The sequence below is a fragment of the Ochlerotatus camptorhynchus genome, unplaced genomic scaffold (genome assembly GCF_037179485.1).
Source record: "Ochlerotatus camptorhynchus isolate MF236.1 unplaced genomic scaffold, CSIRO-AGI_Acam_v1.1 ptg000676l, whole genome shotgun sequence".
In the NCBI taxonomy this organism is placed as follows: domain Eukaryota; kingdom Metazoa; phylum Arthropoda; class Insecta; order Diptera; family Culicidae; genus Ochlerotatus; species Ochlerotatus camptorhynchus.
Window position 1 is genome coordinate 125,282 of NW_027041153.1, and position 144,179 is coordinate 269,460.

General features: G+C 39.5%; 2 protein-coding genes and 1 pseudogene across 2 annotated transcripts; 1 reads left to right on the plus strand and 2 right to left on the minus strand.

The window, feature by feature from the left end:
- The first annotated feature begins 12,925 nt into the window (after positions 1–12,925).
- Positions 12,926–14,425, plus strand: LOC135714616 (uncharacterized). The gene has a single exon (XM_065237999.1). The coding sequence runs from the start codon at positions 12,926–12,928 to the stop codon at positions 14,423–14,425; it is 1,500 nt and encodes a 499-aa protein (XP_065094071.1).
- A 10,369-nt stretch (positions 14,426–24,794) lies between these two features.
- Remo (Remoulade) lies at positions 24,795–91,682 on the minus strand. Its single transcript, XM_065237997.1, has 4 exons — positions 91,503–91,682; positions 91,372–91,445; positions 31,271–31,486; positions 24,795–31,210 (listed from the first exon to the last, which is right to left on the minus strand). The coding sequence occupies exons 1-4, from the start codon at positions 91,605–91,607 to the stop codon at positions 27,148–27,150; spliced, it is 4,458 nt and encodes a 1,485-aa protein (XP_065094069.1). The 5' UTR covers positions 91,608–91,682; the 3' UTR covers positions 24,795–27,147.
- Positions 91,683–108,037: 16,355 nt separating this feature from the next.
- On the minus strand, positions 108,038–109,478 carry LOC135714617 (uncharacterized; annotated as a pseudogene).
- Positions 109,479–144,179: the final 34,701 nt, after the last annotated feature.

Genomic DNA, 144,179 nt, shown 5'->3' on the forward strand with positions numbered 1-144,179 from the left:
GTATATTGTAAATAAGAATTATCATTAAAATATTTCATAGCTTCATAAATCCGAAAAATTACATTTTAGCTGTAATGAGCATTTGCAAGCTTAATTTCAGCAACGTCAGGAATGCCCCCTTTGGTTTGTTTTTTCCGTCGATCTTGTTTTCCGTGCTGAGCACCAATGCTACCGACGTGCCAGGAAGGCAGCTCCCACACCTGGACCCTACCTATCGACCCATCAACTCATGAACCGGGGACCAACGGCTTTACTTCCCATCCGAAGGAAGGCGTGATCAGAGATGTTATGCCTCAGAACATCCCGGCGGCGCCGACTGGGATTGAACCCAGGCCTGCTGGGGTGAGAGGTAATCACGCTTACCACTACACCACCGGCGTCGTTACGTCAGGAATGCATTGAATATTACATTCTAAATGCTGCGTATTGGTCGGAACGCTTGTAGTGTAATATTACGCTATACGATGTACACAGATGTTGACAACAAATCATTTTAATGAGTGTAATATTGTATCCAATTTTATAATCAATGAGTTCAATACATCAGGCTTGCAATTGCTCATTACAGCTAAAATGCTATTTTTCGTAATTATGAAACAATGAGATAATAAAATGATAATTTTTATTTGTAAAGTGCAAGAAGAGTCGGTAAAGTTTGTGTATGTCAATTTTGCTTTCAGAAGGTCTAAGCAGGTGAAACCATTATCCGGGCCTGTAGTACGAATGTTATCAGTAACAACTGTAACCCCGGGAACTCCCTGTAGGATCTGCTGCATCAGTCTTTGAAATACGATGAGAGCGAACGCTACGTAATACATTAATCTGGTTGGACGATAAAGTCTTTTGTGAGTACTGAGAGTCAATAGACCCCTAAGATAAACAAATCCAAATTGATCATATTCTAGTTCCTCAGTACAGTAGTATTTGGATCAAATTTATTAAAGGACAATAGACAAGGATTGAACTGATCATAAACCAATACAAGTAGGTATCGTATTCAAGGAGAAAAAAGTTTTTCTAATAAAAACTAAAGAACAAGCTAGAATATGTATAGAAATGTTAAAGGATCCAGGTATTAAAAATAAAATTCAGGAACGCCTGACATCAATTAAAATGAAAAATACAAATAAGGAGTCGATATAACAAAACTATGTGAACCTACACACCATTTTTTTTTTAAATCTTGTTTGGTACTTTTTTTGCTGGATTTGTTCGGTAAAATGTAATTTCTACCGAACCCTTATAAAAAAAATATAATTTTACCAATTTTCCGGAATCAGAACTGCTGAATTGACGTAATTTACATACATTTACCGAAAACTGTATATAAAATTTGTAAACTGTAAAAGGATGCGATTCCGCAATTCTGTAAAAAAATGAGGAAAGTACTGTAAAAATAATCTTTTACAAACAGAAACAGCAATAAAGTACCGAGTTCTGTAAAAGTTACTGAAAAGATTTTCGTGCTGTCAAACTCAATATTGGCTGCCATTTCGATGTTGCGTGTCTTTCGGTTCTACGTTGTGAAACGTAAGTACTTTACTTTTAGCTAGATTCCGGACAATTTATGCCGAAAATATAATTCGTATTATTTCTAGGCCAACTTTTTCAGACGTCATGGACGTTAGGCAACTCAATGTCCTCATCTACAGCAAAAACTGCATTTTAGCCTCGATTTTAGCACGGTTTGCTACTAAATCGATCGAGTCCGAGTTCTTCAATGATTTTTTTTTAAATTTCTGTACGAACGAAAGATGAAAATACCTCTTCAAAAATATATGGTTAAGAGGAATGAATCTTTTGGTTTGGTGAAAGAAAGAAACAGTTAATTAATCAATAAAATTTAAATGTTTATGATTTATTTTGAAAATAAAGTACAGTCGATTCGGTAAAAAATATACTGTCTGAGGTAAAAGTTTACTGTATGAGGTAAACTTTACTGATCTTTCAGTAAAATTTACAGTCCAGGTTAGTAAATTTTGACAGCCCACAAGCGAAGAAAATTTACAGAACAGCTTGTGAATTTAAAAAAATTACCGAATGGATTACCGAATGTTCAGCTGTTCCATATTCGGTAAAAAAAATTACAGTATACTGTAAAAAAAATCTTAGTGTGTAGCAAAGAACTTGAAAATGGCAGCATCAAACACAATACGAGTATCAAAAACCCCAAGCACACCGGCGTACATCCTGATATGCAAAATTATAAATATAAGTTAAGGAACCGCAAACAAGAGTTAGCTCAAGCTGTAAAAAATTACAGGGAAAAAGAAATTATGTTATTCTTTAGACAGTTAAAGATTTTGATGTTGGTATGCGAATGAGGAAAACATATAGTTATCTTAAAAAGTTTAAAAAAAAACATAAGAGTAAGAAATCAGCAAAAATTAGTACAAGAGTATGGAATGATATTCTAGACAATTGTACAGGTCCAGAAATAGAAATCTGCAGGCAGCATGATTATGTTCCGCTACCAAACTCTCCTACTTCAGATGAAATCAGATTTATAGTTAATACATATTGCTATGGGAAGTCTCCAGAGTTTTTGTAGAATATTTTAAAAATGCAGATGAAGAAACGATAGATGAGTTGGTTAGAATTATTGAAATGGTTTATGTGGAAAACAAAATGCCATCAGTTTGGAATAAGTCAACGCAGATTTCCATTCCAAAAAAGTCAGGAGCATCGGAAGCAGAACATTTTCGTAGAATTTCGCTTTGTAACGTAGCATACAAAATTTACGCTAAATGGATAGGTAATCAGCTTCGAAAATTCACAGGAGAACCAGGATTTTATCAAGCTACATTTACTAGAAGAAGACCAACAGATGACGACATATTTATAGTTAGGCGTGTCATGGAATAATATTGGAATGCGGGGGAAGATTTAATTATTTTATCGTTATATATAAGTAAGGCATTTGATACTGTAAAAGAGCAAACTTTAAGAGAAGTGTTACTTCATTTAAATGTTCCATCTAGGTTAGTTTTAGAGTCCTATTATGTGTAAAAGATGAATTAACTAGAGTTTTATGGCAAAATAAGTATTCTAAAGAATTCAAAAGAGGTAAGGGAATCTAACAAAGCTGTCCATTATCACCACATCTTTTTAATTATTTAATGCAAGAGGTTTTGCAAAATGTTGGAAATGAAATACCATAACTTATAGATATGGATTGTTTGAACTTTCCAAAATCTTAGCATTCGCAGATGACATTTTAATTAAAGCTAGAAGTGTTCGTGAATTCGAGAATATACTTTAAATTTTAGAGGAGGAACTAGCAAAAGTTGGTCTTCACATTAATAAAGAAAAAAGTCAAATATTAGTGAGATATCCTAACAATAAAGCGGTACAGTCGAAGGGAATAATTCTTCATGAAAATCTATTTAAAACAAGTGAGTACATTAAATATCTAGGAGTCTGTCTTACCGCTACACTAGTTAGAAAATTGACCAACAGACAGATCTATGAATGTTCTAAAAGCTTAAGATTAGTGGTAGATTTTTGTTCAAGATTTCATCCGAGTTGGGAAGTAGGGAAGATAATATATATAAGTAGTATTAGCTCCAGCTATGTTGTATGGAACTAAGGTAGCAGCTTAACAAAGAAAAGTAGGGTTGCCCTTGCAAATTATGAAAGGATCATACTAAGAAACATTTATAAAAATGTAAAAAACCAGGTTCTTTGAAATTTAACGCAAGTAAATTGCTAGAAGGAAAGACAATCAATAGACGAGTAAGAATAGGAAGGTTATGTTATTACGGACACATACGAAGGAGGGTTAAAGGTCATCCATTGCAATTGGCTTATAGTTTAAAATTTAGCAAGAAAAAAAAAGACCTAGCTTTACTTGGAAAAAAATCTTTAGCTCAGAATTTTGCTAAATTTGATGAAAAAAATATGAAGGAATGCAAAGAAGTAATACTGGACAAAGAAAAATTGAAAAGTAAAGTTGAAGAAATTCACAAAAATGAGGAAAGTGAAATTTCAGATGGTATGTCGACAGATGAAGATGACCAAGGGAAAGGAATTTATAAGCAATGAAAGAAAAAGTAGTTTGAATAAGAGTAACTGAAAGATAGGACGCGGCAATGTTTAAATCAAGAGTTAATTGGGTTGTTTAACTTCGAAAAATATACCCATTTTTATACATCATCTGATAGAGCTTCGTTTTCTGAGCACAACGATATTTTTATCGATCCCGTAGACGTTCATCTCGATTTTTAAATCAAGATTTAAATGTTTGACCGTTGACACTAAATCTATTCATTGACAGCTCACTCCCATACAAAATCCCACCAAGGGGCGCTAAGATGGTGATTTTTGCTAATGTATTCGTACTTGTTTAAAACAGTTCCAGTGTACCAAAATTGATGAAATTTTTGGAGTTCGGTTCCATTTTTAATGCAGATAACGAATATGTATTAACCTCAATACCGTTAAACAACCCTGTTTGTGATCAACAAGCCTTGCCCACACCGACTACATCCCTGAACTACAGCAGATATACCTCGACCGAAGATGGATATGATCAACCACTACCTGCATCCGATCAACCTGATCACCCGAAGTGATAACGGCGATAAGAGAGTGAGTGCTTCGTCGATAGTGGATGATGACGGCAACAAGCGCCCGCCGGCGCTCTCTTGGGTTCTGGAGCCGAGAGCAATTTTCATCTCTCGGCTAACCTGCCGAGCCAAACCTGCTGATCATCTTCCCTAGGAAGCGACAAAACGATAGATCGAAGGACAGTCGTAATTGGGTCACCGGCAAGAACCTACGCTATTTTAATTTGTTAATTAAATTAAGAAGAAATATATGTATAAGTTAGCATGAAGTTTTCTGTGTTCCGCAAATAAATGTGCTTTTCCGCATCGTGCTCTCTTGCCGTGCGGATCTATTTGCTTTTTGCTGAAGGAAGTGTTACTACTACCTAAAGCTACAACAAATTTAAACAGCACTTTTCAGTGCTCAACCTGTAAAAATTTTCTACCTTGTTCAACTCTTATTCCTCTTCGATCCTTGTTTGGACCCTACCCGAGGTAATCCTTCTTGGATATCGATTTGGAAAATTCCTCTTCGATCCTTCAGATTCTTATAGTAATCTGCTTGGAAGTCGATTTGGATAAAAATTTACTGCCGCCATGGCGCCTAAACGCAAAAGAAAGGGGCAAACTCTTGACCCCCCTTCTGAAGAAATTAATTTGAGTAATCAATTTGATTTGCTCACGGATGATGAGAATGATCCATCATCCAAGAAAAATTCTAGTAAACTTTCCCGGCTTAATGCCAAGAAGGAAAAGATTCCCCCAATTGTGATAACCACTACCGATTTCCATGCTCTTCGCATGGAACTTTTGAATTTCGTGAAAGTTAAGTTTTCACTACAAATTGGACGTCGGGGTGAATGCAGTGTATTGGCTGAAACCTTGGACGGATTTAAATGTCTTCTCAAGTATCTTACTGAGAAGAAGCACAAATTTTTTACTTACGACACCAAAACTGAACGTGTGTTCAAGGTTGTCATGAAAGGACTGCCCAGTGGTGAATCCCTGGATCAGATCAAAGATGAACTGGCAAAATTACTTGGAGTTGTGCCACTCCAAGTAATCAAAATGAAAATGAAATCCCGTCCTGGCGATTCGCGCAACGGGATTTCTAATGATTTTTATTTAGTTCACTTCAAGTCTAGTGAACTAAACAACCTTAAGGCCTTAGAAAAAGCTAGCCTTATGCTCCATGTCCGAGTGAAGTGGGAACACTTCAGGAAGACTGGAGGAAATTTCCAAAACCTCACCCAGTGCCGTAAGTGCCAGGGATGGGGTCACGGAACTAAAAATTGCTACATGCCAGCTAAATGCATGAATTGTGGTGATTCCTCTCACGCAAAGGACGACTGTCCTGTGAAGGAAGATCCTAAGAAATTTAAATGTTCAAATTGTATGTATGTATGTAAGGTAGCCACCATCCCTTCGAAGATCTTGTCTTGTATGCAGCTCCACTTAATAGCAAGATCAATTTGAGCTACCGATCTGAATTCACAATATCGCTGTATGAAGGGCCAAAAACGGTGGGGTGGACCCGTAAGCAGAGACACTTACGCGAAATCCAAGGGAATTTAAGAATATCCTTCCAACGATACGATCCAACAAATCGAATAACGCAATTCGCAATACTTATTAAGCTTCCTACAGGCTGGTTTGTTAAGAAGGGCGCGTCAATCTCACTGAAACTGTTGGAGTAGAATTCACACCATCACAATCGAATCGGTAGGATAAAGAAAATGATAGTGTTTGTTCCCTCCTAGACTCCGGTTGTCATACCACTCCAATCGTCCAGTTTCAGGTCAAATGATACCCTGATGCTCCCTCCCAACCCAGTATTTATTTATATATATAGTAAACATATGTAATGGAGAAATGAAATATATCAGAACATTAAAATACGTAATAATGAAAATACATTTATATGGATAAAAAAACTGGTATTCCGCAATGAAAATAATAATTATTTTACATACAATATGATGCAGCTCTATGTCTCCTCAGCTTCCAATAAGGAAGATGTAACCCTGAAATTTCCAACAAAAGACACAGAAAAGGAGATTTTATTAGTAAGTTGGGTTCGTTGGATCAGGATTCACCTTGATAAGTGATGCGACCATGGTTTTAAATGAATCAGTGTTATCATGCATTATACTTGGATTTGCCCGAAGCCAAAACCAAATGGTGTATCATTGGGCCTTATTACGGGTGTCACTACACGGTGATAAGCAAGTCATACTCAGAATAAGAGCCGTGATTACCGTACAAATCAAATGGGAATCACTTCACCGTGACGACAAGTGACAACTTTTCACCGTGATGTGACATCCGTAATAAGCCCCATTATAATATAAATCTGAAGACGTTCCATCATCGAAATGCTGAAAATGAACTTAGAGCATGAGCATGAGCAAAATTGATCGCCCGCGACTGCCAACACCAAAGAGCTGAAAATCAATTCAAACAAATCAAATCAACAGACAAAACCAGGGTGAAAGCTGTAAGAGTGAATCATTACAGTATAAATCTAGTGATGTTCCGTCATCAAAGAGCTGGAAGAAAACTCAAATAATTTAAATCAATAGATCCAGTCTGAATGAAGGCTGCAAAAAGAGAATAATTATACAGCAATGACCCCATTTTGTCAGCTAGCAAAGTATGTGTATCTTAAACATTCATCTTGAAGGAGGAAGGTATGAAATTACAATTATGTGGAATTATTGAAAAATAACAGTCTGATGCGCGGAGAGATTGACAGGATCGGGTCATAACTGTAATGTGAATATTAGGAAGATTTATCATCATCAAACTATTCTTGAATTGACCTGGAAGAGTGCTTGTGAATAATTGTTATACAGATAAATTAAATTGATAAACTAAATGGTTCAAACAACAACTTCAGCCTGTAAAAAAGCTGAAAATAGGGAATCTTTACAATGTGGATCCCCGACGGTCTTCTACTCAGTAAGCAAAAGCGGCAGCCACCAGGCTAGTCGATCTGCTCAATTTAAATATTGAAACCTTATTTTATGAAGTTCTTAAGAATACCAATTGAAACACAATGTAAACAAATAAAAGTTAAGAGTCTCATCCGAATCAAATGATTCCAAACGATACGCATTCATAGAAATTAAGTTTAAATAGACAAAAGTAGAAAAATGGAACAATCTCACCAAATCAGTCCAACTGAATCCCTTGCAAGCAGCTATGTCACGCTTGGTGTAGTAGCTCCGATCATAGACCCGCCCTACGGGGATCAATCCTCTGGTCGAATGTAATCGATTGCTCCATGACGCGAACACGAAGCGACCGCTCACAAAATCATACAACGCGTAAACAAACTGAAATCAAAAACTATCACACGCGACGCCACAAATTTCTGTACCGGGAGCACAAGCGAAGAAAAAAACAAACAACGCAGATAGCGACACTTCTTCTGATGCCTGCAAACATGATGCATCACGTTTTCTTTTTCGATTCCAAAACTTCTCGGAAAGCGAGAAAACCACCAATCACACACGTATAACCGTCCGGGAGGCAGAGTGCCAGCGCTAATCTGGCAAAATCAGCGAACGCACGCACAAAACAGAAATAAACTTATACACAACCGTATCCGAACAGGTTCGAAGCTGAACTGGAAGAAATTTAAATGTTCAAATTGTGGTGAAAACCACAAGTCCAATTTTTGGGAATGTAAGACTCGCAAAGCGATCCTACAATCTCGTTCTAACCGTCAGGTAGGAAACGCTCCACGTTTCCGACCAGGTACAAATTCCTCTGCTGTTAACAACAGTCAGCGAGGAACAAATTCTACATTCGTACCCGTAGGTACAAATATCTCCCCTGCTTCAAATGTTTCATCTGTACCTACTCCCCTCACTGCTAACAATGTTCAGCGAGTTAATGGAGCTACCTATGCTGCTATTGCAGCGGGTAGAAATCAAAATACTAACCAACGTTCTAACGGAAATTTTGACAATTTTGACTTAGGAAGCATTACTGCCCCTAAAATGGAATTTTTACAGAATTCATTAATTGACATGATTTCTGATATGCTTAAATCTAACTCCATGTTTGATGCTATTCAAACTGGAGTAAAATTTGCAAATAATATTGTCATGACTTTAAAATTCAGTAATGGATTTTAAAGCATTAAATATTGTAAATTGGAATGCTCGATCTCTTAAAGATAATGAAGACGAGCTATTTAACTTTTTGAGAGTTCATAACGTGCATATTGCCGTTATAACTGAAACGTTCCTTAAACCTGCCCATAAGGTTAAGAAGGACGCAAATTACTTGATTTATAGAAATGATCGTCTTGATGGACCCTGTGGTGGCGTTGCCATCATTATTCATAGACGAATCAAGCATAAAATTCTTTCTTCATTTGAAACCAAAGTTTTTGAAACTTTGGGAGTTTCTGTTGAAACAAAATTTGGACAACTTACGTTTATAGGTGCCTATTTGCCATTCCAATGCGTAGGCCAGCAAAAGAATTTTCTCAAGGGTGACCTCCAGAAACTTACCCGTCATAGGTCTAAATTCTTCATTATTGGTGATTTTAATGCAAAACACCGCTCATGGAATAATGCTCAAAGCAATTCCAATGGTAATATTCTGTTTGATGATTGTTCTGCAGGTTATTACACTATTCAATATCCAAACAGCCCAACATGCTTTTCTTCTGCAAGAAATCCCTCCACTATTGATTTGGTCTTAACTGATTCATGTCAACTTTGTAGCCAATTGGTTACCCATGCTGACTTCGGTTCTGATCACCTTCCAGTAACTTTTGAAATATCCCAAGAAATAATTTGTAATCCCAACAGCTCTACTTTCAATTACCATAGAGCTGATTGGGAGCACTATCGAACATTTATGGAATATAACTTCGATCCAAACATTCCTTTGCAAACCAAAGATGAAATTAATTATGCTCTTGAATCTCTGACTACTTCTATAGTTGAAGCAAGAGCTGCCTCAGTACCAAAATGCGAGGTTAAATTCGATTCAATTAGAATAGACGATGATCTTCAGCTCTTGATCCGTCTTAAAAATGTCCGTAGGAGACAATATCAAAGAACACGCGATCCTGCCATGAAAGTTATCTGGCGGGATTTGCAAAAACAAATTAAAAAGCGATTCTCTGCCCTGAGGAACAAAACTTTTGAAAATAATATTTCTAAATTAGACCCGAGTTCCAAACCCTTTTGGAAACTCACAAAAATTTAGAAAAAACCTCAAAAGCCTATTCCAGCGCTTAAAGAAGGTGGTAAAATTTTGATCACAAATTTGGAAAAAGCTCAGAAACTTGCTAAGCAATTCGAGAGTTCCCATAATTTCAGTTTGGGTCTTACTAGTCCTATTGAGAATCAGGTTGCTCGGGATTTTCTGAATATTTTCTCTCGGGAAAATATTTTTGATGATTCCTGGGGGACTGATTTGGACGAAGTAAGGTCTATAACTAAAAAATTTCAAAATATGAAAGCTCCAGGTGATGATGGAATTTTCTATATCCTCATCAAAAAACTCCCAGAGAGTACCTTGTCTTTCTTGGTAAAATTATTTAACAGATGTTTCCATTTGGCATACTTTCCTGATAAATGGAAAAATGCAAAAGTTGTTCCAATTTTGAAGCCGGATAAAAATCCAGCTGAAGCTTCTAGCTACCGTCCAATAAGTTTGCTTTCTTCAATAAGTAAACTTTTTGAAAAGATAATTTTGAATAGAATGATGCTTCACATCAATACGAACTCAATTTTTGCAGATGAGCAGTTTGGATTTCGCCATGGGCATTCAACTACTCATCAACTCTTAAGAGTTACCAATTTAATTCGTTCAAACAAATCTGAAGGCCACTCAACTGGAGTTGCTCTTCTAGACATAGAAAAAGCATTCGACAGTGTTTGGCATGAAGGTTTGATTGCTAAATTGAAAAAGTTTAATTTTCCACTTTATATTATGAAATTAGTTCAAAATTATTTAACTGACAGAACTCTTCAAGTAAATTATCAAAATTCCAAATCTAATCGACTACCTGTTAGGGCAGGAGTTCCTCAGGGTAGCATTCTGGGACCTATATTGTATAACATTTTCACTTCGGACCTCCCTGATTTGCCTCAGGGTTGCCACAAATCTTTGTTCGCTGATGACACAGGCATTTCCGCTAAAGGAAGAAGTCTTCGTGTTATTTGCAGCAGACTGCAGAAAAGTTTAGATATTTTCTCTTCTTATTTACAAAACTGGAAGATTTCTCCCAACGCTTCCAAAACTCAACTTATAATATTTCCACACAAGCCTAGAGCTTCGTTTTTGAAACCTAGTAGTAGTCACATAGTCACTATGAACGGAGTTCCAATTTCCTGGTCAAACCAAGTGAAATATCTTGGATTAATACTTGACCAAAAATTAACTTTTAAAGATCACATTGAGGGCATTCAAGCCAAATGTAACAAATATATAAAATGTTTGTATCCTCTTATAAACAGGAAATCCAAACTTTGCCTGACGAATAAACTTCTAATATTTAAACAAGTTTTTAGACCGGCCATGCTTTACGCTGTGCCAATATGGTCTAGTTGCTGCACTACCAGGAAAAAAGCACTCCAAAGGATTCAGAACAAAATTCTGAAAATGATTTTGAAGTTGCCTCCCTGGTACAGTACAACCGAAGTACATAGAATTTCGAATGTTGAGACTTTAGCACAAATGTCCAACAAAATAATTAATAATTTCAGGCAAAAATCGTTGCAATCCTCAATTGCAACGATTAATTCCCTTTATACTTAGATAAGATTTAGTTTTAGTTTTTAGTTTTAAGATATCAATTGTTATACTGACATGCAGGTTAAAAAACCTGTTTAAAATACTGAATTGCCAAGACATGAACAATGTAAAAACACTTAGATATATATCATAACAATTAAGGCTGGTAAGTTACTGCAGTAACTGGAGCACCTAGGTTAAAATGAAATGTAATTTATTTTGAATTTGGAACAAATAGAGTTAAAAAAAAAAAAAAAAAAAAAAAAAAAAATGTGCTTTTTATTGTAACTGGTGCATAGTTCGCGAGTGTTAAGAATCGAAGAATTCTAAGGAACATTTACTGGATAATGTCCCAGAACCCACGAGCTTCCACCAAGGAGATCCTTAACCGGTAATTGATCGCCTATTGGACCCCATTTTCCACCAACCCATTGGTCGATGTCGGACCTGACTGCCTCCAGTGCGTCTACTGTCGAAGGTCAAGGAAGGTGAAACGGCCAGGTTCGTTCATTATGGTCCTTCGAACCGGATGAGAATCAACGGAAGCTCAATTAAAACCGTCGACACTGGGCCGACCACACGGACGCTGATCGGTGCCATTTTACTTGAAGACAAATGATTGAGCGCCACAATTGCCCATACGAGAAGAAAGGCTTCAATACAACAATTGTTCGCGGGAATAAAGGACATCCACCATCATCCTTTGGGATCAGCGTCGCTTGGTTTGGACATTCACCGTGTGGAACATTCTGTCAGGTTAGTAAGACAGCTATTTATATGTCCAGCCGAAGCAACTAGGAAACAATTCGATTCTAACACGTTATTTCGTAAAACTGCATGCACGATTACACCGAGATTTGGAAACATCTTTGGAACTGGATCCAATCGCTCAGTTTGGGATTGAGTGTGACTGCTACTGGACACCATTTGAATTTGCATGATTCCACTAAGGACTTGATCAAGGACCACTTCCGACATTACTTGAGGGATTTACGTCGGTGGTGGTGATCCATTCACTGCTTGGCCATTCATTCATCACCTACGCTTCAACGAAATCTACAAATTGAGGACGATAGTACACTTGACGTGTGATGAGAAGAGGCAGCGCCAACTATTATTTGTCCAGGTAAATACACATTATGGTATATGTTGCCGAAGCAGAGTAAATACACTTGTTGATTTAAATTTACATCCTCTTCGACTCATTCTTCATACGCCTGAGCCCTGTGGACCCTGTAGGGTCTGTTGAATAAATTTCCGCCATCTTATCATTGAATTAAATTTATCAACCTTGTTACCCGCTGGCTTGGTGCTGCTGTTGGTTGTCTGGGTAAGCCACCACAGTATATGTCCAGTCGTGGCATTTATTTTGAATACTACATCGAATATTTTCCCTCTTCACTCCTCTGGTTGGTTGCTGAGACGAACTGGTTGACGTTGCATCGGTTTTACACGTAATCGCTTTCTGAAATTATATTTCGTTGGGCATAACCGCCTGTTCTGTCAGGTTAGTGAACTTGAACTTTTAGTATATGCCAGCGAGGCTAGGTGTATACTCGGAGTATTACACCACATCTCTCTTGTTATATTACCGGTGAACTGTTACGTCAACCATGCCAGCTGCATCGTCTACCAAGAAGATCCCGTCGTTACGGCAACTGACTGCAAGGCTGAAAGAAACCCAATCTTCGCTTTTGGACATTTGGAAGTTCATTGAAGACTTCAAGGAGGATACCAAGCTTTCTCAGGTAGAAGTGCGCCTGGAAAAACTAGAAGAACTGTGGGAAAAATTCGGTGACACGCTAGTCGAGATCAAGTCTCATGATGACTTTGATGAGGAGGATGCAAGTTACGACAAGGAAAGGCGGGAGTTCAATAACCGTTACTACGAAGCCAAGTCCTTTCTCGTAGACCAGGTGAAGGAAAAGAAGGAGCCATCAGAGCAAAACACGCAGATAAATGAATCATTGGTACAAGGTGCTCTTGATAATGTGCGCTTGCCGCAGATCAAACTGCAGAACTTCAATGGCGATATTGATGAATGGCTCAGTTTTCGAGACCTTTTCACCTCCCTAATACATTGGAAGGCAGACCTACCTGAGGTGGAGAAGTTCCACTATTTAAAGGGATGCCTTCAGGGAGAACCGCGGAGCTTAATCGACCCATTAAAAATAACTAAGGCGAACTACGAGGTAGCATGGGATATTCTGCTAAGGCGCTATAATAATAGCAAGCAGCTGAAGAAAAGACAGATTCAATCGCTGCTATCGTTGCCTTCACTTTCCAAGGAGTCCGTTGGGGAGTTACATTCGCTTTTAGAAGGTTTTGAGCGAATAGTACAAACACTCGACCAGATAGTAGAGCCAGCGGAATATAAGGATCTCTTGCTGGTGAATATCCTTACGTCACGCCTGGATCCTGTGACGCGCAGAGGTTGGGAAGAGTTTTCTTCGTCAAAGGAGAACGATTCATTGGAGGATCTCAATGAGTTCCTCAATCGACGAGTCCACGTATTGCAATCGTTACCAGCCAAATCTGCAGAAACCACAGGTACCCATCATCCCCCATTACAGTCACAACCAAAACAGAAGCAGTTGTACATGAAGACGACTTTCATCACGGCTCAAGCATCAGCGTTTGGGGAACGTTGTGTAGCCTGTTCCGGTAACCATCCGCTATTCCAATGCAGCACATTCCAACGGTTATCAGTCTCGGATAGAGATGGTTTGCTGCGAACTCACTCCCTCTGCCGGAATTGTTTTAGGACGGGACACCAAGCAAGAGAATGTCAATCCAAGTACTCGTGCAGAAACTGTAAGGGTCGTCATCATACCTTGGTCTGTTTTAAACCAGAAAAGGTGGTTGAGAGCAAGGTTGTCGTAGTAGCAAAGGACAATAACCCACCTTCCAACAAGGACACACAAGGGGCTTCCAATTCTTCTTCCTCCCAAGTGGTTAACGGGGCAACCACTGATACAACGGTTTCAAATGCTGCACACCAATACTCATCTCAAGTTCTACTGGCGACTGCTGTTGTCTTCATGGTGGATGATGACGGCAACAAGCACCCCGCCCGCGCTCTTTTGGATTCTGGATCCGAGAGCAATTTATAACGGAACGGTTGTGCCAGCACATGAGAGTGACTCGAAATAAGGCAGACATCTCAGTCCAAGGCATCGCACAAACTTCTACAAGGGTAAAACATCGGATCCGAGCAGAAGTGCGCTCACGGGTTTCCATATTTTCGCGTGAGTTGGAATTTTTGATTTTACCCAATGTCACCGTAAACCTTCCAACATCTACAGTTAAGATTGACGGATGGAAGATTCCCAACGGGATTGAATTGGCTGATCTAGCATTTTTCGAGACAAATCGAGTAGACATCGTTCTCGGAATTGAATCATTTTTTGATTTCTTCGAGACTGGCAGACGGATTTCACTAGGTGAACGGTTACCGACGCTCAATGATTCTGTTTTTGGATGGGTCGTTTGTGGAGGTCTGTCTATTCCAAATAATTCACTTCAACTTAGCTTAATGCAACAATGACCGAATCGCTGGATTTGTTGATGGAGCGATTTTGGGCTTGTGAAGAAATCGGTTCAGAAAGGGCTTATTCTCCAGAGGAACGGCGTTGTGAGGAATTATACCAGCAAACGGTTTGTCGTGACACGGATGGTCGGTACACCGTCGCACTTCCAAAGAACCATGACATCATTTCGCGGCTAGGTGAATCACGGGAGATCGCCTTCCGACGACTACAAGGGACGGAGCGCAGATTGGCAAGGGACGCCGATTTGCGACAGCAATACACCTCCTTTATGGAAGAATATATTACGTTGGGACACATGCGGAAGATCGAACAGACTACTCAGGATACAGTCCAACGGTGCTTCTTACCGCATCATCCGGTGGTTAAAGAATCGAGTACCACCACCAAGGTCCGAGTAGTGTTTGATGCTTCCTGCAAGACGGCATCAGGGGTGTCGTTGAACGATGCTTTGCTGGTAGGACCAGTGACTCAGGATGATTTGAGGTCGATTATCTTGCGTTCCCGTACTCGTCAGATCATGATCGTGTCGGATGTTGAAAAAATGTTCCGTCAAATTAACCTTTACGCCGATGACAGACTACTTCAATGCATCCTGTGGAGATCGTCGCCGTTAGAAGGGTTGGAGGTGTATGAATTGAACACCGTTACGTACGGTACCAAGCCAGCTCCCTTTTTGGCTACACGGACGGTCAAACAACTGGCGATCGATGAGGAAACACAGTTTCCGCTTGCAGCACGGGCAGCTAAAGAGGACGTATACATGGATGACTTCATCACAGGGGCAGACGATGTTGACCAGGCGATATCACTGCGTATTGAATTGGAAAAGATGATGTTAGGAGGTGGATTCAGGCTCAGAAAGTGGGCCTCAAAATGTTCCAAGGTGCTCGAAGGTATTCCTCCGGAAGATCTGGCAATTAAGGAGTCAACGGAGATCATCCTTGATCCGGACCGATCAGTTAGAACACTAGGACTAACGTGGATACCAAATACAGATGTCCTCAAATTCAAATTTAAAATTCCCACACTGGAACAGCAAGAAGTGCTTACAAAGCGTCGAGTTTTGTCCATAATCGCCACTTTATTCGACCCATTGGGATTATAAGGAGCTTCTACCACCACTGCGAAGATATTTATGTAAAGGTTACGGTCGATTCAGGATGTGAAGGGTGAAAAATTCGACTGGGATCAACCACTCCCGTCCACGTTGAGTGAGACCTGGAAAGGGTTGCATGCACAATTATCAGCATTCAACCAGATTACTGTCGACCGTTGTGTCATCATCCCTGAACTAGGGGAAGTACAACTTGATCTGAAGTAATATTTGTTGTAAAAATTGCTCAAATTGTTAAATATTATAATTTTTAGTATAAATATTAATGATATTAACTGTCAAGCGGACAGCTTCAAAAAAAAAACTCAATGACGTTTCACCGTTGTTATTTATGTTAACTGCAGCTTTCATTTTTGCCTAGATTTTCGTTTTCGATAGCTCTGATCGATTTCGACTCCGACTTTTCATGATAAAAACGGTACTGGACGTTCCCCCAGCAGCAAATTTTGCCAGTTGCAGGCTCATGGCAAATCGAGTGTAATACGACCACGGAACCATCACTATGGGACTCCGTCTACAGGGGAGGCGTAGTCAGTCGATTCCCGTTCCATCGGAGGACAGCACATTGGTTCGCAGACGATGAAGAATTCGTGAAAATTAATGACTATTTTCTGGGACAGAAGTGCGACCGATTATTTGCACTGAGATCAACCGATCAGAAATAATGCCGAATTTATAGAACAATTAGCGGATTTTGGTGGCGGTGGCCACGATCATCAAAGAATGACTTGCATCTGGTGTGAAATCAATTTTTTTTAAACGAATTTCACTTCAAACCAAAAATAGTCAAAAACAAAAAACTGTCAGACTAAGTATAAGATACGCAAATATCACACATATTAAAATATTTAATATTTCCACCATCGATATTGATGCTGATACTTGGACCTGTCCTTCTAATAGTCCCTGAAGCGATATCGGTGGAGATACACTGTTTCTCAGACGCTTCTGAGAAGGCCTTTGGTGCATGTATCTACATGAGAAGTGAAGATGCCAGCGGAAGGATAGTAGTCCGACTTCTAACTTCCAAATCTCGGGTTTGTCCACTAAAATGCCAATCCATACCTCGGTTAGAACTTTGCGGTGCTCAGCTATATGAAAAGGTCCAATCATCTATCAAAGACACAACGAGAACCTTTTTTTGGACTGACTCTACATGTGTCCTTCGTTGGATTCAAGCAACCCCTACAACTTGGACAACGTACGTAGCCAATCGAGTTTCAAAGATACACACTATCACCGAAAAATGTGAATGGAGGCACGTACCAGGACTCGAGAATCCCGCAGTCCTAATTTCTAGGGGAATGAACAATCGTGTTTGGTGGCAAGGTCCAAACTGGTTGGAATATGGATCAGAACTGTGGCCGAAACTTCTGCCAAACTTTGGAAAAGAAGGAGAGGATGAAAAACGTCGTACAGTTGTGTCAAACGTAGCTTCACCGTTCGCTGAATTCAATGAGGAATATATCGCGAAATTCTCTTCTTACACTGACATGATCCGCCGCACTGCCTATTGGCTACGTTTGATGGATTCACTTTGCAAACCAAGAACTAATCGGAAGAATGGATCTTTCTTATCTGTTAGTGAACTTCGGGAGGCGGAAAATGTTCTGATTAAGCGAGTTCAGAAGGAAACGTTCAGTCGAGAATGGAAAGCAATTCTCAACAACACGATGTTGCCATCTAATTCTCCATTACGGTGGTATAATCCATTAATATCCAAGGATGGGATCATGAGGGTTGGCGGTCGTTTGAGCAAATCCCAGGAGACAGACGACTGCAAGCATCCAATCCTGTTACCGACACGACACATCTTTACACGCAAGCTTTTGCAGCATTATCATGAGAAGCTTCTTCACGCGGGACCTCAACATTTGTTAACAGTAATGAAACTACGTTTTCTACCGTTAGGAGGACGGAATGTGGCCAGACAACTGGTACACAGATGTTTGAAGTGTTACCGTTCTAAGCCATCAACAATCCAACAATTTATGGGTGATCTACCAGCAGCCCGAGTCACGGTTTCTCGACCATTTTCCCGGACAGGCGTGGATTATTTTGGACCCGTTTAAATTCGGCCTGCTCCGCGACGCCCGACAGTGAAGGCGCACGTTGCACTCTTCATATGTTTGTGTACCAAAGCAGTGCACCTTGAATTGGTCACCGACTTATCAACCAATAGGTTCCTCCAAGCACTACATCGTTTCATTTCAAGGAGAGGCAAATGTAGCGACATCTACTCTGATAATGGCAATAACTTTGTCGGTGCCAGAAATATGCTACAAGAGTTTCTGACGTTGCTGAAAAACAAAACTCACAACGAGATCGTTGCCAAGGAGTGTGCCACGCAAGGCATTCAGTGGCATTTCATCCCACCAAGTGCCCCTCACTTCGGGGGCCTCTGGGAGGCTGCGGTTCGCTCAGCCAAGAAGCACCTTCTGAAGGTAGTCGGAGAGAATCCAGTTTCACCGGAGGATTTTACGACGCTACTAGTGCAGGTGGAAGGATGCCTTAATTCTCGCCCTCTAACTCCAATGTCAGAGGATCCAGAAGACTTGGAACCGTTAACTCCCTCGCATTTCCTTATCGGAACTTCTCTCCAAGCAATTCCACAGCCAAACTTCGAAGATGTTCCCATCAATCGACTCAATCAATACCAACTCATGCAACGAAAGCTGCAAGATTTCTGGCGAAGGTGTCAGCTTCAAGCCAGAACCAAGCGTTGGAAGCCACCGATCCAGGTTGAGGTAGGCAAGCTGGTCGTAATCCAGGACGATAAACTGCCCCCAATGCGGTGGAAAATGGTTCGCATACACGAGCTCCATCCCGGTGACGACAAGGTGGTACGGGTCGTTACTGTAAAAACGTCGACTGGCATGCTAACCCGCCCGGTGGAAAAATTGTGTATATTGCCTATACCGGATTGCAACGATGAACCAGACTCAGATGCCACATCAACCCGCAACCTAATGTAACCCTCGTTCCATCTCCCCACCTTGTCGAAGAGGATATTTCTGTTTTTCTCTTTTCAGAAATTTGGTATTTCTGGGTGGGTGAGGATGTTTGTGATCAACAAGCCTTGCCCACACCAAACTACAGCAGATATACCTCGACCGAAGATGGATATGATTAACCACTACCTGCATCCGATCAACCTGATCAACCGAAGTGATAACGGCGATTAGAGAGTGAGTGCTTCGTCGATAGTGGATGATGACGGCAACAAGCGCCCGCCGGCGCTTTCTTGGATTCTGGAGCCGAGAGCAATTTTCATCTCTCGGCTAACCTGCCGAGCCAAACCTGCTGATCATCTTCCCTAGGAAGCGACAAAACGATAGATCGAAGGACAGTCGTAATTGGGTCACCGGCAAGAACCTACGCTATTTTAATTTGTTAATATTAAGAAGAAATATATGTATAAGTTTGCATGAAGTTTTCTGTGTTCCGCAAATAAATGTGCTTTTTATTGTAACTGGTGCATAGTTCGCGAGTGTTAAGAATCGAAGAATTCTAAGGAACATTTACTGGATAATGTCCCAGAACCCACGAGCTTCCACCAAGGAGATCCTTAACCGGTAATTGATCGCCTATTGGACCCCATTTTCCACCAACCCATTGGTCGATGTCGGACCTGACTGCCTCCAGTGCGTCTACTGTCGAAGGTCAAGGAAGGTGAAACGGCCAGGTTCGTTCAAACCCAATTATAAGAAAAAGGAAGGCTTACATCACAGTTCATTGTTTAACGGTGCGTAATAAGTTTTCATATCGTAAGCGTCTTCGTAGTATCATATTAGCACTAACTGCAAATTGATCATGGACAAGCAGACATAATACTTCTCTCAAAATGTTTATCGAAATCTAGGCTAGTTCATCTCTCAACGATCAATTTAAATATTTCTTAGTTGGTAGTATCCAATGAGGTACAGAAAGAGGTGAAGCAGATCGTGAAATATGGTTGTATTAGTAATTTAAAAAATCATCGTAAACGCAAGTAGTGACGTCACTCATTGCTTGTATCGTACAGGGGTTTTACTCACACAACTTAACCGATTGCTTCACCTCGGTAATCCAGCTCATTGGGTAGTATCATCAATTCCCTTTCATTTGACGTTTACATACTACAGCCATCTGTTGAGTGTATTGTCCTTCAAAGGGTAAACGACAGATGGCAGTAGTATATTAGCACAAACGAAGTGACAGACGACTAACTGGCGAAGAAATCAATTTAAATAATGTGGTTCGCTGTTATAGAATTTTCTTAGAAGCTTGTGCCATCAGCCACCAGATGGGCCAGAATTTTTGTTTTGATTTGAACATAGTTGATTTTGTGTGCAATATGATCTTTGACAGTGTGCAAAGAGTGTATCATTTTGTCATTTTTTTTTATGCATTTCAGTTTAGAGTAGAATGAAAGAGTTAGAACCAAAACATTCTAGTACATTTAGTGTTGCCATGTGGTACAATCCAGTAGTAGTGTTGCCATGTGGTACAATCCAGTAGTAGTGGTGTTGCCATGTGGTACACTGAAAAATTGCAATAGCAGGTGCGTCACCAAAGTTTTCGAGCCGCTCCGTCTGTCACTTCGTTTGTGATATTAGTGACGATGGTTTACAATGAGGAATGGCCAATGTGTTGTGTCTGTTTGTCTGTGATGTAGTATTGAGACCCAAGTAACCATATAGTCGCAATATAGCTCGTATATACTTATTTTGCTTGAGTATGGTTAGTTAGGGAATCCGATGAAAATATCACTTCTTGAAACTAATCTCTTTCGTATTAATTATTTTTTTCATTCTCTTTTCGCACTTTGCATATAACACCATCACGTACTAATTTCAACATAAATTCAATGATGTGGATATGAGACTAAACACACCAACCAGCGAAGAAGCAGTCAACGTCAAATCAGGAACGGAAATTATCCACCTCGGAAAACAAGAAAAACCCAAAAAAAAAAACCCCGGAAAAGGCGGAATCATGTCAGAATCGACGAAGGACGATCTACGGAAGGAAATTGCCGGTGAAGCACGGAATGGAGTACGAAGCCGTAGAGAAAAAGTACAAGATATTAAAAAAGAACCAATCAACGGCGGTAGGCATCCATTAGGGCATCATCATAGGTAAGTATACACACTTATATTTTTTGCCGAGATGGGCACCACCGAGCAGCTCGGGATTTTATTTTGCTGGATCTCAGGGAAAAACTTGCTTTTATTCAAAACTTCACCGAAAACATTGTAACGCGCCAGTGCAGTGTTACTCCCATCACTGATGAGACCCCCGTCTCCAATCTTCGGGGTCGGCACACGCTCGTGACAATCCCGCGAACCAAGAAAACACTTAAAGTTCACTCAAGACAAACTCCCACTTTATTCGCTTTTGTTAATTTCGCTTCATTCTCACTTCACGGACGGTCTAGATTCTGACGTCTCCCACTTCCTTAATTGACTACTCCTACCTTGTGCTAGCACTACTCTTCGTTTTTTTTCTTTGGGGCCCCTTCACCTGCCACTGCCGTCGTCGTCGTTCCTTTCCTTCCTCTGGTACCGCGTCACCTTTTTGGGCCAGGGGTGGACGGCTCAACCTGTCCCGTACGCCCCTCGAGTATGGCGACGGACTCAAGGCTTCAACTAACCACAAGGGTAAGTTGGCTTGCCTGGATTGATGGCGCACACTGTATCTGTGGGATCAGGTTCACGAACTGCGTTTCGGACACACTACGACGGTAAAACCGCGAGGTCCTGTGGGCGCGATGGAGAATTCGAAATGGCGGTTATCGATTGACTAATCTCAATAGAGAACGGTTGGATCTGGTTCGGGTTTTTTTTTGTGTGATGCTAATTACCTGGCTGTCCAATTGTACGTGGCGGTTCTATAACATTCCCCAGAATGTACCATTCCCAAGAAAAGCATTCCCCAGAGAAGTATAACATGTATTAGATTTACTATTTTTGTTTATTATAGGGTAAATGTTGGCTTCGGCACCCATTGACTGTTTTCGGCAACCAAAATTTAAACGTTAATTTCACTATGTTTTCCATCAACGCACTTCCCTGAATGTGTCCAAACGATTGTTTAGCCTTTCAGCTTCAATCTGATTATATTTGAACGATCGAGCAATCCAGTAATGCTACATTTTTCTTCAAATAAAGCATACGCACTACAAAATGGGGTTGATTTCGAGTTGCCGATAATAGAACAGCTGGTTAACACGCAGTTCTAATGGGAAGGTTGCCGAAGAAAAAGAGGCTGCCGACAATAGTCACACTCACCTGAGAAGTTTGGAGTCTTGCAAAAACGCTTTCAAAACGTTTTGATAAATTCTGTCGATTGGAATGGATAGAGAAGCAAGCAGCAGATCAATGTAAACAAACAGACACATCATATATGTGCGTGACGCTGAGAAAATGCTAGTAGAAGTGCAGACGCTGCTTAGATTGACGAGAATACGTAAATTCCCCTATTCAATCCTGGAATCTTCTTTCGTGTATATAAAAAGAAAGAAAAAAAAACTTCTTAATCGATCAAGGGGTTTTAGGAGACCTTAATGGATCAATGGGTTTTCCCTTCTTTGAAAATATAAGAAAAGGAAATAATTAATTATTTGGATAAACGATAAAGAAGGGAATATTCCTTTCTTTGAATATATAAAAGAGAAAATAATTAATTCTTTGGATGTATGATAAAGAAGGGAATATTCACTTCTTTTAATATAAAAGGAACATATATAATCAATAGCTTTTCGCAAGGGATTCGGGGTAATGACCATTTGGGATAATAACGAGTTGAATAATGTTATAAATTTGTAATCGGTAACCGATTTTTTAATCCATCACGAGAAATTCTTCAACTCAGGTCGAACAATTCTTCGATAAGGTTTAACAGTTTCCGACTGGTTGAATTGGATTGCATAATAGACCCTTTGACTTATTAAATGATGAACGAAGTGCTCGAAAACTTGAAGGTTGTCATTTTATAAAGAGCTAAACAATGGTTTGGAATTGAAAAATACATAGTTCAATAAAAGTAAACATAGTGTATTATCAATAGTAAAAAAAAAAGTGAAAATTACTAATTTCATCATCTTTTCTGGGGAATGGTACATTCTGGGGTATGTTTTTCTGGGGAATGGTGCATTCTGGGGAATGGAATTCTAGGGAATGGTTTTCTGGGGAATGTTATAGAATCGTACGTGGCAACTTTCTCTACAACTCCTTTAAACTTAGCTAACTTCACTTTAGCTTTAGTTTTCACATTCAAACTATTAATTTTTAGCTCTGATTTTCGCTATGTGACCGTAGTCTCTAATGATCACCAGGCTTATAACTGTGCCTCTTGGTGAACGATGACCCCGAACCGCGACCGTTGAACCGTCGTACGTGCCACGAATTATCCACGCAATGGCCCCCATTACGCCACCTCTATGGACGTCCATTGGCATTGTTCTACAATTTATATGGAAGTGTCTATTACTGGCTACGTTCGTGGGGATTCTGGGACGTTTTACCTTTTACGAACATTTAAACCTTTTCTTGGAATTTAATAACTAAATATACGAAAACTACACGTGATTAATCTCACCAATCTTACACTTGCTACAACAACGCCCAAAACTAAAAACAATACCACTAGACTTTTGTTCTGCTAAATTCCCATCCGAGGCCACTATGCAATGGATTTTCTTTCAGAGATACGAATCGTATGTTACAAAATGAATACATTTTTTATTCTATCTTCAGTCTTTTTCACTAGTGGTCACTGACCTTATGAAATGAAGCCAACATTTAGCATAATATATACAGCAAAGTAAACATGAATATCTATGTTTAGTTCATTTATAGCATTTAAATATAGCGTGGGACTTCCCTGAACCTAACTCAGGAAGGTATGCCAGTATTACTGTAACCTTTGCCTGTTGAACCGGCTGCCTTCGGTATGGTATGCCGCACCATCAATGACTACGCTATCGGGCGACCCCGAAAATTAATAATCTAAATTCCTTAATTTATTTCTATTGAATCATATTGCTTGAACGACTTTCGTACTGTTATTTCGGTTTTATGTGAAGAGCTGAATATATTTAATCACACAATTCCAATATAACTTAAATAAATTTAAATAAGCAATACTTCAATCGGTTGAATTATAAATATCATGTTGAAAATCATGGCAATGTTACTGATCGTGCAAAATGAATAGTACTGTCAAATTTTGAAAGTTAAGTGAAATTATAGATTCTATAACATTCCCCAGAACCTCATTCCCCAGAGTGCACCATTCCTCAGAAAAGCATTCCCCAGAATGAACCATTCCCCAGAAAAGTATGCCATGTATTAGATTGACTATTTTTATTTATTATAGTCACTCCTGGAATCTTCTTTAGCGTATATAAAAAGAAGAGAAAAACTTCTTAGGAGACCTTCTTTGAAAAGATAAGAAAAGGAAATAATTAATTCTTTGGATATACGATAAAGAAGGGAATATTCCCTTCTTTTAATATATGAAAGAAAACATAACTAATTCGTTAATTCCATTCTTTATCGTATACCCAAAGAATTAATGATTTCCTTTTCTTAAATTTTCAAAGAACAGAATATTCCAATCTTTATTATATACTTAACGAATTAATGATGTTCTCTTTTATATATTCAAAGAAGGGAATATTCCCTTCTTTATTGTAAAGCCAAAGAATTAATTATTTCCTTTTGTTATATTTTCGAAGAAGGGAATATTCCCTTCTTTATCATATATTTAAAGAATTAATCATGTACTCTTCTATATATTCAAAGAAGGGAATATTCCCTTCTTTATCGTATATCCAAAGAATGAATTATTTCCTTTTCTTATATTTTCAAAGAAGGGAAAACCCCTTGATCCATTAAGGTCTCCTAAAACCCCTTGACCCATTAAGAAGTTTTTCTCTTCTTTTTATATAAGCGAAAGAAGATTCCAGGAGTGACTATAATAAACAAAAATATTCAAAGTGTTTTTTATGTTACTTCATACGCGAAGTTAACGATTTTCAGAGTTGGTTGGAAATGCTAACATGAAGCTTTAGTGTGATGATTTATTAGCTAGAGAATGATCTTTAGAAGAGGGTAGGTGGATAGTTCCGTTAGAGTACGGCAGTATGAAAATTGAATAGAAGTTGAAAATGAGCGAAGGGCCATTAAAGCGACAGTTTACAAGATAGACGCACATTTTTGCCTAGCCCGTACGATGTACGCGGGGACTTAAAGTATGTCTCCAAGTCCACAGGCAAAAAAGTGCGTCCCTCTTGTTGCTCATAAACTGACTGCGGCTGTGGAATAGTTCTAGCGACGTTTTCATCACTAGCATTTCCAACCAACTCTGAAAATCGTTAACTTCGCGTATGAAGTAACATAAAAAACACTTTGAATGTAACAACTCAAGGCGGGAGTAGCCGTCAACAATGCTGATGATGGTACAGCACGCAACAACCACCCTACTGCTTTCTCTCTGAGATGATCACGTTGGTCATGACGAGAGGAGCAACACAATAGTTGGGTAAAGAAGAACTGCATTATAACACACCATCGACTGGAAATGCTCTCCCAACGTGGGGCTTTAGGTAGTGATGAAAACGTCGCTAGAACTATTCCACAGCCGCAGTCAGTTTATGAGCAACAAGAGGGACGCACATTTTTGCCTGTGGACTTGGAGATATACTTCAAGTCCCCGCGTACATCGTAGGGGCTAGGCAAAAATGTGCGTCTATCTTGTAAACTGTCGCTTTAATGGCCCTTCGCTCATTTTCAACTTCTATTCAATTTTCATACTGCCGTACTCTAACGGAACTATCCACCTACCCTCTTCTAAAGATCATTCTCTAGCTAATAAATCATCACACTAAAGCTTCATGTTAGCATTTCCAACCAACTCTGAAACAAAAATAGTTAATCTAATACATGGCATACTTTTCTGGGGAATGGTTCATTCTGGGGAATGGTTTTCTGGGGAATGGTTCATTCTGGGGAATGCTTTTCTGGGGAATGAGATTATGGGGAATGGTTTTCGGGGGAATGTTATAGAATCGTTTTATCCTATTAAATTTGTTCGCTGGGTTGTCTTCCTGCCTCACTCAAGGTGGCAATTGAACGGATGTGTTTCAAACCATTTTGAAATCAAAACTATGCAGAACAACTTTTTCAAATACCGCAAATCGATTCAACTGCTGTGCAAAAAGTGATTAATCTTTAACATTCTGCATTTAGCAGGGCACCTCATGCGCAAGCTCACTGTTCTCATATACGCTAGGTAGGTACACATTAATAACTATTTGCAAAAAAGTCGAATTGACTTACGATTTTTGACAAAGTCGTTTGCCCAACCTAATTCGCAAGTACGGTAATATTGAACATTGAGTGAACATTGAGTGAACATTGAGTAAATTTTGACAGACATTAATATTATGACCCACAATTCCAAATCAGCGGTGCCGGTGGTGTAGTGGTAAGCTTGATTACCTCTCACCCCAGCAGGCCTGGGTTCAATCCCAATCGGCGCCACCTGGATGTTAAGGCATAACATCTCTGATCACGCCTTCCTTCGGAAGGGAAGTAAAGTCGTTGGTCCCCGGTTCATGAGTTGATGGGTCGATAGGTAGGGTCCAGGTGTGGGAGCTACCTCCCTGGCGTCGGTAGCATTGGTGCTCAGCACGGAAAACAAGATCGACCGAAAGCAAATCAAGGGAGAAAAAAAATTCGAAATCGCAACCAAATTCATTAAAATTTGACAGTTTTTGGAGACCACAATACAAATCGAAAAGGCAGTGGGTAATAGAGGGTTGTAATCGCCATACTAACTTGGCTCACCGTAATGGTCATGGATAGGACTATGACGGTGTTTGTAACATGGCACACGGGCTTTATCTACCAAGTGGCGTTTAGCATAATGTCATTTGTGGCATTAATGTGGAACAACATTACTTATACCGATAAATAGATATTTTAAAATCTGTGCTATACCTCAACGGGACATGTTCGGGCTCATGATTAAGAGAAGGTCAAATCATTATTTAATTTCCCTTCGTATGAACATGTGGCACAACAACAGTTCCAATAAGTTCCTAAACACCAGATTTCACCGCCCACCGTGTATCTGTTACAAATAGTGTTAGGCATTCAGTCCGTGCTCGACTACATTGACACTATATCTTGGGTATTGTATTAGCATACAAGTGGCTATTCCTGAACTGTGATTGGTGTTGGTGATCTAAGCTACCGCTAGCTATTAGATGCTCATCCAACTCAGCATCACCGGCACTTGGTCTGATGTTTGGAAAATTTCCATTAATCAACTCATATAGTTCATCGATGGACGTTTGGCTGCCGTGTGCCGAACTATCGTCGTCAATGTCACTAAAATTGTAATTGAGATCATCTTTTTCCGGTTGGGGTGCATAGTAGTCTTGACTGCGAAGACTTACTTCCGAGTTTTGATATTTGAAATCACTAAACATCGTTGGACTGCAGAAAAGCGTATGCCTGTGGGTATTACCATGCCTTACGTCGTCGAAAAGTTCTTTAGGTTCATTTATAGTTGATTTTGGCACTGCAATAGGTGTGTTATCCGGATTGTTAGGCAAATGCTGCTCAGAATGGGTGGATAGCAAGGATCCGGACAGCTCGCACATGCTTAGTGGGGGCAAAAGTGGACCACTATCGTGCGTTTGATTGGCAGTATCTATTGGTAGGTTTCTTGAGTTATTCATCTGACAAAATGAAGTAGAAGCACATCTTGGGTCTGCTTTCCTCAGGGGTTCTTCAAATGTAAATTCGGAAAGATAGGCCATGGATCTGGACTTCTTTCTCTGTGATTTTCTAATATCACTTAAGTTGCCTTCGTCCTGTTTGATCGCATTTGTTATTTCATTAAAATTGTGCTCTGTTGTAAAAGGTAAATTATTTTCATAAATTGGACATATTTTCGGTTCATTCAAATTGTTTATCAAAGTGTCATCAAGCTTATTTAAGTCCTCTTCTTTGTTCACCACTATATTAGTATAAATGTTATTATTGGGGCACCCATCAGTGTTATTCATCAATTTTATGAATCTAACGTTCAGTGTGCTATTTATGTCAACAACAGCATCACTTTCGTTACAACTATCAGAAAGTAAATTAGGATAGTAGGTCATTTTGCTAGCAACGACTTTTTTCTCCTTGTGTAACGTTAGCTCATTCATATTAGTTTCACGTGTCGTAGAAGGCTCGGTGAGTAGTGTTTGTACGAAATAGAATTGCGAAGAATCGTCAGATTGATCCGGTCTACCAGACGTTTCTGTTTTACCCAGATCAAAATTTTTATGACGCGCAAGTCTTTTCTGTTTACGGAAAAATTTTCGGGCTACATTACTTTGGTTAGCGTTAAAGAATACTTCAACGTGAGGTGCATGGTATATCGATGCGGTATTTGTATCTTTGTTGTAATATACCGCACTAGTGCTATGAATAATGGTTCCGGCAGGTTTGGCATCAGTTAGCTCACTGTAGACGCGGGTAGGACCTTTTGTTGAATGGTAAAACGTCCCGGTATTGCTAGTATGGGCTTGCAGTGTTGGTTGCCTTATGGTCAACCATATGAGCTTAAAGTCATTTCGGGCAAAACAATAGAAGTACAGTATGGATAAGGCTAAGCATGATGCCAATATACCGTATATCAAGCTAAATAGTTTCTCGTATTGTTGTCTGTTCTTAATGATCATATAAGATGTCGTTGCTGCTGCTAACCAAGTTAAAATAATTAAAATCAGTAAGGCTAGCTTTACTTTCAATTGTGATGAATATTCCAAATGTTGAGCTCTTGTGCTGCATGTTGAAAACGAGCAGCTATCTAGATATAAACTACCTTCAGCAGCTGCATGATTCAGCCTGCTTTGTTGTTGTTGACATTCACGAGTTATTTCCGAAAATGATCTATTGTTTGTGTAGACATATTTTGTTTTTATAGTGCACATTACCGCCAGAAACAATACGACTAAAAATGAGATTAAAATAATTGTTGGGAAAATAACCGAATTAAGAGCAGGAGTTTCCGTAATGAAACATATGTTATACGATGAGTAGTCATGTAGATTCACAGCCCCTATTGTTCCTATCAGTAAAGATATCCCGTAACCAACCAAATACAAGCCCAGTAACGGTTTACTTTTTGTTGTTCCCTCGTTTGTACTGGTGATGGATGATGCAACTGTGTCAATTTCTTGGGAAATACATCTACGTCGTGAAATTGTCTTATAAAAGTTACACAAAAGTGTAGTGTACCATAGCAATGTTGCCAAAGTAAAATAGTGTATCAGCAGTCCCACAATTTCACATATTTTAAAATCTTCCGTTTGGTGAATTCCGAAGGCATATAGAAAAGCCATCGCCGATAGACTCAGCCAAAGATTGATTAGACAATGCCGCTTTCGCACATTCATTCTAATGTGTGACGCAAACACTGTGTACAGTATTATGTTGAAAAAACATGCAACAAACAACGCAACACTGCCTATGTAAACACCTACCTCGCTATACCTAAAGCTGGCTCCAGCATCTTCATTGTCTAAGAAATCATTCAAAAATTTTACGTGTTGCATAATTGCATATACTCCAAACTTTTTGCAGGAAAATATGAGAGCTCTATTGAATAAATGATTTTGAAAGCAAAACTTTCTGCTCCACCCTCCAATACCATTGTTAAGCAGGGGATCCCAAATGACGGGAATTGGTTTGCTTATTTCGTCATGATAAAGAGCCGTTTTCAGCACGATGACAATGTCTGTACCTTCGGTTGTATTTTGCGAAAAATCTACACCTGCGTGCATGGGTTCCAGCAGTATCACCTTCGAAGTTATTCGATATTCTGCATCGTAGTTGGGGAAAAGAATACTACTTTCGAATATTGAAACCATTATACGAGTGGATGTAAATTGATTCACAAATGGTTTAGAGAATGACGTAAACAGTGATACTTCTATGTTTCTCTCATTGATTGGGTACTGCGGAAGCTTCGAGATGATACTACATTTCAACGGATTCATCCTAGAGTTGTGGCTAGTACCGGTGCATGAAAAGCCGTTTGTACTGCCCTGGAATGAAACGTCAAACAGTTCTACTTGCATGTTTTCTTTGTTCAAGGTTGTGACTGGTAGATTGAGAACTATATATTTGAAGGCTTCAAACAGTTTGCGACAAGATCTATCCTCTTTCTGGGCTTCAATATATTTTGCGGCGTTAGAAGTATGCTTCATAAGCTGAACAAAAATATCTACCAAAACAAAGCCTAGCTCTGGATCGTGGCTGGTCTCTTTAGAAAAATTCTCAATGGTGCGGGCTAGGTACACTAAATCCAGTGTATTCACATTCTTTGTTAGCAATGTGTAGGAATAATTTCTAAAATAGCGCGCACTTTCCAGGATGTTTCCCGAAAGATTTGTTTTGGAAAATTGTTCCAGCACCCGTGTGCTTTCTAGCACGTACGCACATCCCGTCGCGTTCAGATTGTCCCACGTTCCACTTTGGGTGCACGTGTAATAAACATAAGACACATTAATGATACCCGCATCATTAGCACAGGGTAGGTACACGGTTCTGCCTGTTATTGTCTTTGGCCAAGAATAGGAACCTTTACTATCGTGTGTATATGCTTCCGGGCAAAAGTGGGTTTCATTAGATATGACGATGACTGAAATTCTCTTGGAGAAACTCGCTGAGTGTGTAACCAGTCGACAGTCCCATGTGCCAGAATGATTTGCTTTCACTTGAGGTATTATCAGGGTCGAATCGAGTATACCACTATCGGACAGTGGTCTTGTGCTGATCGTAGACGATGGAAATAGTTTTAGCGGATCGTAAAATACGATATCCTGCAAGGTTTCCTCCGTCGTTATTTTTGTACTTGACCAACCCCAAAATATATGAGACCTTATATGTATGTCCTCCGAATCTCTAACACTTCCAACTGCTAGACGGGGTGCTCTACAGCGAAGCCTCAGAGGATCGCCTTGAAACAATACCTGATCGACACCGGGTATCAACTGCAGGATTGGTGTTTCTCCCGCAGAAGCGCAATGTAGGTCCACTCCTACCCGTAGTTTTTTTAGGAGCATATTTTTGAATGGTGTGCCACACTTTGGGGCTGGTTGTAGTTTAACTGATGCATTCACTGACCACGGGACCAACCAAAGAAGATCGCAATTGCATGCTAAAGGGTTCGAGGACAGGTCTCTGTGAAAAAAAAAAATCAAATACATAATGTTTCAAATGTATTACCACACGATTACTTACAGAATTTTAAGGTTCGGCATATTGTCAAATGAACCTTGCTCGATAGAAACTATTTGGTTTTGTGATAGGTTCAGCTTCTTGAGGCTTATAATGTTGTTTAGAACACCCGCATCAATTCGCCGGATCGTATTGAATGACAGGTCTACGGACCTCAATCGGGTCATGTTGTGAAATATTTTGCCATCCAGTGATGAAATTTTGTTTCTGCTCAAGTCTCTGTAATGAGAAAAAAAATAGGCGTCAGATTAGATGGAAATAAATAAATAAATTAAATTAGTAGTAAGGCTTACACGACAAACTACAGTGAGCTAGACTTTGAACACAGTTTAAGAAAAATGATAAGTAAAAGTATAAACACGCAAAACAAATGGCATGAATAGAGTGAATTTCTTGCATTCTCTGTATACGTTTCTGTTTCTTACAACAATTGCTATGGAAGTACTTATTTACAATAGACTGTAGCGTACAAGTTTAATTTTTTCTAGAATGAATCTTTTTCTATAAAACCATCACGAGATGATCTTATAGCCCATGTGTATTAGGAGAAACGAACTTTGATCAAACATTATGCTAACATAAAAATTGTTATTGTTATTGCTTATTGCTTGTTATTATACTTAAGCCAGGCATGAACCTACGGAAATTTAGTCGTGGCCTATGCTAGACCGTATAGCATAACGGCTTTCCTTTCACTAGCAGGCTTTTTGGTCCCACTAGCGTCCGATTAGGGGATAGTAAGAGATTAAAAGAATAAAGAAGAGAGATAGAGGATTTTGTTGTTATGCTTACAAAAAAATACGCCGGCTTGTTGTGCAACATCAGGTTTGTTCGCTTTCATTCCGTTCCGAGGGGCAACGTCCATCGTCGTCGTACTCAAATACCTTGGAACCTCCAGAGGTGCACAGGGCAAACGTGAAAGACTTCCATTCTGGGCAGCTGCTTGACCTGGGCCCAGGTCAAATTCCTATCGTCTTGCTTAATTTCCTTGTTGACGCTCCGCCGCCTTAGTATTTGCTTTGCTGCGATGTTCTGGCGGATTTAATTCATAATCAAACGCTTGCCTGCAGACTTCGTTTCTATTGCTATCGGCTTCTGATGACATTTACATCTGAGATCCATTTGTGAGGCCACCAGTCACAAGTTATATACCGCAGGCAGCGGTTGATGAGACCTGCAGCTTTTGAGTGTTCTCCACTGGTGCTGCACAGATTCCACGTTTTAATCGAAGTTTCGAATTTTGGTACGTTGACCTTGATCTCTGCTTTTGTGTAAATGTAATATTATCACCGACCTTATTACCATCACCTTAGTGTGTGACATCAGGTGTACGCTCCTCTGTGTTTTCGTTACCAATGCAGTTAATTTGACACGTTTGTCGCATTCCCGTATGTCTCAATATTATTCTTGCTGAACCACGTCAAACCCACTATCCAGAGGCAGCGAACCACCTTAACACCGCAATTGATTGTGATATAGTGGGCGGAATATTACAATGTGAGACAATTCAATGCAGACGTCTTCCAAATTTGGCCTATCGTCAGGTAATCAGTGGGTTACCACCTGGCACCTCTTAGCAAGCACTATGCTACGAAGCGGACCGGAAGTTTCAATGAACAACCTCCCCCAACATTATGCTAACATAAAAATTACAAAAATATTTTAAAAACCTTTCGACGTCAACATAATATAATCTAAATTCATTGATGAGCGTTTTAGCAGAATAATTTTAATTGTATTGTAGCAGATACGTCCCATTGGAAAATAATTAAGATTTCGCGGTGGAAGATGCGCGTGAGTAGGGTAGACGCGTTAATAATTTGATACCCCTTGAATTGGTAAGCGAAACCATCATCCGTACTTTTCCATTTAGTGTTGGCTAACTGAAATCTTGGAATGTGTATTATTGTAGAAGATTGGGTGAGAATACATGACGAATCGATTAGTTTTTGAATTAGTAAGTGTCTATTTGTTTTAATTTTCGGTGTTTTTGATGATTTTCTCTGTACACCTTTTGGGAGGCTGAACATACCTACCACTATCAGCTGGGCCTGACTTGCCATTAGTAGCTGGGCAAAACTAAAATGAGGTTTGGCAATTCGAGTTTATTTTTCTGAATTGAAGCTTAAACCATTTTTTATTACAAATAGGAAAATTTCGTGCATTGAATGAATTTATTTTTTTAAATGTTTGATTAACCCACCGGGGAAATCGTTACAGATGGACCGTCAATACTCGCTAACTATCTACCTCTCGTGGTATATAGACTTTGTTATTGTTGTTGTTATTGTGCCATGCTGGAGGGGGCATTGAGCCTGGTCGCCAGTGTAATGTTGATGACCAAGATGGCTCTTAGATAATGACTTATGCGAGTCGATTGAAATCAGCCGAATACTAAATGAGGGTTAAGTTGATGTTTAACATAGAACCGTAGATGCATGCTTAGGTGAAGGATTAGAGAAAGGAGAGGTGAAGGTGTTGAAATGCAGAATTAGATGTCATCGATATTGAATGCACATGTTTAAATATCGTTGATCCAGGTACCTATCGTATAAATTTGCATATCATTTTGTTATGATTATTATCAACAACACTTACATTTTGATGAAGATGGTGCTACCTATTATACCTCTTTTTTATTGTGATACCAACCATCACAGAAAACGACTTTGACAATACTCTCGTTCAGAGAAGGGGCTTCTTCATCTTCAGGTTCGCTTACCACCCGGAATGAACGCTTGGTGCATCATAGATTTGATATGATTAGTAATATCAAATAGTGTTACATGCAAACGAAAAAGAGATACAACCAGGATTAGTTTTTTTTTTTAAGTAATAGTTTTATCTGAATACCCAACTAACCATATCTCAGTGACATTGTCTCACTTTGAATCGACATTTAAAGTTATTTTGTGATTGTATGGTTACTTGGCTATTCACATAAAATGTTGTGCAAGTACCACAAGTTCAACAACGTCCAACTATGGACAGCTCAATGTTAATCCCATTTACTAAGAAACACCAAAGAATGTATACTATAGAGATAAAGCTTAAAATACAGTTTTGACTGATGGTACTTTATAAACATCAAACTGTCCAATATTGGACCCTGCCAACACATGGCGCCTGCACGGTAATGTGGGCTGTCAGAATGGTTCATCGGTTGCGAAGTGAAGTGCTTCTTAAACTGTAGCGATACATTTCTCAATTTTTCGACTTATTATCTTTATATTATCACCCATATGCCCGTCCACGCCCGAAACCCATCCACCACACAAAACCAAATAAAAATATTTCTGTATGGCAAACACGCCTAGACATAAACGAGAATATGGTTGTATATCTTCACTGTAACAACTACGGGTAATCATCGAAAGTACTTGCATTTTACTCAGGCACTTTTGAGCAAACTGCAATCACTCTCTCATACTTGAAATGTGCCACGATCAAATTAGCACAACGACGCCCTATACGCTATCTGACCAAACCACAGGGTCTCGTGGTATATAGACTTTTAACCCGAAATGCTACCTGTAGCTTTCGGAAAAAGAGATTTTGAAATATGATGGCACAGGTACAATTCTCAATCACAAAAAAAATATGAATATAAGGTGATCCAAGAGACGTTTCTCAGTGGAACTGACAGCTAGAAATCTAGAGTGTGTGAGTGATATGGTGTTTATGGTGCTGAATGTAAACATAAACAAAGCAGAAATTCATATGAGAATAAACTGCCAGTTCTACTGTGATCTGCCAAAAGTTCTTGGTAAACAAAGAAGTCAGCTGATCGGAAGTGTCTCGTGGACAGCCTTATTGAAAGTTTGTTGTCACTTAATGTTTACTAGAATTGGGTTTTCTTTTTCTTTAACTATTGTTATTCAGAGTTGGTTGGAAATACTAACATGAAGCTTTAGTGTGATAATTTATTAGCTAGAGAATGATCTTTAGAAGAGAGTAGGTGGATAGTTCCGTTAGAGTACGGCAGTATGAAAATTAAATAGAAGTTGAAAATGAGCGAAGGGCCATTAATGCTACAGTTTTTAAAGATAGACGCACATCTTTTGCCTAACCCGTACGATGTACGCGGAGACTTGAAGTATGTCTCCAAGTCTACAGGCAAAAAATGTGCGTCCCTCTTTTGCTCATAAACTGACTGCGGCTGTGGAATAGTTCTAGCGACGTTTTCATCACTACCAAAAGCCCCATGACCAACGTGATCATCTCAGAGAGAAAGCAGTGGGGTGGTTTTTTGCGTGCTGTACCATCATCAGCATTGTTGACGGCTACTCCCGCCTTGAGTTGTTACATTCAAAGTGTTTTTATGTTACTTCATATGCGAAGTTAGCGATTTTCAGAGTTGGTTGGAAATGCTAACATGAAACTTTAGTGTGATAATTTATTAGCTAGAGAATGATCTTTAGAAGAGATTGGGCCATAAGCCCATGTGCCTTTGCTGTGACGTACTGATGAAATTGATTCACATGCTTCACACGCTTGCCTGCAGTGATATTGTTGGTTGTATATTATTTTTATTTTTATATTGTTTTTCGGCTGCCAGTACGCTGCCAGCAACAATTTCCATTGGGGATCATTTTATACGTTTGGGTTTCCTGCACATACAACTTTTTCCTAGATACAAGCTTCGTCCAGTATACATTGGCTGTCTCCAACCGACATGATCCTTTTTGTCTGCTTCCTCTTGCCGGTGCAAGTTTAATTCTTCTTTTCTTGTTCAAACTTTCTCGGTACTTTCCTCCTATTTAACTTCTGGTCGTGTTCCCATTTGTCCTCAGGCAGTTAATATTAGTACATGCTAGGAAGAAAGAAATAGAACAAGTTAAGCCGCATGCATTGGTTACTTATTTGGGTCATGGTGTTGTGTTCCCTATTTATTTGCCTCTATTTCGCTCTCAGATCGCAACGTTTAACTTACCCCCTTCCCTCACACTATAATCATTGTTGATACAACCCAGTGAGTATTGACACATCACACTGTTGTGATGGAGCACGGACGTGAGATTTACTAGAGTATTAAATGCAAATGCAAAATAAAACTTGACAAAAAATCGTCAATCCCCTTATTCTTGGGCAGGGCCTGACGATGTGAATCTGATTTTGATCAGTGAACGGGCCCCATAAGGTATATTTTCTCACTATGAGCCTGTCATTTCTAGCCTATCTGAACTATTTAATAAATGGAAACCATAACATGGGTTACGCTTCCCCTAAGCGGGCCCTCCGCATCCTATCTCTGTCTTATCTCAAATACCAACGGTTTGAATGTATCAATATATACATTGGAAATGACGTTCAATCAAATAAACCCATACCCCACTCACTTGGCCAGGCTTCAGAATCGTCCAGTGGGCAGTGCGCTCTACACTTCAAATTCCCTTTCTTTCAAATTCACCCCAAATATTGTACCCCTTTGAGTGTTGATTAATCACAATGAAACATTGTGACAGAGCACGGACTTGATTATATCTGAAAAATCTAAATTTGGCCAACGCCCACCAGAATTGGGTTTTCTTTTTCTTTAACTATTCACATAAAAAAAAATTTAAACGCTGTCCAGACTGAGCAGTTATAACATGTTATAACGGTTGTCAAATAATTGCAACACAGAAACCACCATCAAAATAGCGCTATAACATGTTATAACTCTGTAGTCTGAACAAATTTTCCGTAAACATTTTTTTTTACGTTGGATAACGTCTTTCGGCAACATACGGGGGTACAAAATTGAAATCAGTCATTTTGGATGCGTTACGAAAAATTAAATGATTTTGAACGATAATAACTCAACCGTCTCTCGATAGATTTACGAGATAATGGCATCAATCGATTGGAAATATTTCTAGCAATTTGCTGAATGTTTCAAAACTATTGATTTCATTCTGTAAACTATTGAACAATGGTTAAAAGTAAACCATTGTCTAAAGATGGTGAAAATCGATTGATTTTTTTTATATTCTTATACTTTCTCCAACCGAGACATCAGATGCGAGTATCTGACACCTCTGATATTTTCTGTTCTACTATATAAGCGTCCAACAAGGTCGCCCGTTCCATCATTGTCTATCCGATCGTCGACCCAGCAGCAGAGCAGCAGAGCAGCAGTACCAGAGCAGCGGAAGCAGAGCCTGGGGGCAAAAGGGCAACTACGCCGAGTGCGTTGGTGCCAGTGCTCCGGTATACTGGGCCGCCGTCATGGAATTCCCAGCTGCTGCAGTTCTCAATCGGTCGTATTCACCAAGGGCAACTACGCCGAGCGCGTTGGAAAAATGGCCACAACATTATCAAGAAAGAGTTTAACGATTAATTTTCTAATGCCTTTCCGACACTCGAATATCGAAAGTTGAATCTTCGCAGAGCCATAGATTCCATTTTTATTGCATTTCTACAAAACTTATTTCAGAATCGAACTCGTCTTCACAGACTGTGTGAAGAAGAACGATGCATCATCGAACACAACCCGTTCCGTTCCAAAATCGTCCTCATCACAACCTCCAAAACAACCATCTACCCTCTCGACATCTCGAGTGGATTTCCCGGTTCATCATACCACCTAGCGCTGTTCTACTGATTGGTAATAATATTTACCCGGAGTTCACCGCACTCGTGGTTAAAGCAAAGCGCCCGGCATGCAAACCGCTCATCAAAATCGCCATCGCCATCCGGTACCCATGCTCGGCTTAACCATCATTCCAAAACCACAACCAAAACGGCCCTTTTCAGGGCCACCAAAAATTCGACAAAGAGTTAGTTTTGAAGACAATTTATTTCCAGAATATCACAGTTACACTTAAATTTGGGGACTATACTGGGGTGTGGGAACGCTGGAAGGGGAGATGCTGTCTGTCTTCGAACTACCAACATCATTCCAAAGCTCCTCCAGGGCGACAGAGTAGAGCAAACCCAACAACATCAGCCCAACAAAACGGCCCTTTTCAGGGCCACCAAACTTTCGCAAAAGAGTTATTAAGGAATATTCCTAAAATATAATATACACAATTAAGTACAACACATAACAGACGTTATCCAACGCCAACCCTGCGGTCGTATCTAGTATACAACCCTTCCAATTTTTTTTTCATTTCGTTTATTTGGCAGGCTCAAATGTTGAAAAAAAAAAAAAACTTAGCATCCATACCTCTCACACCAAAGTCACGAGTTCAAATCTCACCCCCGGACAAGTCACGAATGACCCAAGAGTGTGAAAGTGACTGTAAAAAAAAAATAATAACTTAGCGGAACCGAGTAACATGAAATACCAATTTTGGTACTCAACCGTCCGCCTTGCACAGAAAACATTTATCTGTGTTGCCATCATAAAATATATTTCCTTTGCGATTGAAGAAATGTAATGACGTGGGGATTTCCTTCTTCACATCCATATATATACCGCGTATCCCTGTATATACCTCAAAGCACAGATTAGTTGGAAATTTCTCCCGGATGATGCGTTTAATTTTTCCATATTTCCCCAGCACTTTATCTAGCTCGTTGTCGAGTACCTCTGGTGGCAAGTCATACACACGCACATACTGGATGAATTCACCAGCATGCGACATGCGTACCTTTGCCCGAGCCTTTGCCGTCGTTCCATTCGCATAATGGAAGATTAAATCCTCCGAATTGTATGTCAGAGCATGGAGCATCGCTTCCTCTGATTTGAACTTCATGAAGAGTCCCCTTTCTTTACCAATGCGATAAACAGCTTCCATTTCAGCCGGATCCGCGTCGAGTGGTTTGACGAAATTTACAATCTCTCCGATGTTTGGTTTAGCATCATAATGGCTGAAGCTAAACTTGATGGTGTTTTTTACTTCACACATCTTGCACCATAGCAACAAAAGGCACCGAACTGCTAGCAACGAACAAAGAGCAATTATATAATTGACAAATCCATGTTTCAATCGACCACCGTGACGCTGCAATCGCAGCGGTGATAAGTTCGAAATAATGTGTCAAACTGAATACATTTTTGAAATTTCAACCAAAAAACCATTATTTTCTATTTATTCTAGCGAGTTTCTGTGGAAGTCAAAACATGATCCGAGCAAAAAAGTAGTACTCGTAATAATGGTATATAATGCTGAATTTTATCGTGCTTTGTTTCGAAAATATCTTCCACATAAACAAACATCATCCAAATCACCCGAATCGTCCACCGACTAAATCTATTGTCACTTAAAAATTAATTTCAGTCGGTGTATTAATCAGCAGATTAAATCGTTTTAGTCTGGTGCTACACCGAGCAATCGGCCTATTTAATAGTTTTTCGTCGATTGATTTAGTCGGCCAACTTTGTCTGTTGTTTAATCGGCAGATGATTTCAAACCTTAACATGTTTTCAGTAATTTATAAGTCTTGAAGTAGCTTTTTATTTAAGAACAATGCACTACAAAATAGTTTTATGTATTTTGTACAAGATTCATCCATGCTGACAAGAAATTTTCATGAAATTACATTGAAATTAAATAATTTTGCAAACAATCAATGAAATTTTCAAGGGCTGTCACAGAATTATCACCGTCGGTTAGTGCTTATTCCTGCCACCAGGCGCGCATGAGTTTAAGTTGGATTTCTCAATTAAAAAGCAGCGTCGATGTTATAATAAGAGTCCCGCCAAGAGAAAATGTTGCGAACAAGCAGCACTGTTTTTGATTTATTTTTCGTCAGAGTAAACGCAAACCAGATATTTTGCGTTAGCATCGGATGACTTTCATTCAGAAGTGAAAAATAACACGTCGATAACGGAGCTCCTGGTAGACAAAAACAATTATAGAAGCTGAAAAATGTTCAAACAAGTGCTTGGTATAACTAATAAATACCATAGTGTACTAAGTAAAGCGAAGAAATGTTTTTCATCTAAAATTACTAAAATATTGTCAACTTGGTACTTCTGGCTTCACTCTTGGCGGGACTCTTATTTTAACATTGACTCTGTTAAAAAGGCGTATAGGATGGTGTAGAGAATAGATGAGAATGGGAACACTTAAAGAGCCTGAATTTTTAAAGAGACGACATGTCAAAATTGGAACAATCGATTGTCTGTCAAAGTCATAGGAAAAGTCATTCCAATCGAGCAGAAGACCTGTCAAATGGATAAGATGTCGCCTCTTTATAAATTCAGGCTCTTTAGGAACACTGTGAGCTACGAATGAGTTAAAATATACGGGATGAGCGAGTGAGAGAAAAGAAAAATAGAGAGAACGTCAACTGCTAGGACAGTGAATGTGAGGCAGCCGGCGCCGGTGGTGTAGTGGTAAGCGTAACTGCTTTCTAACACCCCAATGGGTCTGGGTTCAATCCCAGCCGAGGTCGGTGGGATTTTTCTGAGGCATAAAAATCTCTGGTCACGTCTTCCTTCGGAAGGGAAGTAAAGCCGTTGGTCCCGGCCCATGTGTGGTTGAATGGGTGCGATATCCTACGCAGGCGTGGAAGCTGCCTTCCTGCACATTCGATTGCCATCAATGGATGGCAATCGATGTCCGTCGGTGATTGGCACTAGATTGCGGAATAGAGACCGACGTTAAATAAAGGAAAGAAGAAGAAGAAGAATGTGAGGCAGAAAAAGAGAGTATTAGCTGAACTGCGAGAGCGAATGTAATGCAGAAAAAGAGAACGATTCAATAAATCAGTTTACTGGAATATTTCGTGGTGGAAGGACACGTTGTTAAAAAGCAGTGTATTAATTGAACGAACGATAGTTCCTGATTCAGTGATCGGTATGGAGAAAAATAGCCGTGGAACTGCGAGTCACGACAATGGCACAGTCTGCCGTCTCTCCCAAAAGGTAAATACTATGTAATAAAGTGGGAATTCATAGAGAATGTTTTTTTTTCAATTGTAAATAAGTGATTTTCTTCCATATGGCCCATCAATATCCATTTTATAAGTGACAAGGTTTATGCGTTCCGAAAATAACACAGTTTTGTACATGCGTGCGTTTTGCAGCGAACATAATAGAAAATGATTGATAATTTGCTGCGTTTTTTTTCCAAGCGCAAAGATGGCTGCTCGAATTTTTTAATTTTCTCGTGCTCCAGAGGTAGCTTCGTTGTGTGCGGCCCTTGAGAGACAGCAAGCAACGAAAGTGAATTTGTTAGTGTGTGTGTCTCAGGGTGTCGGGTTGGCACGTTGAAAAGACGTCCTTAAGCAAACCCCACACGCATCAATATATTGACGCGAAGGGGAATTATTGACAATAATATTGATGATGTGAATTCAAAAATATTGTCAATCTCGATATATTGACGTCAATATAGCATGTATTGACAATACGATTATTGTCAATAAAAGCAATCGTGTAGGGTTCACTTTAGAGGCGCCGCTTGCTGAGAAGTTGTGTGCTTTTGAGCAGTAGTAGACACACTCACACATGGACGCGTCCATATGGCATCGTATGGGGATGGATGAGCGGGAACTGCATCGAGTCATGTTTGCGTAATATTTCACAAGGTTTGGATGGTGATTGTTTTGGATATTTTTCTTTAGTCCGTAACCGTTGCCTTCTGAAACAGGATACACTGGAGTCGCTTTTTACGCGGGTGATACGTCCCGCGTAAAAAAAAACCGCGTAAATTCCGGAATCCACGTAAAAAAAAACCGCGTAAATTCCGAAATCCGCGTAAAAAAAACCGCGTAAAAAAGACCGTGTAAAAAAACCGCGTAAAAAGCGACTCTAGTGTATAACGATATACCGCGTTAATTCTGAAATCCGCGTAAAATAAACCAAAATCCGCGTAAAAAAAACCGCGTTAGTTCCGAAATCCGCGTAAAAAAAAACCGTGTAAATTCCAAAATCCGCGTAAAAAAAACCGTGTAAAAAAAAACCGCGTAAAAAGCGTCTCCAGTGTACATATATTGTGGGTGCTTTTTTCATTTTGTTGCATACCGGTGGTGTTGGTAATTGCCTGATGTGGCAGATGTGTATGCAAACAGTGTTGCTGGTATTGTGGAATAGAAAATAAAGAAAGCAAAGCTAATCGACTAAATTATTATTGAAAATTCTATTCTGTTTATTTTGGGAATAATTTGAGCATAATAATCTTTTGTTGTAATTAATATCATGACTTGTCTGAATGAGATTGATTCAGCTCGGTACGATTCCTCTGAGTGGGAATAATTCAGCGCTGTGTGGCTGATTTGAACTGCATTCCTCTGAGTGGGAATAATGAACTCTGAGAGGCTCGTTCCTAAACACTATATCGTTTAAGAACAATTCAATACCTTCGAGTGGGTATCGTAGACCTTCGGCTGGCTCTACTATTTTGTCGAAATATATGATTCCTCTGAGTGGGAATAATTCAGCTCTGTGTGGCTGATTTGAACCGCCTTCCTCTGAGTGGGAATTATGAGCTCTGAGAGGCTCGTTCATAAACACAGGCAGCTGGTTGCTATATCGTTTAAGAACAATTCAATACCTCCGAGTGGGTATCGTAGACCCTCGACTGGCTCTACTATTTTGTTGAAATATATAATTCCTCTGAGCGGGGATAATTCAGCTCTGTGTGGCTGATTTGAACTACATTTCACTGAGTGGACATTACGAGCTCTGAGAGGCTTATCCTAAAAACACAGGTTTCTGGTTGTAGTTTCGTTTCAGAACGAACAAGGAATAACGTATTAAATGCTTGACTGGATCAGCTATTTTTTTTAATTTAAAATTAAATCTGAACGGGTTGAATAGAGCTCCGAGTGGCTGAATTGAACTATGAAATGCCTGTTTGTTCTGTTAATAGAAAATATAGGAGTTTACTGTTAATTTATGAGTAAACAAAACAAACAAAAACAAAAAAAAGACTATCTTACTTTGTATTATTTCTGGAAAAACAAACAGACCTACGAAAATGGAAATGAGTATTTTGGCAAAAGCATTGGAGGCAGAAAAAAGCGCAATGCATCTTTGTCGGAGAAACTAAAAAAGTTGCGAGCTGACAAAAGGCAGCTCGAAGGATCTTTCGAAGCTGAAGCAAGTGGCTCAGGTTTTATGCGTAGACACTCTACGATGCGCGAGGATCAAGTTAGCAACGTAGATGGTTCGTTGTTATTAACTTCAATGAACAGTTTGTCGTATTCAAGAGTGTAAACCTATTGATGGCGAAGAGGAGGTTGACAGAAGGTCTTTCGAACAATGGAAGGAATTGCTTGAAGCTTCGATGCAACTCGCTGGTGTAACCGATGAGTTTGTAAAGATCAGCATTCTCAAGATTAAGGCGGGGTCGAAGTTGCTCGAAATTCTGGATGGCACTTTAACTTCAGATGAGACGCCGAATGCGAACACAGCTCCATACTCAAACGCGATCCATCGATTGAAGACCTTTTTTGGTTCTCGAGATTATTGCCTGATGCAGCGACAAAAGTTGCGCTCAATGACACAAGGTCCAGCCGAGTCCGACTTGAAGTACGTAAAACGAGTAGTCGCAGCCGCTAAGCTGTGTGATTACAGTGACGCACAGCTTGTGGAAAATGTTGCAGACGTAATTCAGTCTCATGCTGTCAATATCAAAGTTCGCGAGTCGGGTCGGAAAATCATGAGGAAGGATGGCTCATTAGCTGATCTCTTGGCTAAAGTTCGCGCCAGTGAGATAAGCAAACTAAACGAAGAGACTTTCGCAAAGAACCACCAGCCGACGGGTCAAGTAGAAGTAGCAGCCGTGTCCTACAGTCAACAGAGAAGTGGCGAATCTCAACATCGCCCACCATTCCGGTTTTCCAGCGGTATTCAAAACGCGTACAGCAGCCCGCAGAGATTTACTAGTACTTGGAGAGGCTCCAGAGGCAGAGGCAGGTTTCCAGGTCGTGGGTCAGGACGAGATTCAGGCGCGGTACGAAACCCATGTTGGAGGTGTTCAAGCAGCTTTCATTCTGCACCAGTGTGTCATGCGATCGATAAGATCTGTCGTAATTGTCAGTGAAGAGGACATCTTGAACGAGTTTGCCGGCAGATGCCTCTTCCGCCTTCAGTGAAGCGTCGAAACGATGAGGACAATGAAGGTCCAGAACCAAAAGCTCGGAAAATCGCCACGATCGCTAAAGACGAAGGAGAGTACGAAGAACAGGATAGAAATAAAATAATATGCAACATAACAATGAAAAAATTATTCTGTTTTCGGAAGCGAGTAAAATGCGGGGATAACAGAATATATCGTATTGTTAAATCCTTACATAAATATGTTTTACAGTATTACAAATTATTACAGAATCCGGGTCAGGTAGTTCAATCCGTTCAACAGATTTCTAAGAAAGTAGTACAAGAAAAGAAGCAAGGCAGCATTGTTGGCAGCGTAGCTGGAGTAGCGGTGACATTTTGGATCGATTCGGGAGCTGAAGTGAATACCGTTAAGGCCCCCGTCTGGAAGTATTATTGATATTATTCCCTTGCTGGAATTGTTTAGAACATCTAGGAAAACCCGCAAAAATGAGCTGGAAAAATAAGCTAATCGAAAAATCGAAGCACACTACGTTCTAGCATAACTTTCTGGCAAGATGATAGTTGGAAAATTTTTGGGAAAATCCAACCCACAAAAAAACTGGGTTGTTTTTCCGACATGAAGACCACCCAATTCCGGCCACGTGATTGCATAGGTGTAGACACCATGTTCTATCTTTCCCCTCTGATAGCTCGTGATCTTTATTCTAAAGTACCAGATAATTATATACTAGAAGATTCGTGAGAATGTCAGGAATCTTTTGGTGTAATCCAAAGTACAATTTTCCGACTTTCCTCGCATCGTTTTTCCATTTTCATTTCATGCATACCATTTTCCCGATATACCGGTACATGGCGAACAAGGCATGGGAAAGAAAAAAAACTGTACTAAGTTTGAGTAGTAGTGTGGTAACGTCAAACGCAAGACAATAGACTATGCGCGCCACAGGTGGCGGTACTACCAACTACGATACTTTTAAATTGACCGTTAAATGCTTGTTCGATGAACAACTTGCGAGGGTTATGTCTGTTTGTCTGTGCCCGTGATTTCAGTATCTACCTTTAGTGTTCAGCATTTTCGCGCTACCTCCCCGATACTTTTTTCCCTTGATTTGTTTTCCGTGCTGAGCACCAATGCTACCGACGCCAAGGAGGCAGCTCCCACACATGGACCCTACCCTATCGACCCATCAACTCATAATCCGAGGACCAACGGCTTTACTTCCCTTCCGAAGGAAGGCGTGATGTTATGCCTCAGAACATCCCAGCGGCGCCGACTGGGATTGAACCCAGGCCTGCTGGGGTGAGAGGTAATCACGCTTACCACTACACCACCGGCACCGCTTTTTCCTCGATACTTGAAAAATTATTCCTGTGAACATTCCTTAGATTCGGTAATATTTTAAAATGCCAAGTGACCATCTTCATTGATATTTATGTTCAATTATCGGTGTTTTCAGTAAGAGGAAATTATCCTTAATGTGGGTTCAGCATTTTTATGGAGAACCGACCTTCCTAGATACTGAACCATGAAGTTCTTATGGCCATTCATGAGCTCCGGAAATATTTTTACAGGTTTCTTGAAATGCCAATGGACTAAGTGCATTAACATTTAACTTCATATACTGGTGGTTTTAGTGAGAAAAAATTTACCTAAATGTGGTGATCAATATTTGTATGGAGAATTATTCTTTCCTTATAATGAACCTTGAAGGATAGTTCCTGCGGCCATTCCTAAGATCCTGAAATATTTTCCCACACCGCTGTTTTCAGTAAGAGGAAATTATCCTAAATGTGGGTTCAACTTTTTCATGGAAAACCGACCTTCTCCGATACTTAACCATGAAATAGTTCCTACATGGCCATTCCTGAGATCCGGAAATATTTTTACAAGTTTTTAGAAATGCTAAGGGATCAACTTCATTGATATTTGACTTCAAATACCGGTGATTTCAGTGAGAGGAAATTTACCTACATGTGGTGATCTATATTTGTATGCAGAATAGGTCTTCTCCTATACTGAACCTCGAAGAAAAGTTCCTATGACCAGTCCTGGGATCCGCAAATATTTTTCCAAGATTCTTGGTCACCAATTGCAATGATATATAAGGTTAAATAACAGCTATTTCTACACAGGGGAATCAAATAAGTAGTGATCAATATTTTTGTGCATAGTGCACCTTGAAGTTATATTTACTGTGGTCATTCCTGAGTGCTGGATTTTTTTCAAGGTTATTGAAATGCCAAGGGACCAAGTTCAATGACACTTGAAATCAAATACCACTGGTTTCAGTGAGAGGAAGTTAATCTGAATGTGTGTTCTGCATTTTCATGGAGGATAGTTCCTATGACTATTCCGGAGATCCGGAAATATTTTTCAGAGTTTTTTTTTTTATGTCAAGCTAATTAACATCAATGCTAATTATATGAGTTCAAACACTGGTGTGTTCCGTAAGATAAAATCAACCAAAATGTGGGTTCTGCATTTTCATGGAATGCCGGCATTCCCTGATACTGTACCTTGACGAATAGTTCCTGGGATTCAGATATATTTTTTGAGTTTCTTGAAACACCAAGAGACCAATTGCAATGATATTTGAGCTCAAACACTGCTATTTGCAATAACAGGAAATCATCCTAATTTTGGGTGCAGCATTTTATGTAGGCCTCGCTTAACTCAGTCGGTAAAGCCGCAGCTACAAAGCAAGACCATGCCTGGACGTCACTGGGTTCGATTCTCGGTCCGGATAAGTTTTTTTTTAAGTTGGAACATATATCGAGTACCCTGAGCATAGAGTATCATTGTACTTCCTACTCAATTATACAATGCAAAAATGGTACCGGCTTCGAAAGCTCTCAACTGTGGAAGTGCATATAGAAATCTATGTTGAGAGCACGAAATAAGCTTGAAATGCGAATAATAAGAAGAAGATTTTCATGGAGAACCGGCCTTTACTGATACTGGACCTTGAAAAATAGTTTCAAGGCCATTTCTGAGATTTTCGAGTGTTGTGAAATGACACGTGATAATCTTCAATAATAGATGAATTCAAATAAACACAGAAAAATATTCAGAATTTTACTGGTGATGTAAACATCCATGCATGCAAACATTCATGCATGTAAACTTCCATTTCACGTAAACTAGCAACTTGCAAGAAATGTTGTTTACAAATATGGACAGTTGCGTAGAACAAGTGGAATATTTCATGTCTCATGCATGTCTCATAAATTTACACGATCTACAATGTAAACCTGTATGATATATGACACTCCATTTATGTGCATCATAGTTACGGTATTTTACACTACTTTTTTAAACTGTGAAGGCAATTTACATACACGTGGATTTACCGAATTGTAGAGTTTAGCATATTCATGGAGATAAGACTACGGAGGCTTCCTTAGCTCAGTCAATTTTAGCATAGGTCCATTCTGGAGGCGGCTGGGTCCGATTCCTAGTTAAGTTCGGTGGTTATTCATCTATGCAAACATTGTATATATTTACGTTATTTGACAAATCTCAGCTAATCATGACATTCACTTATTGCAAACAAAATTAATGAAGAAAACAATAGTACTGCAGTCCTGATTATCAGAGTTTTGTCAAATAATGCAAATATAATTGACCTGTGCATCGATGAACTGAGTATGATAGTACCGCTTTCTCCCGAAGAACGCATTGCCGACTTCTACCGCTTTTTCTCGGTGGGTTTTCAACCAACCGCTCTGATTTTCTGCGAGTGGCTAGTTCTCTATTGACAACATGCATTGACTAACATGCAAAAAATCATACCAACTGGTTGAAAACCCGCTGAGAAGGACGTGACGTTTTTTCCCCATACCATTTCCATGACATTTACTCTGGTTAAGACACTATTTACTAACAAAATTGACAGACAATGTTTATAATGTTTATCAAGTTTATCTAGTGAATATATCATGATCATTCATAATATAGCGCGTAGATGTACCTTGTCAACAACAGAAAATCACCTACTTGTTAAATAAAAGCTACGCCCAAGGACAGAATGGGATTTGTGGGCTCGAGTCCCGCCAACAATACCGTTTTTTTTACTATTTTCTTATGCACACATTCATGCCCTGCTCATCATATGTGTCTGTGAATGACTCTTGAAAGCAAATACCTTGACTTCTTCTTCTTCTTATTCGCATTTTTAAGCTTATTGCTTGGCGCATATTAGCTTATTGCGTGCTCTCAACTTAGTGTTCTAATGCACTTCCACAGTTATTAATTGAGAGCTTTCGATGCCAATACCAATGCATGAATTTGTATATTGTGTGGCAAGTACAATGATACTCTATGCCCAGGGAAGTCGAGAAAATTTCCAACCCGAAAGATTCCCTCGACCGGATCGGGAATCGAACCCTCCGCCTCCGGCTGTCGAATGCTTTTTTCTATGTCTAGAAGACCAACTCCAGTTGAGTGGCCTTCCGATTTGTTTGAACGAATTAAATTGGTAACTCTTAAGAGTTGATCAGTAGTTGAATGCCCATGGCGAAATCCAAACTGCTCATCTGCAAAAATTGAGTTCGTATTGATGTGAAGCATCATTCTATTCAAAATTATCTTTTCAAAAAGTTTACTTATTGAAGAAAGCAAACTTATTGGGCGGTAGCTAGAAGCTTCAGCTGGATTTTTATACGGCTTCAAAATTGGAACAACTTTTGCATTTTTCCATTTATCAGGAAAGTATGCCAAATGGAAACATCTGTTAAATAATTTTACCAAGAAAGTACAAAAGGTAATCTCTGGGAGTTTTTTGATGAGGATATAGAAAATTCCATCATCACCTGAAGATTTCATATTTTGAAACTTTTTAGTCAAAGAGCATACTTCGTCCAAATCAGTCCCCCAGGAATCATCAAAAATATTTTCCAGGGAGGAAATATTCAGATAATCCTGAGCAACCTGATTCTCAATAGGACTAGTAAGACCCAAACTGAAATTATGGGAACTCTCGAATTGCTTGGCAAGTTTCTGAGCTTTTTCCAAATTTGTGATCAAAATTTTACCACCTTCTTTAAGCACTGGAATAAGCTTTTGAGGTTTTTTCAAAATGTTTGTGAGTTTCCAAACGGGTTTGGAACTCGATTCTAATTTAGAAACATTATTTTCAAAAGTTTTGTTCCTCAGGGCAGAGAATCGTTTTTTAATTTTGTTTTGGCAAATCCCGCCAGATAACTTTCATGACAGGATCGCGTGTTCTTTGAAATTGTCTCCTACGGACATTTTTAAGACGGATCAAGAGCTGAAGATCGTCGTCTATTATAATTGAATCGCATTTTGGTACTGAGGCAGCTCTTGCTTCAACAATAGAAGCTGTCAGAGATTCAAGAGCATAATTAATTTCATCTTTGGTTTGCAAAGGAATGTTTGCATCGAAGTTATATTCCATAAATGTTCGATATTGCTCCCAATCAGCTCTATGGTAATTGAAAGTAGAGCTGCTGGGATTAGAAATTATTTCTTGGGATATTTCAAAAGTTACTGGAAGGTGATCTGGATATTGAATAGTGTAATTACCTGCAAAACAATTATCAAACAAAATATTACCATTGGAAGTGCTTTAAGCATTATTCCATGAGCGGTGTTTTACATTAAAATCACCAATATTAAAGAATTTAGACCTATGACGGGTAAGTTTCTGAAGGTCACTCTTGAGAAAATTATTTTGCTGGCCTACGCATTAGAATGGCAAATAGGCAGCTATAAACGTAAGTTGTCAAAATTTTGTTTCAACAGAAACTCCCAAAGTTTCAAAAACTTTGGTTTCAAATGAAGAAAGAATTTTATGTTTGATTCGTCTATGAACAATGATGACAACGCCACCACAGGGTCCATCAAGACGAAGATTTCTATAAATTAAATAATTTGAGTCCTTCTTAACCTTATGGTCAGGTTTAAGGAACGTTTCAGTTATGACGTCGATATGCACGTTATGAACTCTCAAAAAGTTAAATAGCTCGTCTTCATTATCTTTAAGAGATCGAGCATTCCAATTTAAAATATTTAATGCTTTAAAATCCATAACTGAATTTTAAAGTCACGACAATATTGTTTGCAAATTTTACTCAAGTTTGAATAGCATCATGAAGTTAGATTTAAGCATATCAGAAATCATGTCAATTAATGATTTCTGTAAAAATTCCATGTTAGGGGCAGTAATGCTTCCTAAGTCAAAATTGTCAAAATTTCCGTTAGAATTACGTTGGTTAGTATTTTGATTTCTACCCGTTGCTATAGCAGCATACGTAGCTCCATTAACTCGCCGAACATTGTTAGCAGCGAGGGGAGTAGGTACAGCTGAAAAATTTGAAGCAGGGGTGATATTTGTACCTACGGGTACGAATGTAGAATTTGTTCCTCGCTGACTATTATTTTGATTACTTGGAGTGGCACAACTCCAAGTAATTTTGCCAGTTCATCTTTGATCTGATCCAGGGATTCACCACTGGGCAGTCCTTTCATGACAACCTTGAACACACGTCCAGTTTTGGTGTCGTAGGTAAAAAATTTGTGCTGCTTCTCAGTAAGATACTTGAGAAGACATTTGAATCCGTCCAAGGTTTCAGCCAATACACGGCTTCACCCCAACGTCCAATTTGTAGTAAAAACTTAGCTTTCACGACGTTCAAAAGTTCCATGCGAAGAGCATGGAAATCGGAAGTGGTTATCACAATACGGGGAATCTTTTCCTTCTTGGCATTAAGCCGGGAAAGTTTACTAGATTTTTTCTTGGATGATGGATCATTCTCATCATCCGTGAGCAAATCAAATTGATTACTCAAATTAATTTCATCAGAAGGGGGATCAAGAGTTTGTTTCTTTTACGTTTAGGCGCCATGGCGGCAGTAAATTTTTATCCAAATTGACTTCCAAGCAGATTACTATAAGAATCTGAAGGATCGAAGAGGAATTTTCCAAACCGATATCCAAGAAGGATTACCTCGGGTAGGGTCCAAACAAGGATCGAAGAGGAATAAGAGTTGAACAAGGTAGAAAATTTTTACAGGTTGAGCACTGAAAAGTGCTGTTTAAATTTGTTGTAGCTTTAGGTAGTAGCTGAGTGGTGCGAAGTGAAATTTTCTTCATGTTGGTAGTGTTGAAATAAACGTTTCATCACCGTCGGTTGGTAGAGAGAAGTGTCAAACGGCTTTTTGTGCAGAGCCGATTCGTGACTTTGTGATTGTTTGTTGACATTGTTCATAGCTGGAGTTTTTACGGAGTGGAATAAAATTCAGAATGAAGTGTTTTGCTCACTTTTGCAATTATAAAGATGAACACGACGAAAAGCGAAGCCTATTCAGTGGAAGTGCTGTCGAAATTCCCTGGGACCTCCAATGGCAACGATTTGACTTCCCTCCAAATCGTGTGAAACTCGAACATGAAAACTCTATAGAACCCCCGTAGAACCTCGCTGGCAGCAACTAAAATATCCACTGAAACCTCTTCTGTCGCGGGAAAAATCTGTTGAAATTTCCTGGAACTTTTGTACTATCATCACAAATCTCCTTAGAACGTTCTCCAAAGTCACAGTCGTTCCTGAGCGAAAAAAAAAATCGGAGGGGTTTTTTTCAGCGCAGGAGTCTACTTTGGTCCAAAATACGCAATAATACTGTTATTTTTAATTGTTTGAGTCGTTTCGAATCACGGTTTTAAAAAGATCGAAAACATTACTGAAAAATATTTATTTTTTATTTTGGACGATAACAATACTTCAATCTATTTCAACGAACCACAATGATAAAAAAGTGGTTCGATTTGACAGCTCGAAAGTGGTTCGATTTTGAGGTCCGTCTTCGCACCACTCAGGGTAGTAGTAACACTTCCTTCAGCAAAAACCAAATAGATCCGCACGGCAGAAGAGCACGATGCGGACTGATTTGACAAAACTCTGATAATCAGGACTGCAGTACTATTGTTTTCTTCATTAATTTTGTTTGCAATAAGTGAATGTCATGATTAGCTGAGATTTGTCAAATAACGTAAATATATACAATGTTTGCATAGATGAATAACCACCGAACTTAACTAGGAATCGGACCCAGCCGCCTCCAGAATGGACCTATGCTAAAATTGACTGAGCTAAGGAAGCCTCCGTAGTCTTATCTCCATGAATATGCTAAACTCTACAATTCGGTAAATCCACGTGTATGTAAATTGCCTTCACAGTTTAAAAAAGTAGTGTAAAATACCGTAACTATGATGCACATAAATGGAGTGTCATATATCATACAGGTTTACATTGTAGATCGTGTAAATTTATGAGACATGCATGAGACATGAAATATTCCACTTGTTCTACGCAACTGTCCATATTTGTAAACAACATTTCTTGCAAGTTGCTAGTTTACGTGAAATGGAAGTTTACATGCATGAATGTTTGCATGCATGGATGTTTACATCACCAGTAAAATTCAAAATGTTTTTCTGTGTTTATTTGAATTCATATATCATTGAAGATTATCACGTTTCATTTCACAACACTCAACAATATTTTTTCGGATCTCAGAAATGGCCTTGAAACTAAAAGGCCGGTTCTCCATGAAAATCTTGTTCTTATTGTTCGCATTTCAAGCTTATTGCGTGCTCTCAACATAGATTTCTATATGCACTTCCACAGTTGAGAGCTTTCGAAGCCGGAACCATTTTTGCATTGTATAAGTAGAGTAGGAAGTACAATGATACTTTATGCTCAGGGTACTCGATATATTTTCCAACTTAAAAAAAAACTTAAAAACCGAGAATCGAACCCAGTAACGTCCAGGCATGGTCTTGCTTTGTAGCTGCGCCTTTATTGACTGAGTTAAGCGAGGACTACATGAAAATGATGCACCCAAATTTAGGATGATTTCCTGTTATTGCAAATAGCAGTGTTTGAGCTCAAATATCATTGCAATTGGTGTTTCAAGAAATACAAAAACTATATCTGAATCCCAGGAACTATTCGTCAAGGTACAGTATCAGGGAATGCTGGCATTCCATGAAAATGCAGAACCCACATTTAGGTTGATTTCATCTTACGGAACACACAAATGTATGAACTCATATAATTAGCATTGATGTTAGTCGCTTGACATTTAAAAAAAACTCTGAAAAATATTTCCGGATCTCCGGAATAGTCATAGGAACTATCCTTCAAAGTACAGTATCCGGGAAGACCTATTCACCATGAAAATGCAGAACCCACATTTAGATGAACTTCCTCTCAATGAAATCAGTGGTATTTGATTTCAAGTGGCATTGAACTTGGTCCCTTGGCATTTCAATAACCTTGAAAAAAAATCCAGCACTCAGGAATGGACACAGGAAATATAACTTCAAGCTGCACTATCGGGGAAGGGAGGAACTTCATAAAAATAATGATCACTACTAAGTTGATTACCCTGTGTAGAAATAGCTGCAATTTAACTTTATGTATCATTGCAATTGGTGACATTTCAAACATCTTGGAAAAATATTTGCGGATCCCAGGACTGGTCGTAGGAACTTTTCTTCAAGGTTCAGTATAGGGGAAGACCTATTCTCCATACAAATATAGATCACCACATTTAGGTAAATTTCCTCTTACTAAAATCACCAGTAATTGAAGTCAAATATCAATGAAGTTGGTCCCTTAGCCTTTCAAGAAACTTGTAAAAATATTTCCGGATCTCAGTAATGACCATAGGTATTATTTCATGGTTCAGTATCGGAGAAGGTCGGTTTTCCATGAAAATGTTGAACCCACATATAGGATAATTTCCTCTTACTGAAAACAGTGGTGTGGGTACTCAAATACCATTGAATTGTCCCTTGCCCTTGATAACTCGGAAAAATATTTCAGGATCTCATGAATGACCTTAGGACCTATTATTCAAGGTACACTATCAGGGAAGGCTGGTTCTCTGATAAAAATGCTGAACCCACATGGAGGTTAATTTCCTCTCACTGAAATCACCGGCAGTTGAACATAAATATTAATGAAGATGGTCACTTGGCATTTCTAAAAACTCGTAAAAATATTACCGAATCTAAGGAATGTTCACAGGAACCACTTTTCAAGTATCGGGGAGGTAGCTTCTCCGCGAAAATGCTGAACACCACGTGTAGTTACTGAAATCACAGGTTTTAGTTTCTTACATATCACTGGAGTTGGTTATTTGGCGTTCTCGGAAACCATAAGAAACATCCTTCAAGGCGCAGTATCGGGGAAGGCCGGTGCAACATAAGAATGCTGACCATCATATTTCCAAGTCTACGTACTCCCGACCGACATGTGTAGAGAGGAGCACATCATGCTGTAAACTGAAACTGATCGATGCGTCGGTCCGGTTTATGAAAATCGAAAATACGAACAACTGTTGCTCATATTCGGTTTTAGTACACGTCATTGCACTGTTTCTGTTCGTACACTACCAAGGATAAGTTCGGGAACACATAAATGAAAAATTAAATTCTACATCACCTAGCCTATCTGACCTTGATTTGGATATGAAGGATAACATGATATGATGCATAAATGTTGATGATATCACGCGTAACATTTGATAACGGCTCAAAATTTTTTGTAAACACAAGTGTGTAAGGCCCTTTACACGTGAACCGAAGTACGCCCACGTAATACAACAACATCATCGGCTGGGGGACACTTTCCCCTTTCCGATAATTGTATTGGTTTGCGTGGGTGTACTTCGGTTCGCGTGTAAAGGGCCTTACAACTTTTGTTTACAAAAGTGTTTGTGCCGTTATCAAATGTTACGCCTGATATTCTTTGCAACTTTCTAGAATAATTTTGTAAAGTACCTTTTCGCTGATGTTAGATATGAGAGATACATGATAGTGAAACATCTAGGGAACCCCACATTTATAAACAGTAGTGTACGCTAAGCTGACGACGTTCTTCGCGAAGCAAATTAATATTTCTTTCATCTGAAAGTAGGGATGATCACATCTAATGAGAATGATATGTATCGTAGTCGCAAGTAATTGTGGCTTTTCATATCTGCCGGAAATTGACTGTTACACTATCTATATAAAGTTGCCGAGGTTAGTCAAACTAACCAAAAACTATTACTATTACTTCTATTAGAGATAATACGTCAGTATAATTCGATAATAGCTAAACAACATTATTTCAGGAGTCTTTTAGTGTAAAAATTATAAATTATAATCATGAATGTCTCAAAAAACAGGTTGCTCTGATTTTTTATATCAGTTAGAAAATTAGCGGAAGCGATAATCGCTATCGAAAATGTTCCTTGTGGATTAACTAAAATGTGCCCAACTCTGAACAAAGTATTACCTTTTTACAACAGTTGAGAAATGTTTTCACTTTATCAATAAATGTTACTGACATTTGGAATAAAGCAATTGCCTATGTTGTTACTAACTGATGCATTTTTTTTTCTGCTGATATAAGTAATGCAAAGTTTCAGAACTCATCATAGCAAAGTCTTGTCATTATCGGCTGTAATATCGTAATTATTAATTGAATCAGCTCGGTGAGATCTACATCTTACAACAAATCACACCGTCAATAGGGACTCTATCCGCATCGCGGAGCTTTTTGAGGTATTGGCAATTATACCATATGAAGTTTTGAATGTGATTCCTAGATACGGAAATCAATAATACCTTCTGTGTAGATTATATAGTCAATATCAAAGTGGGATGATATTTTGCTTATTGCTTGTATTGCTTCCCAAACAATATTTATATGTTTACTCCAAACAAAGAAAACACAAGTAACCTAGCTAGTTTCATCGACCTGCAGAGAACACTATGTTTCCCAGTGCATATTTGGACCCATTGTCATTCAGGGCGAAATGGAGGATGTAGGGAAAGGCATTTTATTTCTTGATGACCTTTTTCATTATCAACAACTTGAATTATATTTTGCTAAATATACGACACCACTATTCGCATGCTTCAGTCAGCCGTCCGCAAAAATCATGTGAGCCGAAAGCTCCTCGCGCGCATTCGTGTTTAGTACAGTTTTTTTTCTTTCCCATGCCTTGTTCGCCATGTACCGGTATATCGGGAAAATGGTATGCATGAAATGAAAATGGAAAAACGATGCGAGGAAAGTCGGAAAATTGTACTTTGGATTACTCCAAAAGATTCCTGACATTCTCACGAATCTTCTAGTATATAATTATCTGGTACTTTAGAATAAAGATCACGAGCTATCAGAGGGGAAAGATAGAACATGGTGTCTACACCTATGCAATCACGTGGCCGGAATTAAATGGTCTTCATGTCGGAAAAACAACCCAGTTTTTTTGTGGGTTGGATTTTCCCAAAAATTTTCCAACTATCATCTTGCCAGAAAGTTATGCTAGAACGTAGTGTGCTTCGATTTTTCGATTAGCTTATTTTTCCAGCTCATTTTTGCGGGTTTTCCTAGATGTTCTAAAAAATTCCAGCAAGGGAATAATATCAATAATACTTCCAGACGGGGGCCTTAATAGGGATTTTTTCAATCTTTTGTTGAGCAACGACAAATCTAGTAAAGCTGTTTTCCGTCACAAAAGGTTCAGAACGGCCATTGAAAGCCTATGCATCTCAGGATGACATCCCTGTAATTGCTACGTTTTTGTCAAAGTTGTTCATTACCGAAGACCGACCCTGTTACATGGAAAAGTTCTATGCTATCGCTAATGCTAGAGCCCTGTTAAGTAGAAGTACGGCCATCCGTTATAGTGTGCTGCAAATTGGTCTCCATGTACCAGTTCTGCAATCATCACTTCTTACAAACACATACAACTTGTTTCCGGGAGAAATTCGTACGCTGTCCTCAACAGGGGAGTTTCCCAAGTTCAATGTGCCTCCCGTATTACTTTCATTCGATAAAAACAAGCCACCATCAAGATTTCATTAACATTCCACCCGCTTTCAAGAACGAGAAGGAAAACAGGCTCAATGACTTGTTGAGCTCGGGTATTATTGAACGTGTAACGGAAACCATGGATAGAACTTTCTGCTCATCCCTATTAGTTGTACCTAAAGGGAAAAGTGACATCAGATTGGTGGTAGATTTGCGAGGTCCGAACAGGTGCATAATAAGGACCCCATTCAGGAAGCCGACTTTAGAAGCTATCCTTGCAGATTTACATGAAGCTACCTATTTTTCCACGATTGACTTAACAAGCACCTTCTTCCATGTCGTCCTTCATGAGGATTCGAGACACCTTACGAACTTCTTTTCAGGAAATGCGACTTTTCGGTTCAAAAGACTTCCCTTCGGGCTAAGCAACGCGCCAGACATATTTCAGGAAATTCTGCAGACAGTGATCTTGGCTAATTGCACCGGTACGCGGAACTACTTAGACGATATCCTTGTGTATGGGAAAACCAAAGCCGAACACGACAAAAATTTGAATGTGGTTCTTAGCCATTTGCGCGATCACAATGTCAGCCTCAACACCGACAAATGTGTCTTTGGTCAACAATCGGTGAAGTTTTTGGGTTGTCGTTTGTCATCCGAAGGCTTGAAGGTAGAAGATGAAAAAATGAAGGCAATTAAAAAATTTCACAGACCGGAATCGCAATTGGAAGTTAAGAGCTTTCTAGGCCTAATGAATTAAAGGAAATAGAGATTGCTTCCGATGACGATGCTGAACTACTTGCAGTCAGAATGACCATAAAGTCAGGGTATTGGCCGGAAAATCTACGTCGCTTCGAAGCTCAAGAGAAGGAGCTGCGAACTCTTGGATCTATGGTATTTAAGGTGGATAGGATCGTGCTACCGGAAGGGCTACGCACTAAAGCCATGCAGTCAGCGCATGAGGGTCATATAGGGTGTGCAGCCATGAAAAGGATAATAAGAGAATATTTCTGGTGGCCTGGATTAAGCAATGCCGTTCAAAATTTTGTTAAAAGCTGTGAGACGTGCCTCGTCATCTCGAGAAAGAACCCACCGATTCCGTTGTCAAGCCGTCAACTTCCAGAAGGTCCGTGGGAGATCCTACAAGTAGATTTTTTGACTGTTCAGGGCTGTGGTTCAGGTGAATTGTTAGTAGTAGTCGATACCTACTCTAGATTTCTTTCCGTTATTGAAATGAGGTGCATTGATGCAAAGAACACGAATTTGGCTCTCTCGAGAATTTTCTTCTTCCGCTCATACTGCAAAGCGATAATGGTCCACCTTTCCAAGGAAATGAATTTATTAGTAATTGGGAAGACAAAGGTGTAAAGGTGAGGAAATCTATTCCACTGAGTGCCCAATCCAATGACGCAGTTGAGCACCAAAACCAAGGCTTAATTAAGGCCCTGGCAGCAGCGAAGGAAGAATGTACTAGCTGGAAACTCTTCAAAAGTATGTCCATGTTCACAACACGTTGAAACCACATTCTAGACTGGGAATCACTCCATTTGAGCTTCTGGTAGGCTGGAAATACAGAGGCACGTTTTCCAGTCTTGGGAATCAAAATCATCAAAAGAATTGGACAGATTTGATATGCGAGATAAAGATAAGGTAGCAAAGCTAAACAGCAAGAAGTACGCAGACAACCGTAGAGGAGCAAAAGATTCGAGTATTAAAGCAGGAGATAAGGTGGTTGTGGCCATATCAAAGAAATCCAAGACGGATCCAAGCTTCTCTAGCGACAGGTATACCGTTCTGGTTAGACAAGGAGCCAAGGTAGTCATCCGGAGCGAGCGGGGAGTGCAGTATGCTCGGAACGTTCAGGACGTAAAACTTGCACCGGAATTCGCAGCAAATGCAGGTTCAGCCCAAACTAATACAGAGGATCCTGAGTGTACCATTCAGGTGGATGATTCGGGTAGTGGTATTATATAGCCTAAATAGGTCCTAAGTAGGTGTTTATTTTATATCAATTAACTTTCTTCATTTTCAGCATCCACTACCTCGTCTTCGCACGTAAGACCGCCATTGTCTGTCAATGATCCAGAGGACAACAGTACAAATAGAACAAGAAGGACGATACGTAAACCGGAAAGATTTAAGGATATGTTTATGTACCATGTTTATGAGTAAAGAGTAGGACAGGAGGCGGATGTATAGAATAGATGAGAATGGAAACCCTGTGAGCTGCGAATGAGTTAAAATATACGGGATGAACGAGTGAGAGAAAAGAAAAATAGAGAGAACGTGAACTGCTAGGACAGTGAATGTGAGGCAGAAAAAGAGAGTATTAGCTGAGCTGCGAGAGCGAATGTAATGCAGAAAAAGAGAACGATTCAATAAATCAGTTTACTGGCATATTTCGCGGTGGAAGGACACGTTGTTAAAAAAGCAGTGTATTATTTAAACGAACGATAGTCCCTGATTCAGTGATCGGTATGGAGGAAAATAGCCGTGGAACTGCGAGTCACGACAGATGGAAACACACTGTCCGTTTCATTCACTTTTTCAGTGACAGTGACTATAGAGTTCTCTATCACCGTTAGTATTAGTGAGAAGTTTCACTAATACATGCATTTTACTGGTTGAAAATAAAAAACAAACCGCTGTCAAGTCGAACACTTTGACAGCTGATTTCGTGGTTGAAAATAATAAACAAATCGATTTTACACGGCTACGCTCGCTAGGTTGGATTAGTGAGATCTTGCGTCGAGAAGTCAATAGACAGTCAAGTTATTGACTTCTCGACGCAAGATCTCACTTATCCAACCTAGCGAGCGTAGCCGTGTAAAATCGATTTGTTTATTATTTCAACCACGAAATCAGCTGTCAAAGTGTTCGACTTGACAGCGGTTTGTTTTTTTTTTTATTTTCAACCTGTAAAATGCATGTATTGGTGAAACTGTTCACTAATACTAACGGTGATAGAGAACTCTATAGACCGGCCAACGTGAGTTGACGTATAGTTCGACTACTGAATTTTTTTTGACACAACAGCGGGGCCCTGTTTACTAAAAATGAACACATGAATAATGGTCGCGTAACATTTGAAAAGGGCCTATCAACTTTTGTAAATAATTTGCGAGGTCCTTTTCACGAGAACCGAAGTACGCCCACGCAAACCAAGAACACTATCGGGAAGGGGAGAATTTCCTCTGCCCGATGGTATTGTTAGTTTGCGTGAGTTTTTTGTACATAAATTGGTAGACCCTTTTCAAATGTAACGTGAGTATTATTCATGTGTTCATTTTTAGTAATCAGGGCCCCGCTGTTGTGTCACTTTTTGTCGAGTGAGTGAACTCAAATACATCCGTGCACTCGTCTATGGCAGCACATTGACAAATCTATAACTATGCTTCTTCTTCTTATTCGCATTTCAAGCTTATTGCTTAGCGCATATTAGCTTATTGCGTGCTCTCAACTTAGTGTTCTAAATGCACTTCCACAGTTATTATTGAGAGGTTTCGATACCAATACCAATGCATGAATTTGTATATTGTGTGGCAAGCACAATGATACTCTATGCCCAGGGAAGTCGAGAAAATTTCCAACCCGAAAGATTTCCTCGACCGGACCGGGAATCGAACCCGCCGCCTCCGGCTTGGTAATACCGTGCCTTTACTGACTAGGCTATGAGGCCCCACTATAACTATGACCGTCTATAACAATGACAGCTCGTTCATGTGGTGGATTTGAAAACGTGCGAATTTCTAATGCGTGTTGCAAAATGCATCGCACGTGTAATTTTATTAAAGATGCCTGTGACATGTCTGTGAATCTGGCATCTCTGCTCGAAACTGCCATTTCTAGAGTAACATTTTAAATGGGCCTATGTCTAAAACGTAAACAAACAAGAAAATGAATTTTAAATTTTTCCGACACCTTTCAAATCATATTTAAGAAAATTGAAGTATTATAGGCATTTATTTTTTCACAATAACAATAGTAACTGTATCTCAGTATACAACATCCAAAATATGCGAAAAGCTTTCAAAAATATATGAAAATCGATAACAATTTAATTTCATAAATTAATAATTTAATTTTTATGAATCTTTCAATGGATAGGCCCTTTTGTTAAGCCGTTGTGCTTGTCATCAGAAATGGTACGCCCTTTGCTAAGCCTTTTCGCAAAGTCAAATAAATTCAAAACAAATCTAGACCAACAATTGAAATAGGCGGAACAACCAAACGTAAACAATGGCTTTAAACACAAAATTCTCGAGAATCAAATCACTCCCACACAAACTAACAATGCCATTCGATAAAGAAAGTTTGCTCTATCAGATGATGGTGTTAGATTGCTTGGGTGTGCTTTGATTCACGAGAAATTTGCGTTTAAAGTTGGTCTAGAAATCATCGACCCCCCTAATAAAAATTGTATGGTTAATTTGCTTAACGACGTGTTCTGGGTATCATCCAAACCATTTGTGGAATAGTTCAATGATTTGGGTTATCGTTCGTTTATGGTTATTTTTTATTAGGGCCTGCCTCAAGCAGCAGGGCCTAGCTTTGTTTTGAAAATTTTCAACCATCGGATCTACTACATCACTAGGCGTATCAATGAAATGAAATAAATTAATGGTTGGCCGTTTTAGCGTACGGGCCTATTAATGAATCGAAAAATTTCGGTGATCGGCCGTTTCGAAAATCTAGTTATTTTTAATGATTTTTCTCGATTATGCGGAACTACACGATTAGTAGCTATCAAGCGGTGCTAAAGAATGGTATCAAAACCCGATTTGTTTACGTTTAGGACATACACACAAAGAACAAAAATTGTTGCTATAAAAATAATGCATAATCAAATTAAAAGTTTCCCAAAATTCGTAGTTTCAACTATGAAAGTTTTCAAAATTAAACTTATTTTTGGCTTAAAAATGTTTCTTTCACTTTCGACTTGTAATTTTAAAAGTGATTTTTTTTTAAATAAAAGTAGTAAAACTGTCAAAATACCTCTTCATTGCGTAGTTTTTGACAGTACTGGACCTCCGTTTCCCACTAAATTTGACATGGGAAATAAAAAATAAAACAAAACCAGCTGTGAGAACTCGTGTGAGAACTTGCAGGAGTCAGCAGTGTATTCTATTTTTCCATGTATTTCATCCGCCGGCACGCTAGTTTCCTTTCTTCACGATACGAATAATAATATGGAGGCACCCGCCGGGACACTATCGAGTGGAAGGATACTCCAGTTGCCGGATTTGGAGGTAAGTTGATGAAATTTTTGAAGACTTTCGATCTTGCTTCCGATTTGACTAATTGATGTGTTTTGATCTTCAGCAGCCTCGTCAGTCTTGCCGGAAAGGAAAACTACTCCCACCAACCATCACCATTAAGCAGCAACTTTTCTTCAAGCACGTCCCCACACCGAGCCCGTCAGGAAGTAATTATTCCGATATCAACTGTACCATTTGTGTAAAATGCTTCCAATGGAAGGTTCCATAATGCAGTGGCCTTTCAGTGATGATTGAAAATTTTAATAAACTTAAATAAATTAAATTAAATATGTGGTTCATTTTTCTATAAAGCAAAAAATAATATTTGAGATGAAAACGTACACCATTGCGAAAAAAAATGCCCATCTTTTTAATTAAAATCTTTAATGAGTATATTTAAAAACCATAGGCTATTAGATTGACAGTTCTACAATTCGATTTGAAAGTTTCAAATTTTAAAATTAAAGAATGAGCTACTTTTGAATTGACAGTTGGCTGACTTTTGTTTTGAATGCAAAAGACTTTCTACCAAAAAGAACCAACGCAAACTTTTAATTCTATCAATGTTTTTTTTTTATTTAATTAACGATAATTTTTTGTGTGGGCCCATTTCAAATGTTACTCGAGATTTGTCAACGTTTTGGACATAGGCCCATTTCAAATGTTACTCAGAAGTCATTTAATCTCGTTACAAATTTAATTAATAAACAAAAAATGCACATGTTCGTCACTGACAATTGACATGGTTTGCCTTGACGATGACTGTTAAGGTGCCGCCACACGGAGGCTATTTCTAGTATATAGCGAGCTTTTTTTTCCATTTCGTTTATTCGGAAGGCTCAAATGTTATAAAAACAACTTAGCGGAGCCGAGTAACATAGAATACCAATTTTGGTACTCAAAATACAAAAAAAAAAAAAAATAATAATAATAATATATATATAACTGTTCAAAGTCCCAGATTTTTTATAACGGAATCATGAACAAAAAATCAAAGACCACTATGACAAACGTGATCGGTCTGAAGGGATCTTTACATAGAAATTGTTTTAAGGTGATACGATCCAGAACCTCGGGCTCTGGTTCCACTGCGCTTTTTTTCCAGGAGTCCATTATCTGCTACCGAAAACATACAATAACAAAACTGTGATGACAATTTAGTGCCTCAAATCACAATAGTGCCCGAGATTAACTCCCTAGAAAACTCGAAGTGGCAGTGAAAGTGCCTATGATTTGTGGACGCTGAACCATACCACCTTAAGAACTCAGTATGCCTTAAGAACTCAGTCAGAGTAATTAATTGAAAGCTTTCTATGCCAACCAATGTATGAATCTGTATTATTACAAGCACAGTGATACTCTATGCCCAGGAAAGTTGAGAAAATTTCCAACCTGAGAATGGAACATACTGAGTTCTAAAGGTGATACGATTCAGCGTCCACAGGCACTTTCACTGCCACTTCGAGTTTTCTAGGGAGTTAATCTCGGGCACAATTGTGATCTGAGGCACTAAATTATCATCACAGTTTTGTTATTGTATGTTTTCCGGTAGCAGATAATGGTCTCCTGGAAAAAGCGAAGTGGAACCAGAGCCCGAAGTTCTGGATCGTATCACCTTAAAACAATTTCTATGTAAAGATCCCTTCAGACCGATCACGTTTGTCATAGTGGTCTTTGGTTTTTTGTTCATGATTCTGTTATAAAAAATCTGGGACTTTGAACAGTTATCTGAAGTCTATGACTTGGAAAATTGGTAACTACACTGCAATGCTCATTTCTGTTTGCAAACTTTGTAAATATAACAAACAGAAATGAATAAATAGTGTATTACTGAATTATAAGTGGGGATGGTTGGCATTCACTAGCCCGAGAATACCCTCCACATGCTAGCCTCTTCACCAACCATACATCATTACACACTTATCGAGTCAGTAATTTTTACCGAGTTTTTGAATTACGGAACTCTTCGGTAAAATTTAAACGATCTGTGAAAAATTCAAAGTTGAGAAAATGTGTTACGAAAATTTACAGACTTACTTCTGTTAACCCCGTGTAATGATGAAAAATAAAAATTTTCGATTTTATCCAACCTTTACGAATAACAGTCATTTGAATTTTAACCGAGTTAGTAATCCAAAAATCCAGTAAAAATACTAACTCCTATAAAAATTCTAAGTGTGTATACAGATGAAGCGGAGCTCCACACTCCTCCATCGAAACAGCACCGCAGCTGAGCTGCGACCTGCGAGCGCTATGAAATAAAAAGGACATCGACTTATTACCACTACCTACTTCTCTCCCTTCCGCTCTCAGAATTTGCCGATTCGGTGTCTCTCGTTGTGTTTTCTGCTGAGACTGAGCAATATTCGATACCGCGAAACATCTCCGCAGTTATGTTTTCTTTCGGCGCAGGAGATGTGCGGTAATCAAAAGTTAAGAATGTAGCTAAACATTTACAATAACATTCTACCAAATTTTCATGTGCGTAGTCCACTGCAACAGCCGAACGTACGAACGAATAGGGTGACTATAGCGCATTTTATGAAAACGTCACAAGTTTTTATGGCTGTTTTAAATCAATAATTACGAAGAAACCATAAAGCTTACAAGGTTACTGCCAAAGGCACAACTCTAGGGAACTGCATTTTTTTTTTTTTTTTTTTTTATTAGAGACATTTTACACTTGCATAGTGCATTCATGTCTAGATTGGATTAATTACAATTTGTTGTACAGATCGGTTTCTTTTAGGAAAGAAATGATGTTTTTTTTCTACTGCATCATTATTGTGGAGTATTGCTTGCAGGCTTGAAGAGTCAATGTTGAATTGTGATCGGGAATCTTGATATTTTCTACAGTCCAGAAGGATATGACGTATGTCGATGTTGGAGCCGCAGCATTCACATAAAGGTGAGTCTGTTCTGTTGATCAGGAACTCGTGGGTGAGCCTCGTATGTCCTATTCTCAATCGGGTTAGGACCCGTTGGTCTGCGGGGTCCGCGCTGTCCTTCCATTGTGGCTTGTGTCGGATTTTATCTCGCGGAGCAGGGAACTGCATGGAAAATGTTTTGTAGAACAACTAAATAAACAGAAATGAAAATTTTCAACTTAAAAACACTAAAATGTATGAAATTTCACCAGTTTTTTTGGTACTTTCAACATACTTTTCAATTTTAATGTATAATAATTAACTTTAATCGAGTTCTTTTTCAAAGAGCATTGATTGCTAAGACTTTAATCTTTCATTTGGTATGTTTAAATCAGAAAACCACATTAAGATTAAAAAAATATACCTAACCAAAGTTGGCAATACAAAAAAACATAAAATGTTGAATAACTCATTTAGCAGTCATTTCCGACCCTATGTTTCATGGGGATTTTTTCATAACTTTAACCCTAAAAATATGTAAAACCCGAAACCAAACACCCTGTATGTACCGCGTATCCCTGTATATAGGGGAATTTACGTATTCTCGGCAACCTAAGCAGCGACCTTCTTTCTATAGCCTTTTTCTCTAAGGAACGCACACATATGCAGTATTGGTTTGTTTACAATCTTTTGCTGCCAGCTGCTCTAACAATTTCAGTCGAAAGAATTGTCAAAAACTGTTTTGAAACGCTTTTACAAAGCTCTAATCTTCTCTAGTGAGAGCGAGTATTGTCGGCAACCACATTTTCTTCGGCAACCGTTCCATTTGAACTGCATGTAAATCTGCTGTTCTATTATCGGCAACTCGAAATCAGCTACAATTTGTAGTGCGTGTGTTTCATTTCAAGAAAACCTTGCTAGATTGCTTTTTCTCAGTTGTAAAAATATAGTCAAATTGAAGCTGAAAGCATAAAGAATCGTTTGCATGCATTCAGCGAAGTGTTTTCGTAAGAAAATCCAGTCTGGCATGCCGAAGCCGTCATTTCCCCTACCTCAAAACGCAGATCAGATGGAAATTTCTTCGGATGATGTGTTAAATTTTTCCATATTTCCCCAGCACTTTATCCAGTTCGTTGTCGGGTACCTTTGGTGGCAAGTCATACACACGCACATATTGAATGTATTCACCAGCATGCCACATGCGTACCTTCGCCGTCGTTCCATTCGCATAATGGAAGATTAAATCCTCTGAATTGAACGTCAGAGCATGGAGCATCGCTTCCTCTGATTTGAACTTCATGAATACTCCCCTTTCCTCATCAATGCGATAAACAGCTTCCATTTCACCCGGATCCGCGTCGAGCGCTTTGGTGAAATTTACAATCTCTCCGATGTTTGGTTTAGCATCATGGTGGCTGAAGCTAAACTTGATGGTGTTTTTTACTTCACACATCTTGCACCGTAGCAACAAAAGGCACCGAACTGCTAGCAACGAACAAAGAGAAACTATATAATAGCGAGTCCCGAAAACAGGCTATCGCGTGGTTCACACCGAAATAAAAAAGCGAGCTATGTGATAGAAAACTATATTATAGCCCATACTATGACGTGATAGCTCATAGTTATGACTTGCAAGTTATAGTTTAGAGCTAATACATAGAGCGAAATTCATTGTCGTGTGTACATTCTAGCGATTGTTTCTATATCATAGTTGCAAGCTATAAACTAATTTATTTCTTTATTATAGAGACTTTCAGCCGTTGGCTGGTTCGTCTCTGAAAAGATAGTGTGGGGTCTAGAAGGGACCTCATCTAGTTACAAAGTTTTTTTTTTCCTTTTTTATCATGTTAGGAGGTCTATAAGAGGCCTCCTTTAGTTAAATACTGAGGCTGTCAATGTGCTGTCTTTCTTCGGAGTTTTGGTTGTTAACTTTCTGAGGATCTTGCTTTGGTTTGAGATATTGGGTGATAAGAGAAAGTCCATTTGTATTGCGGTGGTCCGGATTTTGGCAGGTTTTATATTTGGTCGAAGAGGCCCGCCTCGCGGAGGAAGCCCATTAATGCTGTGATTCTAGTCGGGTCGTTACTCAGTGCGTCTTAATGCAGCCCGGTATGCCGTACAGCTCTCGTGAGCCTTCGTATTGAGTACAGAGGCAGATTATGTGTTCCACTGCGGCAGAGCTCGCAAAATTTCCGGAACGGGCCGCTCCGAGAAAAGTTGTGCGAGACTCTGGTATGTCCTGTTCTGAGTCTTGCCAGGACAACCTGAGTTCGGTGGTCAGGGAGGTCTTGCCATCTGTGTCAGCCTTCACTTTTCTAAGGAAAATGCTAGTTGATTGGGAACATGTATTTTATCTGTGGGGAAAGGTCCCAGATTTTGTTGGCAACCCATTTTTTCAGGTCCCCCGATGGAACCTCCTTGGTGAACAGTTGGGCTCGTCTTCCAGAAGCCGCTAGATGATCCGCCTCCGTATTACCACGAATGCCGTAGTGGCCCGGAATCCATACAAATGTAGTGTTTCTGGGGGCATAGCGCTGAACGGCTTGGATCCATGAGTGCTTAATAGAGTCTGAGTTGAGGGCTAAAACTACACTTGCAGAGTCCGTAAATACGGCAATGGGCTTGTTTGAGGGAGTGGTAGCAGCAATAAAAGCAGAGACCGCTTCTGCCGAGAATATAGTGTACTGGTCTGGAAGTCGATGAAGTACGGACATTTGGGGGCCCGTGATGCCGATGCCAACCCCTTCACGGGAAACCGATCCATCGGAGTAACGGATAGTGTGGTTGCAGTATCTGGTTCTCTGGAGTTCCGCGACGGATCTCACAAGTGCCGTAGAGTTGGATCCTGCCTTGAACTTCTTCTTTATCGCCAAGTCGATAATGGGCCCGGGCAGGTTCCAATCTCTGGTTCCACACCAATGTATGCTAGACACCGGGGGGAGCTCCAGATTGGCGGTGGCTGAAAGGAGTTGTTTGGCCTCGGTAAGGAGGAAAACTCCTTAATCTGAGCCAGCTGTCTTCTCCTCGAAGCTAATTGATCGGTTGCAGATGGTCTGAGTAACTAGAAGCACAAACGAAGTGACAGACGACTAACTGGCGAAGAAATCAATTAAAACAATGTGGTTCACTGTAATAAAATTTTCTTAGAAGCTTGTGTCAGCATCCACCAGATGGGATAGTATTTTTGTTTTGGTTTTGCACAAAGTTGATTTTGTGTACAATGATTCTTTGACAGTGTGCAAAGAGTGTATCATTTTGTCATTTTTTTATGCATTTCTGTTTTGAGTAGAGTGAAAGAGATACAAGTACATTTGTTGAAAATGCTAGTTCAATCCAGTAGTAGTGTTGCCATGTGGTACAATCCAGTAGTAGTGGTGTTGCCATGTGGTACACTGAAAAATTGCAATAGCAGGTTATTCACGAAAGTTTTCGAGCCGCTCCGTCTGTCACTTCGTTTGTGCTAGAAGGTTGAATGGTAGTACTCCACTTTCCACGCAAGCTGCAATTGCAGGTGTGGATGGTAGTAGGCCGGATGAGATACGGATAGCTTGGTGGTATGTAGAGGCTAGTTTCGTAATAAGTTGTTCGCAAGCGAGACAGATAACTTCGATTCCAAAAAGGAGACGTGATTCTAAAATTGTTCAAGCAACTCGAAGACGAATGGGCCGGTTACTGTCTGGGTGTCGACCTGCGATGGATCGTAGCAGATTTAGACGTGTCTTGCAGGCGTTCTTGACTTAGTTGAAGTGGGCAGAAAAGGTCAAATATAGGTCAATTCGAACTCAGAGGATACGGGCTAACCTCCTGATGGGAATAGCTGTACCATTGATACAGATGGGAGTGTTAAGGGCGACATGATGGTGAGAGCAGATGTGCACTAGTGTGCATTTTTCTGCTGAGAGTTGGAAGCCAGTCAGTGTCCACAGGCAGACTGCCCTTGTGGCAGCGCCCATCTTTATACGTAGTGCCTTTATGGTTTTGGAGTGATCAGGAGGATAATGTCGTCAGCGTACACAGATATGTAAATTTCCTTAGGAAAGTTAACGAAAACTCCATTCATACAAATTAAGAAAAGGGTGACCGCGATAACCGAACCCTGTGGTGTGCCAGTCTCCTCTCGGAATGTTGCGGAACGGTGGTTTCCCAGAAGTACCTGAAAGGTGCGGTTTGCCAAGAAATTCTTCACGAAATGCATCAGGTGCCCGCCAAGGCCTCAATCAGCCATTTGCTATGTCTAAAGCTGACAGTTTGACGTGGTGTCCGCTCGAGGTAGCGTCATCAAGGGCTTGGGCAAGTGTGGCGAAGTACGTGTTTGTATCGTGTCCTGGACGAAAGGCGTGTTGACGGTGGTCAAGTAGGTCCCTGGATTCTAGAAAGTTCATCAGTCGTCTATTTACCATCCTTTCCACGATTTTGGAGGCACAGCATGTGAGGGAGATCGGCCTGAAATCACTAGCTTGTCTGTCTAGCTTTCCTTGCTTGAGGATCGGGACCACGAGACTGTGCTTCCAATCCTGAGGCAGGGAGTTGTGCAGCCACTCCTGGTTGATTAGATCTAGAAGCTTGCGTCTTCCTTCTGGTGGTAGATTCCAAAGTAAAGGATAGCCCACCTCGTCCGGGCCCGCAGAATTACCTTTAGCCTTTGATAAGGCTAGAGTGAGCTATTCATCCTGAAGGGTTCGTTTATTTCCGGCACAATTGTTTCCTCTGGAATTGGCATGCTGGCTATGGGGGGTGTCGAAGCAACTTTTTTCCTACGGAAGCGTTCTTCGTAGCCTTCTATGGCTGATAGAGAGGCAAAGTATTCTCCAAGCACATCGGCAATAGTATCTGAATCGCGGGTAATTCCTCCTTCATATTTAAGTGCGATTCCCCGGTTTTTTCTCTTCCCACTTAAAGCATTAACCTTTCCCCACAGATAAGCTGCCGATTGGTTTGGGCTGATTTCGTTGAGAAAGTTCTCCCAACTTTGGGCTTTCGCTTCTCGTATAGTTTCCCGAAATTCGTTCCTTTTTGCACGGTAGTGAGCCAAAGCAACCTCCTTGTCGGGGTGGTTTCTATTTAATCTCTTGGCGACACGAAGAGCCTTTCTCCTGGCTTTCACAGCGATTTTTGTGTTTGTCCCCCACCACGGAAGGGCTTTTCGTCCTGGGATGGTACTAGATCGAGGAATAGTGTCTGTTGCCACTTGAAAAATCGAACCGATGTAGTCCGAGAGGTTGGTCGGTTTGGATTCTCTGCAGGTTCCAGTGATTGCCTCTTGATAACTTGTCCAATCTGCTTGATTGTAGATCCAGCGTGGTCTACGAGAGGCTTCGGTTGGTCTACAGTCGAGTTGGATTTTGATGGGGTGGGGGTCGCTACCCATCGGGTCTTCCATGACCTTCCATAGAAGGCGATGGATTGTTCCTAAGCTGGCGAAAGACACGTCAATTGCGGATTCCCTTTGTCCACTTATGAAGGTTGTGGTTCCATCATTTAGAGGAGTTAGATCAACAGTTTAAGCCAAGACATCGATGCCCCTGCGGTTGTTTAGAGGGCTGCCCCATGCTTGGTGATGGCCGTTTACATCACCCAGAGGAAGTATTGGGCCGTCGATGGAGAGGAGTAGGTTAATTAACTTTCCTTTAAGTCCAGGGATCTTCTGACAGGGAAGGTAAACAGAGATTACACTGACTGCAAGCGGATATTCGAGTCTTATAGCAGCCACAGGTAGCTCAGTAGATGTGGAGTGGTGGTGAAGGGAAGAGTTGCTTTAATTCCGATAGCAGTGCCGTGGCGAGTATTGTGGTTGGTTCCCAACACCCAACGATATTGTCCCGCGAGAGTCCGGTCCATTCTATCAGTGCTAGCACGATGCACTTCTTGGATAGCCAGAATAGATGGGTCATGATCCCGGACGAGAATCTCCAGGTCGCTAAGGTTGTTTTGGTATCCGTTCATGTTCCATTGGATGGCAAAGCATGAGCCGAATGGGGAGGGTGATTCTGGGTCCATATTTGACCTTGAGCACCGTTGGTCGCGTTTCGGCGATTTTCTATTGAGAGGATCGTCAGCTTGGCTAAGCACAGGAAACTGTTGCTGTGTTGATATTGTTCGCTGGGTCACCAGCTGGCTGTAGGTTGTGTCATTGGTTTGAGTGATAGTTGGTGGTTGGCGTACATTTCATAGTCTCTCCGAACTTCGGCAGGATGTGGTGATGGATTTCGTACTGTCGTTCTTGTTGAGTGATGTGGGAGGTACGGACCCTAGCAGAGCTCCATCGACAGAGGGGTCTAGAGCTGTTCCCGCTATCGGCAGAGGTAACCGAGCCGTTTCACGTAGTATTTAGGGTTTGTGCGAGTTGGTCTCTGTACTTGAAGGCTTCAACGAGGGGTCCGCTGTTGGTAAGGTTGTGCCTAGTGTATTTAGTTGCAGTGCATCATAAACAGCTGCGTTCGAGAGTGCATTCAAGGGTAATGCAGACCTAGTGGGAATTCGTTGTGATCTCCTTAGGGCTGTTGTGGCAAGTATTGGGGTTTTTGTTATCGACTCATCGTGCTTCTTTTCCACGTAATGCTGAGGGGGAAGGGATCTTGCTTCCGTTTTCGACCCTTGTCCGGGCACCAACAGAGTTTCACTAGTGTAAAGTCCCTTTATATGACCAGCCAAAGACAGAGTTGTCGGCTTTTGAGGCTTGGTTTTCGTTTTAGTTAAAGATGTCTTCGTTCCCACGCTGTCCATAGGGGGATAGGAGCTAGCTCCCTTGTCCGTCCCTCTACCGGTCCTCGCAGGGAGCCGAGGGTTGTCCGCCGGTTCCGGTTCTTGAATGACGTCCGCACCGATGGGGCCACTGCTTCCCCACGATCCAACCGGATAAATCGATACAAATCGTTTGTTTTGATTTCCAGAGTTTACCAACGAGTGCCGGAGGTTGTCTGCCAGTTCCGGTTCTTCATTGACGTCCGCACTGACAGGGCCCCGACTGCCCGAGGCCTTATCTGGTATGGTAGGGGTGTTTGATCGAGAGACAATGATTGGCGAGCTGGTTGTATGGTCATAGTTTTGACTAGAGCCCTCCTTAGTAGCTGTATCACTGTATCGAATGGGTGACAAGTCCATTGATATAAAAAAGCATGCGGCTTTCTTTGCGCTGGTGTAGGGGAGGACTGGATGGCAGTTGGGTTTATGGTTCCATCACTGGATCCTGACTGCCCCGCATATCATCATCAGACGAGACTGTGAAGTCCATGGATGCTGATGGGGAGTCAGTGATATCTTCGTGGTTTTCTTCTGAGTCTGAGATGGTCGGAGTAGAGTTATTACCCTTGATTCGTTTAGTTACGAGGTCGATGCTATGCTGTTTTCTGATTGATTTATTTTTGGCTCCTGTATTCTGAGAGAGTTTTGTGTTTTGTTTTGAGTCCAGTTTTGGCTGATCCGGAGTTGTTTGTGTAGATTCTAGCTTATGCGGTTTTGTTATTGCTGGGTTTTTCGGTAACTGTTGTTGCTTATCATCTCTGCGTTGTGTTTGTGCGTCAGATGGGGTAACTGGTTTCTTGGTACTGTTTACGGAGCGAAGCACGAAGATCTCCCTATCTTTTTTGGCGACAGTTTCTTGGAGGTGTTCTACTTGGATAACAAGGTCTTCGATGGTACCATGTTTTCCAGTTAGTTCTAGTCTGTTGCCTTTCCAAAGGGCTGCCTCTAGAGCCTCGATTCGATGATCTTTCCTTTGTAGTTCTATGCGAAGGTCAACGATTGCTTGTCGCAGCTCGTTGATGACGTCAACGTTAGTGGTGGTTGAGCCTTCATTTAGTTTTAGCTCCAGGGCCTCAATCATGCGATCTTTCTCAGCGAGTTCACGTGTGACATTGTCGAGTTTGGCGGATAAGTCGGCAATCGCTTGGTCCTTGCTAGCGTTAACCACACCGGCGAAGGACTTATTTCCACGCGAAAAAAAATAACAACAAAAATACAATTAAAAACAATGTAACAATAAGACGAAAATTATTGTCTTAACAATGATTTATATTGTTACGTCTACAATAAATTTACCTTGATTTATGTTGTACAAAACAGCAAATTTCATGGTAAATGGAAAATTTACAATAAAAAAGGGGGGTTGTTAAGTATCTTAACAATGAAATTTTCGTGATTTCCCCATATATTTTTTTTCAATAACATTATATATTATTGTTATTTTACTGTTGGTTGACGAATTTATTGATTTAAAAAAATAACAGTGTACTTTAGAGTGTATGTGTTGGCTTGACAGATCTACTTTATCGACTTTAAAAATAAATCGAAAAAATAAAACATCGCCCCGGGAAGGGAAGGGAGGGGGGGGGGTATGTCTGTTACGGGTGAGTCCTTTTTTTACTGGTTATGGATTGAGATTCGATCCGGAACTTGTGAGAAATGGAGGCCAACTCCCCTGCACTCGATCTCCCTAGGTCACGTCTCCTTGGTGGTTGAGCGTCGTTGATAAGTTAATGAATTCGACTGGAGAGAATCGCTCATGAAATATGCTTCCACCTGAGAGTTCCTTCCTGACATCTTCAAGTGGTGGAATTTTTTATTATTATTGACTGCACGGAAAAGGTCTGCATTAAGCGGGATTTAGGATAAGAGATGAGCGGACGCGGACTGGCTGGTTTTGAGCCAAACGAACTGTCAAAGCAAGAGCCATACGAGCAGCGCCTATCTTGATTACATTGGCAGTGTTGCTGACCCTCTCATAGTCTGCATGCTTCAATCAGATTTATTTTTATTGTTCGTGAAGTAACCCACAATGAAAACACGCCAATATTTAATGTAACAACAATTTTTATTGTAATAGAATTGAAAAATACGATAAAAATCATTGTAACATTTTATTATGTACATTCATTGTACAGCTAGGTAGCAGTTTTGCCGTTTTCGGAAGGGTACAACATTATAACAATAATTTTTATTGTCGACAATAAATATTAATGTTAGAGCATTGTTTCCACTGAAAATTTCACTGTAATTTTTTTTCGGGCAGTAGCCGCCTCAAACATTTTCCTAGCGGCAGGATACGGGATGCCCTAGTCAACCCTAATGTGTTGGATGGCATCTTCTGTTTGGTAAACCGGACAACTTTGCATCTAGGACAGAAGGGCGGGTTCAAGCATCGGAGACCTTCGCCGATGGCATGTTGCTGGGAGCATTGTCCACAAGTTTAGGTTGGCTGTTGGCATCTCAATTTGGTATGCCCAAAGCTGAAACAACGGTAACATAACATCGGTGCCGGGTAATAAGGTCGAGTTTTGCATCGGTGATAACCGACATCGATATATTCCGGGACCCTAGTACTATTTACAGTGAGAATTACTGTAGCTATATTCACTCGATCGTTTCCGCTGGCTGCTTTCCTCGTGATCCTCCGGATTTGTGAGATGTTTTGTGTTTTCAGGTACTCTAAAACCTCCTCATTTTTTACCTTCGCCATATCCTGACAACTAATCACGAATCACGCATCGAATAGCATTGAGGTTGACATGCTTGGTAATTTTTATTTCCGTGCCATCGAGTAGTTGGGTCATAAAGGGTGATACGGTCAAAATTTGGTCAATATCAACTTGACGTATTTCTTTCAATTTTGCATTTTAAAAACCTGAACACCCCTCATTTTGAAGGTGTGTGTGTGTAGAATGTTGCTCCTATTTTGATTTTGGAATTCACTCTTCAGTTGTCAAAATGCCGTCCAAGCAAGAAGAGCAGCGTATCAAAATTTTGCTCGCGCATCGCGAAAATCCGAACTACTCGCACGCAAAGTTGGCAAAATCGCTAAAAGTTGCCAAATCAACCGTTACAAATGTAATTAAAGTGTTTAGGGAACGTTTGTCGACAGCCAGGAAGTCTGGATCGGGGGGAAATCGAAAACCGGAAGCCGCTGAGACGACAAAGAGAGTTGCCGGTAGTTTCAAGCGAAACCCTAACCTCTCTCTCCGAGATGCCGCAAATAAGCTGGGTGTATCGTCTACAACCGTGCATCGAGCCAAAAAACGAGCCGGACTATCGACTTACAAGAAGGTAGTGACTCCAAATCGCGATGATAAACAAAATACGACGGCCAAAGCGCGATCCCGGAGGCTGTACACGACGATGCTGACGAAGTTTGACTGCGTGGTAATGGACGACGAAACCTACGTCAAAGCCGACTACAAGCAGCTTCCGGGACAGGAGTTTTATACGGCAAAAGGAAGGGGAAAGGTAGCAGATGTTTTCAAGCACATGAAACTGTCAAAGTTCGCAAAGAAATATCTGGTTTGGCAAGCCATCTGTACCTGTGGCTTGAAAAGCAGCATTTTCATAGCTTCCGGGACTGTCAACCATAAATTTACGTGAAAGAGTGTTTGAATAAACGTCTGCTGCCTTTCCTGAAGAAACACGGTTGTTCCGTACTGTTTTGGCCGGATTTGGCATCTTGCCATTACGGTAAAAAGGCCATGGAGTGGTACGCCGCCAACAACGTGCAGGTGGTTCCCAAGGACAAGAACCCTCCCAACACGCCAGAGCTCCGTCCAATTGAGAAATACTGGGCTATTGTCAAGCGGAACCTAAAGAAGACCAAAAAAAAAACTGCTAAGGGCGAGCAGCAGTTCAAGGCAAACTGGCTTTCTGCGGCGAAGAAGGTGGACAAGGTGGCTGTACAAAATCTGATGGCAGGGGTCAAGCGTAAGGCCCGGCAATTCGGATTTGGAAAAGCGGAAGCCTAACTGAATATTTTTCCTGAATTTTATACTAATTGAACTTGAAAAAGAAATTTAATTTGATTTTTTAAATAAACGATTTCACCGATTTACACGCGTTTTCCCTTGACCAAATTTTGACCGTATCACCCTTTATCAAGGAGCCGGTCCATTTGCCATTTGGAACGTACTTTGAGTGCGTATGACTTTCCTCTGGCCTCAGAGGAAGCCCCGTCGATTTTTCCTTTGATCCATGACTCGATCGAAGCACGGATTAGGAAGGGATGTTCTGGAAGTTTTTGTGCGTCCGATGCTACTTCCATCCTGAGAACAACAAGCTATCCGTGCAGGCCTTGTGGGTCCATGAAAGACAGCAGAGTAGGACCAGCGGGTAATCCATCAATTAGGTTAGAGGGTCCTCCTCCAGGGTCGCCCGGTAGAGGGGAAAAGCCCACATCCAGCGACATGGCTGGTGGGCAAGTAAAGATAGGTGTTTGGTAGTCAGCAGCTCTTCTTGTTGTCACTTTCCATGCAAATTAACACTCGCGACGAAACAATGGATCGCACTAGTTAATACTATAGTCGCTATATTCATAGTCTGGCGGATATAATTTCGATCTATCAAAAAGCGGAACCAATTGACCACTTTGTCAAGCAGTTTTGGCGTGACTTTCTACCAGCGATTTCACAAAACTGGACCAACTAATTTCTATTTTTTTGTGAAACGCACAAATGTTGGCTATTTTTTTCGAGGTTCTAGAAGAAAAAATCTCAAAATAATGTTTCATTTCAAAGTTCGAGTGGTAGTAAACGTAATTTTATTTGCTCGAATGAAGTGGTTAATTCATTATATTTTAGACCAACAATTGAAAAGGTACTATCAACTTTTATAAACAAAACTTTGATTATTCTTTCCTCGCCAATCGAACGCAAATTACCGGCATTATTAGATAGGGGAAACTTTCCTCAACCCAAAGATGGCGTTAGTTTGCGTAGGCGAACCGTGAGTAACGAGAAAAGGGCTTCCGAAGTTTTGTTCGGAATAGCTGATATGCTATTTTCTGTTGTTGGTCGTGATTTGCTCGATTGGTTCCGCTATTTGACAGCTCAATTGGTTCCCGAAATTCTATCCGCCAGACTATGAATATAGCGACTATAGTTAATACCCGTCTGTTCAAATCAATTTCTATACGCAACCGCCGTTAATCAGTCCACTACGTACACACTATTCCAAAAGTTTGCTTGCAAGTTCCTTCAGTTTGCTTGCAAGTTTGTTGACGTTTGTGTTATCGAGAAGCATAATGGCTGTTTTGCAGCCACGCCGATGCAAGAAGAATCACCACACTTTAGAATCAAATTAGCGTTCACTATATGATCAAATTGAAAGTTTTCCGCGTTGGGCTCACTCCTCGTTTACCCCTGAATCCGTCTCGACGTACAGCGGGAATTAATAACCGTGCCCTAACTTGTAACGAAGGTAAAAAACACTATTTAAGGCAATTTGCGTCTGCAGGTTACCGTACTGTCGGTGTGTATGAGCTATAAACTATTCCATCAAGCCGGAATAGTTCATAGTTTATTGGTCATAGTTTTTTGACAGCAGTCTGTGCGCGACGCTTTTGTTTTTGTTTTAGAAACCACTCATAGACGTCTTATCAAAATGAATTCGGAGTTGTGTTCGAAATATGGACTCTGGACACTATGTGATAGTCCACTGGAAGATCCGGAACATCGGTAAAAGTGCTCAATTCATGAAACTGATCGTAGAGCTCCACGGTTTTTTAAAAACCACTCATAGACGTATTATCACAATAAATTCGGAGTTGTGACCAGAAAACTTATACTGGACACCACGGGATGGTGCACTTAATATCCGAAACATCCGTAAAAGTGGTCAATTAATGAAATTGATCCTAGAGCTCCCCGTTTTTTTCCAAACCACTAATAGACGTTTTTTGACAACAAATTCGGAGTTTTGACAAGACAATGGATGCTGCGGACCACTTATAGATCCGGAACATTCGTAAAAGTGGTCAATTCATGAAACTGATCCTAGAGCCACGTGGTTTTTTTTAAGCCACTCATAAATTAATATGAATAATAACTCAATAAGATGGTATTTTTAAATGGGCTATTGATTCAATTTTGATGGGATGAATTAAAACTATAAACATTAAATATAGTCCCAAACTCCAAAGAAAGATCTCTAAGAAGACAAGAGAAGAAATTACAAGAATTACAAGGAATAATGTTCAAAAATGCCATTAAAAATAGAACCTAGAAGCTATTAAACACTTAAATACCACCTAGAAATCATCCATGATGATAAATTGAAAAATTATATCTATGAGCAGTTCTAAAAACCATGGAGTGCTGAGATCAGTTTTCTTGAACGATCCACTATTTTTATCCGGATAATAGTAATGATATCCGGTTATTCCGGAGCACCATCTAATGGGGTCCATTTTCCAGTCACTTATTCCAGTCTTATCTTCTATTATCTTCCAGGGGAGCGTCTATGTTGTTCCAGAGGAGCATTCATGGCCTCCAGGGTTTATTTTCCGATCATAACTCCGAATTCATAATTATAAGACGTCTATGAGAGTTTTCGAATAATACGGAGTTGTTGGATCAGTTTCATGAATTGACCACTTTTACGGATGTTTCGGATCTTTTGGAAGACCATCCATTACACAAGTCCCAAAACCGTATTTAGGAAGACAAAAATGTTTGCGCTCAAACCGTCAGTTTAAGGTATATAGTCTTGGGGAAAGTTGCTTCATATTTTTTGGCCGATTCTTTTATGTTAGTGAAATTAGGGTGGTCGACAAAATTGATGAATTGAAACAAACTTTTTTAACTTATAAACGATATTTAAAGAAATCCAATTTTCTAGGGGCCACCCTAACCTGCTTTTTTAAAATAATCATAAGTTATGAACCATAAGAGATATAAATTTGATATCAAGTAAGAAAAATTGATTAAAATTGATTATTATACAACTTTTTAGAACACTGCATTGGTCTATCTCAAATATTGAGAAGGTTGGTATTTTCAATTCACCAATTATGCACCACCCTTATTTTACTAACATAAAAAGATTGGCTAAAAAATACGAAGAAACTTTCCACAATACTCCATATACCTAAAAGTGATGGTTTGGGCGCAAATATTTTTGTCTTCCTAAATACGGCTTTGAGACCTTTGTGCACTCTTGGTCATAACTCTGAATTGATTCTGATAAGATGCCAATAAGTGGTTTTAAAAAACGGACCATCTCGTGGTCCCAAGGGTCCATTTTTCAGTCACAACTTCCATTTTATTCTGATGAGACATCTATGAGTGATTTCGAACGAACAGAAGAGCTCTAGGATCAGTTTCATGAGTTTACCTCTTTAAGAGATGATTTTGATCCTCTGGAAGGCCATTTCATGGACCCTAGAGTCAATTTTCCGATCACAACTTCGAATTCATATTAGTAAGATGTCAATGACTGGTTTTGAAAAAAAAAGTAGAGTTTTAGGATAAGTTTCATGAATTAACCACTTTAACGAATGTTCCGGATCTTGCGCATATTGGTATCCTGCTTGGTAATAACAGGTGATACTTTCTCCAGGACATAATCAAAATCCTGCTTTGTCATTTTGACAAAATTACGGTAGTATGCTGGATCTTCGTCGCCCAAGATTAGTCTCGATTCCGAAGCCTTCACACCGAGCAATCCATGATTTTGTCCAGATTATACGACTTTTTCGTTTAATTCGCCTCTTGAGGTACGCTGCAGTTGCAGCAATTATTTCCTTTTTTGTCTAAAGCCATCGGAAGTACCAATTTTTGCTTATCTGCAATTATGTTTTTATGATGTACACAGGTTGATTCTATAACATTGCCCAGAATGCACCATTCCCTAGAAAAGCATTCCCCAGAATGCACCATTCCCCAGAATGTACCATTCCCCAGAAAAGATGATGAAATTAGTAATTTTCACTTTTCTTTTTTTTTTACTATTGATAATACACTACGTTTACTTTTATGGATCTATGTATTTATCAATTCCAAACCATTTTTTAGCTCTTTATAAAATGACAACCTTCCAGTTTTCGAGCACTTCGTTCATCATTTAATAAGTCAAAGTGTCTATTATGCAATCCAATCGGAAACTGTTAAACCTTATCGAAGAATTGTTCGACCTGAGTTGACCACCCGACACCCCTCATCATCCCTCTCCAAAGGGGGAGTTGGGTAAAGAGAGATGATAAAACCGATTTGTACCTTCATAAAAGTTGTCCTAGCTCGCTGTCCTACTCTCTATATGCAATTTTAACACTGCCGTACCTACTCTAAACGGAACTATCAATTCTATACTCTCATCAACTCCTCATCTATCGTATAAAAATTACCACTTTAGTCTGTTATTTGATATTAGCATTTTCAACTATGTAAATCGTTGACTTCACGCAGAAGTAATACCATAGAGGTAACTCTAATACCCTGGACAGACTATGGCTTATATCATGTAATATAGGCTGTCTTGCAATGAGCACTCATACATAGGATTTCCAGTGAAAACTAGATGTATGAGTTCTCATTGCAAGATAGCTTATATTACATGATATAAGCCATAGTCTGTCCATGGTATAAGACTAGAAGGTCCCGAAATAACGTGCTCAACTTTTTGGCTCAGCTCTGGTACTCTCTTCGGTCCCAAGCTAATCGATTCACCCCTCGAAACATAGGAAAAACCAATAACCCCTCATTTTATCTGTAAAACTTTCATAGCGAATCAAAACAAACAGTGCGTAATACCAGAATTACGACTAGAATGGAGTACGTTAATCGTTTGCTTGGGACCAATAGGCTAGTCAAGTAGTAAGCCAATTTAAAATCGTTAGTTTCGTATTGATTGTTGGTAATACTAAGTCAAAGCCAATATTATCGCTAAATATCGGGTCTAAATTATCGAATTTAAAAATCCGATACCAACGATAATCGAAATTTGATATCGGTTTGATGTTAATAATCATCGACATGCTTCTACCGGCGGTGGTTCTAACTCCAATTGAAAGATCTAGTAACAAAGAATTTGTTCGTGACGAGCCACTAAGAAAGATCTCTACCTATATGAAGAGGAGATAGAGATTCTCTACAGCTAATTTGGTATGGAGTTCTCAGCGCAATAATAACCGAAGGATATCCAAGTGGACGGCTCACTTCCTACGGAAGGAAATTGATATATTGTTTATTGTTGCCATACATCAACAGGCTGGCTGTAGCCCAAATGATGTTAATAATACTAATCATAAAAATAATAATAGTAAAATTACATGTCAAATAATCACAGAAAGAAAAACAAAGCAACATGGTCAGAATGTAAAAAAACATAAATGGAAATACACTAATTTTCTCTGTCAGTCACTGCGGCCGGCAAAAACAGATGAGAATCTCCGACGAAGCGCATCACGTGTGAGGTGAAAGTCGAATACAGATGCGACTCTATTGAACACACGCTGTAGTCCGCCAATCGCACCATATGCCCCGTAGTTCGTGCGACGCAGTGGCAGTCTCAGCATGAGGTTGTTACAGAGTGGTCGGGGTTGCACGTTTAGGTCAATTTGCCTTAGGATAGCCTCACAATCTATTCGTCCCTGTAGAGTGTCGGCGATAATCAAAGCTCTGTTGGTGTCCCTTCTAATCCGGAGAGGTTCAAGGTTTATCAGTTGGCAGCGACTCTCGTAGCTGGGCAGCCGAAGCGGATCTCTCCAGGGCAGTCTACGAAGCGCAAAACGAAGAAAGCGACGTTGAACAGATTCGATTCTCTCGGCACCATTGTTGTAATTCGGATTCCAAACCGCAGAACAATACTCAAGCGTCGATCGTACGAGGGAGCAGTAAAGAGATTTTAAGCAGTAGACATCGGTGAAATTCTTAGCTATCCTGAAGATGAATCCTAAAGTCCTAGACGACTTATTGATGACATAAGAAATGTGTTGCCTGAATGTTAGCTGTGAATCCAACACCACACCCAGGTCTTTCACCTGATTCACGCGTTCGAGTGTCGTTCCAAGCAGGTCATAGCTGAATACAATCGGTTGCTTTTTTCGTGAGAACGTTATGGCAGAGCACTTTGCTGGGTTCACTACCATTCGATTTAAAGTACACCAACTGGCAAAGACATTAAGCTGATGTTGAAGATTGTGGCAGTCAGCGATCGAGCAAATTCGTAAAAATATTTTGAGGTCGTCTGCATATGCTAATCGAGGTCCTTCGATAACCAGGTTCACGTCGTTGAAGTAGAGTAGAAAAATCAACGGTCCCAGATGGCTTCCCTGCGGTATACCTGATGTGGCAAAGAAGCTAGCTGATTTGCAATCTCCTATAGCAACCATAAGTTGGCGACCAGTAAGATACGAACGGAACCAACTCAAGAGATTACCGCTCACCCCAAGCCTGTCAAGTTTAGCAATCGCAATGTCATGATTCAACTTATCGAATGCCGCGGATAGATCGGTATATATAACGTCCGTCTGTACCCGTTCAGTCATACTATCGGTAATGTAGGATGTGAGGCATAGCAGATTGGTGGTTGTAGAGCGACCGCCAGTAAACCCGTGTTGATCAGCACTCCGATACTGCTTGCTGTGAGAGAGCAACGGTTCCATAATAACAAGCTCGAATAGTTTCGAAACAGCACTCAGCGATGTAATTCCACGATAGTTATCCACGGCTCGTTTGCTTCCCTTTTTGTGGACAGGAAACATGTGCACATTTCCAGAAGGATGGAAATATACCACTGGAGAGAGACATCCGGAATAGACGGTGAAGTGGAGTTAACAAGCAAGCAATATGTTTCTTCAAAAACACGGACGGAACTCCATCGGGTCCAGGGTTGAAGGACGATTTGAGCTGCGTTGCAGCGTTAGAAATCATCTCAACGTTAACATCAATTGCACTCAGCGTTTGACCATTTAGTGGGATGTTCCTGGCTGCGAGGGAAACATGGTCGTCACTTAGTCTCTCATCAGTGAACACACTGGCAAAATTGACAGAAAAAAGGCGACAAATATCCTGCGGAGTGGAAGCGACTTCACTGTTCAATTCCATTGACGATGGGAGGCCAGATTCTCTGCGTTGCTCGTTCACGTAGTTCCAGAAGGATTTCGGGTGAAGTTTAAGGTTACGCTGAATACCTCGTTGAAATCGCAGAAAGCATCGACGACTGGCTCGCTGATACTCGTGATTAAGCCTCACGTAGTGATGTTTCAGAGGAAGCGTGCGATACTTCGTAAATCTTCTCAATGCTGCTCTCTTGATCGACTTCAACCTACGCAGCTCAATCGTCTGCCAGGGAGGGCGAGAGTCTTTGCGTTGAATTCTTTTCGGGACGTGTCTGTCAATGACATATGCCAAGACATGAGAAAAAGTTTGCGCAGCGGCCTCAACGTCGTCATGATCGAGAATGTTCTCCCAGTCCATGTTTGACAACACATCTACAATGCTTCGATGGTCGGCCTTTCGAAAGTCATAAGAAACCGCAGCAGGAAGACTATCGAAATCACGAACGAGATTGTCCTCAACAGTGACAATCAGAGGAGGGTGGTGCGGAACAAGCTTAACTAGTGGACAAGGTGCTGTGGAAATGAACGGAGCATTGTCGTGAGTGCTCACGAAGCAGAGGTCCAAACTACGGTTGTTCTCGTGGACTACGTAGTTAATTTGAGAAAGCGTTGCTACGCTATAGTTATCGAGAAGGCCGATAGCTCCTGCATGAAATACAGAACGTTCTGGATCTGGATAGAGGAAGCCGCTATGGGATGGTCTCCACGAAACGCCTGCTAGGTTAAAGTCCCCAAAAATGAATAGCTCATCAATTGGAGTCGCTCTTTCCATTACTGTGAAGACTGATTGACAGTGAGTCTCGATGAGTTCAAGATCACGAACTCGATCTGGTGGCATGTACAAACCTGTTCCACACTGTTCCACGATTCATTTTCGATTGCTCTCGCCTCCAATCTGGAACGGACAGCCACAAGAACGCCACCACCAGTAGATTTTCGGCTGTTGTTTGGATTCCGATCGCAACGAAAAACCTCATAATCGGATCCGAACACCTGGCTGGAAAGCGTTCGCGAATCGAGCCACGTCTCGCATAGGACAATCACATCATAGCAACGATCCGATACAGCAAGCCGGTAGTCGTCAACATCAGAATTCATTCCGCCGGCGTTTTGGAAGAAAATCACGATGTCCTGCATGCGGCTTACAATCGAACGTCTGTTCTCCCTAGAAATCACGGAAGCATCAGGCAGCGAATGAACATTAACAATACCATGCGGATACTCGTCATAGTGACTGGGTTGGAAGACCCCCTCTCCACATCCGACTACAGGTCCGGAACGACTATGGTGAGCGGCGGCAGCAAATGGCTGGACTGAGACGGAGGGATCAGGGGCTTCCACGAAGCTTTCTACGGCGCGTTCCGGGCTCCGAGGTACGAGAGTTGATTCGGCGGCATTCAAGGTGCTGAAATTTGGATCGGCATCAGACATCGTATTTGCGCTATTAATTATGTACTCGCCTGTTCTAGCAAGTTGGAAGACCCCCAATCCACATCTAAAATCAGGGCCAGGACGACTATGATGAACGCTGACAGGAATTAGCACGACTGAGTTAGAGGAACCGGGGGCTTCCATAAAGCTTTCCACGATGCGTCCCGGTTGCAAAGCAGATTGCTTCATCCAGAGTTCAGAAGACATCGAGCTTACTACGTCGTTTTCAGAAGGCGAGGTTGGATCGGATGGTTGCGTTAAGTATTCGCTACTGGAAGCGGAAGGTGGCTCAGAAAAAGAAGGTTTTGGAACGTATCGATACTTGCCTGTAAGTACAGGCTGGAAGACCTCGTCACCGATTCCAAAACCAGGGCCAGGACGACTTCTGATGATTAGATCTACAAACAGCTCGACTGGTTCGGAGGGATCAGAGGCTTCCGAAGCGCTGTGTTGTTGCGTCCCAGATCCGCCCAACAGCACGTTAGTAATTGAAAAGGAAGTATCCTGGAACTGGTGTCACTGTGCTGGACCAATACGGGTGATTTTGGCCACCTTCTTTGACCGGGAATCATCGAACTCACGGAACTGAATGCCCTCCGGCCACGAATCGCAGGAAAGGGCAACATCCCGTTTGTTTCGGTTGACGCCGACTTTGAAGGAAACGTAGTTTAACGTTGACGGATCTTTTCCTCTGGGAACCAACTTGACAACCCGAGGTTTCTCGTCTGTTTCCAGACACAAACACTTAGAGACAAGAGATGAAATTTCATCGTTCGTAGTAGTGGGATGAAACGCCGATAAGTAAACCCACACCAGATCATCGTTCAGGTCCACGGTTCTGACCGAGTCGATAGGTGCTTTCTTACCACACAGTATGGGCTTGTCGTCAGTGCTAGATGAAGTACGGCGACGTTTTGGGGTGCCACGACCGGAATCAAAGCGGTCATTTTTAGGCCAACGTGGAGTTGAGCTGACTGGGATCTTCGATTCCACTTTGGCTGCAAGAGCAATAACAGCCGAATTCAATTTCTCGATGTCCTCTTTCATCGAATCAACCGCGTTTGGAGCCACAGAAGTCTGATTGACGTCACGGCTCACGATATTACGGATGTGGCCGTTTGAAAAAAGCGCCGCACAGTGATCGCACATCCAGAAGACATTCTTCTCGTACAATCCAAGTTGATCGAGAAGTTCGAGATCAACTTTGGCACAAATCACGTGAAATGTGTCACCACAAAAACCGCGACAAACAATACGTTCGGAGTCCGAAATGGTTTTTTGGCACTTCTTGCAAGCCATGATCACAAAAAATGCGACGCAAACTTTATACACGCAACAAAGACTACCACGTAACGAAAAACTATAGCAAATTTCCGATGCGCGAAACGAGGCAATCAGACGTAGAAACACTATTAAATACACAAAAGTACGGTAGCAGAGTGTAATGCAACAAGAGATACTGACGATTTCGTACGCTAAGTACGGTAGCAGTAGTGCAGCGACAGATACAAAACAAAAAATGTAAATAAAATGAAGATTGACACCACTGTTCCACGGGACGACACTTTTAATCTACAATTTCTCAACTTATCCACAAAGCTACACGAAATCCTACACTTCACAGAGGTACACCAAACGAACTCGCACTCTATAACACAAAACACTACTAAAACAGTTCAAATTTACACGGGTAAAACGACGATTTGTCACCAGCGGGTTTACGTTTTCAACTATTTGAGTGAAGCTCTATATTGTGATATGTAGATACGTGAGAAGTGGTATAGAACGATTCTAGATAAACATTATTTTTGTTTTCCTAGCAAACAGTTTATCCTCCAGGCATACGTTTTACCAATAAAATTACAACATTTAACATCAATGAACACTGACAACACTGCCGACGCGCCGCGGTTGAATTTTTCGCTCCCGACTTTTCGCGTATTTCCGTGTTATTTCCGTGTCCGTAAGTCTCTGTTCCTGTTCCGGAAGCTCGGCTGGTGGTTCCAGATCAACGAGAAAGTGGAATTTAGTAATTTTTATCCACATCTAGTGAGAAATTCCCGGTATTTGTTTCGGACGAAAAGTTCGTTATCCGCGTCGTGCGCGTAGAAGCCAGAACCTTCTGTTGTGTTTGTGTTTGTGAATACTGCTATGCAGCAGTAAATTGATTGAGTGTGTTAGCGTTGTGGTGCGATCATGAAGGAAGAAGTTTGCGGCATCTGTAAGCAAGATGAGCCTCCGAAGAAGAAGACTGGAGCGAAGAAGAAGAAAACCAGTGATGAAATTGGATGGATCGGCTGTGACTCCTGTAATAAGTGGTTCCATACTGTATGTGTGCGGATCAATCCGGCCCTCCTAGCCGTCGTAACAGAGCATATCTATCTATGCGAGAAGTGTTCGATTATCGGATCGCTGTTGCCCAAAGCCCAACAGACCAGTTCCACTGAAAAGTGTGAAGAGGCTCAGAAGAGAATCGACGAACTCAGCATGGAATTAAGGAAGCTGCAATCCGATCTGCAGCTGCTTCAATCTAATATGAAAAAACAGATAGACCGCGTCCAAAACAAGCTGCAAACGATCGACCAGTTGGAGAGCAGGAGAACATCTTGCAGCACTCTAGTTGGGAACATTGAGGAGAAGTTAGAATTAATCCAAACAGGTGCGAAACTCGCTAACACCTGTTCACAAAGTGTGAACTGCTGTCGGATAGCCATTAACAAGGTTCCTTTTCGCCCTGGCGAGAACGTTCGTTCCATTGTAGAGGATTTCCTCTGCTTCCTCGGCATTAAAGAACATATGTCGCACGTAACCGCTTGCTTCCGACTTCCAGTAAAGCCTTCCAAATGGACTGACCAAAGCCTCACCCCCACGGTGCTTGTCGCTTTCAATAGCAGAGAGATAAGATCGCTAGTTCTCAAACGCTACTTCGAAAAGCACAAAGACGCCAAGTTATGCAACCTTAAATCCGCAGCCCCACTAGAATATCGCTTCACAGTAAATGAAATGCTCTCCATTCAAGCTTTCCGCATCCGCAACCTGGCCCTGAGGCTGAAGCAAAAGAAAATAGTGCAGTCCATTTTCGTCCGAAACGATAAGATATCTGTGCGGCTGGCCGGACAGAAGCGTTATGTTCCAATAATGGACTGCAACGAATTGCTCAAGCTAACTGGGACTGATGCCAGCATAGATGAGTCCTCAGTGTTTTTCGACGCCTTGTCTGCAGACGTATCATCCCAACAATGACCAACCACCACACGCTAACCTTTCTCAAAATACGAATATCTCCAACAAATATGCCGAACAATAACATCTCTAATCTACGACTTGGACATCTAAACGTACGAGGACTTGAAAGCCACATCGACGAGCTCAAACTACTGCTTCACAGGACGGAATACCACTTCTTCGCAGTCACGGAAACGAAACTAAAATCCTCTGCACCTGTTGGACCAGTCCGTGTACCAGCTTACAACTTCGTGAAACATTCATTACCATCCAACAGAGGCCGTGGAAGCAAATCCTGTGGAGGAATCGGGATTTACGTGTTGAAAGATCTGACGGCAACCCCAGTACTCAAATCTACATACGATCCAGACGTGTTTCTAGCGCAAAGGGTCGAGTATCTCGTCGTTAAGGTAAAAATCAACGATCTCAACATTAGAATCGTCACCATCTACAATCCCTCCGTTTCGAACCCGCATTTTGCACGAGAGTACGAGAAGCTCCTTTTCGATGTCCAGGATTTCACCTTCGACCGAATCTTCGTTGCCGGAGACTTTAACATCAACGTCACTGCTCAACAGTCATCAGGAAATCTGAGATCGCTCATCCGTATTCACGATGCCTTCCACCTTACCATCCTACCAACACCACCCACAAGAATAGCAGAAAGAAGTTCAACGACAATCGATCTACTCATCACAGACAGTCCTGAATCTATACGTACAGCTAAGACAAAATCCTCGAGCTTCTCAGATCATGAGATCATCTTCTTGATCTCCGACGTTAAAGTTAGAAAAGCAGCACCTCAGCGTATTATGGTCAGAAATTTCCGTAATGTTGATGTTGTTGCACTTCAGGCAGACTTTCAAACAATGGACTTCAGAGAGGCACTCAACACCGACGACGTTAACACTAAAGCACAGACAATAACAACCAAACTGCAAAACCTAATGGACAGACATGCTCCTGAACGTGAAATTGTTGTAAAAGATGCACGTGCGCCATGGATTACAACAGAAATTGAAAGGGCGATTGCCGTGAGAGACCTAGCACACACACTCTACACGCGAAATCCCAACAGGAGAAGGAACGACAATCAGTGGAACGACTTCGTACGAAAACGCAGTAAGGCAGCATCGTTGATCTCAGCAGCAAAGAAGCGATACGGGGAAACGCATTTTGCACACAACCTCCCTGCAAAAAAGCTTTGGAGCAACCTCCGGCGTGAGGGTGTGCATAACAACGCCAAGAAGAACGTTGCCGCTGAACATGCTGATCCTGATGAGATGAACCGTTTCTTCTGCGAGGGACATCGACTGCTTGTGACTGACAATAGAGCAGAAGTTGAACCGGCGCACCGTACCGCTACGGACCGTGGTGGGATGCAGTTCGAATTCCGAAGGACTACAGCCAACGAAGTGTCACGCAAGATTATGGAAGTTCAAACCAATGCTGCAGGTTCAGATGGAATCCCTATCTCATTCGTTAAGATGTTGGTCCCGTTTGTACTGCTTGTAATGGTTCACCTGTACAATGCGGTGATTGATGCCAGATCGTTCCCTGCCGTCTGGAAAAAAGTTCTCATCACGCCCATACCAAAGGTAACAAATCCGACTGAACCTAAACACTTTCGGCCAATTAGTGTTCTCCCTGCCATCTCCAAGATTCTCGAGAAGATCCTGCTCGACCAAATTGTTGGGCACGTGGAAGCGGACGATCGCAGGTTGCTTGCATCGAACCAACCAGGATACAGAAAGGGCCATAGCACAACAACAGCTTTGGCAAAAGTGACGCACGATATTTATGACCATTTCGACAACGAGCAGTGTACAGTTATGGTCCTGGTTGACTTTTCGTTGGCCTTCAACTGTGTTGATCATCGCAAATTACAGAGAAAACTTCGAGAGGAATTTTCTTTCACCGACAATGCATGCGACCTTATCTCTTCTTTCCTCGATCATCGCACCCAGGCGGTACGGATAGGAAATGTGATGTCCTCCCAGAGATCGGTGATAGATGGTACACCCCAGGGCTCGTGCTTGAGCGCTTTGCTATTTAGCCTCTACATCAATAGCCTTCCCCGTGGACAAAGATGCAGTTATCAGCTCTACGCTGATGACCTACAGATCTACATTTCTGGTGCCATCCAAAACGTAGACCAACTCGTCGAAGCCATAAACAACGATCTGGAAAGCATAGAGCGATGGGCCAGGCAGAACTCTCTTTTCCCCAACCCGAAGAAGACGCAAGCAATTATTTTTTGCAAAGAAGGAGCGGTAGAACCAACCGCGGAGAACTTGCCCCGTAACGTGGGTAGATCACCTTTTCGTGGTACGTTACGGGATGTAAGATCTACCACCGATTCCTAGTCCTGACTTCTTCAAACTAGGGGAACAGGATTTTTCAGTAATCAAAGGAACACATCTTAGTCCTTGTTACTTTTTATGCCTTGTTGATAGTGATAAGTCCTCGGGTTGCCTGGACCGAGGATGATCTTGAAACAAGGAAAAAATGAGTTAGTTAGTCTTCACCTATGTGATTCCTAATCTTCTAATCATTGTTCCCTAGTTTGAAGTGGTTAAGACTAGGGTTCTGATGCATGGTCATTATCGGTGTCAAAGTTTGTTTTTGTTGTTAAGGAATCCAATTTTGACTGACAAAGGGGCGCGCCTTTGGAGGGTGTTCCAACTCCGAAGGGTATAAATAGCGGAACCTTTCAGTTAGAATCGATTCCTTGCGATGAAGGCAAGAATGACAACTGTATCAAAACCGAATACTTCATCATTTCTCAATAGTGATGGAGTAATACAACATGCACTAAACTAAGGACACGGGATATACTACAATAGATCAAATTACTGGTCGCAGTGGTGTTATGTCCCGAACAGATAAAAAAAAAAAAACGCGGAGAACACATTATTTTGTCTGACAACGTAGTGAATCTTGGTCTAAGGATGGATCGCAACCTGAAGTGGAATGGACATGTGAACGACATAACGGCCAAAGTTTTTGGAACGTTGCGGACACTCCGAAGATTCGCTCCAGTTTTGTCAGTTCAAACCCGAATAAAGCTGGTGCAAGCAGTGGTCGTGCCGTTTTTCACCTACTGTGACGTCACTTACTATCCTGGACTGTCATCAGCGCTCCGTGATCAACTAAACCGTTGTTTCAAGGCAGCAGTTCGCTTTGTCTATGGCCTCAGACGCAGAGAATCCACTGCTGCTGTAAGGAACTCTATTTTGGGACACGACCTGGACACAAATTACCGGAATAGAATCAGCTGTTTTATTCGCCAAGGGTACGCAGGAACTTTCCCACCTTATCTGCAGCAACACCTGAGAAGAGGACAGCTTGAGCGGGCCCGCTGCTTTGCGATTCCCCATCACACCACATCGAAGAAGAAGAGTGTGATGATCGCAGGTGCAATCATCTGGAACCAGCTCCCTCTAGCAACACGACAACATACAACGATCAGCGCATTCAAGACAGCGCTCTCAACAGGATCTCAAACCTAGTTTAAGAATTACATACCTACTAAGAAAGCTACTTCCACTAATGACTTATTGTTCTCCTTTAGTTAAAAATCAAATGTTGTGTTTTCCTTGACCTGAGCAATGGTGTAACCGACAGGCTAACGTTACGATAATAAATTACAATTACAATCATTTAGGACCGGTATCAATTTAATCTTAGTTTAAATTTGTACTCTTCAAAGAACATATACAAACAATAAAAACTTACATGTGAATCAATTCCTCTGCTGTATCCGTAAAGTCCACTTCCTTCAAATCGTAAATTTGATTCTGGCATTGTACCTACAAACGTTTTAAGTGTTAAAAATTGATGCTACATCTATGCTTCTGTTTACCAACTTTGAATCCATCCAGCCCTTCTGTACATACACATTTCGATGGGCAGTTGAACTGGCTAAATGCAAATTGTATCAGCCAAATAAAAGCAACAGTCCAGCCAAACATGTTGATATTAAATTTTGCTATTTAAAAACTGAGAAATTTTAATTATGGACAATAAATGTAAGAAAATAACAAGCGTCCTTTTTTTCATTTTTGACATTTTCTTTGTTTTCCACTGTCACTCTTGTACTACCCATAATCGCATATAAGTCTTATAGACCTTCTTGACGTTTAATCGTCTTTCTCTATCTAGCACACATGGATGAACGGTTTGTTTTCCCACTAATCTGTTTCCCTCTTGCTCGCACTCGTTCGATTTAAATGGTACAGTAGTGTGCGCCAATTAAACGTCAAAAAGCTCTACACAGAAAAACAAAACTACCCACCGCTTGAGTTTTTTGAACTCAAATTTGAGTTATTTGACCTCAGCCCGTTTCATTTTCTCACGCTATTGTTGTCAAAAATAGAACGAAAGATTCGACTCAACCGTCTAGTTCCGTACGAGAAGCCAAAATTGAGTAATATGCTATATACCCAAATTTGAGTTATTTGAACTTAATTTTGGGTAGAAAAAATTGAAAATAACTTAGCGATGGGTAATTTTTTTTGCCGTGCTTAAATGCAACTACTTTGAGCCGGTTTACCCAAATTTGGCTTATACACGCTAACTTGAAAGTACCCATTAATGGGTAAAAAAGACCCATTTCTAAGAAAAGTGGCTTAACTCATTAAATGAGTAAACCCAATATTACTCATTAATGAGTATTTGATACATACTTCAAAAAATGGGTACTTTTTAGCTTTCATGTTCTTACTGGAGATGAATAAAAAATACCCATTTTATCAACAAAATTATTTTATGGGCTTCCTGCCGTAAATAATTTAACCAAATATTAAAAGTAGTCAAAAGAAAAAAAAATAATAATCTTTTATATTGCTCTAAAATATAATAAAATATGTGTTACAGATTGTAACCTGCCACCCTTTAAACGAGAAAAGGTTGTTCCGGCCTCGGTTCCGGCTGTTCCGATTTCAACCTTCGTCACCGTCTTCCATTGCCAAACCATCCTGATATTCGATTAAATTCCACTGGTTCCACGGCTACCCAGTAAAATTAGCACTCATTCGCCAGTCTCCACTAATCGAAGCTAAAGGCAATCTCCTTTACTTTCACTTCGCTAACCTGAAACGGAACTGAGAACGGAACACATCACACTTCTAGTTTGATTTCTAGCTCTTACCTCGTGAAAATCACCTCGGTTTGCTTGGTGAGACTTCTATCCGGCGCACTATTTTCACCCGAATTAATACCGGCCAGATGGAATCTGCTAGCACAATCAAACTACCGTTCGAGTTTCCTTCGCGTATCCTCTTGAGCCGTGACTTTTTTCTACATGTTTCCAAAATGCAAAATAACAATAATGTGTTTACTCATTTTTATTGCATGAAGTCATTTTTTAAAGTGAATAAAAAGTAACCATTTTTCATTTTTGGAAAATACCCATTTTTTGACAACATAGTATGGATTCCAAAAAAGAGTTAAAGATACTCATTAAATGGGTACTTTCAAGTTAGCGTGTATCGTACGCAACATGGGAGATGAGTGAAAAGAACTTAATTTTGGGTTGTTTTGAATTTCTGTGTACACAGAGAAAAAAAAGTACCCTAAATTTAAGTTCTTTTTACTTAATTTTGGGTAATTTAGAATTTTGCATCCCACTCTCACTTTTTGTTGTTGTCAAAAACGGAACGGGAGATTCGATTTTCTCGTGAATATCGTTCAATAAGCTATTAGTGAGTATATGAGATATTCTCTAATTTGAGTAAATTGAACTTAATTTTGGGTAGAAAATACTCATGAGTAAGTAATTATTTTGGCCGTAGTCAAATGTAAACTACTATAAGCGGTTTACTCAAAATTAGCTTATTGAACGGAACATGGGAGCCCGAAAAAAAATAACAACAAAAATACATTAAAAAACAATGTAACAATAAGACGAAAATTATTGTCTTAACAATGATTTATATTGTTACGTCTACAATAAATTTACCTTGATTTATGTTGTACAAAACAATAAATTTCATGGTAAATGGAAAATTTACAATAAAAAAGGGGGGTTGTTAAGTATCTTAACAATGAAATTTTCGTGATTTTCCCATATAATTTTTTTTCAATAACATTATATATTATTGTTATTTTACTGTTGGTTGGTGAATTTATTGATTAAAAAAAAATAACAGTGTACTTTAGAGTGTATGTGTTGGCTTGACAGATCTACTTTATCGACTTTAAAAATAAATCGAAAAAATAAAACATTGCCGCGGGAAGGGAAGGGGGGGGGGGGGGTATGTCTGTTACGGGTGGTCCTTTTTTTTACTGGTTATGGATCGAGATTCGATCCGGAACTTGTGAGAAATGCAGGCCAACTCCCCTGCGCTCGATATCTCTAGGTCACGTCTCCTTGGTGGTTGATCTTCGTTGATAAGTTAATGCATTCGACTGGAGAGAATCGCCCATGAAATATGCTTCCACCTGAGAGTTCCTTCCTGACATCTTCAAGTGGTGGAATTTTTTATTATTATTGTATGATTATTGACTGCACGGAAAAGGTCTCCATTAAGCTTTAGAGAGGGTCTAGGATAAGATATGAGCAGACGCGGACTGCCTGGTTTTGAGCCAAACGAACTGTCAAAGCCAGAGCCATACGTGCAGCGCCTACCTTAATTACATTGGCAGTGTTGCTGACCCTCGCATAGTATGCATGCTTCAATCAGATTTATTTTTATTGTTCGTGAAGTAACCCACAATGAAAATACACCAATATTTAATGTAACAACAATTTTTATTGTAATAGAATTGTTCATTATTGTTCATGATCGAATCATGTTAACAATAAAATAAATGAAAAATACGATAAAAATCATTGTAACAACATTTTATTATGTAAATTCATTGTACAGCTAGGTAGCAGTTTTGCCGTTTTCGGAAGAGTACAACATTATAACAATCATTTTTATTGTCGACAATAAATATTAATGTTAGAGCATTGTTTCCACTGAAAATTTCACTGTAATTTTTTTTTTCGGGAGATGAGTGAAAAGAACTTAATTTTGGGTAATTTTTTGGTTCCGTGTATGCACGGTTAGAAAAAAGTACCCAAAATTAAGTTCTTTTCACTCATCTCGGCACATTTGTACATTTCACTAACACCAATAAGCCCTTTGGCCCAGACCTTGTATAAACGTCATTGGACGTATATAATCTCAACATTTAGCAGACTATAGCTGTCAAATTTTCTTTTGGGAAAAATTTAAAAAATTTCCCAAAAGAAAATTTGACAGCTATAGTCTGCTAAATGTTGAGATTATACACTGTAACTGGAAAGTACCCATTAATGGGTGAAAAAGTGCCCATTTCGAAGTAAAGTAGATAAACTCATTTAATGGGTAAAACGTCTTTACCCATTAATGGGTAAAGACCTTGTACGTCAAATCATGGGGTACTTTTTACCCATTTTTAAATAATAATTGGCTTTATAAAATGGGTACAAAGTACCCAATTTTGAAATCCTTAAACCAGGATTTTTCTTTTAGAATTTGTATGATTTATGGATCATTGAAAGAGCCACAATGAATAGTTAAGAATACAAAACGTTATTTATATTTTTATCTTTATTTCACTATTTTCCATCCAGCGGTCTTTCCATCGTTCGTGCAAGAAATGTTGCTCCCAAAGCTCTCCTGGGATCTCCTTGCTGATTCGGCTAGTTCTGTCCCTGCAAGTTTCAGATTGATTTTTAGATGTGGGCAGAAAGAAATAAAATAAGAAATACCTACTTTTCAAACGAGCAATTTCCATTCGACATCGTTAAGACATTTTGCGACTGAAGCGAGGACTGGAAGATGTTATCTAAGTTGCTTTTCACCCATTAATGAGTAAAAAAGTACTCATTATTCTCGCCCGAAGCGCTCTGAGAAATGGGTAAAAGAGTACCCATTATTTGAAATTGAACTTCAACCATTATTTGACAGCCTCATATAGTCATCAAAAATGGGTCCTTTTTACCCATTAATGGGTACATGGCAGTTGCAGTGTATGTTTTAATTATCTACACTCTAACTTGAAAGTACCCATTAATGGTTGAAAAAGACCCATTTTGAAGAAAAGTGGCTTAACTCATTAAATGAGTAAATTTTTTACCCATTAATGAGTATCTGTTACCCATTTATGAGTAATTGTTAATCATTAATGGGTAACAGATACTCATTAATGGGTAGAATTGTTTAATCATTAATGAGTTAAGCCACTTTTCTTCAAAATGGGTCTTTTTTAAACTCATTAATGAGTACTTTCAAGTTAGAGTGTACACGGTGTTTCGTGAAAACCCATTTATGGGTAAAAAAATACCCATTTTCAAACCATGTATGCAGCTGTCAAAAAATGGGGGAATTTGGAAATCATAAAATGGGTGAAAAAATACCCATTTGAAGAATCAGTTCACGATTGCATAATGGGTATATTTTTTACCCACTAATGGGTGAAAAAACACTTGGAAATTTTATCGTTTCATTCCGTCACCGACCATTGGGAATGCAAACAGTTACTGTCCGCTTTTTTTTTTTTTAGCAAAAATGGACGATCTCCGGAAAAGGTTAGATACCGAATCATTGGAGAGACTTAAACGCAGTACAGACTGGAGAGTTATAACATGTTATAACGGTTGTCAAATAATTGCAACACAGAAACCACCATCAAGATAGCGCTATAACATGTTATAACCAACAATCAATACGAAACTAACGATTTTAAATTGGCTCACCACTTTAGTAGCCTATTGGTCCCAAGCAAACGATTAACGTACCCTATTCTAGTTGAAATTCTATTACTACACTATGTTTGTTTTAATTCGCTATGAAAGTTTGACAGATAACATCAGGGGTGTGTGGATTCATGCAGAACATGCAGGGGTGAGTGAAATAGCTTGGGACCGTTGTTCTGGTACTGAGTGAGCCAAAAATAATAATGATTTTCTTCGGGACCCAGTGGTCTTAGAGTTACCTCTATGTTATAACTCTGTAGCCTGAACGTACTATCAACAATCAATACGAAACTAACGATTTTAAATTGGCTCACCACTTTAGTAGCCTATTGGTCCCAAGCAAACGATTAACGTACCCTATTCTAGTTGAAATTCTATTACTACACTATGTTTGTTTTGATTCGCTATGAAAGTTTGACAGATAACATCAGGGGTGTGTGGATTCATGCAGAACATGCAGGGGTGAGTGAAATAGCTTGGGACTGCTTGGGACCGTTGTTCTGGTACTGAGTGAGCCAAAAATAATAATGATTTTCTTCGGGACCCAGTGGTCTTAGAGTTACCTCTATGGTACTATTACGGATAGAGTGTACCTCATTAGGCATAAATACGTTAGGCATACGGACGTTAGGCATACGGACGTTAGGCATAATGGACGTTAGGCATAAAGTCATTAGGCATAATGGACGTTAGGCATAATATACGTTAGGCATAATGGACGTTAGGCATAAAATACCTTGCTGCTGTGCAACTCTAGAAACCTGCTTAACCTGTAAACCTGTAAGCAGTGCTTATATTAGGCTTAGCGTTGAATAAAAATTGATACAAGTTAAACAAACATAGTTTATTTAATAAGCACAGTTTGGAATCCATTATTTATCAAATCATAAGTGACGTATCTACATATTTACTTAGATCCATGATTAGTAGCGATAGTGGTTAAGTAATCTTACAATGAAAACTCAGCTTAGTTTTGAACTATATCTTGAAATCAATCGCATCTAGAAATAAAAAAAATCACACATTTGTTGTAATATATTCTTACACACATATTGCAAAAGTCAAAGAAGAAAAGGTTTTCCTCAAAGAACAGCTCATGAAATAAAGAATGGTGAATTCTGTGATTTATCATTCAATAACAAAAAAACAGCCAAGGTTCAATAAAATATGATGCCAAAGAACAGCTCATGAAATCAAGAATGGTTAATTCTGTGGTTTTTCATTCAATAACAAAAAAACATACCTGATGCTTCCAGGATTTCCTGCCATACTTTTCGATACAACGATTCTGATTTTGTTGTCATCAGAATGAAAACTAGCGGAATCGTCTGCTGATGTGAGGGACCGATACTTCCATGAACAGTGACGAGTTGCCGAAACAAACAAGGAAATGTGGCAAACGTACCATCTGTAACCCAATTCTTTGCCTGACCAAGACGTCGTTGATTAGTTCCAAAAATTAAGGCTCTTTCATTATTGTCACCGAAGTCAGCTATCAATAGACGGTCTCCATTATCATCCTTTTGGAATTCATCCGGTAGATTATGCCTAACGTCCATTATGCCTAACGTCCTTTATGCCCAACGTCCATTATGCCTATCGTACATTATGCCTAACGTCTGTATGCCTAACGACCGTATGCCTAACGTCGCGCACCCTTACGGATAAGTCTATACAGTTTTATCCAAAAAATAATATATCGTGTAATATTTTTTTTTGCAATGCCTGCATTTATTTTCACTGTAAATATTAGAAAGTTTTTTATATCAACAAGGACAAATAACCCAGCACCAGCATCCTCCATTTGAAGAAATGGGTATTTTTTTTACCCATTTTACGAAAAACACAATTTTAGAAGATGGGTAAAAAAACACCCATTTATTGACAGATCCCCCATTTACCCATTAATGAGTAAACCATAGTTTACCCATTAAATGAGGAAGGGCACTTTTAGGGGAAATGGGTGTTTTTATACCCATTAATGGGTTTTCGCGAAACACCGTGTAAGGTATCATTTTGTCATTTTTTATGCATTTCAGTTTTGAGTAGAGTGAAAGAGATAGAACCAAAACATTCTAGTACATTTGGTGAAAATGCTTGTTCAATCTAGTAGTAGCACAAACGAAGTGACAGACGACTAACTGGCAAAGAAATCCATTTAAATAATGTGGTTCACTGTAATAGAATTTTCTTGGAAGCTTGTGCCATCATCCACCAGATGGGTTAGTTTTTTTGTTTTGATTTGAACAAAGTTGATTTGGTGTACAATGATTCTTTGACAGTGTGCAAAGAGTGCGTATCATTTTGTCATTTTTTTTATGCATTTCAGTTTTGACTAGAGTGAAAGAGATAGAACCAAAACATTCTAGTACATTTGGTGAAAATGCTAGTTCAATCTAGTAGTAGTGTTGCCATGTGGTACACACTAAGATTTTTTTACAGTATACTGTAAATTTTTACCGAATATGGAACAGCTGAACTTTCGGTAATCCATTCGGTAATTTTTAAATTTACAATCCGTTCAGTAAATTTTCTTCGCTTATGGGATGCCAAAATTTACGGACCTGTGGACTGTAAATTTTACTTAACGATCAGTAAAGTTTACCATAGCGTTCAGTATATGTTTCACCGAATCTACTGTACTTTTTTCAGAATAAATCATAAAAATCAGAATTTTTATTGATTAATTATTTGTTTCTTTCATTCACCAACCCAAAAATTCATTTCGACTATTTACGTTATATAGTCTATTTACCATATATATTTTTAATAGGCATTTCCATATTGCGTTCGTACAAACATCATAAAAAAACAGTCATGAAGCCGGACTCAGCAAACCGTGGACTTCTGAGCCGAACTCAGCACTTTTGAGGAGGATATTGAGTTGCCTAACGTCCATGGCATCTGAAAGAAATTGGGTTCTTTAAGGGTGTATAGGTTTTTGTATATTATGATAGGGTATGATGCCAGTATACCTTAACCCAAAGACATTTTAAAATTTAAATAGTGGAAGTACTAAAAAAATAGTTTTTTTATATTTCAAAATAATAGTATTTTGGTAAGACGATACCTTATGAACAAACCACTAATCAACGGCAACACTGTTAAACAGATGCACCATGGTCTCATAATGACATTGTGTTTGTTTTGAAAACAGCGTCTTCTTGTTTTTGTTCATTTTCGCAACCCAAAAACTGTTCGCAAAGCTCGTTTCAAGGTGCATTCAAATTTTTTGTGTTCCCAATAAAATGGAGTGCTCTGTAATTTCATGTCGAGCAAATAGAAGTATCTATCCGAATATAGTATTATTCCCGATGCCGAAGCAATATGATCTGCGCACAGTGTGGTTACAACGTTGCGGAATTTATGCTGAAAACCCATTACCAACAGTACTTGCAAACAAATTGTTGTATGTCTGCCAGAAGCACTTTGATGTGAGTATGAATATTTAGATTAATACTTATTTGTATCTATAGAAGATGTTCGAAATTCCAGATGTCAGATTATCGAGTCGTAAAAGTCAAAGCTAAAAGGTATTCTCAAAGAATCATATTAATGAAAGACGTTTTACCACACAAGAACATACCACATCAATCGAGGACTGAAAAATATGTCTACATGATGCCTGACGAAGATCCACTTACGTTACCCGTATGCTCTATAGAATCAACAAATGATTCGAATGATGATATCGACCATATTGATTTAAATATAACACCACCAGTTCAAAATATAGTCGCTATATTCATAGTCTGGCGGATTGAATCTCGGGAACCAATTGAGCTGTCAAATAGCGGAACCAATTGAGCAAATCACGACTAACAACAGAAAAGAGCACATCAGCTATTGCGAACAAAACGTCGGAAACCATTTTCTCGTGACTCAAAGCTCGCCTACGCAAACTAATATCATCTTTGGGTTGTGGAAAGTTTCCCTTATCCGGTGATGCCGGTAGTTTGCGTTCGATTGGCGTGGAAAGAATAATTTACGTTTGTTTATAAATGTTGATAGTACCTTTTCCATTGTTGGTCTAAAATATATTGAATTGGTTCCACTTTTTGATAGATCGAAATTCTATCCGCCAGACTATGAATATAGCGACTATAGTTCAAAAGCGTAAGAGGCAAAGTGACGGAGAAGCATCGTTTGAAAGTAAACACCCGCAGCTTGTAGACCGTGGTGTTTTAACTGACTGTGAGAATCGCAGTTCCATTGCCGTTCAATGTTCCGTTGCAACTACCAACAGACACAGTCAAACCGATTACTTACATAATCGTCTCAAACCATTGATGTCTTACGTGGCAAGTAAGTCAAATTATTACAAGTGGTTCTATGACAAAACGTTTCATGTTTTGAATACATGTTTCTAGCGTTCAAAACTATAAGGGCTTAACTGCCATGATCCATTCTCGTAATCGATTTTCTCTTAGGATTACTACAGTGAAGAAGGCAAATTTCCTGAAAATTTTCCAATACAGGGTTGCAAACCATCTCACTGCGTCCTAGCAAGAAGTACGGTCGACTTGTTTCGCGCTCCGTTGTTTTGGAAGTTTTCTCGGTATTCGCTTGATATAAATTATCAGTTTTTTCTCACTAAGTGACTCCTGGCATAGTTCCCGGTAAATTGATCGAAAAGTGAGTTTTTTTTGTAGTAGAAAGTGTCATTTTCGGAACGATTAATCCGTGCTATTGGTAATTCGCAAAACAATTTGGGCATCATCGTTGCGTGGTCACGCATACGCGCTCACGCATACGCGCTCACGCATACGCGCTCACGCATACCCGCTTACGTATCATCATCATCGAGTGTGAGCACCCGTTTCTACATCTACATCGTTCATCAATCAACGTGCGCCTGTGTGCGCTGAGTACCGAGCCTCGATCAAGTGCACCACAACGAAGGTCATCCACGCAGCGCGTCTCTTCCAGCCATCTGTGTAAACGCCTACACATATAACGCTCGGTGGTAGTAGTATAGAATTATCAGATAAGTTTTTGTTTTTTTTTTTTTTCTTTTCCTCCCCCATTAGTTAAATTTTCATTTTGTATTTCTGTGTTTGTAGTGTTTTCTGTGTATTGTGTCTGTGCGTTCAGTGGGAGAGCGTTTTGCGCTCCCATTAGTTGAACAAAATGGATGTTTTATCAGAAGACGACATGGATGACCATTCATCTCAGAATAATGATGATGTCATCCCTGGTTCGTCGTCTCAGTCTGTCAATGGGCAGGATGAGAAAAGCACCAGATTGCGGGCCTACCCGAATGACTCGACTGGCCCATGGGTTGTCTATTTTCAGCCCAAAAACAAACCCTTGAATGTTGTTCAGATATCTGATGATCTGACAAAGCGATTCTCTGCCGTGACCGAAATAACGAAGGTTAGGCACAACAAACTTCGTGTGACCGTCGCTAACCTGAAACAGGCCAATGAAATTGCTGTTTCCCAGTTTTTCACACTGGAATATAGGGTGTACATTCCAGCTTCTGATGTGGAGATCGAAGGCGTGGTCACTGAGGCGAGCCTGAACCCCGAGATACTGGAGAAGCAAGCGGTAGGCCGATTCAAGAACCCCTTGCTTCCTCCGGTAAAGATACTGGCCGTTCATAGAATGAAGTCAGTATCGCTCAGCGAGGGTAAAAAGAGTTTTACCCCCACAGACTCGTTTCGGGTGACCTTTTCTGGATCTGCCCTTCCTCAATACATCGAGCTGGAAAAACTTCGTCTTCCTGTGCGGTTGTTTGTACCTCGGGTCATGAACTGCCAGAATTGTAAGCGGTTGGGACATACGGCCTCCCACTGCGGCAACAAGGCACGCTGCTCCACATGCGGGGAGAAGCATGAGGATGGCGCCTGCGCAGCTACTGCACCAAAATGCGTGTACTGCAATGGAACTCCTCCTCATGCTCTCTCGTCGTGCCCGGCGTACAAACAGCTCGGGGACAAAATGAAACGCTCCCTTAAGGAACGTTCCAGGCGGTCTTTTGCAGAAATGCTTAAGACAGCCAAGCCATCGACCAACGAAACAAATCCCTTCGCTCTTTTGTCAGATGACGAGTCTGGCTCTGACTTGGCTGAGGAGGGAGTTTCTTTCAGTTTTCCGGAAGGTTCTGCCCGGAAACGAAAACGCATCCGTTCGCGGAAAGTTGCAGATCAAGAACCCCAAATCAGCTTGCCCAAATCAAGGAGTGGTGGAAAAAAGGAGACTTCTACTCCTCCTGGATTCCGCAGAACTGATTATACCCAGGATTTTCCACCTCTTCCGGGGACATCCAAAACCCCTGATGCCCCAATTTTAAGAACAGAAACCCCTTCTTCATCTGGGCTGTTCTCATTTGATGACATTGTGGACGGTATTCTCAAATACCTCAACATTTCTGATCCTCTGAAAAGCATTGTCCTCACATTGCTTCCGACTGTGAAATCCTTCTTGAAGCAATTGACTTCAAAATGGCCCCTTCTTGCAGCTATCATCTCCTTCGATGGATAATTTTCCAAACGAGGTCGGGGATTTGATCACTGTTCTACAGTGGAATTGTCGAAGTCTTATTCCGAAATTAGATTCGTTCAAGTATTTAGTCCATAACAATAATTGCGATGCATTTGCCCTCTGTGAAACATGGCTCTCTTCAGAAATTGATCTCCCTTTTCTTGATTTTAACATTATTCGATTGGATCGTGAGGATTCACGTGGAGGAGGGGTACTTTTGGGGATCAAAAAGTGCCATTCCTTCTATAGAGTGAATCTTCCCGAATTCCCCGGTATTGAAGTTGTCGCATGTCAGGCTACCATTAAAGGTAAGAGCCTTCGTATTGCTTCTGTATATATTGCTCCTAGAGTCTCTGTTAATCGCAAACAACTTTTCGACATATGTGCGGTACTTCCCGCTCCATGGTTGATCATGGGAGATTTTAACTCCCACGGTACAGGCTGGGGGGAGCTGTACGATGATAACCGTTCTACTTTGATTTATGATCTCTGCGACAACTTCAACATGACAATACTTAACAATGGAGAAGTAACACGTTTGGCTGGTCCATCCTCGAATGGTAGCAGATTAGACCTCACCTTTTGCTCCAATTCACTATCGTTGGATTGCACTTGGCATGTAATCCAGGATCCGCACGGTAGTGATCATCTGCCGATCAAAATTTCGATTGCCAGTGGGTTCAACTCGTCAGAATCCGTTAACGTCGCGTATGATCTAACCCGTAACATTGATTGGACTAAGTTCCAATCCGCGATAAACGATACTGTATCGTCAGTAGAAGAGCTTCCGCCGTTGGAGGAATATAATTTCCTCTCTAATCTCATCGTCGACAGCGCACTTCAAGCTCAAACACGACCGGTGCCGCGATCGTCAATTCGTAAGAAAACACCATCGCTCTGGTGGGATCAACAATGCACGGAGGTTTACCGTAAAAAGTCCGACGCGTTTAAACTTTTTCGGAAACGCGGAACACGTGAGCATTTCGACGCATACACATCTCTTGAACGCGAACTCAAGAGCCTCATCAAGGCCAAAAAACGGGGTTACTGGCGGCAGTTTGTAGACGGATTGTCGCGCGAAACGTCTATGAATACGCTTTGGAGTACGGCGCGAAGAATGCGTAACCGGTCTACTAACAACGAAAGCGAGGAATGCTCGGATCAATGGATTCTTAAATTCGCGCGAAAAGTGTGTCCGGATTCCGTGCCGTCGCAGTTGATTCCTCGCGAAAACGCGAATTCGGTAGACGAAATCAGTCAGCCTTTTTCAATGGTGGAACTTTCACTCGCTCTCCTTTCGTGTGGCAATTCTGCCCCGGGATCTGATAGAATCAAGTTCAACTTGCTGAAAAACCTCCCAGACGTCGCTAAGAGGCGCATGTTGAACTTATACAATCAGTTCTTGGAGCTCAATATTGTTCCCGACGATTGGAGACGAGTAAGGGTGATAGCCATTAAAAAGCCTGATAAACCCGCGTCGGATCACAATTCGTATCGGCCCATCGCGATGCTGTCGTGTATTCGGAAATTGATGGAGAAAATGATCCTTTTTCGCCTCGACAAATGGGTTGAGACGAACCACCTTCTTTCAGATACTCAATTTGGTTTCCGTAGGGGTAAGGGAACGAACGACTGTCTCGCGTTGCTTTCCTCGGAAATTCAGTTAGCTTTTGCTAAGAAAGAGCAAATGGCTTCTGTGTTCTTGGATATCAAGGGGGCTTTTGATTCAGTATCCGTTGAAGTTCTTTCAGAGAAACTCCACGCTTGTGGATTGTCTCCATTAATGAATAATTTTTTGTACAATTTGCTGTCAGAAAAACATATGAGCTTTTCTCATGGAAACTCTACAGCTTTTCGATTTAGCTACATGGGTCTCCCCCAAGGCTCCTGTTTAAGCCCCCTTTTGTACAATTTCTACGTTAGAGAAATTGACAATTGTCTTAGTGACAATTGCACGTTGAGACAACTTGCAGATGACGGCGTAGTGTCTATCACAGGGCCAAAAGAGGTTGACCTGCAAGGACCCTTACAGGATACCTTGGACAATTTGTCTACTTGGACTATTCAGCTAGGTATCGAATTCTCCACGGAGAAAACTGAGTTGGTCGTTTTTTCTAGGAAGCATAGCCCAGCACAACCGAAGCTTCAACTTTTGGGTAAACCGATCACTCATTCCATGTCTTTTAAATATCTCGGGGTCTGGTTCGATTCCAAATGCACCTGGAGATCCCACATTGAGTATCTGAGACGAAAATGCCAACTAAGGATCAATTTCCTTCAATCAATTACCGGAACGTGGTGGGGAGCCCATCCACAAGATCTTCTGACGTTGTACCGGACAACGATTTTATCGGTTTTAGAGTACGGTAGTTTTTGCTTCCAGTCGGCAGCTAAAACGCACATCATCAAGCTGGAACGGATCCAGTATCGCTGTCTTCGTATCGCGTTAGGATGCATGCACTCGACTCATACTATGAGTCTCGAAGTGCTGGCGGGCATGTTGCCACTATCCGTCCGTTTTTCAGAGTTATCTCTGAGGCTCCTCACCCGTTGCGAAGTTATGAACCCACTGGTGATCGAAAATTTTGAGAAGCTTCTGGAGCTAAATCCTCAAACATGTTTTATGACTTTGTACTACCTATATTTAACACAGGATGTCAGCCCTTCAAGAAATATTCCCAATCGTGTAATCTTCTCCGATTTCGGCAATTCAGTGAATTTTGATTTATCTATGACGCAGGAAATCCGCGGAATTCCAGAGCATCATCGTCCTATGATTGCTCCGTCATTATACGCTGCAAAGTTTGGCCATGTTGATTCTGCAAGAACGTTTTTCACAGATGGATCTCTAATAGAGGAGTCCGCTGGTTTTGGTGTATTTAATGAATTCCATAGCGTCTCTCGAAAACTTGAAGCTCCTTGTTCTGTGTATGTGGCTGAACTGGCAGCAATTCACTACACTTTGGAAACTATTGCTTCACTTCTTCCACACCACTACTTTATTTTTACGGATAGTCTCAGTTCTGTCGAGGCTATCCGTTCCATTAGGCCGGTAAAGCACTTCTCGTATTTTCTCTTGAAAATACGAGAACTGCTTAGTACTTTATCCGTGCGCTCTTTCATCATCACCTTCGCGTGGGTCCCTTCGCATTGCTCAATTTTGGGCAATGAGAAGGCGGATTCACTTGCGAGGGTGGGCGCTATGGAAGGCGACATTTATGATCGACAGATCGCCTATAGTGAATTTTTCTCTATTTATCGTCAGCAGTCGCTCGTTAGCTGGCAACATCAATGGAGTGAAGGGAGCTTGGGACGATGGCTACATTCAATTATCCCTAAGGTGTCGAAGTTTGCATGGTTCAAAGGGTTGGACTTGAGTCGAGACTTCATACGCGTGATGTCTCGTCTCATGTCCAATCACTATTGTCTAAACGCTCACTTGTTCCGTGTGGGGTTGGGAGACAGCAATCTCTGTGAATGTGGACAAGGTTACCAGGACGCTGATCACATCCTTTGGTCTTGTGCGGAGTATCGTGGAGTCAGATCACATTTTTATGATTCCCTTCGGGCTCGAGGTAGACAACCTAATGTTCCAGTTCGGGATATTTTGGCTAGACGCGATCTGGAGTTTATGAAACTCATATATGTTTACTTTAAGGATATTAACCTTAGATTGTAAGTTTGATTAACCTTGTGTTTAGTTTGTATTTTGTACGTGTGGGTTTTTTTTTCAATGTTTGTTTTCAAGATGAATAGAAATAATTTCATGTTTTAGGATTAATTAAATAGTTGTATCGTAAACCACATTTCAAACCTCCTTCTTCCCTTTTCCCATCCAAAAAATTGTAAATCTCCACTAACCTCGAGACAACCGCGAGTACTCGGTCCAGTTCCTTTAACTTTAAATTTAAGACAGTAATAATGTATAACGCAAAGGATAACTCGGCTCTGTAAAGTTTATTCGATTGAGCCTGTACAAATAAAGTAATTATTAAAAAAAAAAAAAAAAAGGGTTGCAAACGGTTGTATTAGCTAGCAAAACAAACAGCAATCGAATTGAGAAACGTTAATCCTTCCGAGTTATTAACCAAAGATAATCGATCATTGCAAATGGGCCCTTATGATTCTGAACGCTTGTTTTGTTAATACAGTTATAGGCTTATTTTAACGTATTATTTTTTTAGGTTCAAATAGTTTTGAATCCATGGGCTCAGGTGGAAGCAGCTATATACCAAGCCAGCATAGTGATACTGATCTGTTCAAGGAATCAGGTATCACTGACGATGTGTCACTATTTGTGCAGCATAATTTTAATGTTATGAGGGATCAATCGTTTAAATACCTTGGCATAAGAAAATGTAATGTATTCGTGTTGGAAGCAATATGTGAAACAGCAAACATCTCGGAGCGTGACATTATGATAGTTCTACATAAAATTAAGTTAAACGAATCCTTTGAAATTCTTCAAGATATTTTCGGTTTAAGCTTCTCTAGATTGTCCCAAATTTTTAACAAATGTGTCACTAAAATTGCTAGAGAAATGGAAGAGCTAATATTTTGGCCAGAATCCGATCTAATGAAGAAGTTTCTTCCGGTAGCAGTAATGAATAAGTATAGTAATATTCAGAGCGTAATCGATTGTTTCGAGATTCAGATTCAAAAACCATCTGATCCAGTTTTGCAATCAATTACATATTCTCAGTATAAGTCTTGTAACACAATTAAGTATCTGGTCTCCTGTACCCCGTGTGGTATGATTAACTTTATTTCGAAGGGATTTCCAGGTAGAGCTAGTGATCAAAAAATTGTAAATAAATCAGGTTATTTAGATAACATTAATCACGGAGTAGGAGTTTTAGCAGACAGAGGATTTAAAAATGTTGCAAGTGAAGTTGCAAGGAAAGGTGGAATACTATCGTCCTCCGAGTATAGTTGACAACCAACCACTTTCAAAAGTAGAAGCAATACAGGCCAAAGAAATTGCATGCGTTAGAATTCATGCTGAACGTCTAATTAGACGTGTCCGGGAGTATAGCATTTGTGCTCCGCATGCAGAACTTCCTGTTTATTTTTTTAATAAGTGTGATGATATCATCAAAATAGTAGCTGGTTTGGTAAATCTGCAAGGACCCCTAATCAAATAAGAATAAATTTTTATGTTTTTTTATTAGTTGTACTAATAAATGCAAACAAATACTGTTCCAACCACATGGATTTATATTTCAAAACTTTTCTACCAAATTCGCAAATATATTTGAACACCAGAACTTATAGCTAGCCTTCATTCTTTGCTCGATGTAATCAACATCTTGATCCTCCTTATAAAATTTAACGAATTGTGATGGATTTAGACTATTTTCAAATCCAGGATGAACCAGAACCAGCACTCCTTTCTCTCGATTTGATAGAACCATTTGAAGCTGTATTTGTGACTTAACCTTGTCTTTAAGTTCTCCATTTTTGGCGACGTAGTATTTAAAATTGTCAACTTTGCTTGGACACTTAATTTCAAATACAGTGGTTTCATTGATTGCATCTGGTGATGCTCCAAATGCTGGATAATCCGGATCTAAAAAAAGTCCGCATTTCCGTACACTGGGATAATACTTCTTGAGTACTTCCAGCACCTTGCTCTCCAGTTCTAATCCTCTCTGCATTGCCTCAGTGCTTATTGATTTTTGTCCCAATACAGCATGAACCAACGATCCATCCGCTGTTTGACATCTTGACAAATCCCATAGTTTCGATGCCGTGATTCTTCCAAATTTCAAAAAAAAACCATCGAGAGCAACTTTGACCTTGCCCCTGCTCTCGAGTACTAACTTCTATTTCTCGACAAACGGATTTATTCATTGACGTTTTGGAGTATGCAATGAATTCCTTTGCTGTGATTCGTGCTTGAGACGATTTTTTAAACTCTAAAATGAGGCAATGTAGCGAATAAGCTTCCATTCGAGGAAACGGCTGATGGAACTTTAGTCCGGTTATCAATCGGTCCGATGGACACTTCTCCAGCAATGTTCGTAAAAATATTCCACTACCGCTTTCATTGCTACTCTGATTATTCGACTCCACACTGGACCGACCGTACTTAGTCAGGTCGAAGCTGTCGATATTTTCATCGACCCGAGCTAGTTGAGGAACTTTCCACAAACATGCTCCTTCAGTTGGTGATGGCGTGTTGGCTTTTTCGTAAAGGAAAAACAGAAAAGCAACAGCGTGTTTGCATCCACCTTTAGCAGCTTTACAACCATCGGTGATACTTTCGCAGTACACATCTTCTATTTCTTCCTTCTCGATATTAACCACAGCTACTACTGTGTACTGTTTTTTCGTCACCTTGTGTTCCGGAACCACTTTTGCTTTAATTCGGAATCTATTTCCATCAACTTTATACTGCACTCTTCCAATAGCTGATTTAAGATAGTCCGGATTCTTGGAGCTGTAATGAAAATTTGATACTGTTTCTCTATCCTTTTAGGTACCATTCATCAAAGTCCTACCGTTCAATTTTCCCTCTTTTATTGGCATCTCGGAATTTCTCGTTCGATGACAAAAAGTGCTGCACCATATAAATGTCGATTTTAGGTAGACTATTCACGTCGGCTTTCAAGTACCCTGTTTCCATTACGGATTATTGTGCTTTACGTATGTGCCCTATGCAATAAAATAATGAAACGAAAACAAAACAAGGATCAGAATCTGATAGAAAAGCTAGTTGTCAAATGAAGAAGCCCTACCAGAAAGCATGAAAAAGTAGGGAGCAACTATTTGCGGCAGGCCAATTTCTGTCATCGTGTCGATCTGTCAATTTGTTAGATATCGTTCAAACAATGAATCATTTTATTTTAGGTTTTTATTAAATTAATGATCAATTACTAACATATTTGATCTGAAAAAAATACTACTGTGTTCAGAAAACGACGCGCTATCATACTAAATAAAAAAATACACTTTTTTGGAAAAATTAAAGAACCCAATTGACCCAAAAATGAAAACTAATTAAATTTTCGGTGTAAATTTAACACAATCTAGCAAAAAAAGTAAAGTACTTACATTCCACAACATAAAACCGAAGAACACTCAACATTGAAATTGCAGCAAAGGTTGGGTATGACAGTACAAAGTTTATAAATCTGTTCAGTAAGTTTTACGGAAATGCTGTACTTTATTGCAGTTTGTTTTTGTAAAAGATTATTTTTACAGTACATTCGTTACAAATTTTACAGAATTGTGGAATCGCAACCATTTACAGTTTCAATCTGCAAATTTGATTTACAGTTTTCGGTAAATTTCTGCAAATTACGGAAATTCAGCAGTTAAGATTGCGGAAAATTGGTAAAATAATATTTATTACAAAGCATTCGGTAAAAATTATATTTCACCGAACAAATTCAGCAAAAAAAAGTACCGAACAAGATTTAAGAAATTTGGTGTGTACAATCCAGTAGTAGTGGTGTTGCCATGTGGTACACTGAAAAATTGCAATAGCAGGTTAGTCACCAAAGTTTTCGAGCCGCTCCGTCTGTCACTTCGTTTGTGATTTTAATGCAAAACACCGCTCATGGAATAATGCTCAAAGCAATTCCAATGGTAATATCATAGAGGTAACTCTAAGACCAGAAGGTCCCGAAGAAACGTGCTCAACTTTTTGGCTCAACTCTGGTACTATCTTCGGTCCCAAGCTAATCGATGCACCCCTCGAAACATATGAAAATCCACGAACCCCTCATTTTAACTGTCAAACTTTCATAGCGTATCAAAACAAACATAGTGTAGTACTGGAATTTATACTAGAATGGGATACGTTAATCGATTTGCCTGGGACCAATAGGCTAGTCTGAGGGGGACGACTCTATCTACGATGCAAAAAAGATTGTGTTTTGCTGTGGCTAGCTGCGCGCACGCTGAGTAGATAGAAAGAAGATTGATGACGATTCTGAAGATTTCCTGCAAAAAATTGATGAGCGATGCAAGTAGATGCGACAAATGAAAGAAGATTGTTCGAAGATTGATTCGCTAGTGTGAGATTTGTTGACCATCTAAACTTGAGATTTAGATGTGTCGCCCCCCTCGGGCTAGTCAAGTAGTGAGCCAATTTAAAATCGTTAGTTTCGTATTGATTGTTGGTAATATCATAGAGGTAACTCTAAGACCAGAAGCACAAACGAAGTGACAGACGACTAACTGGCGAAGAAATCCATTAAAATAATGTGGTTCACTGTAATAGAATTTTCTTGGAAGCTTGTGATATCATCCACCAGATGGGTTAGTTTTTTTGTTTTGATTTGAACAAAGTTGATTTTGTGTACAATGATTCTTTGACAGTGTGCAAAGAGTGCGTATCATTTTGTCATTTTTTTATGCATTTCAGTTTTGAGTAGAGTGAAAGAGATAGAATCAAAATATTCTAGTACATTTGGTGAAAATGCTAGTTCAATCCAATACTAGTGTTGCCATGTGGTACAATCATAGAGGTAACTCTAAGACCACTGGGTCCCGAAGAAAATCATTATTATTTTTGGCTCACTCAGTACCAGAACAACGGTCCCAAGCAGTCCCAAGCTATTTCACTCACCCCTGCATGTTCTGCATGTTATCTGTCAAACTTTCATAGCGAATCAAAACAAACATAGTGTAGTAATAGAATTTCAACTAGAATAGGGTACGTTAATCGTTTGCTTGGGACCAATAGGCTACTAAAGTGGTGAGCCAATTTAAAATCGTTAGTTTCGTATTGATTGTTGGTAATATTCTGTTTGATGATTGTTCTGCAGGTTATTACACTATTCAATATCCAAACAGCCCAACATGCTTTTCTTCTGCAAGAAATCCCTCAACTATTGATTTGGTCTTAAATGATTTATGTCAACTTTGTAGCCAATTGGTTACCCATGCTGACTTCGGTTCTGATCACCTTCCAGTAACTTTTGAAATATCCCAAGAAATAATTTCTAATCCCAACAGCTCTACTTTCAATTACCATAGAGCTGATTGGGAGCAATATCGAACATTTATGGAATATAACATTCCTTTGCAAACCAAAGATGAAATTAATTATGCTCTTGAATCTCTGACTACTTCTATAGTTGAAGCAAGAGCTGCCTCAGTACCAAAATACGAGGTTAAATCCGATTCAATTATAATAGACGACGATCTTCAGCTCTTGATCCGTCTTAAAAATGTCCGTTGGAGACAATATCAAAGATCACGCGATCCTGCCATAAAAGTTATCTGGCGGGATTTGCAAAAACAAATTAAAAAGCGATTCTCTGCCCTGAGGAACAAAACTTTTTAAAATAATGTTTCTAAATTAGACCCAAGTTCCAAAGCCTTTTGGAAACTCACAAAAATTTTGAAAAAAACCTCAAAAGCCTACCCGCATAAATCACAACCATACGGTTACCACATTGGAAATGGTTTATCTTCCTGTGAAAACTATAATGAGAATGGTTCAGTCAACTTTAATCGAACCATACCTAGGTAAAGTTTTGACCATACTGATTAAGGTTTTTGAAGACCTAACCATACGAATAATGGGTGGTTAAGAACGTTTACCATACGAAATCTCACTTTTTCCCATACATTTTTTGCAAAGAAACTATAGCCTAACCACATCAGAAAAGGTTCAAGTTGGAAATATGAAACCTATTTCCATTAACGTTCGAATAAGGTAGTACGTTTTAGAACCAACCATTGTTGTTAACTTCAATATATACTATGAACGGGTAGAAATGACCATACTTATTGACGTTATAATACCACAAACGAAGTGACAGACGACTTACTGGCGAAGAAATCCATTAAAATAATGTGGTTCAGAATTTTCTTGGAAGCTTGTGCCATCATCCACCAGATGGGTTAGTTTTTTTGTTTTGATTTGAACAAAGTTGATTTTGTGTACAATGATTCTTTGACAGTGTGCAAAGAGTGCGTATCATTTTGTCATTTTTTTTATGCATTTCAGTTTTGAGTAGAGTGAAAGAGATAGAACCAAAATATTCTAGTACATTTGGTGAAAATGCTAGTTCAATCCAATAGTAGTGTCACAAACGAAGTGACAGACGGAGCGGCTCGAAATTTGATTTGACGCACTTACATTTACAATTTTCGAGTGTACCTCACGGCAACACTATCTACTCATATGTACTAGATTAAACTAGGGGGTACCGCCTGTTATCTCTTTTTCTCTAACGAAAATTGAAAGGGAGAGCCTGTTGTCAAACAGCATGTCATTATATCGCTTCTTTTGTATAATGAAAGACCATAGGCCAAAATGATTAGGGATGAACACATCGGGTTAACATTTGCTTACAAGTAAACGATGTTGAGCTGTCAATGACTCGCGCTTGTTGCAATTGTTGCTACAGATTTCTTCAGTCCGTGCTAAAAGCCTAAGTCACAGTCATTCGCGACCGAGAAGGCATAGACATCGTTGTTGGACGCCAAACAGAACCCGGCCATACTCGGTATGCTGGTATACATTCACTCCTCCGTAGCGGAACTGGAAGGATCCACCCAAGCTGCCGGATATCAGTTTTGTCTGCTCCAGCTTCTTCTTATTATTCTGCAGAACCAGACAGTGCGAGTACTGGTCGTGTTTGCCAACCCAACCGGTGGAATACTAATCTGAAAGCCGATTTCTTAGGCACGTTGCATTTGTCGCAGTAGATCGTCACTTGCCGCTGCACTTCCATGGAGCGGATTACAATCGCCGTGGCAGTAGTTTCGTCGTACAGATCGATCACTGGATCGATATCAACCCGATAGGTATGGCCGGCATACTTCGCGTAGTGACGCTCGCTCATGTCACGGGGAATCCTTTCCGAACAGGCGGCGCATTGAAACTTCTGTACGAATCGATCGGGACATAGGATTTGATGTCACGCTTTTGTCTCTTGCTGCCTCGACTGCTCAGCCTCTTATTATTCATCATTCCAAACATTTTCCGGTACGGGTGCGGGTAGTGGATGTCCCTGTCGAATTGGTTGATTAGACGAGATCATCGTCATCGACAAGTACCAGTTATCAAACTTTCCAGTTATCATGCAGATGAAGTTTTCAACGGAGTAATCTCTTCCACCTATGCAGCACAAGCTCGGTTAACAAGCTGCGGCAAGTTTTTACGTCGATGCAAATGGGAAATTGGAATTCAATCTGAAATTGAAAACCAACCCTAATAAAATTGTTATGGTTATTTTGCTTAACGACGTGTTCGGGGTATCATCCAAACCATTTGTTGAATAGTTTTATTTGGGTTTTCGTTCATGTATGGTAGTTTTTTATTAGGGAAACAGTAAAAAAAGTTGTTGAATATTACAGCAGATAAGCTGCACATAACATATACACATTAATCCAGTCAGTAATGTTTTACTGGGTTTTTGAATTGCGGACTGTTCGAAAAAAGTTTAAAACTCTGCAGGAAATTCAAAAATATGAAACTTTTTCTGAACTTGTACAGATAAAGTTCTGTTAATCTCATTTCTTTTTTTTTTCCTTTGATTTGTTTTTCGTCGATCTGGTTTTCCGTACTGAGCACCAATGCTACCGATGCCAGCACTGATAAAAATCCCCTTATACCTTTTGGCAAATTTCCATTGCTGATTATTAATAAAATGTATAAGGCTACCACCAACCAATTTGTTCCGAACGGCCGGAAGACCAAGCTGAGGCATGGGATGCTCATTATGCCCCACTTGTTCACTATGCCCCTCTTACCCCTTCCATAAAATCACAACGAAAATCATGGTATATGAGAAATGTACAATAAAAAAGGGGGCTTGTTAAGCTAAGCATATTAACAAAAAAAAAAATCGATTTTTGTCGAACAAATTTGATCTCATCAAATTAATTTTCATTGATAATTGTATCGTTAAAAACGAAATTTATTATTTCTCCTTTCGAATAATTTAATAATAAATTTTTAATGTGCCCAAAATTCAACCGTAAAATTCATTGTAATTTCGTTATTTTATTATAATTTTTTTTTGCGGCCATCCTCGGTATGCATTCGTTACTCCGTAGCGGAACCGGAAGCTCTCGACGAGGGCGATCTAAAGGAGGAAAATTAACTCCAAAATCATGCCGAGATCCATCGAATCAAAGAGGCGATCGACGTGCTGGAGCTGAGAATGAAGGAGGATCGGATGAAACTGATTTTTTTTTTAATTTATTACGGTTGTATGTATGTCAAGCGTTTGAGCATGATTGCGGTACGATGCACTATTCTGGACTGGTCTACTATACGTGGCAAAACTAGTCATTATACTGAAGACGAGGAGGGAATCTTCGGATTCATGGAGGAGGACATCGGACATCAGAAATGAGGAAGCTCGTATGCGAGGACAAAAGTGTTACATCTGCAAGGGTTGATGCATATATTATGTCACGCTCTAGGGGGGGGGGGTCTAAGATTTTGTGACAAGCAATGCATTAGGTATAGGAAAAACGTCACGATAGGGGGGGGGGGGGTGTAAATTTCTCTTCGATTTAGCGTGACAAAATTAATGCATGGGCCCCAAGGAACGGTATGCGTTCGCGTTTGTGTTGCACGAAGAAGTGCTTCCGTTCATTTCAGACGCTTTGTGGGGTGCAGAATGAATGCCTGTCGCATTACGTGGATACCTTCCAGTCGTGGTGCGATAAGCACGTAGCGCTGGTGGGTAAGGTGAAATAATCTGGGACCGAAGCCTGTGGGATTTGCTACGATGAGATGGGACCGTACAGGAAGCTGGAATCGATTCGTGCTGTCAGAATGTCTGGTTCCATCGGAGCTGCATGGCACAGTTTGCCCAATCGGCGGGGTACTTTTTCAAGTGCCCTTTGTGCAACAACAAGGACGACTTTAGTCAGCAGATGCAGCAGCGTGGCATTTATATTCCACTGCCACGAGGAACTTCCGTCGAAAACTTCGAGGAACTTCCGTCGAAAAATTGCTTCGAGCCAAACTGGTCGTATCAAATCGTTGACTTCTTCGGACAATGAAGACGAAGCATCCTCCGCCGGATCGTCGACCGTGTTCGATTTCAACTATCGTGTGAATTTAACCAAAAAAGCAGTGCCGAAAATCGATGGTAGAATTGCAGTCGATCAAAGAGTTCATCTGTTCCGACACGGACACGCTAACGGATGCCTCGGTGGGACAGGAGATCGTGCGTCCCAAGACGCCTGCCAGAAATCTTTTGAAAATCTGTTCAAATTGTAGCTTTTCGGGTCAAAAACCGTCCCACGAAAACGGTCCACCAGCGAGTCTGATCCGGAGTACGTTACAGCGAAGAAAATTAGGTTGATTTAATTTTAATGGTGACCTTCCTTAGACGGTGAATTTTGCAGTACTAGTCAGGTCTTTCCCACGGCGCAGTGGATTACTGCCAACGGTGCCACCTCAAGTGGGAATGCGATTCGAAACCGAGTTGACGTTGATGCTCAAAAGTGAGAAAATGTTCCGGATTTCACTACCCACACAGATTAGTGGGAAAACAAACCGTCCGTTCATCCATGCGTGCTAGATAGAGAAAGATGATGAAACGTCAAAAAGGTCTATGCACCTGAAACCGACGGAGAATCGCAAGTGCTGTGGTGAGGCAGAAGGAAACAAGTTAGCACTTTCATTATCACGACGTTCTTATGCATAATCTAGTGTGACGTAACGTTGGATCATGCGTAAGAACATCGTGAGAACGAAAGAGTTGTCAACATTCCTTCTGCCGCACCTACAGTAACGCACACGGTTCCCGCGCTGATTGTTCCTTACTTTCTCACTCTAATCAAAATTTCCTTCGATGAGTGAGAAAACAGCACCACGTCAACGCGAGCGAGAACGAGGGTTGCCAGATCATTGCACACAAAACCAACTTGAATTAATTCAAAGCAAAAATACTAGCGAACCTGGCGGTGAGGGGCGGAAGGTGGACTAAAATCCTATTACAGAGAACCACATTATTTTAATTAATTTCTTCGGAGAAAGTCGTCTGTCACTTCGTTTGTGGTAGTGTTGCCATGTGGTACAATCCAGTACACGAAACGGAAATCAATTATTTAATTCATGTGTTCCACTTATACATTTTTGCCAAAGCTTCAGCCTTATACATTCCATAAAACAAACCACATAGGTCCTATTAGAATGCATAAAAGGTATGAGTGACCGCTTATACATTTCATTTGACACATGATCTTTATTAACTTTTTGCAAGGCGTCTGCTTATTAGTTGACTTATACATTTTATGAATAATCAGCAATGGAAATTTGCCAAAAGGTATAAGGAGATTTCTATCCGTGTAGTAGTGGTGTTGCCATGTGGTACACTGAAAAATTGCAATAGAAGGTTAGTCACCAAAGTTTTCGAGCCGCTCCGTCTGTCACTTCGTTTGTGATAATACTGTCGTAGTTTATGTGGAATTCAGCAGATATAGTTTGTTCTTTAATTTTAATGTGATTTACAAGATTGCTTTTTGTGAATACCTCTCCCTTCACTTGGGAATTGTTTTTATTGTTCTTCATATAAACATAGCACTGAAAAAAATACACCCTGCAAAACTAACCTTCATTCTATTTGAACCTGCTTCGATTTCCTGTTTGGGTTGATGTGAGCCAGAAGAATCAAAATATCCAACCCATGTAGACCGCTGTTTCTTATCCATGATGCCTGGGATTGTCAAAGGCCCTAGATATTTTTGTAGGAAATACATGCTTTTTTAGAAATACTTTATACTTTAAGCTGGTATTACCAACAATCAATACGAAACTAACGATTTTAAATTGGCTCACCACTTTAGTAGCCTATTGGTCCCAAGCAAACGATTAACGTACCCTATTCTAGTTGAAATTCTATTACTACACTATGTTTGTTTTGATTCGCTATGAAAGTTTGACAGATAACATGCAGAACATGCAGGGGTGAGTGAAATAGCTTGGGACTGCTTGGGACCGTTGTTCTGGTACTGAGTGAGCCAAAAATAATAATGATTTTCTTCGGGACCCAGTGGTCTTAGAGTTACCTCTATGGTAGTACAACCAACAATCAATACGAAACTAACGATTTTAAATTGGCTCACCACTTTAGTAGCCTATTGGTCCCAAGCAAACGATTAACGTACCCTATTCTAGTCGAAATTCTAGTACTACGCAATGTTTGTTTTGATTCGCTATGAAAGTTTGACAGATAAAATGAGGGGTTATTGGTTTTTCCTATGTTTCGAGGGGTGATTCGACAAGCTTGGGACCGAAGATAGTACCAGAGGTGAGCCAAAAAGTTGAGCACGTTTCTTCGGGACCTACTTGTCTTAGAGTTACCTCTATGGTACAACCAACAATCAATACGAAACTAACGATTTTAAATTGGCTCACTACTAGTCAAGTAGTGAGCCAATTTAAAATCGTAGTTTCGTATTGATTGTTGGTACAACCACAAACGAAGTGACAGACGGAGCGGCTCGAAAACTTTGGTGACTAACCTGCTATTTCAATTTTTCAGTGTACCACATGGCAACACCACTACTACCACAAACGAAGTGACAGACGGAACGGCTCGAAAACTTTGGTGACTAACCTGCTATTGCAATTTTTCAGTGTACCACATGGCAACACCACTACTACTGGATTGTACCACATGGCAACACTACTACCACAAACGAAGTGACAGACGGAGCGGCTCGAAAACTTTGGTGACTAACCTGCTATTGCAATTTTTCAGTGTACCACATGGCAACACCACTACTGCTGGATTGTACCACATGGCAACACTACTATTGGATTGAACTAGCATTTTCACCAAATGTACTAGAATATTTTGGTTCTATCTCTTTCACTCTACTCAAAACTGAAATGCATAAAAAAATGACAAAATGATACACACTCTTTGCACACTGTCAAAGAATCATTGTACACAAAATCAACTTTGTTCAAATCAAAACAAAAAAACTAACCCATCTGGTGGATGATGGCACAAGCTTCCAAGAAAATTCTATTACAGTGAACCACATTATTTTAATGGATTTCTTCGCCAGTAAGTCGTCTGTCACTTCGTTTGTGCTACTACTAGATTGAACTAGCATTTTCACCAAATGTACTAGAATGTTTTGGTTCTATCTCTTTCACTCTACTTAAAACTGAAATGCATAAAAAAATGACAAAATGATACGCACTCTTTGCACACTGTCAACGAATCATTGTACACAAAATCAACTTTGTTCAAATCAAAACAAAAAAACTAACCGATCTGGTGGATGATGGCACAAGCTTGCAAGAAAATTCTATTACAGTGAACCACATTATTTAAATGGACTTCTTCGCCAGTTAGTCGTCTGTCACTTCGTTTGTGCTACTACTGGATTGTACCAATGAGGTACAGACAAAGGTGAAGCAGATCGTGAAATATGGTTTTATTAGTAATCCAAAAAATGAACGTAAACGCAATTACACACAAAAAATTATCATTGATAATATTTAAAAAACCGTTGGTAGAAATAAAAGTTTGCATTGGTTCTTTTTGTCAGAAAGTACTTAACTTTCAACACGAAAGTCAGCCAACTGTCAAATCAAAAGTTTAACATATTATTAATTTTAAAAGTCGAAACTTTCAAATCGAATTGTAGAACCACAAACGAAGTGACAGATGAAGTGGCTCGAAAACTTTGGTGACTAACCTGCTATTTCAATTTTTTAGTGTACCACATGGCAACACCACTACTACTGGATTGTACCACATGGCAACACTACTACTGGATTGTACTAGCATTTTCACCAAATGTATTATAATGTTTTGGTTCTATCTCTTTCACTCTACTCAAAACTGAAATGCATAAAAAAATGACAAAATGATACGCACTCTTTGCACACTGTCAAAGAATCATTGTACACAAAATCAACTTTGTTCAAATCAAAACAAAAAAACTAACCCATCTGGTGGATGATGGCACAAGCTTCCAAGAAAATTCTATTACAGTGAACCACATTATTTTAATGGATTTCTTCGCCAGTTAGTCGTCTGTCACTTCGTTTGTGGTATAAGCACAAACGAAGTGACAGACGGAGCGGCTCGAAAACTTTGGTGACTAACCTGCTATTTCAATTTTTCAGTGTACCACATGGCAACACCACTACTACTGGATTGTACCACATGGCAACACTACTACTGGATTGTATTAGCATTTTCACCAAATGTATTAGAATGTTTTGGTTCTATCTCTTTCACTCTACTCAAAACTGAAATGCATAAAAAAATGACAAAATGATACACTCTTTGCACACTGTCAAAGAATCATTGTACACAAAATCAACTTTGTTCAAATCAAAACAAAAAAACTAACCCATCTGGTGGATGATGGCACAAGCTTCCAAGAAAATTCTATTACAGTGAACCACATTATTTTAATGGATTTCTTCGCCAGTTAGTCGTCTGTCACTTCGTTTGTGGTATAAGCACAAACGAAGTGACAGACGGAGCGGCTCGAAAACTTTGGTGACTAACCTGCTATTTCAATTTTTCAGTGTACCACATGGCAACACCACTACTACTGGATTGTACCACATGGCAACACTACTACTGGATTGTATTAGCATTTTCACCAAATGTATTAGAATGTTTTGGTTCTATCTCTTTCACTCTACTCAAAACTGAAATGCATAAAAAAAATGACAAAATGATACACTCTTTGCACACTGTCAAAGAATCATTGTACACAAAATCAACTTTGTTCAAATCAAAACAAAAAAACTAACCCATCTGGTGGATGATGGCACAAGCTTCCAAGAAAATTCTATTACAGTGAACCACATTATTTTAATGGATTTCTTCGCCTGTTAGTCGTCTGTAACCACAAACGAAGTGACAGACGACTTTCTCCGAAGAAATTAATTAAAATAATGTGGTTCTCTGTAATAGAATTTTAGTCCACCTTCCGCCTCTCACCGCCAGGGTCGCTAGTATTTTTGTTTTGAATTAATTCAAGTTGGTTTTGTGTGCAATGATCTGGCAAGTCGCGTTCTCGCTCGCGTTGACGGGGTGCTGTTTTCTCACTCATCGAAAGAAATTTTGATTAGAATGAGAAAGTAAGGAACAGTCAGCGCGGGAACCGTGTGCGGTGCGGCAGAAGAAATGTAGTCGACTCTTTCGTTCTCACGGTGTTCTTACGCATGATCCAACGTTACGTCACACTATATTATGCATTAGAATGTCGTGATAATGAAACAGCTGACTTCTTTTCTTCTGCCTCACCAATTACATTGTTCACAGCACTTGTCATTCTCCGTCGGTTCGTTTCGCAGCGCGCATTTTTTCTGCGTTCCTTCAGTTGTCGTGCACCATTTTACCTTACATGTAATTAATTCATTCATGTAATGTTGTTCGCAAAATCGGTGTATATCGCAAAGCGTAATATCACAGACAAACAGACGTAACTCTTTGAAAAAGTTTTTCTTGAAAACATAGTATCTCAAAACATAGGACCTCAGTAGCGACATCTTTCAGGCTTCTAGCGGAAAATAAACTTGCTTGCTAACTCGCAAACAATATTGCATAAAAGTTCTATAGAATGTATACAAACGTCAAAGTGATCCGATGCCAGCGCTGCGGCGAGTAGTTCGCGGAACTGATAATATTCAAATCAACCGTTAAATGCGTGAACGAAGATACACAATGAAGAGTTTGTCTGTGGTAATATTACACAGCCTGCGAAATGAATTGCTGAAAAAGTCAGTAAAAATTTAAATGACCATTAGCTATAAGCAGCGCTGCCATTTATACAGATTTATCTGTATTATACAGATTTTTTAATCTTAATACAGACCCGATACAGAATACAGATATATCACAGATTTTTAAATTACAATACAGATTTATACAGATTTTTATAAAATGCTTGAGAAAAAAAAATTCAAAATTTATAAAAACAAAATAACTTGCTCGATTTTATCAGCGTACCCCCTTCTTTCCAAAATTAATTGTTGTGCTAAAAACCATATTTTTTGCAGTGGGATCTGCTCGAGGCGTTGCTGTTTCTTTTATGCTTCTCTAACTCCCTCCAACGGAAAACGCAGTCACGCCCGTCACGGTAGTTTCGTTGTAATACTTAGCTCTCATTTTTGTTCTGTTAGCCATCAACTCCATCAAAATTAAATCAATTTGAGTTATCAGGAATAATGAAAACAACATAATTCTTGTTTTCATTTTGTTCTCACCCTCTGCTCGGGAACCTATCAAATTTCCATCGACAATTAATCATGTTATGGTGTATTTGACAGCATTCACAACCAGAGGATCAACCGAGGGGGGTGACACATCTAAATCTCAATTTTAGACGATCAAAAAATCTCACACTACCGAATCATTCTTCGAAAAATCTTCTTGCATTTCTCGCATCTACTTGCATCGCGCATCATCTTTTTGCAGGAAATCTTCAGAATCGTCATCAATCGTCTTTCTATCTACTCAGCGTGTGAGCAGCTAGCCACAGCAAAACACAATCTTTCCTGCAGCGTAGATAGAGTCGTCCCCCTCGGGACCAACCGCTTTCGGATGCATATGGAGCTGGTAGTAAACGATTTGAGATTGTATGGGGATTTACAGTATTAATTGAATATTTCCAATATAAGCATGTATGTTAAATACAAGAAAAGTGCCCGAGCACATTAAAATGGTACAAATACAAGTACTCGTAAACATTTTACTTGCATTGAAAATGTATTTCGTAAGAAATTGCGGATTTTCTGATATTCTCCATACTGCAAAAATGATTTTACCAGCACTGGCGGGGCGACATCTCTCGACTTTTCGGTGTAACTACCACACAAATGATGTAATTAATTGTATTCATCTATATTAAAAATATCAAATAGTAATGAACTCGTGCACATTTTTGCATTTAAAACTGTTTATGAGGAAGATAATGAATAGAAACTAAAATCTCCATACATTTTCAAACGGCTTCATATCACTCTTATAAATAAGTACGGACGATATCACAAATGGCGCAATTATATCCCGTATGGTTAGTACGATAGCCCGAATAGGTGGTTAAGCACTTTTTATGGTTATTTTGTATGCACTGTATTTGTAAAACAACAAAACATGATTAATTAAGAAGAAAATCGTCAATACAGATAATACAGATTTTTTAATAGAGTGAATACAGATTTTTTATAAAACCACCTGGCAGCTCTGGCTATAAGGAATCAATTAAATCGACAAATTTTATTTTCTATCATTAAATGAGATTAGCGGCGCCAGTAGTGATTGATTTTGTAAGCGTGATTGCCTCTCACCCCAAAAGGCCTGGGTTCAGTCCCAGTCGGTGCAGCCGGATTTTCTGAGGCCTAAAGTCCTTATCAAGCCTTCTTTCAAAAGGGAAGTGAAGCCGTTGGTCCCTGGTTCATGAGTTGATGGATCGATATGGGAGGTATGGGAGCTGCCTCCCTCACGAAACGAAAATTAATTACTTTATTCATGTGTTTCACTTATATATTTTCGCGAAAACATCAGCCTTATACATTCCATAAGACAAACCACATACATCCTATAAGAATGCATAAAAAGTATGTGTGACCACAGACAAACAGACGTAACTCTTCATTGTGTATCTTCGTTCACGCATTTAACGGTTGATTTGAATATTATCAGTTCCGCGAACTACTCGCCGCAGCGCTGGCATCGGATCACTTTGACGTTTGTATACATTATATAGAACTTTTATGCAATATTGTTTGCGAGTTAGCAAGCAAGTTTATTTTCCGCGAGAAGCCTGAAAGATGTCGCTACTGAGGTCCTATGTTTTGAGATACTATGTTTTCAAGAAAAACTTTTTCAAAGAGTTACGTCTGTTTGTCTGTGGTGTGACCATTTATACATTTCATTTGGCACATGATCTTTATTAACTTTTTGCAAGGCGTCTGCTTATTAGTTGACTTATACATTTTATGAATAATCAGCAATGGAAATTTGCCAAAAGGTATAAGGGGATTTCTATCCGTGCTGGCGTCGGTAGCATTGGTGCTCAGTACGGAAAACCAGATCGACGGAAAACAAATCTAAGGAAAAAAAAAAGAAATGAGATTAACAGAACTATATCTGTACAAGTTCGGAAAAAGTTTCATATTTTTGAATTTCCTGCAGAGTTTTAAACTTTTATCGAACAGTCCGCAATTCAAAAACCCAGTAAAAACATTACTGACTGGATTAATGTGTATATGTTATGTGCAGCTTATCTGCTGTAATATTCAACAACTTTTTTTTTACTGTTTTCCTAATAAAAAACTACCATACATGAACGAAAAACCAAATAATAAAATTGTTCCACAAATGGTTTGGATGATACCCCGAACACGTCGTTAAGCAAAATAACCATAACAATTTTATTCGGGTTGGTTTTCAATTTCAGATTGAATTCCAATTTCCCATTTGCATCGACGTAAAAACTTGCCGCAGCTTGTTAACCGAGCTTGTGGATTATGGAGATTACTTCGTTGAAAACTTCATCTGCATGATAACTGGAAAGTTTGATAACTGGTACTTGTCGATGACGATGATCTCGTCCAATCAACCAATTCGACAGGGACATCCACTACCCGCACCCGTACCGGAAAATGTTTTGAATGATGAATAAGAAGAGGCTGAGCAGTCGAGGCAGCAAGAGAAAAAAGCGTGACATCAAATCCTATGTCCCGATCGATTCGTACAGAAGTTTCAATGCGCTGCCTGTTCGGAAAGGATTTCCCGTGACATGAGCGAGCGTCACTACGCGAAGCATGCCGGCCATACCTATCGGGTTGATATCGATCCAGTGATCGATCTGTACGACGAAACTACTGCCACGGCGATTGTAATCCGCTTCATGAAAATGCAGCGGCAAGTGACGATCTACTGCGACAAATTTAACGCTCTTGGATTAGTATTCCACCGGTTGGTTTGGCAAACACGACCAGTACTCGCACTGTCTGGTTCTGCAGAATAATAAGAAGAAGCTGGAGCAGACAAAACTGATATCAGGCAGCTTGGGTGGATCCTTCCAGTTCCGCTACAGAGGAGCGAATGTAACCAGCATACCGAGTATGGCCGGATTCTGTTTGGCGTCCAACAACGTGCCTATGTCTTCTCGGTCGCGAATGACTGTGACTTAGGCTTCTAGCTCGGACTGAAGAAATTTGTAGCAACAATTGGCAAATCAAAGTTGGCACTCGTGGAGAATAGAAGAACTATAACAGTGATGATGGTTTCAAAATTTTCCAAGGGGAAGTATACGAATGCAATCTTAAAATGCTTTTATTTTGCAAATGGAACATTTTATTTAAATCTAGTTGCTGCTACAGTAGTAGAAAAGCTCAAATCTATGTGTACACCTAAAAATCTGAAAAGAAATTAATTTTTCTGTATTATTTGTCTATTGAGTAGTCCTTAAGTTTTCTACTAACATAGCATCAACCAGATTTAAATAAAATGCTCCATTTGCAAAATAAAAGCATTTTAAGATTGCACTCGTATACCTCACCGTGTAAAATTTTGAAACCATCATCACTCTCATAGTTCTTCTATTCTCCACGAGTGCCAACTTTGATTTGCCAATTGCAACAAGCGCGAGTCATTGACAGCTCAACATCGTTTACTTGTAAGCAAATGTTAACCCGATGTGTTCATCCCTAATCATTTTGGCCTATGGTCTTTCATTATACAAAAGAAGCGATATAATGACATGCTGTTTGACAACAGGCTCTCCCTTTCAATTTTCGTTAGAGAAAAAGAGATAACAGGCGGTACCCTCTACTTTAAGCCCGGGACGGGACTTGACAATCCAGCTTCTCACTCTTCTTAATGTTTTTGATGAATGCCCGTCGAAAATTAGTGCATGGTGTTTGACGGAGTTGACCAATGATGCCAGGATTGAAAAATGATTTTTCTATTTTTATTTTTATTTGATTCGGAGTTTCTACCGCAGCTTAGCACCTTGTACATCATTTTTGTTTAACATAATAAAGACAACCATGAACAAAGAAGAATATCCATCTCTTAAAGCACGCCGTGGACCCTATTTTCAAACTTTCCTTTCGCAAATATAAACAATTAACAACGCCAGTGACGTCAACAATGATTCCGGCATCACTGCCAGACAGATTGATATGATCCCTATGTTCTTTTTATTCCACGATTGCTACTGTCAAATCGACCAATCAGCAACTGGCTCGAATTTGACAGCAAATTGGCTCGAAATCGCTACCCGATTGTCAAGTCCCGTCCCAGCTTTAAGCTAGTACATATGAGTAGATAGTGTTGCCGAGAGGTACACTCAAAAATTTTAAATGTAAGTGCGTCAAACCAAATTTCGAGCCGCTCCGTCTGTCACTTCGTTTGTGGCATAAGTAAGGTGGTAAAATTTTGATCACAACTTTGGAAAAAGCTCAGAAACTTGCTAAGAAATAGAGTTCCCATAATTTCAGTTTGGGTCTTACTAGTCCTATTGAGAATCAGGTTGCTCGGGATTATCTGAATATTTTCTCTCGGGAAAATATTTTTGATGATTCCTGGGGGACTGATTTGGACGATGTAAGGTAAATAACTAAAAAGTTTCATAATATGAAAGCTCCAGGTGATGATGGAATTTTCTATATCCTCATCAAAAACTCCCAGAGAGTACCTTGTCTTTCTTGGTAAAATTATTTAACAGACACGGACAGAAAATTGTTTGCATTGAACCAAACAAAACTTTAGTTGTATTTAAACAAACAATTCTGGTTGAAATTATATTGCATTTTGTTGTTTCAATAATACTTATTCATATAAATTCAAAATAGGATTCTTTTTGTTTTAATAAGCCACTTTTCAACTGCAACTATTGTAAAAATAACAATATTCTATTATTAATCCAACAATAGTTCATTTTAATTTAGCATTTATTTGCTGTGTCCGTTCCCCGGGCCATGAATGCAAAAATAACTACCAACCATTCCCTCGTTTTCACCCGGAAAAAAAATGTAAACAATAACAAAACTTGTGAATTTCGGGAAATAAGTCAAAATTTCAGAAAATCTTGAGACTTGAGGTAAGTAAGTATGCTGCAGTTTGAGCTACAGTTGCTAAATATAATCAATTTTTTTCCTTGATTTTTTTTCCGTCGATCTTGTTTTCCGTACTGAGTACCAATGCTCCTGACGCCAGGAAGGCAGCTCCCACACATATCGACCCATCAACTAATTAACTGGGGACCAACGGCTTTATTTCCCTTCCGAAGGATGATCAGTGAAAAAGAAAACAAAACATAAAAAAATTTGCCATATTATTTCCGGAGTGATTTGAGATTTGGGCGTAATTGCATTTGTAAACAAATACGTCAATCACCGATTTCTCGCGAATAAAAGCTCAATCCCGAAAAGTAATAACACTATGAGGTAGAGGAATGATTCCTCTATTATTTGGTATAGTTTGTTTGTGAGATTGAGCTTTTATTCAAGAGAAATTAGTTATTGACGTGTTTGTTTTCAAAAGTAATTACGCCCAAATCTCAAATCACTCCGGATTTTTGAATCAATAAACATATTTTTATTTCTACTGCGTGAATTGTCAGACTTCATAAAATAAATATGATTGCATCAACAAGAAATCTCTTTTAAAAACAAACATATTTTTGTTGATGACCCAGCTGCCAAATTTGACAGCTTACGTCAAAACCATGAAAGCTCTTGTAAATTCGAAAAGATTTTCTTTTTGATTTAACAATCCATGGGTTTTGAGGAACAAAAATACTGGATTGTTGAAACAATAATGATTTCTTTTTGCAGCCAAAACAAAATGAAATTCTTATTGATTTTACGTCAAATATTATTACGTTTAAAATATATTTTTCTGCGTGGATGTTTCCATTTGGTATACTTTCCTGATAAATGGAAAAATGCAAAAGTTGTTCCAATTATGAAGCCGGATAAAAATCCAGCTGAAGCTTCTAGCTCCGGTCTTTAAGTTTGCTTTCTTCAAAAAGTAAACTTTTTGAAAAGATAATTTTAAATAGAATTATGCTTCACATCAATACGAATTGGATGGAGACGAACCAGCCCCAGGCTGAAAGCTTGAAAAATAAAATCGGCTGAGTTCGCAGTACTCAGGTACCCACTAAGATTTTGTTTTCGTGTTCGGTAAATTTTACCGAAATCAGAACAGCTGACCGTTCGGTAAAACTTTGACCTTCATTTTAAAGGATATTGAACTTGAGAATAATTTCAAAACATGTTCAACCTGGCTTAAATGATCAAATCTTGTCATTTTAGTGGAGATTTAGTTTCAAAGTAGCTGAAAAGCAATTGAATTGAATTGCATAAATTTTACCGAACAGCTCAGCTGTTCAGATTTCGGTAAAAATTACAGAAATCGGCGATAATTTCTAAGTGTGAGTACGACTCGAATGGGATACGTTAATCGTTTGCTTGGGACCAATGAGTTGTGAAACTAACGATTTTAAATTGGCTCACTATTTGACTAGCTTATTGGTCCCAAGCAAACAATGAACGTACTTCATTCTACACGCAGAAAAAATATTTTAAACGTAATAATATTTGACGTAAAATCAATAAGAATTTCATTTTGTTTTGGCTGCAAAGAGAAATCATTATTGTTTCAACAATCCAGTATTTTTGTTCCTCAAAACCTATGGATTGTTAAATCAAAAAGAAAATCTTTTCGAATTTACAAGAGCTTTTATGGTTTTGACGTAAGCTGTCAAATTTGACAGCTGGGTTAACAACAAAAATATGTTTGTTTTTAAAAGAGATTTCTTGTTGATTCAATCATCATCAGTAGAAATAAAAAATATGTTTATTGATTCAAAAATTCGAAGTGATTTGAGATTTGGGCGTAGTGCTTTTGAAAACAAACACGTCAATTACTGATTTCTCTTGAATAAACGCTCAATCTCACAAACAAACTATACCAAATGATAGAGGAATCATTCCTCTACCTCATAGTGTTATTAATTTTCTAGATTGAGCTTTTATTCGCGTGGAATTGGTGATTGACGTGTTTGTTTACAAATGCAATTACGCCCAAATCTCACATCACTCCGGAAATAATATGGTCATTTTTTTTTATGTTTTGTTTTCTTTTTCACTGATCATCCTTCGGAAGGGAACTTAAGCCGTTGGTCCCCGGTTAATTAGTTGATGGGTCGATATGTAGGGTCCAGGTGTGGGAGCTGCCTTCCTGGCGTCGGGAGCATTGGTACTCAGTACGGAAAACACGATCGACGGAAAAAAAATCAAGGAAAAAACAGAAAATTGATTATATTTAGCAACTGCAGCTCGAACTGCAGCATACTTACTTACCTCAAGTCTCAAGATTTTCGAAAATTTTGCACTTATTTCCCGAAATTCACAAGTTTAGTTATTGTTTACATTTTTGTCCGGGTGAAAACGAGGGAATGGTTGGTAGTTATTTTTGCATTCATGGCCCGGGGAATGGACACAGCAAATAAATGCTAAATTAAAATGAACTATTGTTGGATTAATAATAGAATATTGTTATTTTTACAATAGTTGCAGTTGAAAAGTGGCTTATTAAAACAAAAAGAATCCTATTTTGAATTTATATGAATAAGTATTATTGAAACAACAAAATGCAATATAATTTCAACCGGAATTGCTTGTTTAAATACAACTAAAGTTTTTTTTGGTTCAATGCAAACAATTTTCTGTCAGTGTAGTCGTAATTCTGGTACTACGCACTGTTTGTTTTGATTCGCTATGAAAGTTTGACAGATAAAATGAGGGGTTATTGGTTTTTCCTAAAAACACTTTATACAAAGACTTGCGAAGATTTGTTTTATGCAGCCAAACGAGCTGTCAAAAAGTGCAGCCAAACGAACATGTAAGATTCGATGGTTCGGTAAGGGGGAAGCATTGTTATCCAGATTTAACATTTTCGAATAGGTAACTTAAAATGGAAAATAAAGAAAAATGCTGCAAACATGTTTTTGTTGTTCCATGCCGATTTTAATTCAATCTTTCTTTCATTAAGCGTTAAAATCTAGTGAAACTTCAATCAATTGTGTATATTTTAAATATTGTCATTCATATGGCCATAGATTTGCTGTCATGTCGTTTGTCTCGAGGAAAAATTTGCCGGCTTACTCGTAAGCGGAATTGAATATATCGTCTGATGATTTTTTCTTTCATCTTGTGACATTCTGGCAAGTGTGGTGCTGATACTACTTTCATCATCAGGTTATAATATTTCAACTCTAGATTCTCATTCAGCAATCGGAATACTGAAATATTACGTTTAAATATATCTTCCAGCTCCAAAAACAAGTTATACGTTTCAACGTTGACGTAATTTAAAGCGTTGCCTGTATAATCCTTGAACTGGGTAAACACAGCAAACTGATCGGAAACCGTATTTTTGTTCATACAACTCTCGATGCATGCACTGCATACACTCGCTCTCCCAGCCAAATAGTACACCACGTTTTCTTCAGATACACGAGTTACCAGATTTTCACACTCATCTATCAATCCATCGACATCGTAGATAGACTCTGGCTGCTGATCTTTTGTGACGCTATCGAGCTTTACATTTTGTAATAATGGTTCTACTTCCGATTCCAATTTTCGTTTCTTTGCTAAGTCCTCCAAACGCTCTGGAAAGCGAGTCAGCCATTAACATGAGTCCCAGTCGTAAGATGAATTTTTCACATTCGTCATGTATTGGGATACAGTAAGGAGCTTCAAATTATCCTTAATTTGAAGAGCAGTAGATCGTAATTGCCGACGCCGTAACTGTGAGAAAATGTTCTCCAAACAGTCTTGTGTCAGTCGTCCGTCAAAACAAACATTATCAAGCGTTCATGTGAAGTTTGCATGATTTGCAGTGAGGCCAGTTTTTAAGTAGCTTTTGTTGTTATTTTCGCTGGTTGCTAGTTCTACTGTTTTTACATCCGCAAGTCTTTGTATAAAGTGTTTTTAGTTTTTCCTATGTTTCGAGGGGTGAATCGATTAGCTTGGGAGTACCGAAGCTGAGCCAAAAAATTGAGCACGTTATTTCGGGACCTTCTAGTCTTAGAGTTACCTCTATGGTATCACCACAAACGAAGTGACAGACGACTAACTGACGAAGAAATCCATTAAAATAATGTGGTTCACTGTAGTAGAATTTTCTTGGAAGCTTGTGCCATCATCCACCAGATGGGTTAGTTTTTTTGTTTTGATTTGAACAAAGTTGATTTTGTGTACAATGATTATTTGACAGTGTGCAAAGAGTTTATCATTTTGTCATTTTTTTTATGCATTTCAGTTTTGAGTAGAGTGAAAGAGATAGAACCAAAACATTCTAATACATTTGGTGAAAATGCTAATACAATCCAGTAGTAGTGTTGCCATGTGGTACAATCCAGTAGTAGTGGTGTTGCCATGTGGTACACTGAAAAATTGAAATAGCAGGTTAGTCACCAAAGTTTTCGAGCCGCTCCGTCTGTCACTTCGTTTGTGGTATCACCCTAATCCTAAGCCAGAGATGATAAGAGAAATGAAAAGGATGCTGTGCGCATGCGCAATATACGATAGTGTCCACTTGTACACAGCAAAAAAAAAAGTAATATCGATCAATGTAATTCAAGCTGATGCATGAAATAATGATGTAATAGCAAAAAGCAGATATAATATTACATAAATGGATGTAATTTTGTTCGCAAAATTGATGTACATCGTACAACGTTATATTACACAACCGATGGATTGACCTGGTTGCAGTTTTCTGTGTAGTGGTCATTTTGCTGTTTTGTATATAGATAGGAGATGAAACACATTGTAAATATAGAGTAGTACAAAATATACCGTCGGAAGCGATACATCCCTTGTTTCTGTCCTATTGTCCGGTCGTGGAAGAAAAAGAAAACAAGTGCAGTATTGCATTCAATTAAGGCTGTGAACCATTTGCCGAGTTAAATTTAACTCGTACACACTTAAATTTTTTCGCCGAGATTCCAACAGCCGAGTAGTTCTGCAATTTATATTGCTGAGACTCAGTAAAACAATTGCCGAGACTCAGCTATCAAATAACATTTTGCTGAAATCTCAGCTAACAAACAGATATTTTGCGTAGATATCAGCAAAAGTAAATGCCGAGGAAATCGGCTTTTGGAGATTTTACCGAGCTAGATTAAGTGTGTAGTTAAAAGTGACATTTCGAAAGTTATTTCTTATGTTCGAAAATCCCCGTGCTGTCGATCGACCGGTTTTCGAGCCACGGTCGTCAAAATTTAACTTCTTGTCTGTCAGAAATAACCACACCCGGTTAGCAGGGTTAATCGATAACTTTCCATCTGTCAAATTTTAACCAAAAGTTAAAATAATCCACCAAATGGTTCAGAGCCTAAGAATTTCGTTGTTGATCCGAAAGTGCGCGAGTGAAGTGCAACTGTGTTTTAAGCACAACTTGCAATAACTTTATCTCCAATATCCCTCGAAAGTGATTAGTGCAATACAAGTGCATAAGGCACGACTTGTGGAAACACTGATTCGACATACATCGACCCCATCTACGTTGGTGTTTTCATCACAACAATCTTTTGGGCCGTCAATATTTCACGACGGTGGAAAATCCTTCGAAAAGGAACGGGTAAGCCCCATCAGGTTCTTTTTGGTAGAAAGTACAGACATAGAGGTAACTCTAAGACTAGAAGGTCCCGAAATAACTAAAGAGCCTGAATTTATAAAGAGACGACATCTTATCCATTTATAAAGGGCTTCCAACAATCAATACGAAACTAACGATTTTAAATTGGCTCACTACTTGACTAGCCTATTGGTCCCAAGCAAACGATTAACGTACCCCATTCCAGTCGAAATTCTAGTACTACACTATGTTTGTTTTGATTCGCTATGAAAGTTTGACAGATAAAATGAGGGGTTATTGGTTTTTCCTATGTTTCGAGGGGTGGCTCAGCTCTGGTACTATCTTCGGTCTCAAGCTAATCGACTCTAGTTTTCGACTAGAATAGGGTACGTTAATCGTTTGCTTGGGACCAATAGGCTAGTCAAATACTGAGCCAATTTAAAATCGTTCGTTTCGAATTGATTGTTGGTACAGAGCTTTCAAAATAAAAAGCTGAAACTTGTCAAATTACAAGTTTCCCTCATTGTTAATTTTAAAAGTTGCAGCACAGACAAACATACATAACACATTGATTTGTTCTCACTGTAAAACATCGTCGCTAAAACATTACCGCCATCTGTTGAGTACACGGATAGAAATCTCCTTATACCTTTTGGCAAAATTCTATTACTGATTATTCATAAAATGTATAAGTCAACTAATAAGCAGACACCTTGCCAAAAGTTAATGAAGATCATGTGTCAAATGAAATGTATAAGCGGTCACATATACCTTTTATGCATTCTTAAAGGATCTATGTGGTTTGTCTTATGGAATGTACTTGGCTGATGTTTGGCAAAAATGTATAAGTGAAACACATGAATAAAATAATTGATTTTCGTTTCGTGTACACTGTGGTGGGTAGTACGCTGAACAGATGGTGGTAGTGTGTAAACGTCAAACGCAAGGGAATTGACTATGCGCACCACATGTGGTGGTACTACCAACTACGATACTTTTAAATTGACCGTTAAATGCTTGTTCGATAAACAACTTGCGAGTGTTATGTCTGTTTGGCTGTAGTTGCAGTTTTTGAATCAAATTGTAGAACCGTCAAAATAAAAACCAAGGTTTTTAAAATGACATATGAATTGTTTCACTTCAAAAGATGTCGTTTTCATAGTAGTAATATTTATTATTATCGCAAAATGAAATTATTTTAGATTAAGAGTTATTAAGCTTAAAAAGAAAGTATTCAAACTCATATTATTATGTATATTTATCATATAAATCAATAAATAAAAATCACTATTTTATTCGTATGCCATTCATCGCATCGTCAAATGCCATTTATGATATAAAGGAATTAACACTTTGGCAAACGGAGTCCAGCACCACTCCAGGGTAGCGTAATACATGTTCCGTGTGAATCTGGTGCCCTACTAGAGAAATTCAATTTTGAATCGATGATCTAACGAAACTGCATTCTTGCCGTTTTGACCTTCCGTTTGAAGCAAGGTTGCAAAGACTCATTTCAGCTAAAATAATGTTTTTCGGAATAATAAAACCAAAAGATGGTATGATGGCATGTTTTACTTGTAACTTACAAGAAGAGGTTACAAAGTATGCGTTGGAAACATAAAACCTGTAAATTTTGCTTTCTATGAGTCACAATCAGCGATTTGCTGATCGCTGAGTGAGTGAGTGAGTGAGTGAGTGAGTTTGTGAAAAATCGCTGATTGTGACTCTCATGAAGTGAAATAAACAGGTTTAATATGTCAAACATATTCTTTGCAACCACTTCTTGTATCCTACCAATTCAAAATTTGATCATGGCATCTAATTATTTCATAATTTAGAAAAACATTGTTTTAGCTGAAATGAGTCTTTGCAACCTTGGTTTGAAGTCCATATTAGGCTTTTCCGGCGGAACAACCACAGCTGATGCAGTGAGCTTACACAGCAAAAAAAATAATTTTAATATCACATTTTTTTCCATTTTTGTCGTCCGTCAGTGTAGACACGTTTTTAATTCGTTCCTGGCCACGTGCGTTTAAGCGTTTATTTTTTTTTTTGTCGACGCTTTGCTTTTTTTCACATAACATATGTGGAACTGCATGCAAAATAACTTTCTAAAAGTTGACCCTTTTTGTGTTGCCTCAGTGGTATAACTGGTATAGTTGGCCATCGATCTGTCAATACAAAATTGTCGTGATATCGACACTGTGCGTTCATAAGGACCAATGTCGAAAACGTAAACAATGGCTTCTTTCGTATATTTCTTGTAGTTCGAAGTCATTCCATGTAAGCCACCAATTCCATCGGATAGGGGGAGTCTCCCTCTACACAGTTTACGTTTAGTTGACATGTGTGGTTTTTTATTCTCGGGAAATTCGCAGAAAAAGTTTACGTTTGCGACATTCGCTCTTATGAAAGAAAAGCAGATATATGGTTGCATGCTCAGTAAGCATTGACGTTGACGACGACCCTGCAACTCTTTACTCCTTGGTACAATCCCATAAGCATCTGAAAATATGTCCATGAAATCTAGCGGACTTTGTCTTTTCTCTTTAATCCACCATAGAACCATAGAGGTAACTCTAAGACTAGAAGGTCCCGAAATAACGTGCTCAACTTTTTGGCTAAGCTCTGGTACTCTCTTCGGTCCCGAGCTAATCGATTCACCCCTCGAAACATAGGAAAAACCAATAACCCCTCATTTTATCTGTCAAACTTTCATAGCGAATCAAAACAAACATTGCGTAGTACTAGAATTTCGACTAGAATGGGATACCTTAATCGTTTGCTTGGGACCAATAGGCTAGTCAAGTAATGAGCCAATTTAAAATCGTTAGTTTCGTATTGATTGTTGATAGAACCAGCGAGCCACCATCTCTTCACACAAAACTTGATAGTATCTTATGCGATTTTCATAGGAGTGAAAAGGTAAGGAAATGTCCACCAGGTTTCACGCACAGACTGACGATTGCGGATAAGATTTTACCATAAGAGTAAAGAGATATAGAGTGAAGGCGAATGGTAAATTATCAGAGTAATGCGCGATGTCAATCATACAAGGTCTGGCCCAACTGACTTATTGGTATTGCACAATTGAATATGGAAGGTGGCCGGTGCCGGTGGTGTAGTGGTAAGCGTGACTGCTTTCTAACACTCCAATGGGTCTGGGTTCAATCCCAGCCGAGGTCGGTGGGATTTTTCTGAGGCATAAAAATCTCTGATCACGTCTTCCTTCGGAAGGGAAGTAAAGCCGTTGGTCCCGGCCCATGTGTGTTGTGAATGGGTGCGATATCCTACGCAGGTGTGGAAGCTGCCTTCCTGCACATTCGATTGTCGTCAATGGATGGCAATCGATGTCCGTCGGTGATTGGCACTAGATTGCGGAACAGAAACCGACGTTAAATAAAGGAAAGAAGAAGAAGAATGTGGAAGGTGGTGTTTGTATTTCACCTAAGAGTTTATCTTTTTACACGAAACAGCTGTTGTCTGTGATGTCACGTTTGCTATTCGCAGTATGGAATGTTGTGCTGACGTTACATCGTCATTCGCCTGCGCAGCAATGTTTACAACATTTCTGCTTCTAACACCTGCTGTTACAGACCTTGTATGATTGACATCGGATAATGCGGATTTTTCGACCAGCTCTACAGGGTTTTTTTTAAACTAGCATTTTCTAGCCGGTTAGAAGCCAATCATGAGCGTTATTAACCAGTAATATTGCATATTTACAGATGCAATATTTCTTAGTCTCTTTGACCTGATTGAATTCCATTCGATTCATTGCGTTAATTGCGATAGTTGAATATGATTGAATGCAAACAATTCGAAGATTTTATGTTTGCGTTGAATAGGTGTAATTAAACATTTTATATGAATAATATTGTTCACTGTACTATTAGTAAGTCAACTTATGAGTGTCATGAAATCAAGAGCAAATTTTCATTATGTCGTAAGTAACATTCGCACCGATCCGAGAAAAATAAAGTTTTGTTTTGATGACCGAAAAGTTATTCCTATTACCAATTAAACACATATAATCTCATAGTGATAGCAATGTTTAACATATTAAGCCGGGTTTTAATCATAATGCAAATGCAAATCGCTAGCTTTCATGCTAAAAAATACTGGTTTTTGAGTCAAAAGATATTATACGTCGTTTGGTGGCCCCTATTGTTACTTAAGTCAAAGTGTATTTACCAGGATATTCGGGAGAATTATCAATTACGTCTCCTTACGTGCAGCCCATTCATCATTTTAGGACCACCAAAATCATCTAAGCAACAAACAGTTCTATTTATTCACTTTAATACTGAGAAATCAAAACGACGAACGTACACTTTTCACTGGTTTCTCTGTGCTGTTACTTAAGGCAAACGGCATCTCCATAGAAATCGGGTGACTTAAGTAACATCGAAAACTATTTTGATCGGAAGGTGATTACGTCAAAAAGCAATTTGACTGGTAAATAATTTTAAAAATGGGATGTGATCCTATATTCAGACAGTATATTAGTGTAATAGCAGGAGCATCGATTGACACTGATAGCTCGACTTTGTTTACCTTTGTTACATTCGACGTAATGAAAATTTGCTCTTGAAATATTCTGTTGACATTTATAAAAAGTTGATATTTTTCTAAGAGATCTAGAAACATAACTAGGGTATGTGTACCAGTTTTAGGCCCTAGTGGTCGTCGAATTGACCATATCTTAAATTTCACATTTTATCATTCTTTCTAAATTTGTTTCGATACAAGGTAAGAACATATCTTTTGGCAGAAATCTACGCAAATAAAGCCATTGAAATTTATTTCAAATATGGCCCTAGGGCCAAAAATTGGACCACTAGTGCCAATAGTGGTACACTTATCCTATGTAAAATAGATCCAAACGATTACTTTCATTAGTAAATAGTGCTTAATGTTGCTAGAAATTATAGCCGTTCCTTTATTAAATTTTTATTTGAGAGATTTTTAGCCGAAGGCTACACGGACAGAAAATTGTTTGCATTGAACCAAAAAAAAAACTTTAATTGTATTTAAGCAAACAATTCCGGTTGAAATTATATTGCATTTTGTTGTTTCAATAATACTTATTCATATAAATTCAAAATAGGATTCTTTTTGTTTTAATCAGCCACTTTTCAATTGCAACTATTGTAAAAATAACAATATTCTATTATTAAGCCAACAATAGTTAATTTTAATTTAGCATTTATTTGCTGTGTTCATTTTCTGGGTCATGAAAGCAAAAATAGCTACCAACGATTCCCTCGTTTTCACCCGGACAAAAATGTAAACAATAACCATACTTCCGCTTTCCACGTAAGTATTGTTTTTAATTGTGAATTTCGGGAAATAAGTGCAAGATTTTCGAAAATCTTGAGACTTGAGGTAAGTAAGTATGCTGCAATTCGAGCTGCAGTTGATAAATATAATCAATGTTTCTGTTTTTTTTTCGTTGATTTTTTTCCTTCGATCATGTGTTCCGTACTGACGAGTACCAATGCTCCCGACGCCAGGAAGGCAGCTCCCACATCTGGACCCTACATATCGACCCATCAACTCATGAACCGGGGGCTTTTATTTTATGCCTCAGAAATTCAATTGCAATTTCCGCAATTTTGTTTCAAAAAGAAAACGAAACATCCCTCCCTTTGGCTAGTTTTTGCACCTTGCTGTTGGTGGGCGGGCTTAATTTCATGCTAGTGGAGTGTTGGAGACGGTGGGTTTATGGTCGGCGTTGCTGGCTCATGCCGCGATAGAATGGCGTCATGGGCAAGCAATGGGGATTACTAAGCTTCCCCTCTCTGATAAACCACTGCATGAGAAAACCAAAGATCTAGTCTAGCAGTGATAGTATCACACTTGTTACTCCTTTAATTGAGAGCCGCGTCGTAGTACGCTTACGTATAGGCACTGATGTTGGGTGTGATACTGGCGGGTTTTGCCGCAATGGTGGTTTAGCCACCGGTATTTCGGCATCAACAACAAGAGGTACATCCTCCGAAGTTAAGGTCTAGAATCAGTGTGTCCTTTATTTGTTCGGTTTACTTATATCTATATTAAACCTATGACCCAGAGCCAAGACGGTAAGCCGGTAGTTAGTGTGAAAAGTCAACAATGTGCCATGCAGCTGTTTGGGTTCCGCTTGCATCAGCATCAACAAAAATGGTGAAGGTCGCTTAAGTGTTGTTTTACTTTATGACCGTATGGAAGAAAAACAGAGAAGAAATGGAATGCGGAACGTTTGGTACACGATTACATAATTGTATAGAAGGGTATGAAATATGATAGGGTAGGCACTTTGAATGACAAAGACCGTTGGTTCAAGGATGGGAGTTATTTGCAATGTGCTTCGTGTGTGGTTGATGATTGGATCTTAGTAGGTATGCTACACCGCAAATCACTCTTATTTTATTTATTTTTACGCAGATAGATTCATTTGGGTTTGCAAGGGAATTATACTATTGAAATATTTCAGAAAGTGCCCAACAGTGCTCCTTCTATTTGCGTGACAAGCTTTCATTGTTGTTTTCATTGAAATATTACTCAGAAAACAATGTTAAACATCATTTTTGTACATTGTATTGTAACTAATCTTATATGTGCTTCATTTTGATTTGGGATAAGTGTTTGAACTATGGCTCGGGATTTCCACTGTGGTGTGCTTCTATTGTGACATACCCATATGTATTTTTGTGGTGCCACATAGTGGAAACGTGAGAGCGTAGTTGGAACATTTACCCTATACAATATACAATTTAAAATTAGCTTGGAAACTAACTTCAAAGTGAAGAATTTTAGTCACTTGAAGGTGTCATCTGGGACGAACAAAGATATAAGATAAGATATGTAAAAGCCAGAAGTACTTGAAACACGTTAAATTGTAGTTTAAAAGCATGGGTTATGATTGTGTAGGTAGATAAGAGATTTCAGTTATTTATTAAATAAACTTCAATTATAGAATTCTGAAAGTTAATTAACATAAGAGACAGGACGCTTAGGGAGGCGACTAGCCTATGAAGTTGTATAATAAATCTTCCTATTTAGTGTATTTGTTAATTACAGACAATGTCAATAGCGAAAGTCATATCTTCAACCAGGCGCTCACGAACAAGTGAAGTTTTAGGAAAGATGTGTTAAATGTGTTGATAGGTTTGAAATAAGAATTAGGATTGTTGTGCTTTAGTTTTTGGTAAGGTATGATGTGTCAACAAAGCCCTTTTGAGCAAATTTTCAAACATCAAATTGATTGAGTGATTTATTGAAAGACATTGCGTTGCGAAAATTGACAAGTCATACATCTAACATAGTAGTAGTAGCAGTGTCGCTTATCACAATTGCTGCAAATAGTGCTGGAGGGGCCGGCAGGGCTGAATACGGATCAAAACTAACATAACTACTAACACTAAAATGATCCCGGAACTAACACTTATCCATTGCACTTTTAGTTATATATTAGTTTTATTTTTCTACTAAGTCATCTATGCTTCTTTCTATTGTTTGGATCAAGTACAACTAATACTAATCTACCTTTATGTATGTTTTACTCCCTTTTAACCCATTATCTTTATGAATGGCGAATCATATGACGTGAGACACGTACAAGCTGGAACTCAAAGAATTACTTCGAACAGGATGTCAAACAAATTCAGGACCAATCCAAATGAGACCAGAGACCACCAAAGCATCGGGGAGTTATATATTCTGGGAGAGGTATTTGATAAATAATCAAAAAGTGGTAAGTTAAAATCAGAGCCAAGGATCATGAGAGGTAATTGTCAATAATTCTTTAATTAGTAGAAATCTCGGTAACTTTTTCAAGGGAGCGTATCGGCTTTTGTAGGCGGTGCGTTTGGCCGTCGATTTGGCTTAACTGGTGGCTCGCCCACGCGGGCTGGCACTATCATCAGATAGGGGAAATTTTCCTCTACCTGTTGGTGGTGTTGATAAGCGTGTGCGAGCTGCCGGTTGCGCCGGATAGACGATCGGATGCATTGTTTGCAGGAGCTGGTGCTTCCCTTTGAAAAAGTTATCGAGAAATAACCATATTGTCCTGTAATTGATATTACTATTTTTATATATCAATGAAATTAGTCATGACAATAGACACAAGTTGACACAATAAACAAGACAAGTAGGGATTAATGCACAAGACAAAATGACAAAATAAGTGACGACAGAAGACAAGACTGGGACGAAAATCAACCTTTTAAAAAAACAAGAATGCGCAATTATATTATCAAAACTATTTGGATCAGCACAAAAACAACAGTGACCAAACGGGCACCATAGCCTAGGAACGTCTGTGTGTTGATTTAAAATAGAGGCTCATAGAAGCAAAATTTATCAATAAAAGGGGTCCAGTGTAGAGTTTTAGCAAGTTGCTGCCACTGTGATTACCAAAAAAAAAAAAAAAAGAAAACGAAACACAAAAAAAAATTGCCAGATTATTTTTGCATCAATAAACATATTTTTATTTCTACTGCGTGAATTGTCAGACTTTATAAAATAAATATGATTGAATCAACCAGAAATCTCTTTTAAAAACAAACATATTTTTGTTGTTGACCCAGCTGCCAAATTTGACAGCTTACGTCAAAACCATGTAAATTCTTGTAAATTCTAACAGATTTCCTTTTTGATTTAACAATCCATGGGTTTTTAGAAACAAAAATACTGGATTGTTGAAACAATAATGATTTCTTTTTGCAGCCAAAACAAAATGAAATTCTTATTGATTTTACGTCAAATATTATTACGTTTAAAATATTTTTTTCTGCGTGTAGTTCATCTCTAATAGCCGTTCCTGTTAACTTTGAGATAGCTAACTTGGAGCCCGATCGAGTGATCGAATTTTTTTTTGCTAGGAACGGCCTTCCTTTGCCTTTCGATCAATCTTTCCACGTTTTTAGTGCAAAATAATTGGAGTAGATCTATTGCTCAAAACATTTTCAATTGCCCGCAGCCTCGGCCGCAGCTGAGAAGCATATGGAGGATAGCGTCCTTGGGTATTACAGGTATCGATAAGCACTCGATTTGATTTATCGTTCTGCTTGCGAAATTCTTGCGAATGGAACGATGGTCAGCTCAAAACACTGCATAATTTCCGCATAAACCGGGACACTTGCAAAATGATGCAGCTTCTCTTTGGACTTCAAAATGTATGCATTTAACTCCTAATTTGCGGGGTCGTATTTTTCTTCTTACGAATCCAAAATGAAATCAAAGGTTGATGCAATTGGCTCCAAACATTTAAAAAAAGTTTAACGAAAAAAATGTTACATACATTTTTCTATATATAAAGAGATTTAAGATTAGAAGAAGTATTGGCGTGGAGTCGAGTGTGGAGTTTCCCCACTTTTTTGCCATAACTACAAAAAACAATACGTATGGTTTACAATGACATTTCAGGATTAATCGTTGGGTGGCAGGTCATTGCATGCACGCTATTCTGAATCTACCCAGTGACTGGGTAGATGGCACCCATTCTTGTATCCAGTAAAGAGTTGTCAAAATCTGGGTAAACTAATTTTGTTCTGACGAGTAGAATTAAGTTGTCAAGATTCTGGGTAAATAGGTCGTATGAATAAAAGCGTTTACTTTACTTTTCCCGTAAGAAAAGCACGGGAAAGTAAAGTAAACTCTTTTTGTTCATACGGCCCAATAGTTCTAATCAAAATTTTCCTAAAGTTAAAAATGGCGCAGGTATGAAAGGGAGATTGTTGCACTGCCAGTAAAAGTTAAGATCCTCAAAATATATAAATCTGATGCTATACAATGTACAGATATGTAACTGTTTCATGGCGAATGCTACCAGCAGCTTAAGTTAGTAAGTATATTGTTAGTTTCTGGACTTTGAACATTTTCCTAATGCTAGGTTTTCGAGATATTCTGCGACGCTTTTCTCGATGAGAAATCTTTGTTGTAGTTCGTAATTTATAGATCGTTATTAAAATCGAATCTCAATAAATGGTTAGCATTTGTAACGGTATAGTTTTTGGGGATTTTATAACTAGTTCGTTTATTTGGAAGGATCATTTTTGGGTATTTCAATGCCGTATTCCGTAGTTTATATTATTCCGATAATACGACATCAACAATCAATAACAGGCTAGAGGAACTAGGGTAAACGCTCCTATAGTTGCGGTACGTTAGAAGCGTTAGGTTCCTATAGTTGTGTACGGAGTCTCCATACACAGCTATAGGAACCTAACGCTTCTAACGTACCGCAACTATAGGAGCGTTTACCCTAGTCGGGTGAGGTTATGTTTGATAGAGCTATTGCAGCGGTCATGTCCTCTAATTTCTATTAAAATGGGTAAAGTTTACCCACAGACAAACAGACATAACACTCACAATCACATTAATCGCAAATAGTGTTTTAGTTGGGAATGCGCTTGCATTTGTCATGGTGGCGCCACTGAAGCATTGAGCAAGACACCACATTTCGAACTTATCAGTGATGCCAGTTCTTTTTCACGTCTAGTTAGTAGATGTCAGCTCTTGAAAATGATAACTGGTCTAGGCATCTCACTGGAAAAAAAAAGTTGTTAAATATTACATCAAAACTGCTGTACATTCCGTTTCTTATATTAAGCTGTACGATGTACACATAATTTGAGAACAAATCAATCTGATGACTGTAATATGCTATCAACTTTTACCAATTATTGATGTTCAATACATCACCATGAATGTCATTGATTGATACATATTATACTTTTTTGCTGTGTACACATTAAAGTGCTGAGCGGTGGTAGAAAGGGCACTAATTAGTGAAGCATTACCTCGTTTAAAAACTTGTTTCCAGCAAAAGAAAAAAGCACTCTTAACAAACAAAACAAATCCCTTTAAAAAGAAGTCTGAGGTTCTGTGAAACTTTCCTATGGATCCGTATTTTTGCAGAATTCAATCAATTCTATAGATCTACGGAAAATTTCGTAGAACCGACATGACTTCCATCTGTTTTATTTTTATTCAACACAGCTGACGCGTTGACAGAACGAGGGAAAAGTAACTTGTGAAAAAATTGCATGAACGAGGGATGCTCCGGTTGCAAAACAATGCTTGGGAATGTGGATGATAGATGGTGCTAGTGCGCATGCAAAATATGCTTGACAATATGTTTCGAAGAATTTTCTTTTAAGAGTTATGTCTGTTTGTCTGTGGTTTACCCTTATATCAAATGTCAACATCTGAGTAACTGTTACCCAGTTTGTGTCGCAGTTACGTTTACCCAGATTTGGGTAAATGCATGTTTACCCATTTCAGTTTACCCAGGTTCAGTTTTGACCGATCTGAGTAGATTCTACCCAAATTTGGGTAGTTTTGAAATAGTGTGTACAATATCGGCGAAAAATTTATACTTTTTCGATTGCAACGATAATATATTTGTTTGCTGTGTGACGCGAGGTGCGGAGGTAGTTATAGAGGACGTAAATAGTTAAGGAAAAACCAAGACATAAGTTCAAAAGTTCTAAGAAGACAGAGAATTATAAACCACGCTATAATTATTTTAATAGACTACCCCCTTGATCCCCTTTATCATTTTACAGCTGGTATAATCAATTTGACAGATCGATGCCTTTCTATACCACTTGAAATCACTGAAATGGGGTCGATTTTTGATTGTCGAGTTCCACATATGTTATGTGCGACCGCGCATGATTCACCTCTATGGCACTGTAGTCTCTTCACATCTTCCTCCTTCAGACCAAGTACCGTATGGCAAAAAACGTAGGTTTTTTCGT

Bases quoted from the DNA above. Each gene is read 5' to 3' on its own strand.
- LOC135714616 (XM_065237999.1), top strand. From the start codon at position 12,926: ATGCCAGCTGCATCGTCTACCAAGAAGATCCCGTCGTTACGGCAACTG.
- Remo (XM_065237997.1), bottom strand. From the start codon at position 91,607: ATGTTTGGCTGGACTGTTGCTTTTATTTGGCTGATACAATTTGCATTT. The intron at 91,446-91,502 runs GTTGGTAAACAG...AAACGTTTGTAG, and splicing joins AAGGGCTGGATGGATTCAAA to GTACAATGCCAGAATCAAAT. The intron at 31,211-31,270 runs GTAAGTAATCGT...TTTTTTTCACAG, and splicing joins ATGCCGAACCTTAAAATTCT to AGACCTGTCCTCGAACCCTT.